At 35.3% G+C, this 143,710-nt stretch overlaps 4 protein-coding genes across 10 annotated transcripts; 2 read left to right on the forward strand and 2 right to left on the reverse strand.

The window, feature by feature from the left end:
• Positions 1-1,792: 1,792 nt before the first annotated feature.
• LOC121411171 (60S ribosomal protein L23) lies at positions 1,793-11,584 on the reverse strand. Its single transcript, XM_041603729.1, has 5 exons — positions 11,510-11,584; positions 8,976-9,059; positions 8,273-8,401; positions 6,394-6,507; positions 1,793-2,012 (listed from the first exon to the last, which is right to left on the reverse strand). Exons 1-5 carry the CDS (start codon positions 11,520-11,522, stop codon positions 1,930-1,932), a joined length of 423 nt encoding a protein of 140 aa, XP_041459663.1. The 5' UTR covers positions 11,523-11,584; the 3' UTR covers positions 1,793-1,929.
• Positions 11,585-23,859: 12,275 nt separating this feature from the next.
• LOC121411172 (transient receptor potential cation channel subfamily M member-like 2) lies at positions 23,860-76,609 on the forward strand. Of its 6 annotated transcripts, none has more exons than XM_041603731.1 (35): positions 24,369-24,458; positions 25,427-25,570; positions 28,066-28,361; positions 36,191-36,276; positions 36,957-37,146; positions 37,666-37,846; positions 39,274-39,434; positions 44,456-44,654; positions 50,693-50,879; positions 53,465-53,664; positions 54,051-54,151; positions 54,726-54,860; positions 55,656-55,706; positions 56,619-56,907; positions 57,523-57,612; positions 60,372-60,588; positions 61,525-61,750; positions 62,249-62,383; positions 63,157-63,266; positions 63,846-64,026; positions 64,365-64,487; positions 64,947-65,192; positions 66,251-66,425; positions 66,971-67,118; positions 67,406-67,599; positions 68,536-68,668; positions 69,153-69,273; positions 70,238-70,349; positions 70,588-70,742; positions 71,230-71,426; positions 72,283-72,369; positions 73,010-73,115; positions 74,206-74,349; positions 74,680-74,793; positions 75,503-76,609. In XM_041603731.1, the coding sequence occupies exons 2-35, from the start codon at positions 25,483-25,485 to the stop codon at positions 75,617-75,619; spliced, it is 5,295 nt and encodes a 1,764-aa protein (XP_041459665.1). In that variant the 5' UTR covers positions 24,369-24,458; positions 25,427-25,482; the 3' UTR covers positions 75,620-76,609. The 6 variants fall into 6 exon arrangements, with proteins under 6 accessions (XP_041459667.1, XP_041459665.1, XP_041459668.1 ...); XM_041603734.1 differs by lacking the exon at positions 57,523-57,612 and adding an exon at positions 59,029-59,091; XM_041603732.1 differs by lacking the exon at positions 24,369-24,458 and adding an exon at positions 24,495-24,861.
• A 6,566-nt stretch (positions 76,610-83,175) lies between these two features.
• LOC121411173 (heat shock cognate 71 kDa protein-like) lies at positions 83,176-97,269 on the reverse strand. Of its 2 annotated transcripts, XR_005969433.1 has the most exons (11): positions 97,076-97,269; positions 93,697-93,917; positions 92,355-92,560; positions 91,822-91,974; positions 90,990-91,273; positions 90,306-90,583; positions 89,306-89,544; positions 87,246-87,408; positions 85,717-85,949; positions 84,208-84,721; positions 83,176-84,163 (listed from the first exon to the last, which is right to left on the reverse strand). XR_005969433.1 is itself a non-coding variant. In XM_041603737.1 (10 exons), exons 2-10 carry the CDS (start codon positions 93,899-93,901, stop codon positions 84,512-84,514), a joined length of 1,971 nt encoding a protein of 656 aa, XP_041459671.1. In that variant the 5' UTR covers positions 93,902-93,917; positions 97,076-97,269; the 3' UTR covers positions 83,176-84,511. The 2 variants fall into 2 exon arrangements, 1 of the variants encoding a protein (XP_041459671.1); XM_041603737.1 differs by having other exon boundaries at positions 83,176-84,721.
• A 2,639-nt stretch (positions 97,270-99,908) lies between these two features.
• Positions 99,909-131,040, forward strand: LOC121411174 (cyclin-H-like). The gene is made up of 11 exons (XM_041603738.1): positions 99,909-99,954; positions 107,650-107,810; positions 109,785-109,907; positions 111,680-111,753; positions 113,988-114,192; positions 115,111-115,218; positions 115,956-116,011; positions 117,986-118,059; positions 119,567-119,678; positions 120,446-120,521; positions 128,972-131,040. Exons 2-11 carry the CDS (start codon positions 107,694-107,696, stop codon positions 129,011-129,013), a joined length of 987 nt encoding a protein of 328 aa, XP_041459672.1. The 5' UTR covers positions 99,909-99,954; positions 107,650-107,693; the 3' UTR covers positions 129,014-131,040.
• Positions 131,041-143,710: the final 12,670 nt, after the last annotated feature.

A 143,710-nucleotide genomic window follows, 5' to 3' on the forward strand; every position in this document is an offset into this window, starting at 1 on the left:
AAATCTGATAAATAGCGGAAGCTGATTTATATATACGCCATCATGAATATTCACAAGATGGGCTGATGATGTCACATCCCCACTATCCTTAAATTTTTACATGAAATCATTTTAATAATTTTTCTAAAAGGTCTGTATGATATACGTATGCCTTGTAATGAAATAAGTTGCAGCAATGAATACATAATGCATTTTATCAGTTGTTATTCAAATATGTTTGGTTCTAGAAGGAAAAAAAATTGAATAAAATTTCATATAATAGAATGTAAAAGAACAAGTGATGATATGACATCAGTGCGCTCACTGAATATTTATGAAGACATGCCTAGAACTGTTTCACCGGAATAATTCAAATCTTTAAAATGCCATAACTTTGTTATTCCTTATCTGATTATGATCAAATTTTCAGTGTTTTTTTTTTAATGTGTTCAAATCAAATTATTTCAGCATGGAGTATCCCTTTAAAGGACAAATCCACCCCGACAAAAACTTGATTTGAATAAAAAGAGAAAAATTCAACAAGCATAACACTGAAAATTTCATCAAAATCGGATGTAAGATAAGTTATGACATTTTAAAATTTCGCTTCATTTCACAAAAACAGTTATATGAATGAGCCAGCACATCCAAATGAGAGTCGATGATGTCATTCACTCACTATTTCTTGTTTTTTATTGTTTGAAATATGAAATATTTTGATTTTCTCGTCATTGTCATGTGAAATGAAGTTTTAGTCCTCCCTGAACACATGGAATTCCATTATTTTAACATTTTGTGCTTCAGGCAAGGTCCTAATCGTCAAATTCGTAAAAATTGAAATATTGTATAATTCAAACAATAAAAAACAAAAGAAATAGTGAGTGACATCATCAACTCTCTCATTTGGATGTAACTGGCTCGTTCATATAACTATTTTGTTAAAAATAAGCGAAATTTTGAAATGTCATAACTTTCTTATTTTACATCTGATTTTGATGAAATCTTCAGCATTGTGCTTGTCTGATTTTTCTCTATTGATTCAAATCAACATTTTTCTGAGGTGGACTTGACCTTTAAGAAAAATATTTTCTGACATGGTGAGATAAAGTTTAGCATGTTTTATATTATAAGGCAAACAAACAATTCATACAGAAGATATTTCTGCTGTTCGGCTGCAAAATTTACAAGAGTTCAAATTAGCTGTATTCAAATGAGTCAAAATATGTATCAAGTTTGTCTGTGAAACTTCTTTTGAGTTGCACAAATCATGCATGTTTGTTGACTTGAGAGTAGCAATATTTTCAATCATGTTTATACTGAGCTGTAATGCATGTCTGAAAAGGCCCTCATTCAACACCAGCAGTACTTGGCAATCTCAACATCAATTCTCAATCTACAAACTGCACCCATTTCCTATGCCATGATTCTTATCCACACCCCAACACAGACACTCTCTTTCTCACATGATAAAAAGATTGCTAAGGAACCTTTGCTTTAAAATGAGTTGATTTCTTGTTTACAAAGAAATCACCCTTGCAAATAATGCCCTTAATTTTCCAGGTACTATATACTATATTTTTTGTTGCATATATTACCACAACGCAGGAAAACTGAACAAGGTGCAAATTATATTTTTACTTGTTTGTAGATCTGAATGGCCAAGATGGTTTTCAACAATCCTGAATTCAAGCCCTCAACTAAAATGTGGCACTTCGACACTTTAAAAAAAGGTTCCGATGTATTGATGTAGTGAAATTACAATACAAAACTCACAAAGAACAGAATTGAAAGCAGCAAGAAGTTTGTTGTGAGGTTGTCATTTATTACTTTGTACAAGTCATTAGTTCAGTCAGAAGAGAGGACTATCAAATGGGATGAGTTTTTCATTGCAGTTATATGTGGATTCTTGATGAGGCTGATGGTTGGTTAAGTGGATGTTGGGTGTGCTCCTCATGCAATGGAACTGGCATTGCTGGCAATACGTGGCCATAAGTCTGCACATTCTTTGGCAACGGGACCGGTGATGGCTGAACCTGTCGAGAGCAAGAGCAGGTGAGAAACAGAAAGAGAGAGAGAGAGTACTTTGATTCATTTCATATCAAAATTAAGTATTTTGAGGTGGTTTGAGGTGGTCTTCAATTTTTCAAAGAAAAACATCCAAAGAAACTCAAGTGCTTCCAAAGCTCTACTTTAGCTGGCATAAAATTACAGAGTAGTCTGCACCAGTCATCTCTTACAAGGCAGATAGATCCACTTGTTCACATATCAATCAAATCATGTTTTTGTGGTGATGATTAAAAACAGTAATATTCACTATACAATACAGAAACAAAAGAATCGGTGATTGTGATAGAATAAGAATATAAATGGTTTCCTCGTTTGCATTCTATGGGTTGCGCATTAACTTTTTTGGGTGAAATTTCAATAGACTTAATTTGAAAGGTCATAACATTAATGCTCTAATTCAGACTTAATTTTTTCAGTGTTATACTTGTTTGATTTATCTCTCTCTTAATCAATCCACATATTTTGTGGTTTGACAAGACATTTACATCTCCATTCATGGATTGACAATTCATTTCACCTGTATCACATCCTGTAGACTAATTATATAATATTGGATGGCCTTGAGGTTAATACAAGGAAATATTGGACGAGCTTTGCATAAATATTGGACGAGTCGAAGACGAGTCCAATATTTTGCAAAGCGAGTCCTATATTTCCTTGTATTGACCGAAAAATGGGACATCCAGTATTATGATTATTATTCATACAGAGAATTTTAGCAAATAATTTTTAACTTACCCTCCCGCCCTGAGACTCTGACTCTGCTGTATGATGGGGGGACCTAAAGCTACGCACTTTGTTTTCAAACAATAACAAGTGGAATGCCTCTGGCCGTCTCACCTGCATCACGCGGTTCAATATAGCAGCAGTGCTGACTATGAATACTACTCTAACTCGCACAAGATGTTCAGTGATACATGGTTACTCTTATGTCCAAGTTTAATGAACTAGACCACTTTTTATGAACTAGACCAATAAACTTACAGAGATATGATGGTTATTCAACAAAAAACCCCAACATGGCCAAAGTTCATTGACCTTACATGACCTTTGACCTTGATCATGTGACCTGAAACTCGCACAGGATGTTCAGTGATACTTGATTACTCTTATGTACAAGTTTCATGAATCAGATCCATAAACATTCAAAGTTATGATGGTAATTCAACAGATACACCCAATTCGGCCAAAGTTCATTGACCTTTGACCTTGGTCATGTGACCTGAAATGAGCACAGGATGTTCAGTGATACTTGATTACTATTATGTCCAAGTTTCATTAATCAGATCCATAAACTTTCAAAGTTATGATGGGAATTCAACAGATACCCCCGATTCGGCCAAAGTTCATTGACCCTAAATGACCTTTGACCTTAATCATGAGACATGAAACTTGCACAAAATGTTCAGTGATGCTTGATTACTATTATGTCCAAGTTTCATTAATCAGATCCATAAACTTTCAAAGTTATGATGGGAATTCAACAGATATCCCCAATTCGGCCAAAGTTCATTGACCCTAAATGACCTTTGACCTTGGTCATGTGACGTGAAACTCATGCAGGATGTTCAGTGATACTTGATTAACCTTATGTCCAAGTTTCATGAACTAGGTCCATATATTTTCTAAGTTATGATGACATTTCAAAAACTTAACCTCAGGTTAAGATTTCGATGTTGATTCCTCCAACATGGTCTAAGTTCATTGACCCTAAATGACCTTTGACCTTGGTCATGTGACATGAAACTCTAATAGGATGTTCAGTAATACTTGATTAACCTTATGGCCAAGTTTTATGAACTAGGTCCATATACTTTCTAAGTTATGACATCATTTCAAAAACTTAACCTCAGGTTAAGATTTGATGTTGACGCCGCCGCCGCCGCCGTCGGAAAAGCGGCGCCTATAGTCTCACTTTGCTTCGCAGGTGAGACAAAAACTGTCCCAATTTTAATATTTCAACAAATTATATTTCACTAATTTGTGGCAAACATTCTAAAGATCATTAACCAAGTAGAAAATATCACAAAACTCACTAATACGAAAATCCCGTCGTGTTTTTCGAAAACCTCTTAATTTCGCCGCCCGATGTAGAAGGGGTCCTAAAGCTATGCACTCGATTTATCATGCAAAAAAATAGTATTTCCTGTGCCTCAATTTCTAAAATATATTCAAATTATTATAGGATAAAATGAAATTAAAGCGAATATAACTCCAAACTTCCTAACAGTTGTTGGTTTTCTCTGCATTTAGAGATTTACTGCAGCCTCTGTAGAAAAAATTTAATAGGAATTGTTCATCACTCTGCAGTCACAGTTCCACACACAGTGCACATTTGCCATTGAAAACTGCATGCGCGCGCGATGAGTGGTGCGTACACTTAGGGAATTCCCCTTCTAGTCGTCCAATATTTTCAATATTGTGTCACCTCGGAGAAAATATTAGGCGAGTTCAACAAACTTTTTAAGTGGGTCGAGTGCACCAACAAAATAACACTTGTATTTGGGCTCTAAAATTGTCTGTATGAATAATAATTTGCAATATTGGTCACGTGACCTGAAATGCACACAGGATATTCAGGGATACATATTTGCTCTTCAGTTCAAGTTTCATGAACTTGATCCATAAAATTTCACAAATACCCCCAACATGGCCAAAGTTCATTGGCCCTAAGTGACCTCTGATCTTGGTCATGTGGCCTGAAACTCAGGCAGGATGCTCAGTAATACTTGATTACCGTATATTCCTGTGTATAAACCGCACCTTTTTTCCTACTTTGTAATCTTAAAATGTTGGGTGCGGTTTATACATAGAAACAACAATATTTGGTCAGTAAACTGAAAATGTTCTGTCAGTAACATGAATTGTCGACCAACCAAGAATTATATAGAATATTTAATGTATAATTATTTCTTGGTTACCAAAAATAGAGAATATATTTCGTGAAGTTTTTGTTGAAAAATCTTCTTTGTAAAGGTTGTTTTATATTATTTAATTATGATCAATTTAATGTTTTCCTAAAATAAAAACCCTGTTTTTTGTGATGAAAACTTTTTTAAAACTAAAATTGCATGGGAAATGCTTTTCAATAGGCATGTAATCATATTCGGTTATTAAAAAGGCAATAAATAATGTCTTTTATTCTTTATTTCTCTCCTTTTTCTCTCGATATTTAAGACAAAATTCCCTTTTTATACAATTATTTTGATATAAAAAAAATGCCATTTTATGGTCACCTTTTTCTTAAAAAACTCCTTGGTTTTTTGTAATGAAAACAAATTTTTCTTACACCTAAAAAATGCATTGAAAATGATTTACAATTTAGGCATATAATTGTAATAGATTGTAATTATAGTCGTTTAGAAAACAGGCAATAAATAATGTCCTCTATTCTTCATTTTTTTCTCAGTTTTTCTCAACATTTTTGTTTTCTTTTTTCATCTTTAGACTATAAGTTTGATGTACAATACTGCCATTTCATGGTCTTTTTTTTTCTTTATTCTACAAAGAAATAATTTATATTCTTTGAAAAATAAAGTTAAAGAATGAAGTAACCATTTTTTAAAATACAAAAATTTGTAATATATCTTTTGGTCTTTCAACTGGGCGTTGTGGCGTGCGCCTGTAATCCAAGCTGTGGGGAAGTTACAAATTGATGCAGAGGTTCGAGCCCTGGTCACGTCTTTCGGATGGTGACGTTAAAGGTCGGTCCCAGACGTAAATAATCATATCTGATTGATACACGTCTGACGAAACTCAAATACACACACACGGTTGTCAGTGAAATTTGTTAAGTCAAATTGCTATCACACTCGGTTTGCCATTTTTTTTTTAGCCCCCGATTTTGGGGGTGTGGTTAATACAAGACCGCGGTTTATATTCCAAAAAATGTGGTACCCTTAAGTCAAAGTTTCATGACCTAGTTCCATATACATTTTAAGTTATGATGACATTTCAAAAATTTAACCTTGGTTAAGACTTCAATGTTGATGACGCCATCGGAAAAGCGGCACCTGCACTCTCTATGCAGGCGAGACAAAAATGGTAAAAATTCAATTTTCAACTACATGTAGTGCATTTCATGTTATACTTGGAAAAATACCTTGGAAAAATCAGAAATCAATCACAAGACACATGATTATGTGACCTAAAGCAAACTTACAAATGAATGAAGTTTTCTTTGCATGCCTATAGAATAAATGTATTTCTCAAATTTCCACTCTGTCTCGGGGTATGGAGGTCACAAGACATTAGGTATAGTGTACTTTTGATATAAAACCTGCCACACACAAGGTCATTTTGAATTACAGGCAAAGCAAGTATGTGTAATATCAAATATGTCCCTACCTTTCATTTCTCCTTTGTTGTTCACTATGACTCCTGCATTGTCTTCAAAGTACAGTACTGTGCCATCTCTTCTTCTGATGGGCTTCCGTTGTCGAATTACTACAGCAGGCATGACTGGAGAAAAGAAAATGGTTTGATTACAATGCTCCTGACTATTAACTGAGACCAGTTCCAACTGATTAAAGGCAACGTACCACTTATTGAATGGTACTATTTCATTGGTTAAGAATAGGCAAGTATTTCTCATAAAAAAAAAAAGAAGATAACCTAGGCCTATATGAAATAGCAGAGGGTCCTATTGCATGAAAATGCAATTATGGTCACTTTCCCAAGAAACAAAACTACCAAGTATCATCCATGACAACTATGTTCATTAGCCAATCAAAACCCAGGACCTTAAAGCTTGTGTATAGTTTTGGTAAATCCACCAAAATGCACCTATCACTATTCCAATTCATTGCTAGCTAATATGAATGGAAATGCCCTATAACAGTTATGATGTGGAGGATATGAAATGAAAATGTGTTTTACAGGATAAATTTTGCGATTTAACATGGAAATTCAACTTGATCGGGTCACCCGATCAAATTAAAATATGTGTGTTTTTGTCTTTCAATTAAATCCTATTCCAAATCATGGAATGGGCTGAAACTTTCAAGATATGTTCTTTGTCTGTAACTTTTGGATATCTAATCACTAAATTTATAAGATAAGTGCTTGAATGCCCATTTTTTAAATTAAAAACAAGCATCGCCGAGAGAGGGCGCTATATATCCAAGATTTGATTATTTGAAATTTTCTCAGAGAAGTGCAGTTGGAAAAATATCTAACGGTCTCTACGCTTCAGTAAGACTGTCATATTAGATGATATTTGATTATCAATCACATTATTGACCCTTTACCAAAGCTATACACAGGCTTTAAATGAAATGGGCCAAGACAGTGAATGGCATTATCAGAGCATGTCAATTTTATGAATTCAAAGAAATGCAAAGTAGGGCTGTTATCGTTGAGAAAATTCTTTGTCGACATCGCGCTAAAAATATCTTGTCCATATCTACTGACAGACAAACAAACATAATCAATACGCATTTTTTATGCATTTTAGCGATGTCACACTTGCGTTGGTCAAAATTTGTATCTGCCACTGAACCAAGAACGCTTTAAAATCCGCGTTCATCGGATATAAATGAAACATATCTAGCATAAATACATCCTCACCTTTGATGTTATTAGTATTATTTAGAGTTGGATGAAGTTTTATAGATAATTTTGGGGCTTTTTGGACATCGTTCTTGGCTGTCAACGTCTTTCGCCTATCCGCCATTTCGATATCGTGCGGTAAATCTTTGAACGTAGAGGGCAGCAACACACAGCCGTGTGCTGCATTTCTTCTACGCTTACGTTAGTTGGTACTTTAACTTTGCTAAAATTGAGCTTGCGCTTGCTTGTGATGTTTTCAATTTGATCAAAATGGAGTGGATTGCAGCCATGATGTTTAAATTGTCATGATTATAGCGAAGTGGGGTTGAGATCGTATTTTGTGGCTAGTAAGTATTCATATTTTTTGGAGTAATTTCTGTTGCTGCTCTGTGCTCTTTGAGGAAAAATGCTTTCTATGATTTTCCGTTTGAAAAGCCATTTTCAAAAGGCTGTTTCCATGAAATCGCGGAAAATCACTGTGTCCCAACATTATAGCGGGTATTATCGACAATGAGAGAAACGTTATCGACATCGCTAAGTGGCAAAAAGGCGATTATCGACAAGACTGTCAATAACAGCCCTACTGCAAAGTGAATTCAAAACCAAGAACACTGCTTCTGTTCAGACTACCAGAGTTTACATACTTGTAGTTTTTTTTTTAATAAAGATGACTTACCCTTTTTCCTGAGTTCTGGCTTGCCCTTCTTGACAGTAGAAACGATCATGTCACCAAGACCAGCAGTAGGCAGTCTGTTCAGCCTACCCTTGATTCCACTTACAGCAATGATGTACAGGTTCTTACCACCTTTTATCAAATAAAATAATTTAAAAACATGATGAATAAGAGAAAATAATCTGATATGCTATAAGAAAGAAATTTGATATGCATGTCAAAAAACCAATTTTCTTTCTTGTTTAGAGAAAAAACATCCAATACTCCTTGCTTGAAAAGATAGGGGAGGCGGTACATGAAGTTGCAATATTCAGGGGGAAAATTCAGCTCCCAGTATAGAGTACCATAGTGGTGATGTCAGTTGCCACGGTGTCATGACGGCCTGGTTCTAAACAAATGAAAGTGTGTGTTTCCTCATAGGAGAAAATGGCTGCTATTGGAATTTGATCGCTTGCAACCTGTTTATCAGACGACCGTCAGCTGCGACTCTGTTTAAAACCAGACCGCCATGACACCATGGCAACTGGTGTCATACTTCTGTACTCTATTAAGCATTTCAGAATCCAATTGCAAGGTGCTTGGATATGGACATAGATATAGAGTTTATCCCTTTAATCTGTTGGAACAACCTTCTTTCCAAGAAGGAAGAAGAGCTTCTTGGTCTTCTTTTCATTAATCTAAAAAAAAATAAGCAAATTAAATTTACCTGTATTGTCTGCGCAGTTGATAACCGCTCCCACTGGCAAACCCAGTGAGATACGGAATTTGGATCCAGACGAACCTCCACGTCCTTAAATGGTTAAAAAAGAAATTAAAAACTTATTAGAAAATCTTATTCTAACACCATCCAAAACTACATTTTTTAAAAACAAAATTATGAAATTTGTCACTTAATTGGTATTAATACTAATACACATATCAGTTGAAGTCTTAGAGAAAACATTGCAAATTAATTTGAATCTCTAGACATTTGAAACAAAATAGCAATCCGATATTGGATAACTCGGCACCTAATTTTTAATGGGGGGGGGGGGGCCAATTTTTACAGGTACCAAGTTAGCTGGCACCCAATTATTTAAACTTCAAGGATATTCTCAATTGTCTGGCATCAACCATCGCGATCAACAGACCACAGGTGTCATTACATAATGTGGCTTTCCAAAATATGAAATATACGTGTATGATCCAATCAATATTTACTTCAAGTTTAGGCCCAGAATTTAGGGTAGAATCTCAAAGTTAGATTCTGTAAATTGTATCTAATTTTGACACTTTTTTTTTTTGGGGGGGTTATTCTACATCTAATATAAATCGAAATATGCTGATAGCTCATCAAATAATTTTGTAAAAAAATATGATTTTCCAATTCCAGATTTAATGTATGGCAAAATAGGCAAGGTGCCCCAAGCCAATCTGTGCATATATGAGCGTATCAAAAACTTTACTTTTACTACAGATATCAAAGGGGAAGACTGAACAGTTGCATAATTAAATGCTCCGGAATACAGCGTTGAGTAAGTAGACAGTCGCGTATCGCCATTTTGGGTTGTGTACAAAACATAGGGGAAATGGCCGTGAAGGAATACATTAACAAAAATCAATTGTTTTCCCCTAAAATATGAGATAAATATATCTTACAGCCTACAGGTTTCTGGGAAAGAAAAGGTGGAATTATCCACATGCACCGCCTTTGTGCCCTCTCCCAATTCCTACACAGCTGCTTGCTGAAGGGTGAAGGTTTACTCACACAGCAGTTGGGCGCCCTTCCCCAGGAGCAGCCCTACTAAGTTTCTCATCGAAATCCCCACAATACTTTCAGCCGTGTGAATAGAATAGATTAGTGAATCATGGGTGCACAGACATGGCAGGTGCACCTTTTTTTATTAGAAACCTGAAAATGACTGGTCAAGGGTTTTCCAAGAAACAAGACTTTGTTCGTAGACCTACAAACATGTAGGCCTAGATCTATTTCTATCAAATTTATAAAAAGAATTAGAACACATATGAATTGAAAATATTTGTGGAAACTGGAATAGAAAGAAATTTGGCACGAATGCAGTTTCACACCAGCCAACTTCGAGCAAATTTCCCTACCAAAAATTCATGACAAATGTCATGGCAAGTTTCTCAGACTCACATTTCATCGTGCAACAAGGTCAACAATGCCAACCGCATTTCCAAATATCGTGATCGGCTGTGATTTATTTTGATTTGCGCAGAGATGCCAAGTTCAAATATCAGCTATGCATGAGATTTTCTGTGAATCTGAGTGAGATCACAGACATTGTGTACAAATGTATATGGGGATAGGCTGTGATAGTTAAGTGAGACAGAGATTTGAGGGGATGAACAAGAGTCCAAAAATTAATGCTTGACTCTCACCGTCTCACGCATAATGCGCGAGACTTGGTAGCTCTGTTTGCGGCTTTTTTAACTCGATGTTGTTTGAATTCCCAATCAGACAATGCGCTTTGCTGTGTCATAATTTGTAAGCAAACACAATGAAAATAGTCCAACTTTACTTAGGCCTAGTTTACATAATAAATACGTCAAGACAATAGGTGGGGAAATTTGCTTGAGTGAAACTGCAAAATAGCACCAGAAATTCATGTTGAAAACTTAATCATTAAAAAAAATCTCTGGATGTGCAGACATGACTCCCTTCATAAGAAAACCCTCCTGAAGAGGGATTTCTTATGAAGGGAATCTCTTCTTTCTCTGTGCCTGGCAGCTGAGCAGAGTCTCCTGACCAGAGACCGTGATGATGATGACATGCCGCCGCTCTCCAGCGGACAGACACAGCCAGCTAGCGCCGGGGAAAAGCCCCCGCCCCGCAGCCACTGTCCTACGAGTATGACTGTAAGCCTAGCACGAATGAAATTTTCAACTTTTTTACTAGACTCCCGTCTAGAATACAATACATAAGTTAGATCTATATCTTCAGGCGGATATTACTGTGACACAAATGGATGGTTTTAATTTTTAGACATTCGATCGACTAAGTCGCCCGTCTCGCAATCATGTACGTTTCCCACGGACGAAATACTCGGGCTGAGAAATATCAGTAGTCGTAATTTTTCATGCAGGAACTCAATATTACACCAAATATATTTCAAATGCCTTCACTACAGAGTTTAAATATACATCGATTGTTCTCATATGATATCATTTTTAATATATTCTTTAATGATTGCATGGATTTAGACAGATTTGTGCGTTAATATTTTTATTGTCGCATACCTCGCTTCGACATTTTGGAAGGAAAGAGATTGATTAATAGCACAAATTTGCCAATAGAGGGCTTTATGATCGACAGGAACCACTCATCTACTAACAAAAAAAAACACTCTTTTTCACTTTTTGTATTCATGAAAAGAATTGGGTATATATATATATATGATGCGAACGAGAAGCACAATATAATGAAAATATAAATTTGATATAGGCCTGCTGACCGGAAAAAGAGACGTTTCAGGTTTTGACAGGGAAATTCACGCGAAGAGCTACACCAACACCAAGGGCCAAGGACAACGTATTTCCAATTGAATACTAATTGACTACCAAGGACAAATTTCAATTGGCAATTGGTTTCAATTTGGATTACATGGAAAGTGAAACAATGGGTACCCATTGCGAGACCCATTGAAACCAATTGTCTATTGGTCCCAATTATTGGAACCAATTGGTTTAACTGGAAATAAAGCCAATTGGTCCCCAATTTGGACACTAATTGAAACCAATGGACTTCAACTGGTTTTAATTGATGTCCAAAGTGAGGACCAACTGGGAAAGCAATTGGAACTTATTGTATGGCACAAGTAAAATTAGAACAATATTATCTCTTTAGGAAATCGAGGAAATTCCACCAATATCTGCTCATGCTATACTGTAGATCAGGAAAGGTATCTATCTCGTGCTGCCAATTGAAAAAATAGCGGAAAAATAGTAAAGAATATTGCCGAAGGTTTGAAAAAATTCATCAAAGAATAAAAAAAGTTACTAGAATTTTAATCATTTGATTTAGTGACGTCATATACGCTAGCAACTTTCTTGCATATCGTATGGTATATAAAGAAATCAATGGAATATCATATTCTCAGAAAATTGAAAATGTTTTTTACTACCTTCAGTACATCGATAGACAACAGAAATCATCATCACGAACCACTAAATAATTGAAATTATTTTATGCATTTCATCTTACAGGACAGGACAGCTGCTTGTTTATGACGTCACAAACACCAAACTTGAAATTCTAATAACTCTCTGAATCTTTAATGGATTTCCTATTTTCTTCTGTTTTTACAACAAACTTTTCTTTAGGCTGAACTTCTTTTTTTGAGCGCTATTTATGCTGTTGAAAGTCTGTGTCTATAGTGCGAAGCGCGAGCGAATCACCATCTAATATTATGTCGACCATTTTTTTTTCTTTCCCAAACCCCGCGGCCCTTTCACCCTCCTTAAATTTCCTCCTTAAATTTCCTCATCCGCTTCCACTTTTAAGCTCATTCTTCTAACTGTATCCTTTCCTTTGATTGCGCCGCCAATGGGGTGAGGCGGCAGCCTCGGCAGAACCCCCTCCCCTCCTATAGCAGTGGCTTACTGTGGGTCATGACATGGGGCACCAGCAGAAATTTTGAGTCACTTAGGTGAAGAGCGCTCAATATTGCTAGGTATACTGACCTTAAATAAAGATATTTTAAGGACTGTGCTATTAAACGGATATCTCAATGATCAAATAATGCGAGCGCGAAACGCGAGCTGAATTTTTGGTCATTCAGACCTAAAAAGGGACGTTATAAGAAAATTTTTGCAATCGTGATACATACCGTAACCGTATGTCTTGCTAAACAAACAATGCGAGTGCGAAGCGCGAGCGAAAAATGTTGCATTTATTGACCCCAAACAGGGACAGTTTAAGGACTATTTTTTTTTAGGAAACAAATAAGAGTATACATATCTCACCATAGTCATCTAATTTGAGTGCCAAGCGCTTGCTGATTATGTTAGAATTACATCTTAACACATGAAACACTTTTTGTAGTCATTGTACTCATGATTAACATACGCATCTCATTAATCAAATATTGCGAGCGCGAGCTTAAAATCTAGACCTGAATATGGCCATTCTAAGGCTTGTTTTTTAGGAATTCACTATAAGCAGGGGCCGCGGAACGGTTTTCAAAGTGGGGGGGGGGGCTGACCATGCTAAAAATCACAATCGTATGGTCATTTTTGCGTTTTTGTACACGGTTTTGGAAAACAGTGGGGGGGGGGCTGAAGCTCCCCAGCCCCCCGGTTCCGCGGCCCCTGCTAAGACCATATTTCACTAACAAAATGTACGAGCGCGAAGCGCGATCTGAAATGTTTGTGTATATTGACCCCACTAACAGGGACATTTTAGGAATATATTTTAAGAAATCCATTAAGAGTATATATCTCACCATAGTCATCTAGTGCGAGTGCCAAGCAGGCGCGTACGCAGGATTTTTGAAAGGGGGGGGGTTCGAGCTAATTTTTTTTTTGAAAATCTCCCGCCCAGTCTCTAAAAAGTGATGAGCGGGGGGGGGGGGGGGAGGTGATGGTTTTTTTTTCTTCTTCAGCGCTGCAAATAAGACAATAACATTTAAGTGGGGATGGGGTATGTAACAGTGCGGTCATGACCGCGAGCGAGCAGAAATGTTCTCGTTTTTGCGTTGAAAACATAACCTTTTTGTCAATAGTTTGTTGGTATCATAGTCGATGCTACATGTCCTTCGGATCGTAGCACTCATGATATGGCCTTGATCAGAACACTAGAAACTTGAGAAATGTCATGAATAATTACGAGCGAGCGAGCCGAAATGTTTGCGTTTTTCCGTCAAAACATACAATTCTTCTCAATAGCTTGTTGGTAATGATTACATATTAGTTGATGATACATGTCCTTCTGCTCGTAAGTCTCATGATATGGCCTTGATCAAGAGACTAGAAACTTAAGAAATTTCATAAATGATTACGAGCGAGCGGAGTGAGCGAGCCGAAATTTTCGCGTTTTCCCGTCAAAACATATATTTCTTGTCAATAGTTTGTTAGTAAATCAAGTATTAGTCGATGCTACATGTCCTTCTATTCGTAACACTCATAATACGGCCTTGAACAGGAGACTAGATACTTATGGAATTTCATAAATTATTACGAGCGAGCGGAGCGAGCTAACCGACATTTTAGCGTTTTCCGTTATTTTGGTTTTCATATTGGTAAAACATATTTTGTAAGAAAACGTATGTATTTGTCTTGGTTCACTTGTATTCATAAGTATACATCATGATAATCATGTATGGCCTTGTTAATGGCGATACCGTGATCATGTCGGCGACATGCGGAAATAAAAGATATAATAAAATGGAGCGAGCGAAGCGAGCGGAAATTTTTTCTGTGTTTTTCGTCGGAAACATGAGATTCTGTTCATTATTGCTGTCATATACATTATTGGGTAGGGGAACTGTCCGTAACCAGACCAAGGAGTTACCAGGCGCTTGCCCGATAACTCCTTGACCAGACCGACCTCTGGGGAGACAAGCAAAAAAAAAAAAAAAAAAAAGGAAGCGAAAAGGGGGGTTGAACCCCCTAACCCCCCCCCCCCTTGCGTACGCGCCTGGTGCCAAGCGCTTGCTGATTTTGTTTAAATTACTTATAGTAATTTTACGGGAAGATCAGAAAGACATAATTATCACCGAATTAACACCAAAGGAAAGTCACAAAGTATGAGTCGATCGTCAGGGATATCAAGGAAAAGGGGTACTTTGGTGTAATTCTAGGCTGTAGAAGTAGGAGGCAAGGGGCCTATATAGTAACGGAATAATAAACACCGTCTTAAAAAACTCCTCAGAACAACAAGCTCAAAATTCCGACCAACCGAATTTTTCCATATCCATTCTAAACTCGCCATACTCTCCTCTTTTTCGATATTCTACGCAAGAAAAGAGCGAACCTGTGGGGGGGGGGGTACGTCACTTGGACCCGTGACCATCCCCAAGGGTCCAAGATAATTTGCTTAACTATGTTTTTTTGCGTAAGGCAACGGTACTTTATTAATATTACGTACATAACTCTGTGATGTCAATATTAAGTTGATCTGAATACACAAAAAGATATAGGCCTAATAATCACATCCGTACCGTATAGTGGAAATTGGGTAAGCAACACCCCTCATAATATTGTCTATATGCAATAATTAATTAATTCCATTTACACATCCAACTCTAATTTAGAAAATTGATTAAGTGTCTGTTTTTTTTTTCAACGTGATATCAACGAGAGCTTTAACTAATTATTTTCCTGCATTTATGTTACTCTAAATAATTTTCTATATTGGTATACGTACTATTACTTGTCTTGTAATCCATGTACTGACCTGCCATTTGTTTGAAATGGAAACGATGGACCTGGTCTCTTTATGTATATATAGTATATCAGTGTCTTGAACTTGAATAAAGTCATGGTGAAACAAAAACACATTAGGCACTTTTTGTAGTCATTGCAATCATGATTATCATACGCATCTCACCAATCAAATATTGCAAGCGCGAGCTGAAAATTTATGAAATTCAGACCTGAAGAGGGCCATTTTAAGGCTTGTTTGTAGGAATTCACTAAGACCATACGTATTTCACTAATTAAATGATACGAGCGCGAAGCGCGAGCTGAATGTTTTTATATTCAAATCAGAAAAAGAGACATTTTAAGGACTCATGTTAGGAATTCACAAAGAGCAGACATATCTCACCAATCCACTAATGCGGACGTAAGCAAGAAAAGGAAATGTTCTATATGAAGACCTTAAAATGGGGCAATCACTTTAAGTTGTCATGAAAAAGAATCATTATGTCACTACATAAAACAATTATAACTCGAAATGCGAGGAAATATATTTGGTGTATTGACTTGACAACAGGATGTTTTAGTACAACAGGATTGTAATAATAATAATAATAATAATAATAATAGTAATAATAGTAATAATAATAATAATAATAACAACAACAATAATCATAATAATAATGATAATAATAATAACAATAATAATAATAATAATAACAATAATAATAATAATAATAACAACGCAGTTCTTGTATAGCGCATAATTATCACATTATGTCGTAACGTACGTCCCTTTGCGTTTCCAAAGAACTTGGATATTATTACCCTGGCTTTAGCCCTGCAGCCTTTTTACAGCGCGGTGACATTTCAAGGAATAAGTTTCTGCCAGATTCCCATTCATCTCACCTGGGTTGGGTGCAGCACAATGTGGATGGATTTCTTGCTGAAGGAAATTACGCCATGACTGGGATATATCTCGTTAAACAGACAATGCGAGTAGAAATGATGAACACATAGGCCTATATAGGCCCTGAACAAATTTTGTTTCATAAAGTTATGAAAAAAATATTTCTTGTGTTTTTATATATGTAATATACTTTTATAATGTACAATAATTTATTATTTTCAACTACGTTTCTCTTCAAAATTTCTCCCTCTTTTTCTCCGTTTACGCCAGCACTGCCTTCATCCCAGCCCCCATTCCTCCTGCCGCCACGCCCGTGGGTATAGATCTGAAACTGAAAGACATTAATCACGAGCTGATGAAGGGATAATTCCGACCTGAGAAGGGAACTTTATAAGCGCACTTTAAACGGGGAATTTAAAAGGTGTTTGGTACCCCTTCTTGCCAGCTCTCTCTTTCACCCCCCTATCCGTCTCATTATTCTTTTAATATTTGCACAATCACTGCTATTCTGATATTGATTTTCGTTCATTCTGTCTTCTAATCGACTCTCTCTCCTCTCCAGGCTTGGTAACGGACAATCAATAGATCTTTGTATCACAAAACACACCGCGGTGAGAAGTTAGCAAACAATAGGGGCAAACCATGGCATGCGTACATGTTTTAATCGGCTACTCAGTTTCCCGGGCCTACCGAAATTTCTTATCAATTTTTTTGCAGATGATTTAGATTAAATATCCGTTTGTATCAGTATCTTTTGTTTTCAATTTGTTTGGCTCGTGTGACGTATCATGGATATATCAATGTTGATGGGTAAGTAAATCATTTATTTAGATGCATGCCTTCTTCGATTTTCCTCCAATTAAAAAAAAAATGTTGATATTGTTGTCCATACACTGCAAAAACTCTGGTGTTGATTTAACACCAGCCCGTAATCTATATATGTCCACACCAGAGAAGTGTTAAACAACACCAGTTTCGTTTTCAAGTTGGTCTAACACCAGATAGTTGTTTATACAACACCAATTAATATAAATAAACAGCATCGGTTTGATTCCAAACTGGTTTTGTTTCAATACTTCTCTGGTGTAGACATAATTATAGATTCCAGTGTTAAATCAACACTGGAGTTTTTGCAGTGTGCCGCCCTTTATGAAACACACTTTGTTAAACTTCAGTGTTTCTTCATCATTGTTTTTTTTTTCTGTGTGTGTTGTATGATTGGTTTCGCGGTTGGTGTAGCTTTGAACCCGTCTGTCAAAATGTTCTCATTCCTAATAATATTTCAAATATCCTTCCTTGAAATTAATGTAATTATGGTTAGGGATTAATATAAAATTCCATATCTTCCACAGGAATCAGGGTATTTCAATGGACTTTGGACCGAGGAGGGGGAGGGGGTATATAGTCTGCTGGGCAAATAACCTTCACTCGAGACAAGGGCAGTGGCGTAGCTACGGGGGGGGGGCCTGGGGGGCACGTGCCCCCACAGGTGCCCCCCAGAAACAATTGGCAGAGCAAAAAAAATGAAAGAAAAAAGGGAGAAAGAAGAAAGAAAAAGGAAAAGAAGGAGAAAGAGGAGAAAGACATGCAGAAGAAAAAAGAAGAGGAAAATAAGTGGAGGAAGACGAGTGAATGAAATAATGTGAGGGGAAGACTTGCAATTAAAAAAAAATCTTTTCATGTTACTATATAAAATGTTTGCAGGCGCTTCGCGCCATAATTGCCTGTTCGATGGGATTCATATCTTGCTCAATACGCAAGTTTTGAAGTCAATATGCAAAACATATTTTAGCTCAGACATCGAGCTTTCATTATTTATTTTTTTTTCATTTACAAATTTAAGTGCTCTGTAAAATGTCCGTTTTATGGTCTACATATCAGCATTTTAAGCTCACGCTGCGTGGTCACATTGTTTGATTTGCCAAGTTCATATTGTCTATGTGTATTCCATAATGTTCCATTAAACAAATGTATTCAGAATGCTCAGATTTTAGGTCTAAATATAAAACATGCGCGATAGCGTGCATGTTGTTTATTTAAAATGTACTTAAATTATTCAGCATTACATCAGAATATCAATAATTGTCTGCTCACGCTTCACGATCGCATTATTAATGATACCCAATTGACTATATCATATTTATGACTTACAAAATATGAATAGAGTGTCCCGCTTTTAGGTCTAAAATCTCAATTTTCTTCCTCTCGCGCTTCGCGCTCGCATCAATTGTTTAGTTACATACCTATCCCATTAATTATTACAAAAAGTGCTTAGAATGACCATTTTTTTTAGGTCGGAATGTCACAAAATTTGCTCGCGCTTCGCTCTCGCATTATTGAAATATATACCGTCTCCGTGGGTAACTGTAACCAGTCCTTAACAGATCCCTTTTCGATAATGATAGAACAGTTGATAAACATTTCTGTTCGCGCTTGGGGGTACATACGAATCTTGTTCGGGATCACACATAACATTGCCCAGAAAATTTATTTTCAGGAAAAAATACAGTAAAGTAAAAAAAAAAAAAATCGCTCGCGCTTCGCGCTCGCACTTTTTATAAGGCTTATGAGATTATTTTATGTTTATGTTGTTTTATAAGAATAAAACTAACAAGTGACTGATATAGGTGAAGATAATTTCAGGCCCCGTCCCCTATTGGCGAAAGTCGGATCCGCCCTTGTGGACACATACACACACACCGGAAAAATGGCCGGTGCCCCCCTGAAAAAGCAAGGACCCCCCCCCAGTGCCCCGGGAAAAAAATCCTAGCTACGCCACTGGACAAGGGTCTGAATGTGCAGCCTACTAATGCTTGTGTATATTAGGAGTGAACAGCAAGTTTTGTATGTGCTAGTGGAGACCCACTTGTTGATCAAAGTTTGAAGGGTAGACTGGGCATGCCTGCATGCAGACTGGGGAGAGGGGGGGGGGGGGGATTGAGACGATCTCGAATTTCGAAAATCCGAGGGGCCGGTACACGTTCCCCGCCCCGATCGGGCCGGTCACCTCCAAAAAGTGAGTGTACCGGATATAATGTGCCATCATTGTCTCTCTATTTTCCTTATAATATCATCGATGCTGTTTTGAAACTGCAATGCATGTATACATTCAACATTCGATTCTGATGACGGGATTAGTGGCTATTTTTTTTTACATTGTATAAGCCATTTTACGGTATGATTTCATATACCAGCAGGTCATTTTTAAAAGAAAAAAATGCGAGCAGTTATAGCGATTGAAGAGAGGGAGGAACAGAGAACTGGCTGCCAGAGAGGGGTAGGTATTCAGGGGCGGATCCAGCTTCCGCCAATAGGGGGGGGGGGGGGGCAAACAATTTTACACCTATATTTTCCCCAATCGGCCGCTCAAAGTTGATTTTTGTTTGTTTCTTTGTCCCAGTGGCCTAATGAGCCAAAAAAATTGAGGGAGCTTGATGCGGCGTATTATGCAATATTAATCAGAAATTGCGAGCGAGCGAAGCAAGTGAGCAAAAACTTTGACATTTTTATTACAAAAAGCAAAGTATGTGATAGATTTTTAAATAACACTTGGAAAAAATATATGTGTATATTTCACCCTTATCCCTTTCCTTTTCTCATTAAAAAATATTTTGGCAGTTTCATGTATTTTGCCCTGAAAGTTGAACATTCTGGGCAATGTTTGTAAACCTGAACAAGATGCGTATGTAACTCCCGGTGGGGTCACTCAGCCGCAGAGGGGGACACGTATGACCGTTACCACATCAAGTGACCCCCTATTGCAGTCAATTTCAAGGACATTTTGTGAAAATTACCCGCCTATTTTCACGCAAAACAAGGACAAACTTGCGGTAAAATGGTACCTTGAAACACCCCTAATTATAAGATTGTAAGGACACTTTTGCCCATTTCGCAAATTTACCCCTATTTACCGTATTTCAAGGAAAGGGCATTTAACACCCTTTCCTCATTAGAGGAAATTGCAACACAGGCGTCAGAGTGCTCAGTCCTTAAAGATGACCAAGAGCCAAGTCATACTGATACAATAATCCAAAAGAACTTTATTTTTCTTGAAAAATAAGAAAAGTAGAATTCTTTGTAAAAATAAATGTAGAGATGTCCATATAAAGATACAGAGCATGATGCGCGCGCCCTCTGCGGCTTGTGACTCGGCGACGGATTTTACTTCCCGTAATCGTTCTCCCCTTTTTCCTGACCCCTATTTCCATCAGATCGAGGACGGTGAGCACCCCTATTTTCACTACTTCGAGGAGTGTTCTGTCCGAGGACGTTCCGTGAAATTGACCCCTTTTCCCGCGATTTTGGTAACGGTCATGCGGTCCCCAAGTCATGAGCACGAAGCGCGAACAGAAATTTTTAATATGGGTTTTGGCTTGAACTGTTAAGGATGTTTTGCAGTTAGCCATTAAGACGATGCATATTTTAACTATTAAATAATGCAAGCGCGAAGCGCGAGTTGAAAAATGTTGACATTCCGACCTGAAAAATTAACATTCTAAGCATTAAAAAAAACTATTAACGGTATAGGTAAATAACCAAAATTGATGTGAGCGCTGAGAGCGAGCGGGGAAAAAAAGAGATTTTAGACCTAAAAATGGGACACCCTATTCATGTTTTGTAAAACTGAAAAAGGATGGGAAAGTCATTATTAATTCATCTTACATTAATAATAGTCTACAAAATAATGTAGACCCACATCTGGAGTGTGTGTATCACAGCTGATTCAACGTGTCTGCATAGCAGACTAGGTCTACTGAGGCTGCTCGCCCTATCAGGCTGGTTTGCTTCGCAAAGCAGCAGACCCCACCTCACGAGCCATTCAGAGTCTGCATAGCAGACTACATTATAATGTAGTCTCATAGCGTGAGCAGAAAATTTTGGATGTTCTGATAGGAAAAATGGATAATTTGAGCTCGTTTTGAATTAAGATCAAGCTGCGTATTTCGATAAACATGTGTGCGCGTGTTTTAGAGTTAGCCAGAATCTGGGCATTCTGAATACATTTCATTTTTATCATGAAAATCAATGCGTGCGCGAAGCGCGAGTGGAAAATATTTGATCCGATATTAAAATGGTGAATTTAACAGACTATCTTCAGCACTGTGTAGGGGAATCTTAAAGTGGATGTGGAAAGCACTTAATAAATAATTATTATGTGAGTGTGAAGCGCGAGGTGATATTTTTATTATTATTTTGACCTAGGATCTGGACATTCTAGGCCTCCGGACATTTTGTCATCATATGAAAATGTCATCTGTCTTCCTATTCCTCTTTCTAAGCGCGATATAAAACTAGTCAATATTCCTTTCCGAAAAAATTGACAATTTAGTTATTAGGAATTCATGAAAATTTTATTATCATATTTATTAATATAGTAAGCCTAACGAGCGAGTGAAATTTGTTGACATTGAGGCCTGAAAACTGGATATTATAAGTACTTTTGTTATCATGAATAGGGTCCATGAGTTGATATCTGAGCGCTAATCGCGAGACGAAATTTCTGATAAACTGTCATAAAATGGGGATTTTAAATAGTTTGTTATATAATTGATATAAAAAGAATCTTATGGTATAAACTAAGACAATATTGAGGCCTACTTGGCAAATCAAATAATGCGAGCGCACAGCGCAAAAAGCTGCAAATGATATTCACAACATAAAACGGACATTTTACAAAGCACTTAAAAATAAATTTGTAAATCAAACAAAATATTGAAACTCGATGTCTGAACTGAAATATGCTTTGTATATTGACTTCAGAACTTGATACTTTAGGCTACATAATTATAAGCTTACTGAGCAAGGTGTTATCTCATCGAACAGGCAATGCGAGCGCGGAGCGCTAGCGAAAATTTAATCATTTTTCAAGACTCTCCCTGACCTTATTTTATTCACTTGTCTACCCCTCTTTTTTTCTTCCTCCTTTCTTTCCTCTTCTTTTTCTTTTTTACTTTCCTTTTTTATACATTTTTTTGCTCCGCCCATGGGGGGGGGGGCTCGAACCCTGGATCTGTCTATGGGTATTGTTGGAATAATTAAGGAGAAATTTCCTATCACATTTTAGCTTTCACGATGTGACTGGGGCTTTAACGAATAAAGGGTGGTGTACTAAAACATGCAAATGGTGGATATTAGCGATATAGTATTCGATCAACATTGTTGGATAAGAATGAAAGAAAGGGGGGTCACGCAAGAAAAAAAAGGTTCCATTTGAAAATGAATTTAGACCGGGCTTCGGGTGAGTGCCACTGACAGGATGTATATTATTTGAATTGGTGGTATATAGAAAGTGTTTGCTTCTATGAACGAAAACTTTTAAATGAAAAGAAAAGATTGAAAAGGGGTATATTTTGAAAGACCTATAAAACGATATTCAGAGCTTATGCAAAATTGAAAATTCTGAAAATGAATTATTCCCATTTAAAGGATCCACCAAAACAAATGTTGATTTATATAAAACAAGTATAACCGACTCTTGGATGTAAAGTAAGAAAGTTATTTCGCTTACTTTTACAAAACAGAATGACATCACACACTCACTATTTCTGTTATCTGATTGTATGACTATGAAATTTCCTCTCATTGTCGTGTGAAACAAAGTTTTTTTTAACATACATCATTTATCATTTTATTGAGTGTCTTAATTGTTACATATCAATGTAAAAAACTGAAATATTGAATAATTCATATAATACAAACAGCCTGAGTGAGTGACCTCATCGACTTTCTCATTTGCACATCACCTAGTTGTGCATTTGTAAATGATAAGCGACAAATCAAACTGTCATAACTTTTTTCATTCGATCTTCATGAAATTTTCAGCATTAAGTTTGTTTGATTTTTTTCTCTTTTGATTGAAATCATAGTTTTTTTTTCTATAGGTTGGATTACTATTTCAAATAAGTTTATTCTAGATGTTATTTTTAAGTCTGTTTTCCTCTGTTATGGATAATGACGTTGATTTTCTTTTAAAAAATAGCCATCTCCATCTCCCTCCGATCCCCCAAATGATCTACCATGTCTACAGAGGCCACAGATCGACGGTTTTGAAAGTGGTAGAGGCTACTAAGCTTATAAGCAGAAGTGGTTTACTCCCGGGTTTACTGAACATGCCTAAAATGATCACAATACGATAACAATTTACCAAAATGTCTGTTTCCATCCATTGTGTCTGTATTTACGTCGCATATCATATATTTTGCACTTTTATTACCCCTCGTTGGATAATGAACGAGTCTAATTGATTGGTTTCGTCATGGCAACGAAAGACGGCTTCTTACCACTATTCGAGTTATATTACCCATCATTCTCCGTACTACATTGTCCTAGTGTTAGCATGTAAAATTCTTGGTATACGATTAAGGTAACTTACTTCTCGCGTAGTTAAAACGAACAGGTTGTTCTCCATGCATGGGGTCGGATCGAATGCTATATGGCCAAGGTTCAGGATTAGCTTCATTCATAACACGATCAGAAATGTTAATTATCGATTTTATGTGATTGTGGTTACTGCATAATCATCTATCAGTGGATGGCTGAGATGAAGATCAAGAATGAAGTACCACTAAATTATTCGATGGCTTGATCTTGATCTGCACCACTGACTCGATATCTCATTTTCGTGGCTTTTCCTTCTGTTCTGGCTCTGTTGAGCCAGTGTGGCCTGAGCTGAGGTAGTGACTAGTGCCTAGGATAGGGGAGCCGAGCCGATCTGCCGAGCCAAGCAAGGGGCATCGGGGGTCTACGGTGTTGAGCCGTGCAGTGCAGTGGAATTCCATTCTATCCACCCCAAGGCCAAGACTCAAAGACACGTCTCATTTGGAGTTGGATGTCTGTAGTTCTTCATGATAAACAGTTGTAGGGGAGCACAGAGTTGGGGCAGTTCGGATCCCGTTAGATCTTCATATTCTGAATTTCAAGGTGATTGAAATGGATCTAGAAATAGAATCAATGTTACTTGTTAGATCTAACGTTAATGTTGGTCATGTTGGTAGGCGTACACTACAACTAATTTTAAAGTAATGTTTGTAGGTGTAACTTGGGCGAACATTTTTTTGTGAGTCTGGCTCAACTGGTGTGGTGTGAACAATGACAAATCTTGATTTAATTTCACGAGAGTTCTAAATTTGTCACAGTCTATTCACTATTCATCATTTATCACACTGTTGACGTTTATGACCCTATAGACTTGAGTAAAGCTTAATACCATATTGTGAAAAAAAAATAAAAATGAATAATAAATCATAACCAAAAGTCCAAACTTAACTTTAGCCAGGCATCATGAAATCCAAGAGACCAAGGCCAAGCGGATATTGAACTACATGTAAGTTAATAATTGTCGGTGATATCACATCAGTGAAATAAAGTATAAGTTCAGTGTATTATGAAGAACTTTTTTTGATATTTTTGTAGATAGATAAATATTTTGAAATCAACCTTTTAAAAAAAATGTATACACACAGACACATATAGCAATCATTAATAATGATTGTAAGCTGCTTAATTGTAACTTTCGTTTGATAACCCCACCCTATAGCTCAACACACAAAAAAAAGTTGAAAGAAAAGAGAGAGAAAAATTACTTCAAGCAGCTGATCTAGACTGGCCTAGAATTGTAAGTCATGGGTGGGTGGCACCATATCTTGAGGGGGGGGGGGCCTGAATGTGATCTGATTTAAAAAAAATTGAATTAGAGGGTAATGGCCCAGCTAGATAGACTTCCCATTTTGTTCTCTGCCCACATATGGGGCCACCCCGTAACAAGTGATTCTTAGAACCCTGTATCAAAAGTTATTTCCCCACTCTGAGGTCACCTTGTCCTGCACGAGTCAAGAGATGGAATATGCGACCAGAATGATGAGATCGATCATTTTAAAACTGTCTTGCAGATTGATCATGATTTAGACCTAGATTTGCAGTCACAGATTAACTGTCCTTGGCCACCATGCATCCTGGAAGATTACCACCTCTTAAACAGCACCACCACCACAACCACCATCAGGATCCAATACTAGCACCATCTGTAAATCTAGGTTAGAATATGTACTTAATTTTATAAATTTAATATTCATAATAAATATAAGCACTTCTTCGTTGCTCAACCAAGTTTCATGTAAATTACTTTTAAAATTGTTTTGTTTTCCATATAGTTGCTAGTTTCTGCCCTTGTTTGAGTCACATTTCCTTTTTATTTTTTTCTTTATCATTTTTGATAATTTGACAACTTTTTTTCATTCCAAGCTCTATCCAGTGCATGCAATTCAAAATTTTACTGTTTGTTGATCAAAACAATTTTTGTGCTTTTATGTTTAGATCATATTGAAAAAGATATAACATTACTCATACATTCATTTAGAAGGCAGCCTCTCTCCTTGATGTTTTATGCATGCTTGCTCACTGAATCTGATCCATATCATAAAAAAATAATCTAAACCAGTGCACATGTGGGAGGTGGTAACCCCCTAGGGATTACCGGGTACTGTTGTGTTTGTACACAAAATGAAGTAGAAGTATGTAGAAGTGCATGGCTAGAGTATCAACAAGTTTGCATGGGTAGAACCTAAATTAGTCCATTATGTTTCTTTATAAATGTGATAAAGTAGCCTGATGAATTATACCGGTAGTTGGTAAAAACTAACAAATCTTAAGACTTACCAACTAATGACTTTCATTTTCATATGTTTTCTCATTCCATATTCCTAGAAACATAAGTTCTATCTTTATTGAAAAATCTAAAAATGACTAAGAATAAGCCAGTTTGTAATGTAGAATCAGGATATGTACAGGTGAAGGTAATTGATTTAATAATCTAAAACTGAATTGCCTGACATAGCATTCTCAGTTTATGTGGAGCGTTGTGGCCCAGTGGATTAGTCTCCGGACTTTGAAACAGAGGGTCGTGGGTTCAAATCCCAGCCATGGCGTAAATTCCTTTGGCAAGAAATTTATCCCCATTGTGCTCCACTCGACCCAGGTGAGGTGAATGGGTACCAGTAAGATTTAGCGCCTATATATGGCAACTCAATTACAGCCGGGGTAATAATATGATAGTAGCACAGTTGAGTATATGCACATAGTAACTACATGTATATAAATTGACATATTATTATCATTATTATGATTTATGTCAACTGGATTCCGAACATCAAGTTTTATTTACATGAAAACAGGTGAATGGGATATATATCTTTAAAATCAATAATCTATGTTCATAGCTGAAATGTATGCACATACATGTATGCATGAATAACTGGGAATACTCAAGGTAACAGGGCCAGGATTAATTTCAGTCAGCAAAATGAACTGAAAATTCTGCTCAGGTAAAATACTTACATCAAATTTTGGCATCCATTTATTGGAAAAAATTAACCTATTGTGGGCACCTCACTTTTTAAAAAATAAAGTCTACACCAACAAAAAGGTTTTTTGAATAATTGGGAGAAAATAAGACAATCACAATGCTAAAATTTAACCAAAGTCAGATGCAGAATAAGAAAGGTATAACATTTTAAATTTGCGCTTAATTACCAAACCGTTATTATTCTGGTCTGTATGCAAAGGAGAAAAACGGTGACATAAACCTTTTCTGACTATATTATGTAACACAAGATTTAAATTGCCATTTGTAGCGCAACCAATTGATGAAGAGCTTAATATTTGCAAAAGTTGGAAAAAAGAAGAAAAAGTGTGTTTCATCATTGGCTCTCTAATTTGTATCATATCAACTTTGTTTTGCATTTAAACTGTTTTGTGAAAAGAAGCAAAACTTATGTAACTCTTAAATATATTACCTCTGATTTTGATTATTTCAGCACTGTTTGTTGCTTGTTTTCATTTTCTATATTTATTTGCTGATTTGGACTTGATCTTTAAAGCACATTCTGTGGAGTTTTGCTTTCTGTACAATATTATAGTACACTTTACATACTAATAGTTTATATCATTGCATGCTGCACCAGTACATTGTGTGTGTTGTTAGTTACATGTATGTGCTGCTGTGGTCCCTTGTCACCTGCTAATTTGTTCCTTTTTTGCATGATGTTTGGTTGATAAGGTAAGTATAATGAAAAGATTTTATTTAAATTGTAAGCAACATTGAAAGGGTGTAAACTGAAATACAAATGGAAAATAATATTTGTACATTTCATAAACATTCAAATCATGTTATTTTTCTGATATGTTAGATTTTTGCTGATTTCAAACTTGAAATAAAAAAATTTTGACAACGTATAACTTGACCTTTCATATAACTTGTGATTTTTTTTAAATCTACAGTACAATGAACTGTATCTTAGCATCACATCTTGCACTGGTATTACATAAATTGCAAATTTAGCTACTTACATGTACCAAGAGTGAGAGATCTCATTTTGTGACATTCTTTAAACAAAGTGAATGATAACATCATGAAATCAAGAAAACATGCCCTTTTGAATCTAGCAACAAACTTGAATTAGTGCTCTAGATGAAGATTTTTTTTCTTCTGATTTTTAAAGCTTTGTAAATTACATTCTGTGTCCATCAACAGATGATCTGCACAAAGAAGACAATATGGAATCTGAAGATGAAATGCCCTCTTTAGGGGCTAACCACCATAAAATGTCTTCCTTCCATGCCAAAGGAATCAACCAAAGTGATATGAAGATGGGATCACAATATCCTCCGTCTCGTGCTGTGAGCACGTTGACGATGATCCAGCCAAACAGGGTCGGTGCGGCTGGTACGCAGGTGGTGGTGAAGAAAGAACATGCAATCGTCCTACGGAAGTACAAGAAAAGAAGAGGGTCTAATGCAAGTTCTCTCAACATGTTACAAGGAGGAGATGTAAGTAAAGATTTACAAAAGCATGTTTTGTCTCATGTGTACCCTCACTACAAAGTTTCATTGAGACATCTTTTAATAGGAACCTCATGAAGGATCTTTCACTGTTGCTTTCTTCTCCATTGTGATTTGTGAGAGGAGATCATGAGGGAGAGATAGAGAGAGAGAGTAAAAGGGGAACATGTTGGAATAAAGAGCGATGGTGAAAAAGAGGGACAAAGAAAGAAGATTGTTTAAAGTTATTAGGAGAAGGAGATGAAGGAGATAAAGATAGAAAGGGAGAAAGTTTTGAAAGAGTAGAGTTTAATTGAATAAAGATGTATGCTATATAGTACTTCATGAGAAGAAGAAGCAATATTTATTTGCTTGGCATTGAAATCAAAATGTCGCCCTCTATTGGCATAGTTGACAAGTTCTTCTGAGATGCCATGAATGTCAATCATGCCTTCTGTCAAATCAAGGACATGTTTCTGTCCATTCATTAAAACATGCTTAATCATCATTTTGTTTGTCATACAGGTTTTACAAAATTTTGAGAAAATTGTGAAAGATCAGCGTAACTTGTAAGATGTAGGCCAACATATATGATGAATACCATGTCATATGGAATTGAAAACAGAACATTGCCCTCTGTTGACAAAGTAGATATATCAATTCTTTTCGGGTGCCATGAATATATATTCCATGTGTGTACTAAAAAGGTATTTGTCCATTCAGTAAATAAATATTTGTTAACCATATCTACATGCGCAAGCAATATTTTCATGGTTGCTCCCAAAATGGAAAATGTTAATCTTTTTTTGTACTATATTTTTACATACATGTACCAACCTGATAAAAGTTAAGTTTAAAGGGATATACCATGGTTACCACCCTGATATCATTAATGTGGTTTTAGCAGCAAAATATATGTATATGGAAAACATACTTTGAATTAATGAAGGTTTTAAGAAAGTCCATTGAAACACTTTGCCCAATAAAATCCATAAATTTCCCTTTTATTGCTTCATAACTGAATATACTTTTCTCATAGAATCATAATGTAATAGAGATGTGTTGATGAAGTCCATGCACAGGTGAAATAATTGTTGATTTTCCTCGAAAAAAAAGGCATTTTAAAGAATTTTATGAACGATTTGGCAACTGCTTGCATACATATGACCTTATGAAATACAAACTTTCAAAAGCCATAACTCTTGTCTTTATTGACTGATTTTTGTATCTATAAAAATTAACTTACTTCCCCTTTGCATTAATACATGTAACTCAATTTTACCAAAAATGGAAGTAGGTCCTTATAGAGCCAAGCTCTTCAAATCACAGGATGTCCTGCTACATGTATTGTCATTGCATCTTACCTCATATCCTGGCTGGTAAATATGGGTAGAATTTTGCTTTCAATATGCTCTTTCATTGGTATGCATACACTGTGTTAAGCTCTCATTTATAATGGACATGATTTATCATGTTTACACAAGAAGTATGCAGTTGCATGCAGAAAGCACTTAGTAATATGTGAATAAATTATTATTTGACAATTTAACAAAATGATGTGTTAAAACTTAGTGGTCAAGCATGCGTATGGCGACTGTGTACAGTACTTATACGGGCACTGTAAGGTCTTGTTTATACTTCCCCAGAAACCCTGATTCTAGAGAAATGAAGGTTGTGACAGTGAAACGCACCTTAAATTTACGATTGGCAATGTGAAAAGTTTGAATGAAAATAAGCATGGACACCACCGTGTTTCAAATTAATTTCAAATGAGAACGCTGACTCTAGCCTGAAAAGTTTGAAGCATAAACTCACCCTTATGGATTCTTATGCTCTCTCAGAAAAAAAAATAATCTGAATTATTTGAAATGTGCTTTGAAAATATTCAAAATACTTTGTTCAGACACATCATCATAGACTTATTCAAAACGACAATTTTGTGGGTCCTTATGGAAGAGAGAGCTTGAATGACTATATGTTTTTAAATGAATTTAAACCATTTATATAATATTGCTCTCAGTTTTCTGTTTTTAAGTAGTACTGTAATCATTAAGAACAAGCTTGATTTACCCTTTGAATATGAATTTATAATATTTACACTGCATTATTAGCAAACAGTGGTTTGAGTCATGGTTGGTTGGTCATTGTGCAGTTGTGCACTCATAAAAACACTGAAAATGTGAGGTTTCGTGTACTACATGTTACTTTGTTGCTTGAAATAGAATTGAACGACTTATATGAGATCATTCATTTGAAAAGAACAATCCAACTATTTTTTGTCAAAAGCCTAATACTGTACTTAATATTTTAGTTATGAAAAGATAACTTAATGTATGAAACTTAGGATATGTTATTTGAAAACTAAATGATTAGATTTGATTATTCATTTGAGAGACTCAGTGTGAGCTTTGGGATTCTAAAGTATATTTGACAAAAATTACCTAAAGACTATAGCATGTACACACAACTGACTAACTGGCTGATTTCTGCTCACAACTGTGGTCAGTCAGGTTGAGCCCCATTTTGAAAATGTCACTTCTTCTTGAAGTGTGTCGAACTCCTTGGAGAAAAGGTAAATTTGACACATCACAACCTTCCTTTAATTGTAAGATTTATATCAAACTATTTGATATTTTTTAAATTGTTTTAGTGCTACAGATATAGGACAAATATATTATTTTCTAATACAATTCAAATATGTACATGTATGTAATTTTATAATTAATGTTTTTATCTAAATATAGAATTGAATAAAGTTGAATGCTATCTTTATTGATAGAATTTTGCTAATTTTGATGTTGATCTAAACAATTTATTTAACTTTTTGCTATTTTGAAATGGATGATCCATAGTAATATTTTGCCTTCATTGTCCCTCAATTGCTTCAATGCATCATTAGTTTGGCTTTACCCATCATAATCAATAGACTTGACCAAACTTGCTAATAAGTTTATGAAGGTCCATACACATAGTTCCCATCAGTACCAGGATATTGTTTAGGGCTGTTCCATAATGCAGTTGAGGGGTTGATTGGAAATCAACCGAAGGAAATTAGGTGGAAGGTAGAAGAGAGAGAGGGAGAGAGAGATAGAGAGAGAGAGAGGGGGGGGGGCTATAATGTAAAGCTATATGTATGTTGATCTTGCTTGAAACTCATTCTGCCAGACCATATCGGGCTAGTCTGCTGTTCAATAAGTTTGTGGAGTGGCACTTCTCCTCAAACAGAACACAGCTCAGTTTTCAATTGGATAGGAATTATATCCATCCAGTTTATCATTAATTAAGATTATTGAATTGCTCTTGAGATGTTCTTTGGAGTAGAAATCCATCAGTTACGGAATCTATCTCAAGTTTGGAAGGAAACTTGTGGAATTCAGGAGGGCGTACGTTCATAGCATAGCGTTTTGACCCCCTGTGTGATTCATTGCATGTATCTTATTGTCATATCGTCTGACTTGTGCATGACTTTTTGTCTTTGTAATTTTCCTTGAATTAATTTTGCCGTGAAGAAACCCTAATCCATCACTCGCTTAAAGTTGAATCACTGACGTTGACATTGACTGTAGGTTCTTTTGCGGTGACTTGCTCTTTCTCTACCCCATATTTCCTTCTATAACGGAAGCAACGGTGGGCAACGCTAAACCTCCATCAGAATGTGCTGAAGAAAGTTCTTTTTTACTTGTTGCATGTTAGTGAATCATTTTATTAGTTCAAAATGAGCGACCGGAAAAGAAACTCCTTGACAAGGCAGGCAACATTAAATGGAAGTCGCAGTGGAACTCTTTTGAGAGCAAGTAGCCTCATCGAACGCAAGCTAAGTGATCGAAGTGATGATATGTTCAATGTGGAAAACACACTTTATGGTCTTTTAGAGGAAGAGGAGAATCAGGTTGTACGTATGAAAAAAAACCCTTCTATTTTATCATAATCCTGATATAGAAAAAGAGATACTATTTAAACAAATTTCATTTAAAGTTCATATTTTTTCAGCAAAAATATAGAGAAAAGGAGAAGGTAATTTCAGTAAAATCTACAGCACTTTAATACTGAAAAGTCTCTGATAAATATAAACCCCTATTATTTATTCAGAATGGCGATTCGGGAATATATTTCAAATAGAAATATGACAAATGTTTGGAACTTGATTCTTTTCAAGTGAATACAGTATGTAGCACACAATCATTCCATTGCTACACAAAGTATCTTTATCATTTAATAGTAATACATGACATCTAAAATCTATGTTATTTCATTATTTAGAAGGCATATTTGAGTAAGATACAAAACTTCCATTAGGGCCTTGCTAGACCCTCCTTGTGTTCCATTTTATATTCTTTCAAACCCAACGAAAATGAATTCTATTCTGCTGAAGTATGAACCATGCAAGGTGTATCCTTTTTTAGGTATAGTGCATGGATATTTAGGTGAGAAGTTTCTGTTGTGCAAAAGAGAAGTATAATTTGTTCAAAATAAACAGAGAGGTGCAGGATGGCTAAAGACCTTGGAAGGTGGTTCCTTTCCATTCGTCACTAAATTTTGAAAAGTGTTAAATGTGGATCTCAGATCGATATACTCGTACACAATTTTCTATTATGCAATTTAGCATGCATAGACGTGGAGATGTACAATACTAGTCTAGTATGAATGGATAATTTGTAATTGTCAAAGGACAAGTCCACCACAACAAACACATGAAGTTGATATGAATAAATAGAGAAAAATCCAACAAGCAAAATACTGAAAATTTCATCAAAATCGGATGTAAAATAATAAAATAAAAGTTATGAACTTTTAGGTTACGCTTAATGTCACAAAATAGTTAAATGCACATCCCAGTCGGTAAACAAATGAGACAACTGATGACATCACTCACTATTTCTTATGCATTTTATTATATGACATATAAAATAATCTAGTTTTCTCCTCATTGTCCTATGAAATAAAGTTTCATTTCTCCTGGAACATGTGGAACTAAGTTTAACATTTTATGGTTAAGTCAAGTTGATCCTTATTGCCAGATCTGTAAAAATGGAAATATTGTGTAATTCAAACAATAAAAAACAAAAGAAATAGTGAGTGAGGGACATCATTGATTCTCTCATTTGGATGTGTGCATATAATTATTTTGTGAAAAATAAGCGAAATATTAAAATATAACTTTTTCATTTTACATCTGACTTTGATGAAATTTTCAGCATAATGCTTTTCTGATTTTTCTCTATTGATTCAAAGCAACATTTTTCTGAGATGGCCTTGACCTTTAATTGAAACAAAGTTAAAATTGGAAGGCAAGGGGTGAACAGATGTTTTATGGAACTTTTCAAACTTTAAAAAGCCCAATCTGTGTTTGAGTATAATTATTTGTAATTGTTTTAAAGCATTTATTTGTATTACCAATCAATTAATCAATTGATAAATTAATATTAAGTAATAAATCTATTGATTAATTTGTTAATTAAATAATAAGTTATTCATTTTTTATGCATTTATTAATTTTCAATGAATTGTTTTACAATTCATTTATTGTTTTATTGTTCTTTGTTGCTTTGTGTGGAGGGGGTGTCTTAAGGATGGTTTTAATAATGAAGGGCAATCTTATTTGTTTATTTGACATTTCAGAAAAAGCTTGCATGCCTTTATGCTTGTGCTCATACCAGTGGGCAATAAAATATTTTTCTGTTTAAATTTGCACATTACATGTACAGCGTTTTTCCATGGGTTAATTGCACGTTGTCTGCTTGCAGTGGATAAGGATCGTTGTCTGATGCCTTTTTTTAGCCTCAGAAAAATCCTAGTCATAACAATTACTCATTCCACAAAGTCTTGTCGTGTGATATTGCTCATCATTCACTGACAGGCCAAGAACAAGAACATGGTGAAGGGTCATGTGTGTGTGTGGGGGGGGGGGGGATAGTCCAGTGCCCCTACCTGAGCTACATGTAGCTGGATCATTTGCCAAAAAAAAAATGTGTGCTATTTGTAAAAAATCCTAGCTGAGCTGGCTTTTAGGATTAGATTAACTTTAGATGATTTCTGTATGTAACAGCCTACTAATTATGTCTGAACTACAAATTATTTCAAAGAGAATTCTTATTGGGATAGTCTGCCTTATCAGAAATCGCAGCGTACATGTGTTTTGAAAATTCAGGCTGCTGGAGATGGGCCTATGTTCATGCTGTTATTTTCTAAGCGCATGGCGAGTTCATACTGTCACTTTAATGAGCAGGCCTTTTAGTTCTGTGTTCGTCTGTATGTCCAAGCCCCTGGACTGTTGTAGTTCCCTGTTCTTGTCAGTCTTGATAATTACAGACAAGCGATGGGTCTTGCATAGCTTAAATAATTTTAGCAATGAGATGTGTCACTATAGATACAAACACAGCCAGGCTCATGATAACCATGCATCTGGTACCTGTGACACAAAAGATGCAATCAATTTCTATAAATTGCTTGTATCTGCCAGTCTATGGAAAATCGTGTACAGTATAAGAAATTACAATTGATTTGTAATTGAATGTGTCTCTTAATAACCAAGCCGTGGTTTAAAAACTCCTGCAGGTTATAGGAAGATGGAGAGAGCGAGGAAAGAGAGTGAGAGAGAGAGAGAGAGTGAGTGAGAGAGATATGCAGGGGGGGGGGGTAATTATGGTATTTACATCAGACTGAGTGTGCTAATTGCATCTGTGTACCAGGTCTATAGCTATTAACACCCCATCATATATGATTTGTTTGAAATACTTGTTGTTCTTCTATAATGGCAATGTAATGTCATCCCTTCAGTGTGTTAGCATGAAATTGAACTTTATTTTAGGATACTATTATAAGCCTGTTTCTATAATACATAGGTATGTTTACAGTTTTGTAGGCTAGTAATCTACCATTTTTGCATTGAACGATAACACTTTATTCTCAAATGAATGTTTGATTCATCATTACAAATGCCATTTCAATCAACTCGATCTTGTTAAAGGGGGAGTTCACCCTGACAAAAAGTTAATTGTAAAAAAAGCAGAAAAAATAAAAACAAATATTGGTGAAGGTTTGAGGAAAATTTATTAAAGATTATTAAAGAAAGTTATTAGAATTTTAAGTTTGTGATTTGGGACGTCATGGACAAGCAGCTTCCCCATGTGTTATGTAATTTAAAATGCATAAATTTTTTCCATTTTTTTAACGGTTCATGATGATCCAAAATTTTCTTCTTTAAGGAACGAGTGTGAAATAATATGTCTGTTGGTATACTGAAAGTATAACAAAACCTATTTACTTTTTTTAAAATAGAAAATGATGTTTTATTAATTTTTAAAATTCTAGATACATGTGAAGCTGCTCGCATGTGACGTCGCAAATAAAAAAATTTAATTTTGAATTACTTTTTAAGTCGTTGATGGATTTTCCTGAAACCCTCACCAATGTTTTTTAATTATCTGTTCTGCTATTTTGACAATAAACTTTGTCAGGTTAAACTTCCCCTTCAGGGATCTTTTATCTGTTTTTTGTTATGGTGCCTTTTCTATGTACAGGCTTCTTCATTTATACTATTAAAAAGAAAAAAAAAAGAATAATTATTCTATTTTTTAAATTTCCAAATATCAAAATAGGAAATTATCAAAACATACATGTATGTACATGTACTTGTGGTATACAATATCACATTTGATATTAGAAACTAAGTTCTGTACATTTTTATGATATGATTTCATCACCTTTAATACTGAATGATTTTTATTTTGTGTTTATTTTATGTTATTTTGATGTATGTTTTTTTATACAAATCTTTTGAGCTGTGATTGATTTTTATTCAAATGAACCAATTTATACATGTATGTTTATATTGATAGACTGATCAACCATGGATTCGAGAGAATATTCTGATGAGAGAGTGTACCCGCTTCACACCGGCTCCTCCTGATCCAAAAGACAGAAAGTAAGTAAAGTTTCACAAATTTTATTTTTCTTTCTTGTTTTAGCAAATACAAAAACTAATTCATCTTTTCAGTATCTTGTATGGCAACATTGATTTGATTCTTTGGTAACTGACCTTACCTAGTTATTCAGCCAGGAATGGTCAGAGGAGAAACAGTGAGGGAAGAAATTGGGAAAAGGGGGGGGGGGGTGGAGGGTGAGCTCATACATTGTAAATTCAAGCAGGGAAGCACAGAGAGATTGAGCTGAATAAGAAAAAATGAAAGAGTTGAAATAGAGAAATCATTGGTAAAAAGGGGAGAAGGAAAATGGCAGAATAGCATTGACAGTGTGTGTATATAAAGGATAGTCATTTGATAAAGAAATTCAGGAGAAAACTATGCAGGAGGATGAAATTACCCAAAGAAAAAAGGGGTTGTTTTGGTGGTTCAGAGAGGAATGGTGTGATGCAGTGTTAGTGAATGTTAAAAAGAAGAGTTAAGAAGGTGGCAGGTGTAAAGTGCTAGTGTGATTGGGTGAAGAGAGGTTAAAACAAATAGAAGGATAATTGGAAACACAATTTAGGTAAAGAAGACCTCCCTCCATAAAATGATTTTAGTAGTATGATAACAATTTCATTACATTCCAGTGAATTCAAGCAAATAGACGTGACTGATTTTAAATTTTTTTTTTTTTTTTTAGGAGAGACGAAGATCCCAAGTGTCAGTGTAAAAAGAGGAGGAAGAAACACGAAGAGAGATTTTTACAGAACCCAGACCCAACGGCCAAATGGAAAGTAGAAACCCATACCCATACTCTTGCCACAAATGCCTACGGGGAGATAGAGTTCATTGGGGCTGTTGGAGGGGCTGTGGGCCAGAAAGCAAGGAAGGTAGGCCCTCTTTTCTTTTTATTATATGATGCTGTTTTTAATATTATTTGCAAAAATGATAACCCCAACGTTGCAACCAGATAATGTATGCAAAGATGTTAAACCTAGTTCTTTTATTATGAAGAGTTGAAGGAACAAAAACTCAGGAGAAATGAAGGAAAGAGAGGGTAAAGAGAAACAGTTCAAAAGAGTTTTCATTAAAAGATCTAAGTTTAATATAAAAATTTATTATTGACTTCTGAGGCTATTATGAAATTGGCAATGCATCAAAATGGTTTTATTTACCATCCTTAATACTTCTAATACAGGACAATATCATTTTATTTTGTATTTTTCATGCTTTTCCTTTCTTAATATTTCTTCCCCTTTATACTTGTATTTTTTATTTTCTCTTCCCCTTCCCTTTTCTCCATTTGTAGTTAAATTAAAAACTACCAGGGGACCCCTTAATGATCTTACCCATTACCTCCCCCATTTGATAAAAATATTGATCAATATATAATATCTTTTACTTGACAGTTCATAAGAGTGGATTATGATACTGCTCCTTCTAAGCTTCTCTCCCTCTTTCAAGATGTTTGGAAGCTTCCCAAACCTAAACTTCTCATCTCGGTTACTGGAGGAGCACAAAACTTTCCCCTCAATCACAGACTCAAAGATGTCTTTCGCAAAGGCCTCATCAAAGCTGCTACCAGCACAAGTAAGTTTCCAGTTGAATTTCAATGTTTTTGTTTCTCTCTTGTTGCTGTAATATAATGACTATTTTTCAGAGAGACAAAAAAGAAGAAAATATATTTGTGTTATTTATTCTGCAAGTGATATCATTTTAAAGTGCAATTATGATATTCTTTCTTTCTTTCTTTCTTTCTTTCTTTGGTTTCTTTCTTCATTCGTTCATCCATTCACTTTCTTTATCTCTGTTTCTTTGTTACTTTTTTTTATTCTGTGATAGATTTATTCATTTCCATTTGTTAGATCCCTACGATTGAATATATTCATTTGTATATTAATTTACTGTTTGTTTATTTTTACTTTGTATATTTCTCATATGCAATAATAAAATGAAGTGTTGATTCATGCTACCTTTTATTAAGGAATCATTGGGATCTGTAGGATAATAATAACAATAATAGGCATTCATATCGTGCCATCTATCTAGAAATATGCTATTCCGAGGTGCACAAGAAAAAGGAAGAATGAGACAGTTTGGATGAGTGTCCATAACTAATACTGTTAGAAAAGATAAGACTTCGGTTTAGATTTGAAAGTCTGCAGTGATGATATGATTCTTAAATTCAATGGCAAATTATTCCAAAGAGAAGGTGCTGTAGCTGAGAAGTTCATGCACCATTATAGGCTATACATGTTTTGGGAGTCTTAAAAAGATGCTGACCAGTGTGATGATCTCAGGCTACGAGATGGTGTATAAGGCATGACATGGTCTTGTAAATATTTTAGTGGCATACCATTTTAAAACTTTCCAAGTGAGAGGAAGTATTTTAAATTCTATAAGCTGCCAGATCGGCAACCAATGTAACTTTTGGAGACTTGGAGAAATGTGTTGATATTTTGACATACCAGTTAAAAAAAGAAGGATGAAACCTGTCTGGAACCAGTGAAACCCATAGGCTTGCTGAAGGTGTTAATTTGCCACGGCCGTTTCAGCTGTCCATAGCTGTACAAATTAGTGAGGTTAACACTGTCAGATTGAGGGTCAAAAATGTCATGTTATGGGTTAATCAAGTTTGACATGTAAACTTTTTTCAATTAGTTTGTGAAGGACTTAGATACACTTAAGCTCATAGCTGATAGGACAGTTGAAGATAAAAGAGAGAGAAAAAAAAAATTGGAAGAAGGTGACTGGTGAAGATGATGGAGGGTGAATTGGTGAAGGGGGGGGGGACAAATGGGGTGCAAGAGGCATTCATGAATTTCTGAAAACTAAAAAGTATTACATTTTGCTTGAAATATCTATTCTATATGAACTACGGGCAACCATCTTCCATATCATATCCCGATTATGTTTCCAGTGTTGTAATGTAGGCCTGTATTGTATTTTTAAATGAATGACATTAGTTTTTAGGAAGGAATATGAAATGAAATCAGTTTTTTTTTATCATCATTCAGGTGCTTGGATCATTACGGGAGGAACCCATGCTGGTGTGATGAAGTATGTAGGGGATGCTGTCAGGGACCACACCCTTGCTAATGGGCGGAGCAACGTGGTTGCTATCGGGATAGCGTCATGGGGGGTGATTAGAAACAGAGAAAAGCTCATAGATGATAACGTAAGTACCCGTCATTCAATACATGTATTCCACATTCCAATGAAATATTGGGGTGGTTTCCCCAAATCTGTTAGTCAGGTAACACACAAGTTTATTAACAAATGGACCACAGCAAGATAAATCACCCATAGCCACTATTGAAATATGGAGAACTTAGATCATCAAATTGACAACATTGAACTCTTCAAATCACCTCTCAAAACTCACTTATTTCAGCAGCACCTATGTATGTTTTTAACAAAAATATAAATACAGAAATATAAATGCTGTGGATCGTCATTATCGTTTTTTTAAAGTGATTTCTACAAAACAAAGCTATAAGAGGCAGTAATGTGCATTGTTTTAAAGGCAATATTTATTTTAACTTTTGGTAAATGCTTCATGGCTTTCAGAATCTGTAGAGGCAACTGATTATTTGGTTTCAATATCGTAGAATTGTCAAAATTTATTTCATGCCCAGCTTGTCAGGGACTGCAATGTCATATTTGTTGTGTATTATCATTTTGCTTTATCTTGGGTGTATGAGAAAAAAGAAGAAAAATACCATCTCTTTTTCGTAGAAAATATAAATTCAGTAACAATAAAAACCATCTCATTAGCATTTACATAGTACCTTGATGATGTTTCTAGGATCATTGAACACCCTTGTGCTGAAAATGTTCAAAATAGCAAAGCTTCACTGCATACTTAATATGGAAAATGAAAAGAATGAGAATATGAATTTTTTTTTACACTCATAGTCTGTTTACATTTGATTTAACATTCTACCTTGAAATTTTGAACATAGTGAGTACATTTGAATTTCAAATATTGAAATAACCCGTAAGAAGTTAATGTTGATATAAATTTATTGAATTGCTTTTCAACACGCACCCACACTCACACTGAATAAATATTAAACTTCCAGTTCGCACTTCCTTTTTAGAACAATTGTGTTTAGTGATGCATTGGCTTAAAAACTCAATGCAGGTATCTTTGTTAATCATGCAATGTTTGTCATATATTTTAGTTTCATATTGTATGTCATATATTTTAGTTTCATGATTATGAAAGCAGGTTTACTTGTGATACTAAGAGAAATAATTATTAATGAATGAGTTACCAGCTCTCTGTTTTGATGTGGTTACTTCTCTTTATTGACCCACTTAACAAATATTGATTTCAATATCAACTATCTTACTCATTTCCATAGAACCTTACCAAAGTTGTCTTGAATATATTGGGTTCAATGAGTTAAATATATGGTTTATTAGGATGACCCATTATAATCTGTCAATAAGGAAGAGGCCAAATTGGTATCAGTATCAGTATTGATTTCGGTCATAGCTTTGAATGGCGTTTTTTTATCTTTAGTTTGAAATCATGATCAAAGAAAGAAATATTTTCCTGAAAACATTTGTCAATATGATATTGACATATTTTGTATATTTTTGCCTGTATTCAAAATATTTCGTATTGCTGCCAAATGCTCCAAAAAATTTTGTAATGCAGGCTTGATTATTTGGTTATTTATTGTTTTATTGAGATGGTTTTATTGTGTTTCATTTATTATTATTATTATTGTTATTATGATCATAATCATTATTATTGTTAGTGTTATTATTTCTGTTTTTAATTAATTGATTAATTCATTCATTGTTCTTTACTATTATTATCATCATTTTTTTTTGGGGGGGGGAACAATATTTTCATGATTATTCATCTTTCTTTTGATAGGCAAGAGATCATATCATTGCTTTGACACTACATTATCAATTAAAAGATGCACTTTTGGACAGGAAATGTCACCTTTGTCACTTATTTCCTTCTGTCAAATATGGGTAGTTTTGGTCATTAATAGACAGTATCAGTGCAGTCTCTTGTATACCAGTGCAATGAAAGAGCATATCATTTTCAACACACTTCAAGTACAGTATACGTATTGAAACGAGGTCCAACATTGGTCCAAGATACTTCCTCATACCTACTTAAAAGCCATTCATGATTATAGCAACAGGAAATACTTGATCAAGCGGTTCTTTTACACATTAATTGTCTGAACAACAGGAGACCAGGGGAGTGTTTCATAAAGAGTTTTATGATGGATTTTCACTGACTAATTTGCTCTCAGCCGATCAGAGGCAAGGGTTTCCATTAGCTTTTAACATTTGTCAATGAAAATCATTGACAAAATTGACAAAAATGTTTATGAAATACTCCTCTATAGCTTGCAATTTATGGTTTCTACTATTAATTATTCAAGGTTGGAATATTTTTCATCATTGATAAATCCGCAAACAAGGAAGGAAATTAGACAGATACCAATTTACAATCTCTGATGAGCAGTATTAAGTACAACGAAAGTAGGGTCCATAATATTGGATCACACTATCCCTACAGTCACGCATTAAGTACCTTTATGGAAACAAGGTCCATCAATAAATATTTCCTTAATGATTGCCAACAGGAAATACTTGATCAAGAGTTTTTTACTTTGAAATATTTTTTATTAATTTAGACCTCTGAAGCATGTATAGTATACATGTACAGTTTCTCCTCATATGAAATTAACCCTCATAATTGTAATCATGAAAAGTGGGGAAAATGTGGGGAAAAATTCATGACTAAGGAAGTGAAATTAAAAGTGGTTGACTGAAAGAGAAAACTCTTAAAATGATTGGTTGCCATTTATAGTTTAAGACACTATCGTACGCAATAATTTTTAAAGAAAGGGGGTTTCGTTCTGACTAATATGTTGACAACCCCCCTCCCAAAAAAAAAAATGTCTTGACCACAAATGTTAAGACATTTCATACGTCAGAAAAGATTGACAAGCAAAAAAAAATCCTAAAAAATTTAGGGGGGGGGGGGGTTAGGGGGTAACAGAAAAAATGTAAGGGGGGAGTTTGAATCCCTGGACCCCCCCCCTGTGTACACCTCTGGGTTAAGAAGTAAATTGGTAAAGGTGTGTTTTAGTTGAAAATAATAATCCTCCAACATCTCATGTGGTAATACCAAACAAGAACTATTTTTGTACCTTGAAAAATCTGAACCAATATTTAAAAGCAATATTATTTTATTCTAAATTCTAGTTCTGATAAGTTTTGCTCAGTTTCCTGGATTATTATTATTCAAACTGATAATAGTGATACAAACATTGTTAAAAAGACTAGACTGGATGCATCAAATTGAAATATCCAGTGTGAGTGCATGTGTATTTAACCCACTTGAAATTATGTATAGTGCAATCAGTAAAATTGTATATTTATCTACATTTAACTTCTTGCCATTTTTTTTAAATGAAAATTCATTTGACACCAGTCTTCCAAAATGGTTCCATGCAGAAATAGTTTCAATTTTTGATGACAATAGCATTTTTAGTTCAAAATAGACCAAACTTATTTGTTTATATTCCTATTCAATGCACGAGTTAACAAGCTCAGCCACCCATACCAAAATTGTAATTGTTCTTTACTTTTCCCTTCCTGCGTGGGAAACCCAAGTTTCATCAATTCTCTGTGTTTACTGGGGCTTATATCTAGTCTAAACTAGATATAATTGTTCTGTTAATAACCATGAGCTTTTTTATAAAAAAAACCTTAAGCTTTTATATATGATCTAGATCTGCAAGTAATATATAATTTAGCACTTAGCTTTGTTAGTGCTGTTGCACAACTCAGCAATATGAAAAATAAAAGAGTTGATGATGTCACTCACTATTTCTTTTGTTTTTGATTGTTAAAATTTATATTGCAATTTTTACAGATTTGGCAATAAGGGCCCTCTTGTTTGAACCACAAAATGTGAAAACGATGGTAATTACACAGGTTCAGGGAGGGAAAAAAAATTCACATGACAACAAGGAGAAATGAGATCATGTAATACAAAAGAAATAGTGAATGATGTCATCGGTCACCTCATTTGCATACCAATCAGGATGTGAATATAAATGTTTTATGAAATTAAGTGAAATTTAAAATGTCATGAATTTTTTATTTTGCATCTGATTGTTTTAAATTTTACAGTGCTTGTTTGATTGTTCTCTTTTTATTTAAACCAACATTTTGTAGGGGTTGACTTGTCCTTTAATAAAAAAATTGTCTGACTTACATTATTGTGTTTGAGAGCGAGGTCATATTTACATGTAGTCAAAGAATATATTAAGCTGTATTTGAAGAGTCATTAGTATGTAGCTATGAGTAATACTTGGACGTGACCTTCATACTACCATATTTTAAAGCTCACACAATTCAAGAAATTTATCTTAAAAACACAGTACTCATTCAAGTTCACAATGATGCAGCAAATTTTTGAGCTAAAGTGTGAGGATATGATTTCATTTAGATCACATCTTTTACTTGGAATGGATGAAGGTCATTCAGTGTCTTCATGCCACACCTCCATGCCCGTAAAGAACCATTCATTTCTTGAAAAAATGTAGAAAGAATTTTTTGCTTTTTTTAGACAAATATTTGACAAATAAAGTCTGAGGCCCTGCAATGTTCTCTCATGACAGACATGCCAAGTCTCACGCATTAAAGGCATGAGGCTGTGGCCTCATCCCCTCAAATCTCTCTCATCACAGCCTATCCCCATACAATGCCTGGTGATATCATGCTGAGTCAAGTTTCCTTGCCTAAAATCTCATGCATGGCTGGTCTTTGAACTTGGCATATCTGTCAAGATATAATGCTGAATATGGAAAAGTGGGCCTGCATTTTATTCAATAATAGAGATAAGAACTTAAAATTCCAGCTTCTCTCAAGTTTTAAACTTTAATTGTTCTTTTGCTCTCAAAGATGTTTTCAAACTGTATCACATATCATTTGCAGAGAACAAAAGTATGATATCTGTTCTTGCCATATCTATTCCACCTGTGGTTTAAAAAACACCTTTAGTACAGTATTTTATTCCAAGTTCCTGTTTTCTTTTATTGGGGGTGGGTCTCTTGACACATTTTGCTGTTTGGCAGTGAATTGTCCAGTGTATGGGTATTTCCCCCTTGATATTTTTCATATCTTTCCTTCTCTTTTTATGAACAGGGCAAGTTTCCAGCTTCCTACAACATGGATGCCAAAAAGGGTAATACAATGAATGTTCCTATAGATCCAAACCACACCCACTTCATTCTCGTAGACAACGGGACAATAGACACGTTTGGAGTGGAAATAACGCTCAGGGGGAAGTTAGAGAAGGCAATCTCAGAGGAACAAATACAAAAATCTTCGGGGAATGATACAGGTGAATAGTTGAATTTTTTTTTTTTTTACTGGTGTCAGAGAAGATACTTTGGCATATTTCGTGAAAGATATCATTCCACTGACAGTAAATGCTCATTTTTTTGAACTGCATCTCATTCTTGGGGGCTGCTCAGAAAGCCATCCATAAATTTATATGCATGATGATATGTATGATTGACATATGAAGTGCCAAAATATGAATGCATATTGTTTTTTAAATTTCCTCCACCATTCACACTGATCCTAATCCTAATATGCTTTACTGTTTTAGCATTTCATTATATTAATTTGAAAATGCTCAGAAAACCATCCATAAATTTATGCACAATGATATAGTATGATTGACATACCAAGTGCCAAAATATGAGTCCATATTTTGTTTGAAAATTGCCTTCACCATTCAAACTAATGCTAATCATAATATACTTTACCATTATGGCATTTCATTATTTTAATTTGAAAATACTCATAAACATGCGAATATGAGTTTAAAGGGATGGTCCGGGCTGAAAGTATGTATAGCTTAATAAATAGAGTAGTATTCACTGAGCAAAATGCCGAAAATTTAATCAAAATCAGATAACAACTAACAAAGTTATTGAATTTTAAAGTTTAGCAATATTTTGTGAAAACAGTCGTCATGAATGTTCAATAGGTGGGCTGATGATGTCATATCCCCACTTGTTCTTTTGTATTTTATTATATGAAATTATTATTATTTTTTCCTCAAAGAACTAGAAAAATTGGATTGACAACTGATTTAGTGCAAGGGATATCTATTGCTGCAACTTATTTCATTATAAGGGAGACATTATTCACACAAGTATGAAATAATGAAAAAAATATGATTTTATGTAATAACATAATGAATTTTCATGATGACTGTTTTCACAAAATATTGCTGAACTTTAAACTTCAATAACTTGATTATTTGTTATCCGATTTTGATGAAATTTTCGGCATTTTGCTCAGTGAATTCTACTCTATGTATTAAGATATAAATATTTTCAGCCCGTACCATCCCTTTAATATTCAGGTTGTCACCCCCCCCCTTTGTGTTGATGCTGGCTTGGTCATTTGTGATTTGAACCAATTCATGTCACACGTCTCATCCTCTTGCATATACATAAATGAACTTGTGCCTGTACCCTCTACTGTTGACTAATTCATTTTATCATTCATATTCATGACTTATTCTCTTGAAGATGTTTATGACTCTGAGAGCCATGTTAATGGCCAACCTGCGAACTGGATACACTTCATGTCAGACTACCAGTAAACTTGCGTGTCTACATGCTGAAACTTGACACCTTGGAAAGAAAAGCTTATAGTCTGGTCAGTTAGCGAAATTATGTGGACACGGTGGACAAAAGCGTGATTTTTTCTCCAGACCTTTGTTTATGTATAAGAATTAAGAATGGGGTATGCTCCAAAAAATCTGGCTGCAGGAACAGTGAAAAAATGGGTGAAAATGTCAGAATTTATGAGTTCAGATTTGTCTGATATATAGACTAGCGCTAGTGCATAACTCAATAGCAGTGCATTATTTTGCATTGGATTAGTTCTTGAATTCAGACCCTTTTTGAACAGATCTTCTGTTTGTCCTCGCACTTCAATGCACCAAATATCTGAATGAAGATGCTAACCAAGCCGAAGGGTGACGGTGGAGGGGGTTGAATGTTGGTGTGTATGTACATGTTTTGGTCTTGGGGGAAAGGTGTGCAAGACACATTTTTTGCATGTGTTGGAAATGGTGTTGCCATGGTAACAGTGTATTATTGCAAAAATAAGGTAAAAATCTTGCAGTTAGAACCACTTCCTCTGTTTTTAACCGATTCTCATGAAATTTGGCACACACATTGGTCTTGAGGTGAAGATGTCTAAGACACACTTTTGTGTGTCTTTCAGAAATCTTGTTGCCATGGTAACAACATATTATATGGTGAAAATTGGGAAAAAAACTTACAATTCAAACTGCTTCATCAGTTTTCAATCAATTCTCATGAAATTTGGCACACACATTGGTAATGAAGATGTACAAGGCACTTTTTGTGTGTGTTTCAGAAACTGTGTTGTCATGGTAACAAAATATCATATGGCAAATTTAGGTAAAAAACTTGCAATTTTAACTACTTCATCAGTTTTGAACCAATTCTCGTGAAATTTGGTTCACACATTGGCCTTAGGGTAAAGATGTGCAAGAACTTTTTTTTTTTGCATTTGGCAGAGAGTGCATTACCAGGGTAGCCACAAATGATAGCCAGAAATGTAGGAAAACTTATTGTGGATCAAACTTCTTCCCCTGTTTTTAGTCAGTGCTCATAAAAATTGGAAGAAATATTCATCTTAGGGTAAAGATTCATATTAAATTCTAAATGTCTTCTCTGCATTAAATGTGGGGGGCTTCATTAATATTTCTGGGTTTGGGGGGAAGGGGCAGGATTAGTCCTTTAAATCTGACATCAAAGAAGGTTAAAGGCAGTGGCCATTAGAAACATAAAAATGATAAACACTCTTAAAAAACGCATCCCCTTAAGGGCATATAGGCTGGAGGTACACTGGGTGAATATGAAACCTTCCGCTGAATCAGAGGAGTTCCAACACTGGCAGGGAAAACAAAATGTGTACCCCTTCTACTTTCAACAGTTTTTCCAAACCTTAGTTCCACCTCCCCAAGATGTGCACCCCTTCCCATACCACTTTTAGTTCTACTTCCCCATGCTCAAACCAGTCTACACCTTTGTCCCTCAGGGGTCAATGCATTTTTAAAGCTAGACATTACTCTTTTTTTTGGGGGGGGGTGGGGTCTTTAGAAAATGACCTCATAAAAATTACAGTTAAAGGATTATGACTAGGAACTTAACCCCCCCCCCCGAAAAAATAGGGGGCTGATATACTTTTTAGTAGAAAATGCCCCCCCCCCTTCAAAGGTAAGAAGAGTCCTTTGCACTTCAGACCATTCATTTGAAGTTTAATGCATTCTGATTTGATAAAAAAAAGTTTACAGTACCCAATTAACCATTGTTTATTTATATTCTCCTACTCAGTCTTTTATTCATATTCATATTCCGTTCCTACTCTTTCTTTTTAACTTTCACATCACTCTTGATTTTGAGCTTCACCATGCCATCTCCTTCTGTTTCCTGTCTCTAAGTATATTTTTTCTGACATATTTTAAAGTGTACCTTTAATCATGCAACTAATTATAGAAATATAAATATATACAAAAATCTCTGCACTTGTTTTAGAAATTCACTTGCAAATTCATGACTCGGTAACATACCATATCCAAAATATACCTATGTGCACAATAGATTTTAGCCTTATATTTTCTTTCATTTATTTTTTTCAGTATATTTCTGTGACAGCCCCTGCTTCATGCTTCAAATAAAACATTGATTAATTGGAGGCTTTAAATATTTGAGGCTTTAAATTAATATGCTGAAGTGTAAAGGATCCCCCCTTTTTTTTTTGGGGGGGGGGTTAAGTTCTTAGTCGTTATAATTTCATTTTAATCTTTATGTGGCAATTTTCTAAAGCCCCCCCCCCAAATAAAAAATGTAAGGGGTGTTTTTTAAGAGTGTTTAAGTTCCTCATGGTCATGGCCTTTAACCTTCTATATTTTTATGTTGTCAGTTTTTAAGGACCTTCTCCGCCCCCCCCCCCCAAAAAAACCCTATAAATATTATTGAAGGTGATTAATACCCTGCGCTATTATATGACGTTATAAAGGGGAATCAAACCCAAATAACGCTTGTTTTTAGAGGAAAATGAAAAATCAGACAAGTTTATAGGTCAAAGTTTGAACAATATCGGACAAACCATAACAAAGTTGTGAACATATTAAAGTTATAAACATTGGTAATCACTATACCCATGAAGACTTCAAATTGACCGCATATGTGATGTCATAGTGATGTAAGAAGGCAAGGACCACTCTTCCATGTACTGGAATAATTAATTAGCTAAAATTTCTTTTTTTCAAAAGTTTTACTTCAAATTATATCTTTCTTTCATGAGGACATAAAACATACTACCGGGTTTATATTACGGCCCCAATGGAATAGGGATTTAGGAGAAAACCAAAAATCCTGATAACTACTAGTCTTATGGGAAAGTTGTCCTTGTGGCCTCACCCCTTGTCATAATTTACTTACCCAGTTGCCAATTTGAATTCTACATACTAGTAGCCTTAGGGATCTTAATTTTAAAGCAGCCATAACTTTATTTTGCTTGTCCGATTTCTTTAAAACTTTCACCATTCTTATTTTTCTCCTTTTCCATGCACACAACATTATGACCAAGGCTTGATTCCCTTTTAATACTGAATATGTAGTTCAAATTGCAAGGTTTTTACCTAAATTTTGCCATATAATATGTTGTTCCCATGGCAACACAATTTTGGAAACACACACAAAAAGTGCCTTGTACATCTTTACTTCAATACCAATGTGTGTGCCAAATTTCATGAGAATTGATTGAAAACTGATGAAGCAGTTTGAATTGTAAGTTTTTTTCCCAATTTTCACCATATAATATGTTGTTACCATGGCAACAAGATTTCTGAAAGACACACAAAGTGTGTCTTAGACATCTTCACCTCAAGACCAATGTGTGTGCCAAATTTCATGAGAATCGGTTAAAAACAGAGGAAGTGGTTCTAACTGCAAGATTTTTACCTTATTTTTGCAATAATACACTGTTACCATGGCAACACCATTTCCAACACATGCAAAAAATGTGTCTTGCACACCTTTCCCCCAAGACCAAAACATGTACATACACACCAACATTCAACCCCCTCCACCGTCACCCTTCGGCTTGGTTAGCATCTTCATTCAGATATTTGGTGCATTGAGGTGCGAGGACAAACAGAAGATCTGTTCAAAAAGGGTCTGAATTCAAGAACTAATCCAATGCAAAATAATGCACTGCTATTGAGTTATGCACTAGCGCTAGTCTATATATCAGACAAATCTGAACTCATAAATTCTGACATTTTCACCCATTTTTTCACTGTTCCTGCAGCCAGATTTTTTGGAGCATACCCCATTCTTAATTCTTATACATAAACAAAGGTCTGGAGAAAAAATCATGCTTTTGTCCACCGTGTCCACAAGTAGGGCATTTTTGACGCTAACAGACCAGACTATTAGGACCATTTCAAGGCTGGTGCCCTATTGCTATCAATAAATAACTGTACTCTGATACCAGGATGTGTTCAAGGAGAGCTTGTATTTCAAAGTTTTGATGTAGCTTTATATTATGAAGCACAATTCATCAATGTGGAGTTTATTGTCAGGTGGTTTAAAATGCTGCAGGTACATGTATAGTATTCATAGATTGTCACAAATGATGAAAAGGAGTCCAAGAAAGAGTCATGAAAGAGTCACATTTATCAATAATAGGTCAATATATTACTGTTACATTATGTGTATTATTATTCTACGGCACATAATACTTGGTACGGTGATATTACCAAGGCTGTACATGTATCTGTGCTGTCTTGGGTCCTGGAAGACTTCAAGTAATAAATTCTGCTGGGTAGTAGATACCCATTCACCTCACCCGGGTCAAGTGCAGCACAAAGTCGATACATTCCTTGTTGAATGAAATAAATGCTTGGAGTATGATTGAAATGCGAAAGTTAGAACCACTACTCCATGACACTTCCATATTATTGGATTCATTTGATTGGTAGAATGTAAAGAATGTAAGGTGAATGATAGAAAGTAATGAAACTTACAGTATTGTTAATATTCAATTTCTTTGGTCTAGGTTCAGTAACACTCCCAGGAAGTGTTCATCCTCCATGGTTATTATTTGGGGGTTTAATGGAAACTACATGTATACAGGGCTTCAGTCATGAGTATCAAATTATATTTCAGTGTTTAAATCATTTGTTTTCAGTACCTGTATTATAAACGTGTGAGGATAAAAAATGACTGGGAGAAAATGTGAAAAAGAGTAAAAATTACAGAATGCAAAGAAGAATCCCTGGCTGTTACATGAAAGTTTCGCCAATTCTGTCATTTTCAGCTGTGTCCATCCCAATCGTATGTGTGGTCGTGCAAGGTGGACCCAACACAATCCAGACAGCTTATGAAGCCATCAGGAATGGAACTCCTGTTGTCATCGTTGCAGGATCAGGGAGGGCTGCAGATATCATGTCCTATGCATTCCAACATACCAAAGAATACAAAACTACAGAAGGAAAGAAAGAAATGTAAGTTCTTGGAGGGGTGTGAGGGCTAATTTATTTGATATTCATTTACATGGAAATACATTTAATACACTGTGTTTACAATGTTTTGCTTGTACATTTGTGCATGTGCTAATGTGTTACATTTGTGCAGGTGGTGATGTGTTACTTTGATTTTTTGGCTCTGCCTTCAACATGACATGGCATTTCCATCATTAGTCACTTCCAGATCAGATATTGCTGATGTACACCCACTTTTCACATCAATTCATGTTTGTTTCTGCATTTCCAACTGGGGTATTTTTTTAAAATGACAAATGGGTATTACTGATGATTTGTATGGGTCAGGGAAATCTGGAAAATTCCAGATAAGTCTGGAAAATAATTTGTTTTAGGTACGTAACTCATTGACGTAATTAACAGTCATACTTTTAGTGAAGTGAAGGAAAGCTTTTCCAGCATCGGGCTTCCCCATGAAGTCCAGACTTTGCCACTGTACATGTATGTATGCTTTATCATCAGGGCCATACCGCACCTTACTGTTTGTTGGTAGCTCATTGGTAAAGCAAAAGGATATCCTGTTTGGAGTCAAATTTGTCATGGATAATTCCGGTTGAAAGATTAATGCAGATAGAGAGGTAGATCAAGTGACTTGGTAGCAATGCTATGATTGAAGCAAAGACAGGAATATGGGATAGAGAGTGACAGAGAAAGAACAGGGATGGGGGGCATGGTGGATGAGATGGAGAGGAGCTGGAAGAAGATAAGAGATTTGTATAGTGCATATAGAGAGCAAAAAGGGGAGAGAGATCGAGGAAGAGAATGTATAAGGAATAAACAACGACTGGGAGAGAGTGGGGGGTTAACAGCTAGTGGCCATAAAGTTCCATGAATTTGACTGAAAATCAATTATAGGCCTATCTATTCCATTCATTTTCTCTTGTTACTGGTAATTATTTTTTAGTTTCTTATATAATATACAGTGCATATCAAAAAAAAGTTTACACTTAGAAAAAAATCCTGTAAAATTATACATAATATGTAATATCCTGCAGATTTTTCTACATTTTAACATTGGTACAGGTCCATTTAAGCAAATGATGATATAACTGTCGAAAAATATTTCCGCTTGAGTGAGCACCACTTACTTTTGAAAAGTTAGTGAAAAATTATTTGCGCAGAACTTTGAAATAGTTATGCGAATAAAATTAGACTTTAATCATGAAGAACACATGGAATTTAGCAAGTAAAATTGATTTGAAGATACCTTTTTTAATTTGTTTCCTTGCCCAAAACACTCCGAAGAGTGCCACTGCGCTCCACCTCACTTCCCCACACACCGAGGCCATCATGACGATATTTGCTTTACACTGAGCTGCAATTTACATGAAATGGCTTAGGTTTGATTTTCACTTTGTTTATCATTGTCAAGCTTTGGAAAAGTGTGGAGAAACAAGTATTAAATGAAAAATGAAATGTAAACCCACTTTAAATGATAAAAAACTTAGTGAAAAAATGCTGGAGATATCCATTATAAACTTTTGTTCAGATTCAGCTATGTCCTCAGATCCACCTGGCACAAAAAGGGTAAAGGTTATGCTTACTAAGTGCTAAAATTTTAATTTGGGTGGCAAAATTGTTACAAAATGCTTGAATGTAGCTGTTTGATTTCAATTAACATAAAGTACAATGGAAGTGTATGAGAAATGTTTCGTAAGGTAAGTTTGATTTCGCCTTTTCCCCTCGACACAGCGTGAAAATAAGCATTTCTGCGCAAACATATTTCAGCCAGCTTTACAAAAATGGACAGTGCTCACTCAAGTCTAGCATTATGTCAAAACTTTTACTTTCATTGGAAAGATGAGACCCAAACCCAAGATTGTATGTGACAAAATTACCTACATGTTATATATTTTTTGATACCCAGGGCTTTTTCAAAGTGTTAACTTTTTTTGATACGCACTGTATAGTGTTTCTTGTTGCATATCATGTGAAATAACTTTATATCAATGTTTTTTCCTCGCATAGGAAGCCATATAAATCCAGGATCCTGTTTTTTTATCGTTGAATGGAGAAGGAATGTGAGACAGAGATATGCATGATGAGGAGACGGCCAGAGAGGGAGATGAAAGATAGTGAATGAGAAGGGAAAAAATGACAATATACAAAAATAAACCGGATATTAGGGGGTAGAGAGGGAGAAAAAAAATAGTGAAGAGGAAAGTATATTTAAAACATTAATGCTTTTCATTGTGTTTGACCCCAAAATAAAGAACTCTTGTGATTGACAGAAAAAATGAAAGAATACAAAGCTTTGTATGAACTATTTTCCCTTCTTATGTACATTAATGTTTTTATTCCTTTTGAAGGGGAGGGGACCCCCTCCCCAAAGTTTAGATGATGTATATTCTGATTTGCAATGGTGCATTAACAAGTTGGTTTTCTTTAGGAATTATTGATTCTTATACCAGTCAATGAACTTTCCAAGATGATTGAAATGTGTCTAACCTCCATAGACCTTGTTATTTTTTATTAAGAAAAGGAATTCTTAATTTAGTTTGATATCGTGAAGTGAAGCTACATTAACAATGTTTTTTTTCTCTCTTCAGAGTGAGGAATGTTATGTCAGAGACGGTCAAAGTTGAAGTTGCCAATATGATCCAGAAGGAGTTTGGTGAGAAGCAATTGGACCTTCACCTCACTCGTATTGAGGCCTGCATCCAGCATAAGCATCTGATCACTGTCTATGAGCTGGGGGCTAGTGCCACCATGGATATTGATGGTGCTATTCTTCATGCTCTTCTTAAAGGTATATTTATTCTATATGTTTTGAAGTTTTCCCACAGTTGCCAATTTGTTATCATAAAAATTATCATTAACTTGATGCTCTTTATGCTACCAATCATACCCCTGCCAAACAAGTTTGAAATAGTTGTATTGGATTTGATGTACAGTTGGGCAGTCGATTGTTCCATTTCAAACCTTACGTATCAAACTACTCCTTCAAATGCTCATGTCACTTGTCGCACACGTTGGTCTTTTGCTATTACTTGCTTGTGTTTACTAACATCCTACCAACCTAGGACCTCATCAATACACCGTCAGAATTAGACTTTGAAATTTATCAATTCAAACTGGCATATTGTGCATGAAGAATAAGTGTATGATATATATTTGAACCTTATTTTTTCACAGCTAACAAGGGAAGGATCCAAGACCAGCTGAGGCTAGCTCTGATCTGGAACCGTGTGGACGTTGCCAAACGAGAGATCTTCACTGATGATAGAGAGTGGGGGGTAAGACCAATTCCTGGATCTATGTACTGGTCTTGGTCCTGTTTAGCCAAGACTTTTTCATCAGGAACAAATGCTTTTGTCATCAACAAAAAAACAGTCAACATGAAATTTGCCTTTTAAAAAAATTAATGAAATAGTGCCCTGAAATTCTTGACAGACAATCAGCATTTTTTCAGTCATGAATATTGAGATTTCATTATTTATCGAAAATCGCATTGAATCTTGCATACCATATAATAATCTAATGCTTCGTGGAAAAATACACTTCTCAGTCTGATTTTGATTAGACATGTATTGCAAGACAGACTTTATTGTAACTGTTTTTATTGGTAATTCCATTTCATAGGACTTGTGGACAATTCCATGAAATAAGTAGTCCGACCACAGTATACGAAACTTCATGAAATGATTTGTCTGTGTTTTCTTCTTCATTTGAAAATTTGTAATGTTTAGAAATTATCATTGCTTGAGCAGTTCTACAAAGGGAAATGAGAGACAAACATACAGAAAGGTTCTCTTGGTTATTCTATGGAATTGCATTGGTATCACATGCTATTTTTTATTTTGCCTACAGAAAGGACAACTGAATGAATCCTTGCGCTATGCCTTGGTGAATAATCAGGTCAATTTCATTGAACTCTTCTTAGAGCAAGGGGTCAATCTGAAGGAATACTTGACCATCAAGGAAATGACCATTCTTTACAACGAGGTAACTCGAATTGATGAGATTTAATTTGTATGATTTTTCATAGTTTGGCTATGAAACTTTAAATCTTAATCCTCGGTCTAAATAATTCTATTGGATCATGAAATGAACAAAAGAAATCAGGTTCAATTTTCTAAAATATACTATTCATAAGATATATAAACAAAAATATACATGTTCTAATCATAAATATTCTGCATATAAATATTATTTTGTATGATAAGATATTGTAAATTTGTGTGTAAAGTACCTTTGTTGCAGTTGACTTGCATAAAGTGGCATTTGGAGGAAACATAGGATCAATTTGCAAGTCAATTTTAGATCTTAATATCAGTCCTTTTCATTTGAAATTGGCAAATGATCTGATTTACTTTTTGCAACATTTGTATTCGATCTATTTTTTTTAGAGCTATTGACAAAATTAAGAGATCTTTGTTTATTATCGATTAAGAATTAGCCAATGAAATTCTTGTTCAAATGATGGAATGAAACAGCTTATTAGTTTTGACAAATTTTCACTTAAAATTGATTAAGTGCTGGAAGCTTCAAGAAAGAAAGGCCTAATGAAATATCACAGATATGAATCATGTTAAAACTAAAAACATACTGTGCAGTTGAATGGTATATGAAATATCATCTAGAAGAATTTGTATGTTAGTTCTCTTGCAAATTCGATACATTACCAGCTAGGAATTTGGCTTTGATAATCAATTTTTAATCATATTGCTATATAAGAATACTGAAGCTGAATCTGAAGTATAAATTAATTTATTTATTTCTCTATTTTGTGTTTTACAGATTCGGTCAAATTCACTTCTTTATGAACAGTTGGAGAAATACAGAGGAAAGGTATGGAGTTATTGATTTTCTCTTTGTTTAAATCTCACCACTTGGTTTTAGATTTCTCAATTTAGGTTTTTACACATCTGACAAATGGTAATAATTGGTATTGACACAAGTATTTACCTTGAAAAACGGATGTAGTGCAATTTCCTTCTGCCATCTAAAAGGCTCAAAGGATCCTACAAATGAAAACAGAAGCATATGCTATTGTGATGATAGTGTCCTGTGAAGTACATATGTTTGTAGCAAACTGGGTTATGAGGTCGAAATGGTAGCTTCTTAAAGTAGTAAATATATTTTCCTGGTATCTCGGTATTGCTTATATGCAGCAATACAATATCAGATAACAAGTTTTAGCAAATTGGCTATGTCATGCATGATCTCAATTTGTCTTGCCTTGAAAGCATAACTAAGACATACTGTACATATATGTACTTTTCTGAATGCGACATTTTGAAATTTTCATCTTGAATTAAAAAAAAAAAATAGGTTCAAAAGTGTATTGATCCAATTTATGAGTATCACTAATCATCGATAGTATTTTAGGTCACTGGGTCAAGGTCAATTAAGTGATGAAAATTTGTATTCGATAAAAATCATTTTTTTAAAATCCATTCATGCTCATATATTTTTGAGCTTGTAAATATTGAACAGACTTATATATTACATACATGTATATATATATATCATCACTGTTTTCATGAAGTACAATATTCCTATCGCATATTGGAATGAAGATAATGATTTGATTTGGGGGTCACAAAATCAATATCAAATGTCACATGGGTCATTATGTGAAAATTGAAGAAGTGTATAATAATCTAGTCGTGGTGCAGGTATAACTGTCAATTGCTTTGAGGCGAGAATCCATCAGTTCAAAATGTTACTCTCTTTGGTACCTGTCTTTTTTACATTTAGTACTCCAATATCAAGTTCAATCTTGAGCACGTTGGCAAGGTTATCCGAGATCTGATGTTCGACACTTACCAGCCGCTCTACCTGCGAGATCCAGGGGTATACGTTCTATCGGAAGATGACATCAGGCAAGACAAGTCCAAACGAAATGAAGCATTTGATGACACCAGTGATGATGAGTCATCAACCGATGAGGAAGATGATGAGAACGAAACCGGTGCCACACCCAGGGTCGATCCATTCTCTGTGGAAGAAGGGCTAGCCAGTTTTGGAAATGCCATGATGCCAGCAAGTGAGTTCAGTTCCTATTCTGTTTGATACTTCTTGTCATGCATACAGCACTATTGCAGTGAATGAAATTATAAATAGATAGTTACTTTTGTGTCAATTACATGTTATTTAGTCTTTTTACATCTATATCAATGCATCCTTTTAATCCAGCTTTTGTTGTTAATACTTGGTGAAAATCCCCAATTTATTGATTCTGAGTCGACAGACCTTGTAGCGCAAAAGAGTTGAATGATTGGAAGGGGGAAAGAAAACATTGTTCCATAACACTGTATCCAATGGGATTTCTGTAGTATCTAGTGGCTTCATCATTCAAATGAAAAGATGGTCTACACATCACTTGACGAAGTCATATACTATATATATTCATTTAAAAAAATATATGTATTTGCCCCAGATTGGAAACATTAACACAAGGTCTGGTACCCCAGGGATGATATGCCTTCATGGTTCTTTATCTTTCACAATTCAGTATTTCTTTAATGAAAACTTTATGCCTGTTTGTATTTAGATGGCAGTTTAATAGAGATTCCCTTGTGCATGAAGTGTGAACCATTTGTGTCTAAAACTGTTTTTTACGTGTTTGCTGTTCTTAATCCTGCTTTATTCTACCTGCAAGTGCCTTTGGCCACAATCCAAGAACACATAGAGATGAAATTCCTTCCCGAAGATGAACCTATAGATATTGATACAGGTTTCCGTGTAGATGGTAATATCTTGTAGATGGTAATATCTCTGATAACTTGGGGTTCATACATTCATTCTAGCCTTCTCGTGGTTATCAAGGTTTGAGTCATTTATTCAGTTGGATGATACAGGTTTTTCATTGCTTGGATATTGGTTTATTTGGTTTGTATCAAAGGCAGTGGTCTACAGTAGATATGAAAGAAAGCAGCTATTTAGGGCTTTGTTTTAGTGACCAAGGTTGCAATTTGTTTTTGAAAAAGGAGCAAATAAAAGCACCCCAAGTGACAAGGCTTGAAATGATATACATGTAGATACATCATTTTATATTTAGGTTTATCTTTTGGTTATGAAATAACTATTTTGGGATGTTAAAAGAAAAAAAAAGATAATGGTTGATCTTGTTACGGTTTTACATTCCTTTTGTGTACATTATGTTTGCCCATTTCATTGTTTGGTCATAAGTGACCGTCCACTTCACAATCCACAATAAGTTATCCAGAATGAATTTTAGGATTTGTTTAACTCTACAGCTTATAAGCTACATTTCTGAATTTGGGGTTCATTTTAAGCACAAAGTACTATTTTTGTGTGGGACATGCATGTACTATGTAAAAATTGGAAGACAGGGACCATAAATTGTTTTACTTGAGATTCATGCTTATAAATTAGATTGAAATTTCCTCATGATGACATCCAATTTCCTGGAATATTTAATTTTTCAGTACCATGTATTATTAGAGGTACATGTAAATCCAGAGGTAATGTTGTCATCCATAATGAATATAACTCACATGTGTAGTTAGTTCATCAGGGGTGTATGTAATCCATCAAAACACATTTACCAAATGTAAATTTAGCTAAAGAATTTATAGTTCACAGGTTCAAAAGTGGCGACTATGAAATATTGATAAGTTTGTGTATATCTTTGCATAGAATAGTAATGGGCCATGCATGTATTTTCATAATGCACTTGAATTTTCGAAAATGTAATATTGCATATACTTAGTTGGGATGATTAGCAGGCCACAAAGAAAGGGTGAATTACATGTAGTTCTTTTACGGGATAAAACAAGTCTGTATCTCACCAATAACAGTTTATGATATTAGTCTCATTTCTGAGCTTACACTGTAGGTTTCACTTTGTAAGCCATGGCTTACCTTTAAATCTGGTTAAGTGTGGGTATCCTAAGTGATAAAACTTTGGTTTGCTGATATTTTTCTGTTTAATTGTCTTTGAAAAAGCCTTATTCATGATTCCCAGCCTGTAAGAGCTGAATGCCAGATCTGATGAGAGCATAATTTATGTTTGGCTATCCAAAAGTTCACTTTGCTATTTTTCTCAATAGCTTATATTGTCTTTTAGACAAACAATTGGCTAATTTCTTAAAACAATATCAAATGTTTTAATTGAAAATTACTTGTGTCATATTTTCTCAAGGTTTAGCCGGGTGTCGACGCTCAGTCCTTGCGCGTGTTGGAAATGTGACAAACCCTTTAAAAGGTTGAAAGATTGGCATGAGTATTTTTTTCCAGTATCAATGAAAGGAATGCTACTGCAACTGCATCATGTTTTTAAGCATCTTTTGTTTTATTTACATTTTGAAATCTAAATAATACATCATTATAATTCTAATGTTGGCTTTCCTCATAAGTGCAAACAATATCACATGCTCAGGACCGTCTTGTCATAAGTATCATTTATGATTTTGTTTTCATTTGGAAAACTTCTCTCTTATTTTAATTTACAACCAGCTTATATTTTATGCATCATAATAAAATCAATTAAAATGCCACCTTTGAGGAAAAGAAGATTGATTTAAGAATATGCTTTATTTTTTTTTCTGTTTTCATCATTGTTTATATGTACTAACGTTTTATTACTAATTAATGATCATAAAAGCACTTTGCCACATTGGATGGATTCGTTCTTATTTGCATGCTACGATCACTATTACTTTCACATGTAAAGTCATTAAAATTTGAATGTGTTACATATTAGTTGTCCTGCATGCTATAATTTGCTTTGAGAGTAATATCTACATTCAAATCCAGTCAGATCATTTTTTGATGGTGCAAAAAAAATGCATTTTTAATATCTATATAATTTGTTTCAATGAAGTTTAGCTGCAGTTAAGAAACATTGAAAAGAATAAAGTCATGATTATTAGTAAGGAAAAATACTTGAATCAAGTGCACGTATGCAAACATTGTCTATATTATTCAATTAGTTGTTAGGAGGATAGTAACATATTCAATTACCTTTCAACATGAATATTTTCACACTGCATGTATGCCATTTTCATAGTTTAGTAACATATTGAAATGTCTTTACCACATTCATTATGATTTTTAAACATTGTTTTTAGTACTCAGAATGTTGCAATTTTCTTTATTTTTTTTGCTTTCTCATTCTACATGTATATCAGAATAAGAGTTTCTTTATTATTTTGAATTTTAATAGAAACTTACTAATATATGTAAAGATATAAAAGTTATTTTTCTTATTGTGTTATGAAAATGTAGTCTCGAACAGCATTATAAAGAAAGGCCACTCCAAACTATGTATTTTTTCCATCATTTATATTATCTGCTTTGAGCTGTTTCTATTTCTATATGTATGAAAATAAAATGAAAATAAGGGCTCTATAATGAAAGAAACAAAGAATGCAAACCCTGTGCATATGATTCAGTGAGTTTTATAATAATTATAATAATCAGTTTTATCTGGATTAATGTCATCAATCACTATATTAATCTAAGCTCTATCTGTTTTGCTTTCAGACATGAATAGGAATGTGCAGACCAACCAGTTTGAGTATCCTCTCCGTGAACTCTTCATCTATGCCATCCTGCAGAATTGGCATGATATGGCCAAGCTGTTCTGGGAGGAAGGCAGGGAATCCATAGCATCCGCACTAGCAGCAAGCAAGATGCTCAAGGGAATGGCCGACAAGGAAGACGACTCGGACCAGATCGATAACATGATAGCACACGCAGAGTAAGTGAAGTTGCAGTGACTTTTAATTTAGTGATAGTGATGATGATGATGATAATGTTGTTGGTGATGATGATGATGATGATTTAATTGAATGTGTTTATTGTCCTGTGTAGGAAATTCCTTTCACATCGGGTTTACAAAATTACAAATACATATGCACATACACAGAATGAATAGACTTACAATACCGTGAGATTACATACACATACAAAATGCTGTATATGGAAATTTCAAATATGATAGAATAAATACAATTGCAAAGGTATATAAATTGATTAATTATTCAAGTATTAATTGGTTTGTGATTCCATCTCCAGCCCGAATCCGGAGGGGGGTGTAACGAGTATTGCGAGAAGGTAAATTAAAGGTGAAGGAGTATTAAAAGGGGGCGGGGTTCATAGTAAGCTAATTGCAATTCCCCATTCTATCTGATAACTGTACTATGAAACACATGTTGAGAATTGGGGACAAATGACTACTTAAAAGTACCCTGTTAGTACGGGAGACACAGAGGCGAACACCTGACCTATTGATGGTGCTGGTATGATGATGGTGATGGTTGTGGTGGTGGTGGTGGTGGTGGTTTGATGATGTTTATGCATGATAGTGATGATAAATGTAAAGAAAAAATCAAAACAATGATGATAATCATAATCCTGAAGAATATAGGAATAAATTCAAGTAGATCCATTTGAAGACAAATGCTCAAAGAGCAGTACGGAGGTGAGTAACAATATCATATTAAAAGTGATACGAAGCAATCAAAAATTGCTGTTATGCTGAATTAAACAGAATTGCTGCTTATGAATTTATGAAAAAAAGTATTCACTGTTATTTGAATTCTATATAGTGAGTCTAGAAATACTTCATTGCCATTCTGATATCAACCTGCATTCATCTTGTATTCAACCTGCATTCATCTTGTATTCCTCTAAGAACCTATGAAGAGTTAGCCATAGGCGTTCTGAATGAGTGCTATGTGGAGGATGAAGAACGTTCAGCCTTGCTTCTGGTCTGTGAGCTTCCATTCTGGGGTAATTCTACCTGCCTTAACATGGCTGTGGAGGCATTGGACAAGAACTTCATTGCACACTCGGGAGTACAGAATCTTCTCACTCAAATCTGGATGGGTAAAATATCGGATGAGACCAGTCCATTTCAGGTAATTTCCATGATATATTCTTATTTTTATTTCTTGGGACCAGAGGAAGCTGTCCGACTCAAGATAAATTTGATTCATGATGCGTATATGACACATGTTTTGCATAATCTGTTCTTACAGATTATTTCGATTTAAGTTTAATATCAGACCTATGAAAGTTTGACAAATCGATGGTTGTTCAAGGCAAGCACTGAAATATATTGTGTATGAGTGAGCTAAGGTTAAAACGTAATCATGTTTTCATTTTGATCATCTTGTCAAGCAAATAAATTCTTTATTTGACCTATTTTGTCACAATAGTAAATGTCTGATAAATCTTTTTGGCCAGGCTTTGGTGTATACTGGTACACTGTCTTGGTTTTCTCACTTTATTAGAGAATCATTCATAATCATAATTATGCACTACACTGATTTGTTTATATTTCCTTGGTGTAGCTGTAAATGTGTATATTATTACAGCCATTGATATATTTTTTTGTTTCTATCTCATTGGTGTAGCTATGGATGTGTACCTTGTTCCCGCCATTGATATATTTTTTGGTGAAATTCCGTGAAGATGAGGGTGATGAAGAACAAGCAGAGCTTGAGAAGAGACTAAGCAGCAAGAAGGAGAAGCTGGCTGCTAAATCAGTTGTAAGTAGAATAAACATTGTCCATTTTTGTATTTTCATTAGAATAAAATCTGTCCCTTTGTGTAGTATGTAGTTTTTTACACATGTATAAAGCTCTTGTGCTACTCTTAGAGTAATTGTTTCAATTCTTTATGTAGCATGTAGATCTTCATTATCATTTATGTCAACTAGCATTTATTTTTCATATCTAAATGATAATTCAAAATTCATGTTTACTTCAAAAGGTAAATTGTGGATTTATTTCCACAAATTAAGTCTTAACACGAACAATGCAATAATTTGAACTATGATTACAATTTCAATCATAGCTTCACATTTATTGCATTGTGAATGTTTATGCATATAAAAAAGTTCAGTTTTGATATAGTAAGCTGAATTTCCCTATTTTGCCAAAGAAGGATTTGATTGAATTAAAATGTATGTTTTACAACTGAGAGAGAACAGTTCTGAGAACCAAGGACAAAATAAATAAGTTTTGCAAAAGAAAAAATGTTGGTACTTAGAGATATTTTCTTACAGATATAGAGATATTTTCTTTCCTTTTGTTATTGCGAGAGGTAACCTTGTTGTGAATACACACCATACCTTACAACCAAAAAGAAGATTGCTTTTTCCCCCTTGAAAAAAAAACCATGGATATATTTTTACACAATCATCATATTTGTTCATTTCCACTATTCAACCGCCAATCAGGTAACCCAATATTTCATTTTCTGAGAGTAATGTCTGCATATTTCAGTTCACTCTTCTCATTCATCTGTTTGCCTTGTTCAGGATGATGTCTTTGTACCTGAAGGTGATCCAAGGAATAAGAGTATTGAGATGGGAGTTGTTGTCCAACCTCCTTCTGAGAGCGGTGACAGTGGAATGGCAAGCCAGACCAGGTCAGTATCATACCATGTTACCAGATCAGTGATGGAATATTCTGGAAACTGATTCAAAGTGTATCTGAGTTTGTCAAAGTGAATTTCTTTTCTTTTGCTCCCGAATTGTACTTTTTTCATGTTTGTAAGAAAAAAGGTCACTATCACCACCGCCATCATAACAGCATCTTTATGTCAATCATTAATAAACACTTCATTATTACTATTACCATGGCCAACAGCAGCATCAAACTCGTCTTCCTCCTCCTCATCATTGCTGTCCTCATCATCATTGCCTAATCCAATACCATCATCAAACTCCTCCTCCTCCTCATCTTCATCATCATCATCATCTTCATCATCGCCATCGTCTTCAATCATTATCATCATCTTCTTCATTGTCATCGCCATCGTTATCATCATAGTCATTGTCGTCATCATTATCATCATCAAACTCATCATCATCTTCATTATCCCCCTGCACTACTACCATCATTATCATCACCTTCATATTAATATTCACCAACACCTTCATTATTATCATTTTTGTTACCATTATCGTTGTCATTGTAAGTCTTTAATAATGTCTTTTTATTTCAGGTTACTTGAGAACAAGAACGGCCATGCTGCTAAGCCAAAGTCAGAGGAGGAAAAAGATGAAGATACATTCAGCCTTATGAATGCTCGCCTTGACATCAGAGACAGTGGCAAAGAACTCTCGTGGTGGCAAAGATTCAAGTTCTTCTACGATGCGCCCATGATCACTTTCAGACATAATGTGGTATGTATTCAGGCATTGGTTGTACTGTAATCTATGACATTACAAGTATGTGGGAGATCATTTTTTGCGTACCCAATATGAAAAAATTGCAAAATCTGACTGATATCTATTATAGAAAAGATAAATATTACTCTTGCTATTTCTCAGTATTCTATTTCTGGTTATCCAGTGTTTAAATGTGTATTCTAATGAAAGTATTCATTGCGACAGTCTCTTGTTAGTTAAGGTGACAAAATTAAAATGTAATTTACTTTGCTTTTTCTCTTTCCCCATTCTTTCTGACTCATTTCTCCCTCTCTTTCCACTCAATGTTTTCTCCAAAACTTTTGCCATTACAGTTGTCCTACATTGTCTTCTTGGTGCTGTACAGCTATGTCATCCTTGGCAAATTTGAGAAGGAAATCTTTGAGTACGTCCTCATCGTCTGGGTTATTTCTTTATTCACTGAGGAGTTTAGACAGGTAATGGCAACTTGAAAGTATAAAAAAAATTGAACTATATATCTGCAATTCTGATGCATTTGAGTCTGCCAACATTTCTTATTCGCAATGTCTTAATCTGTTTGCTTGTAGCTTCTTTTGCTCTTTTGACTCATAACATGCTTTTGTCTTATTTTGTGAATACAAATTGTACCTTTGGTATTAATGACATCATACTGTAATCATATTTTCATATTTAAGTGGATATAATAAATGAGATATATTGTCAAATCATTAAGATCTGACAGATTTTCAAAGGTGTTCATCATTCCATCAAAGAGAAAATGGAAAAACTAACAGGAAAGAAAATGAACTTCGAAAAGAATATTTAACGTTTTTATTTTATCTTGCTCTTAGTACACTTGAGTGTAGGTCAAAGTCGCAATGGTGTCATTAGTCTGAAAGCAAATACTCTTTTCTTTTTCTTTTTCTTTCACACAGATTGCTCAAGGTGAAAGCAGCACTTGGAAGAGCCGTCTCATTGCATGGATCACTGACTACTGGAACTTACTTGACCTTGCGACCCTGACATCCTTTGCAGTTGGGGAGATCTTACGGTTTAGTGGCTTCTCTGAAGCAGGTCATGTTGTTCTTTCGTTGAACCTCATCCTCTTCTGTATTCGACTGCTTCACATCTTTTCCATCAGCAAGCAACTGGGACCAAAGCTTATCATGATCCAAAGGATGGTTAGTTAAACTTAGAGATGCTCTTCATGCTGTGGCAAAGCCCGCCAACAAAACTTTGCAACAAATCTAGCAACAAAGTGTGGGGACATTTTGTGGACAAAGTTAATGGGATATGGGGTGTGAAAAAATATGTTGTAAGAGACGCAAGATATGTGCTATGTAGCCTAGCTACAAATAGCTGTTTTCTAATGAAATCAAATATGTTTAAAGTGATTATATTTCAGTATAATACACACCCTAAACTGAGTTATCTTAGCATTAGGGTTCAGTGGGTTACAAAGTTGACACAAATTTGGGTAGAAAAAGTCAGAACATCATATGAAAAAAAAATTTGGCATCATCCTAATTTCATTTGGCTGTGAATTGCCATCTTGTTAGAACCTCAATTCAATTACGATGTCTTGGGCTTGTAAAACTTTTTACATGCTGTGTTTACAATGAAATGCAGAGCTTTTTGATGAACAACGTAAATGTTCAACTTTGTCACATCAAGTTTGAACAAGGTTGTACCACATTCATTTATTGAATACAGGAATGTTGTGATCTGTGTGTTTTAAAACCTTGTAAAAATTAGAAAATTTATTAGTCAAAGACTTTAAGGAAACATGTTAGTACAGGGATTGTTGTTTCATAATTCCATTTTTTTCTGAATTGAGAATGGAGTCATTGCTAAAATTCATGTCATTTTCATTCATTCAGTTTATTTCATTCCACATCTCTTTAGAAATACAAATAAAACCGATATGAAAAATATAGCTAGTAGCTGTCTTGTGGTTGATGTGTGGGATACACAGGAGGCTGTTGGCTTGTCAAGGTTTGTTCTCTTAATGTAATAGAGAAAAGATACAGGAAATAAAACGTTTTTGTTTGTCTGCCTATAGTTATGAAAACAGATGATGAATCTACAATCATATTCGCTAAATCCGCTGCCTTATACAAATTTCTTAGAGTGGCTTACAAAAATTATTTAGCGTTTCAGTACTATTTGATGGCAGTTGTATTTTGTTTTTATAGTCTCCTGCTCTAATATCTAAATCTGGTTTTACTTGCCCTGTTAGATGGTTGATTTGATCTTCTTCATTGCCATCTTGGCTGTGTTTCTCATCGGTTACGGGATCGCATCCCAGGCTATTCTCTTCCCTGATGAGACCAATATCAGTGTTATCATGAGAGGAATCCTCATGAGGTCATACTTTCAGATCTTTGGAGAACTCTTCCTGGAGGTCATTGAAGGTAAGCTGATACCGATATTCAATTCATTTCAAACAGGTTTTAGTAAAATGTATGTAACAAGATCCGTATTGCACATCTACGTTGGGAATAGTATACAATTGAAAATAGATAATTTATGATAAATCGCATTTGTTATCTTTTTGAGGTTGATAATTATGATATGCTGATATATTGTGTTCTCTTGAATTTTCAGTGCATAATTATACTGCTCTCTTTTCTTACAGTTGTTTCGATGTGATTATTTGCTTTCTTAATGCAGTGAAAAGTAGAAAGGGTGGAGTCAAAAAAATGATTATCTGTTAAAAGCTTAGTGTTTATAGAAAGAAACTGAACTAAGTTGATGAATACAGTGGAACTGTAGATTATTTTGTTTTATACAGGTATTTTTATTATTTATTTTTTCTTATAAGAAATAAAATTTCTGCTTGTAAGAAGGCATTGAGTTAACGATGAAAAATAAAGCATTTGAATTACACTGTCATTTCAAAATTTCAGTCTGGTAGAATAAATGTATAATAACCTATTTTTGCTCTGTTTCTATATAGGCTCTGACTGCACAGACAATGCAACCTTAGTTGATGGTGTGGACTTCAATCCATGTCCCCAACATTCTTGGATTGGTATCATTCTGTTAGCCGGTTATATGATGATCAGTAATGTCCTACTCCTTAATCTACTCATTGCCATGTTCAGGTCAGTATCGTCTAGAAAGAAAACAGTTTTTTTTTTGGAGATACAAGATTTTGACAGCTCAGCAATGATATGTGAAGAGGTTAAGACGTAATGATGAGAAAGAGCTTTTGTGGGGATGAGCATGATACCGTACTTTGGGAGTCTCACACATAATATGTGTGACTTGACCAGTCTGGCAAATACACACCTCTTCAATATGCATGTTACCTTCATCTCTTTTCCATTTCATTTTCACTCTTTCCAAAATCATATCAACAAAATCAATATTCTCCCATTTTCTTGTGCAGTTATACTTTCTCGGCCATCCAGGACAACACAGATACCTTCTGGAAGTTTCAGCGCTACGACCTGATCAAGGAATACTTCAACCGCCCCCCTCTCATACCGCCGTTCATCATCATCTCTCATTTCTTCTATACGATACGCTTTATCCTCCGATGCTGCTGCCATACATGTACCAGTTGGCAGATACCTGAGCTCAGTAAGCATGTTTATTGAACTTTACTTGAGATTGATTGTAGTATATTGGTATGAAACGTTCAGTTGCAATACATCCTAACTTGATGAGAATTGAGTGATCCATATCGGACTGTCTTTCATTGTTGGAGCTGTCTTAAAGCAAAACGTACTTTCCAGTTTTTGCCGGCACCCTTGTGAAAATGCACATTCTTTTATGTGTATTTCTAAAAATGCCTGTACAAATATATAAAGGAATGTGTTTCTTACGCAAATAATGATGAATTTATCTTCACATTAACATTTTTAAAAATGTTAAGAAGCATATTAAATGATTAAACAATGCCATTTTAAGGGTACTACAAACAATGAGTGTCTAAATATAAGGAAATTAGGAATTATTGGAATTGAAGGAGACTTTTTACAATGAGAAAACAAATTAGAAAATAATCTTGCAAATGGTAAGCTTTTGAGTTTTTAATTATTAGAATCAACAACATAATTATCATCATCATCTTGATCATCACAATATGCCAACTGTTCCTGTTTACAGTATTTATTTTGTTTTATTATGGAAATACTCTGTGGTTTAACAAAATACCTTTAAAAATGTAATACACATGCTATTGCATAAAAGTTGAAAATAGTGCATTTTCATCAAAAATGCCTTCTCAAAATACGGCATTGTTTAAACATAAAAGATTGGTTTCCCTGCCATCAGTTTCGTCATTATCTTGATCTTGATCATCGTCATCATCACCATCATTATCTTCATTATTATCATCATCATCATCACCATCATCATCACCATCATCATCATCATCATTATCATCACCATTATCATCATCACTAATTCTTACAACAAATAATTGTTTTACTGGATCTTTTCACTTGCAACAGAGTGAGACCATCAGCGTACCTCCATTCACATTGATTTTCCCTCATTAACCCCTCTTGATAGAGCAATCATTGACGGATCAAGAAAAGAAGACACTTGTTCTGTGGGAAGGCATCAATTCAGATAACTACACAGCTAAGCAAAGAGTATTGGTTCAACAGGATCTCAATGAAAGGGTCAAAGTAGCTGGTGATAGGTTAGTTATATATGCCCTTTTATGACAAAAAAATTATAGATTTTTTTTAGATCAGCCTCATTATTATTGTTATTACCGTATTTATCGTTTTGTATGTCCCAACGATATATACTTTCTCTGTTTTCCCTCTCTCTTTATACATATTTTTTTGCTTTGCAGTGGTAGAATCACATTAAAGGAGATGTATGTGAAGTAAATATTGAAAAAGGGCTTTTAAATTGTTAAGATAAAATTTGCCAATATGAATGAAAAATATGACTGATATTTTAAACTGTTCATTGCATTGGCAGTTTGAGGAATTTAGTGATAATTTCCATGTAAAAAGGTCACAAACCTTCAAACAAGGGATAATGATACAATTTAAATAAGAAAAATATATGTACAAGTTTTTCAATGGCATTTCTGTTCAGTGTTGGATATTTACAGTGTGTTTTGTTTCTCATTTTTCGGGTGTCGTGTTTTTCGATGTTTTTGTTTTTCACAGAGTTGAAGACATGACAATGAAACTAGACCAGGTGTTTGATGATGCTGAGACTCAAAAGGGTAAATCAGGACATCTTGGAGGAAAAGCCTTTGAAGATAGACTAACCAGACTTGAAGACAGGGTAAATAATTCATATACCTTTATATTGAAAAGATTTTTCACTTATTAAAGGGAAATCCAGACTTTGTCATAAAATGTTGTGTTGTTCAAACTTTCACCTATAAACTTGTCTGATTTTTCTTTTTCCTCTAAAAACAAGTTTTTACTTGGGTTGGATTTCCCATTGAAAAAAGGGTATTTAGCCCACCCGTTGGAGGATTTCCTGAAATGATTTGCCAGTTATCTAATGCAGGGCTGCACGATACAAGGATAATGTCAAAGAATTCTGACATTGAAATATCTCCGACTACGTGATCTTGGTGTCATTAGATATATCAATTCACAGGATAATTGAAAAAAAAATATGAAGGTTTAATGTTTTGGGGAGAATTCTGTCTTGAAATTCAATGAATCTTTCAGGTCAGGTCATAAAATTAAAAACAACAGATATTTTCCCCATTACTTATAAATCCAATTCTCCAGGAAAATGTGGATATGTCATAAAAATTATGCCCGTTTTGTATGTTAGCCTTAGCTTCAGATGAAATAGTGAACATCATGACATTTTCGAAAATATTTGAGTATACTATCTATTGCCATATTGCCATATTACAGCTAATTATCAAATACTGAAATAAACAATACTGTGCCGAGCTCTGTAGTCCAATGATTTTTACGGCCAGCTGTTAAAAGCTACTAAAACAATATTTTTTTTTAAAATTCTCTTCCAAGAATGATGCCTTGTGGCATATGATCCTTTGCCTCTACATTTACACTGTAACCTTTTATATGAAAAACACTCAGTGTGACAAGTGGTCTTTGTGAGCAGGTTGTCTTCATGTTGTCATCTGAATGTGGTAACTGAATCAGGTTTCACAGAAGTATATTCAGTAGAGTATTTCTGCATCATCAAATGTGTATTTATTTTTGTGGTTTTCCCAGTAACTACTATTACTACTGCTCTTTCCCTTTTTTTTCCATTTTAGATGGAACGTACCAATGATGCCCTTGATTGGATCATCAGTGCTCTTTCACGTGGTGGTAACGTGGAGGGCAAATTGGCACCACCAAAACTCAAAGAGATTAAAAGCAGAGAAGGTAAACACAAAGATTTTAAGACATATCCTTATTCAAGGCATGCATATCCAAGAAACTGTTGAACAATTCATCAAGTTCTAAGGACATTGTTTTTGTGAGAGCACTTCATGTTGAGAAAATTGTGTAATATTGACTCTTTTTAAATTCCTAATAGGACTTTTCTAGGTAAAAATTCACCAAGTGTTTAAATCCATTCCACTCCAGCCGCTAAGTTCATCCTCTCTTTTCGTGTTTGCAGAATCCCTAGACATTGCTGAGGAAGAACGTAGATTTGAAGTGCCCGTCTCCATCGAAGCTTTAGGAATCATGATCCATAAAAAGTCTCGAGCCAGTCCGTACCCTGGGACCGCTCTTCGAAGATTTCCTGTCCCAGATAACAAAGTTCCTTGGGAAGTAAGTCTTTTAGTGGTATCAGGGGAGCATTTCATGAAAGGACATCTCAGACGTTTTATCCGACAAGTCCCATGTTTTCCGACAGTTACCATAGTAATAGTGCTTCTCAGCCAATCAAAATCAAGGAAAGATGTCAGATCTGACAACTTGTCGGACAAAAATGTTGATGAAACGCCCCCCTGTTTGCATGTAAACTTAGGTCATTAAAATCCATGCTATCAATTACAAATTTGAAATTGGTCACTGGTCTGTTTCTTGCATCATAAAGTCTTAGTTAAGTTGTTGTTATAGTTTCTTAATTGCTAATTTGCTGTTGAAATTACGATTGATCACATAGCTTAACAACACAGTGTTACTCAAAATCAATATCCAATCAATTTTAGCAATATCTTGTTCAGTCAAATGATCAAAGCCCCTAAAATTGTGAGAATGGTTGACATCCATGTTCATAATTAATGCTTCTACTTTGTTTTCCTCCACTCACCAGACGGATTTTCCACTCTACACACCTGTAATATACACTCATAAGAGTGTGAAGGAAGGACCACATTGGGCAGACATTGACCTGATGAGTATGGTCAAGAACGCACGTCCACCACTTCTATACAATCAGATGGATGAGAAATGTAAATACAACCGCAGGAGTCACATGAAGGCTTACCAAATCAAAGATGGGCTTCCACTGTAAGTTGGATATCTTTTCATTGAAGCTGGAGTGATCTGTCATTGGAAACAGTGCAAATTTATGCTTTTGATGTACATTTGATGGAGTATGATGTATATACAAACAAAAAGGATGTAACAAATGGGAAGTACAATGGGTGGGGAAAAAGTGTCAGTGCTAATTGGCTTGTAGGATATAACCATGAATGGCAAAATATTATTTCATTATGACAAATCATACCTACCTGGACAATTTCATACTTATTTCCTGCATAAACAGTACTTGAATGTCAAAACAATTCTAAATGATGTTATTCAAGATGTCATTTTCCGTAATTGTTGAACTGTTCTGAATTCCTTTCGTTGCACTGACTTAGAAAAATGTATCCCAATGTAATTTGTTTCTTCCTTAGTTTTACATTTGTTGCATTATAATTACTATTTCCGATAATTTTTTCCCATCTTTATTAATTACCCAATCTCTTTAACTTTGTTCCTGTCTCCCTCTCTTCCTCTTATTTAATTTTGTCTTGCATTCAAACATGTTCTCACTAAATGTACTTTATTCTACCTCTGAGGCTTTCTTATCATTCTGGGTATTTCAATTACTTTCATATCTATGTATAATTATTTTGTAGAATAATTTCATTTTGATATGTGCCTATTTTATTCCAAGTTGTATATCTTTTCTGTCTGTATATACCATTTGTAAACTGAATGTAATTCAGCCTTTGGAGTAAATAAACCATTCAATCAATTAATAGTCACCTGTCTGATTCATCAATCTTCTTTGAAAAAAAAGAACAAACAAACATTTTGTATCATTCAATCCAATATGTTGTTGAATTCTGTTGTATTGATTATATTCATGATGCAGAAATCCCAAAGGACGTACAGGACTCTCTGGTAGGGGTCTACTAGGAAGATGGGGTCCTAACCATGCAGCTGACCCAATAGCAACAAGGTAAATACATTAACAAACTACAAATAGCTGTTGAAAAGCTTGGTAACAAGAAGAACTGATATCAACATAACAACTTTGCCTGATTTCAAATTTAGCACCGAATTACATGTTCTTATCATTTGCAAAGTCATGTGCAACTTATGAACAGATTTTTTGGAAACATCGCAAGGATTTCCCCCTGCTACAATTAGGAAAGTATACCTGTACGTACTACCCTCAATTGATTGGACTATTGTTAAGCTTTTATTAAACAACCTTCCAGATATTTTTTTTTCAAGACTAAGTTCCAATATCATAATTCGTAATTGCTAATTTCTATTATGTTTGAAAGGCTCCTAAAATCTAAGTTTTATGTCTTGTTAAGACTCTTAATTGAAATCATTCTTGTAAATATCACTCCGGTAGGTTATACTATTTTGGACATGTATGACAATGACCTTTGAGAATCAACATTATTTAATTATTTCCCATCTTTTCCTATTTCCAATGAAGCAATTTGTTTCAATGTAAATGCAAAGAAAGTGATCCATACTTGTGTGTAAATTCATATGTTAAAGAATGAGGGATTTTTTTCAGTCTAATATCTTCTAATTATATGATAATTTACTGATTCAGATGAATATTGTATATTTGTTTTTAGATGGAAGAGGAAGTCAGATGGAACCATCTTGATGGATGAAGAGAAACCAGTCTTAGAATTCATTGCAATACAGAGAGTAGATAACCAGCAATGGGCAATACCAGGGGTAAGTAGACATTTTTATTGATTCACAAATATTTTATTAAGATCTGGGGAATGTTTCGCAAAGATTGAAGTATGACTTAAAGTCGCACTTAAATGCCTACAGTGTAGTTGCGTGCGGTATAAAAGGCATGACTTCATTGGTCAGATCATGCCAAGTGGATGTGCTCTACTGCGTATTGATCAGGCTACCATCTTACATTCATATTGCCAAGTCTGTGAATCAGTTCAAAACCCTACTCAAAACCTACTTGTTTAATAGATGATTCAAAGCACAGTTGTGGGTTGGTCAGTTGGATGTTCACACCAGTTTTGATTATTAGTATTAGTTGCATTAGCTGTGTCATTTCCCCTTCCACATTTTTTTTTCTTATTTTATCTTTTAATCCCAAGTATAAACCATAGAAACACCCATAGTAAGCACCTTGTAAATGTTGTGTATATGATGAACATTGGAAATGATATGTATATGGAGAATCTTATGCATGAATGGGATATACAAATAAGAGAAACAATGCACATTTGGTTGGAAATATTTTATACATTTGCAAGTTCATCAGGCATTTGTGAAATGATGTGCATAGCTATCAATGCCTTTATGAAAAAGTAATGTCTGAAATCTACAAATCTTACATTAGTCCTTCATATACATGTAAGTGTTAACTTCAAAGTATTGTGAATGAATTCTCTGCCTCATTTTATCAATGATGGGCCTTAGGCCACAAGTCATTTATATAGTTACTAAAAAAATTGATTCTCTTCATATTTTCAGCCAAAATAATCTTATTTGTTGTCCTGAACACTCAATTTTGTTGATTACACATTGCTTTAATACAAACAGGAATTGTGCCATGGTTGATGTTATGGGTGTAAGCATGTTTGATTTAATTTAATTTTGTGAAAATGGTTTCAGTTTTCTGGTAATTTTATTGAGCATATCAGATAGTGATATAACATTTTGAGGACTCAAACAAGTTTTGGTTACAAAATGCACACATTTTTGGTAGTACTCAATGATTAAAATGAAAGCAAGTTGTAAAGCCAGCAAAAGTCTTAATTGTCTATGTGGATTTGCCCATTTAATATTACTCCAGGGTATGGTAGAGCCTGGTGCTCTGGTCAGTGAGACGCTGAGGAGAGAGTTTGGAGAAGAAGCTTTGGGTGCTCTCAACAAGACAGAAGAAGAGGCTGCTGACATCAGAGAACATGTTGAGAAACTCTTCTTAAATGGGGTTGAGGTAAGACAAGCCTTCCAGTAGAAGTGACTGAGATACATTCAGATTGTATTTAATTACTTATCAAGCGAAAGAAAAAAAGCAAAACAAAATATAAACAAATATTCTGCCAATCTCTTGTGTCTATAATTATCAAGGGGACTTCCCTAAAAGGGAGTTATGTTTTAACATTAAAAAATTCTGGTCTTCAGTAGACCCTGATACAATCTTGACTGGAATATGTGTAATTGAGAAAGAGTTCCCATATTGCTCACTTAATTCTCCTTCAAAGGCGAATATTAAGATTAGAAACTCTAATTTCACTACTTTTTTGTTTTTTTGTTTATTATATAGGTATACAAGGGTTATGTGGATGATCCAAGGAACACAGATAATGCTTGGATGGAAACTGTTGCTATGAACTTCCATGATGAAGACGGCTCTGCCTTTGGGTCTTTCAATCTTGAGGTGAGATACCATTGTGTATGAAATCAAAGATGTCTTTATACGGAGTACTATATCATGCAGTATTTGTTGTTTGATGCTGTTAGGTGCCAATCTAAGCGAAATCTGTCAATAATTTGGACTGGTTTCAGGAAGCCGCAGACTTGCGCAACAAAATTATTTAATTGTACTGACAGAGATTATAATCGTATGGTTCTATATAATGATTTACCAACACTTCTTATTACACTGTTTCCAATATTTGGCATATCCGCGAGTTTTTGTCTTGTACGCTTTGGCTGTCATCAATGGCCACTCATCAAGGATGACCCAACGTGTTCTGTAAAAATGCTCCTGGTTTATAAGGCAGTCACGTTAAGTGTGTAGATATTTCATGAGAGCAGTTGTCACTAATTTCTTTTTATCCAAACAAGAGATAACCATTCCATTTACTATGACCCCTATATGTGGGACCTTCCTGAAACAATTCATTCATTCATTTTCTTTTTGGTTTGATTTGTTTATGTTAATTCAAATTAATAGTGAGAATGCTCTCATGTTATAGCTCTAGAAGTTCATGTGAAGTAAAATTGATAAAATAAATGAATGAATAAAAGAATATGATTATTTTATTGGATTTCTCATAAGATTTAAAGTGAGGAGAGTTCCTTCTCTGATACTTCTACCAGAGGTTCCTCCTTTAAGTAATGTCTAATTTTGTTTTGATCGACAGGCCAGTGATGATGCTCAGAGTGTAAGGTGGCAACGAGTTAGCTCTAAGATCCCTCTCTTCGCCAGTCACACAGCCATGTTAAGGAAGGTTGCGGAATTACATAATGCTGCATTCTAAACGACAAAAATATCGGGTAACGTCTTTCAGCAAGGTGCCTTTTAAGTTTGTTCGTGATCCAATCTTTTTGTCTGAATAAAATTTGAATTTGGATCGACTGGATGTTGGAATGGAACCTATGAATTGTGACCACTTGAGGGAGAATTATATGACTTCATAGGCAATTGTTTTTTTTTTTACACTTCCTATTGATCTCACAGTACATTGACCTGGAAATGTGGTCATCAGTTCAAAATCACCAGGGTGTTTTTCATGCCAATTGGCAAATTTCTCATTTCTAGACACATTTTCATTGATATCCTCATGTTCCTGATACCTAACTTTCAATTCAACATTTATTTCCAAGGTAAACACATAAGTACATTTCTAAAGCTTGTGACTAGTGCACTGTGACATATAGACAATAAAGACATAATGCATGAAAAAAACCTTATCAATACAAAGTACAAAACGCAGCAGTGAATGAAATTGTTTACGTAGCCAATTTGAATGATAAAGCTGATGGAAAAAATTCAAATAATTTACATAATAAGAAAACATTCAAGGGAAATGATATGTGTCATTTATACAGTAGATGGATGATCTACTTAACACTTTGCTAGCTCCTGATGCCCATTGGTACAATGTGGTTTGAATGCCTTGTCAACATGTTACAGGTTATGAAGTGTAGAATGTGAAATACCAATTGTAGAACTATATATGTATATTTTTGTAGGACACGATTGCTCAGTAGATATAGTAGAAATAATAAGTTGGGAGAGATGTGCAATTTCTTTCATAGACTGACTAAATCATAGTACTTGCCTTAGCTAGTACCAAATCAAGATTTTTTATGTTGTGTATAGATCTACAATGTGTTTTAAAATGATTTTCTTTGATAATCAAATGTTATTTTAAACAGAAAGTGCACATGTCACCATGTTGGCCTTTTTAAGCAGGAAAAATGATAGAAAGGTATTAAAGGTCAAAACCATCCTAACTCAAAGAAATGAACAGAAAAAAAAAATCAAACAAGCATATGCAGAAAATTTCATTCAAATTTGACATGAGAAAGTAATGAGCGAAAATGTAATGTTTTGCTTATTTTTCATAAAACAGTTTAATATAAGTACATTACAGAGATATTCAAATAAGGCACTCACTATTTCTTTTGTATTTTTATTATATGAATTATACAATATTTCAGGTTCAGGTTCTTTGATGGGTTTCGCTAAATCATTAATATCTTTTTGTCATTTTTCTTATTTTATCAAACCAAATTAAGGGTGGATTTATTCTTCAATCAAACTTATATGACTGGATATTTATCATACACTAATGCTTTGACATATAGAAGAATCGCTTTTTGTGTTTTTTATTTAATATAAATTAATATATGTCTGAATATGGTGTGATATTCATTATACTATATATATTTAATCTAACATGTTGATTTATTTTGTAATACCTTTTAGGGCCTTTGAAATATCACTGCAGTGCCCAAATGTGCCATACACTGCATGCTTATAGTAAGCGTTATTTTGTGTGTGTTTTTTAATGTAGACTTTTTAAGAGGACTATGACTCATAGATTATTGCTTTGATTGTATTGTCCTAGGCAGGAAACAGGAACAGCCAATAATGAGTATAGTATGGGTAGCTGATACAAGTTAATTGTGATCAGTGCAGTCAGTTTTTCCTGGTACCATTATACTTGACACCTCGGGATGTATCTATTATCCCCCATTCTCAACGCTGAACAACAAAAAATACAACACACAAATATTTTACAAATGGGTAAAGTAAAAATGATATGTTCACATTTGTTTTGCAACAGTGTTTAGGTGCAGATTAACAGCACATTATTTGATTATAAACACTAGTATTTATTTCATTAATTAGACAGACAAAGTCATCAGTAGGACAGGATTAATGTAGATTCAACAAGATCAGACCAGACAGGGAGATACTATTCATTCATTCTTTAGATATTCACAACCAAAATTGACATAACAAAAGATATGCAATTTGTGTTACATTTTACTTAATCCTCACATACCTCATATTAAATTTGTTTTTACATGTATATATTGCCGATATACTCCTTTCTTTTGTAAGAAAATTTACCTGTATTTTTATGTTTTTCTCTCCGTTTAGTAATAATGCACTAGTTAATGGATGCACTCAGTGGGTAATTGTGACACATTATTATTATTTGACAAGACATATCAAAATCAATCACAAACATGTTCATCAAGATCACTGAGCTTTACAATAAAATATTTATAAAACTTGTAATGTAATATGTGTAGAGCTAACAGGTGGTGAGCTGCATAATATATATTTTTTTCAAATTTATCATGAATTATTATGTCATTGTTAATATCGATCATGTAGATACTTTCCGTTGACCGTATGTAGAGGCTGAATTATTATTGTGTACACACCTATTGTTTGAGATTAAATTGACACCTAAAGAAACACATTTTATACTAATTTTGAATGTATATGTGAATCTGGAACAGAATATCTACACCATAAATGAACAGTTTCTGAGAATTTGCTTGATGAATTATTGTATAAATTAGCAAATCTTTTAAGGAATGAACTGTAGAATTTGTGGGATATGCTATGAAATGTTTTCTGATTTTCCATTTGGAAATGTGATTGCTCAATCCTCATTTAGAATGCTTCAATTTTAGAAAGTGATTCAATATGAAGATGATGTGCAATTCTCGGGTGAAATTGATGCACCAATTGTGGCTTTGAATTTGAGTGGTACCTTTATACTGCATCTACTGGAAAATACAGATGTTTCTGCAGTCAAGTTTCCAGGGGCCTGAAAGGACTTGCAACTGTTGTAACTTTGCCATAATGGCAACTAACATGGTAACAGGGCTCAGCAGCCAATCAGAATCAAGGTTTCTGTGGTAGTTGCCATTATGGCAAAGTTACAACAGTTGTAAATGCTTTATGAAACGGGCCCCATGTCTATCTTGTACTATGCAAGTGATAACGTATAAGCTTGAATTGTAAAAATCAGCCTTTAAGCAGACTTTATTCTACATCAATATCTTTGCCTTTTCACTATCATTATAAAATAAAGTTACGTTAGCTTATAGTGTGCTTTATAGATGTACATGTATGTTAATATTTATCTTTATTGTACTTCTATGTATTACTATGTTTGGATAGTAAAATGACTGTATAGATCATGGTCTGCCTTCGATTTGGCATTTCCTCAGAACAACACTGCAATTTTATTAAGTAGCTTTAAACATTTCCCTTAAAATCATTTTAAGTTTATGAAATGAGATTCTACAACTCCAATTTATTTTTATGCAAATATTAATGTTTTACCAGATTGATTCAATTTTTTTGTGTCTTTTGTTCTGAAATATGTGATTTAATTTGTAGATATCATATATTTATTTTAAACACAGGTTAATGTAAATAAAAATATGGTGTATGGTTTGGTCATGCTTTGATGGATTTTATATAAAAAATTGTAGAACTTAAATGTTTATGTCAATGTACGGTATGAAAGAATACTACATGAGATAATGAAAAAGTGATAAGTGCTACTTCGTAATTTTTCAAAGATTTCAGTAGGGGGTTATGAGATTGTGATCCTTCTGATTTCTTACAATGAAAAATCTAATGAACATGAATCTTTAACTTATGAGACTGATAAAAAGAAGAATTATAAAACAGAAAATTAATTGAACTATTATATCAACAAATATTTGTGTTTATGTCATTACAAGGCTGGTATACAATGACATTTTTATCTGCTATGATTGATATTACTTTTAAGAAGATATCAGTTAATGATATGAAGTTACTATGGTGGCCATGTTGTTGGTCATACAGGGAAATGAGAGAATATTGGATATTTTTCTTTTCTGATTACCAATTCTGAAAAGAAATCTGTTGTGTGATGTTTTATTTGATTGGAATACCAATTAGAATCATATTATCATAGAAGAATCGCGTGTAAGATTGAAAATAAAATTCAAACCTTCAAATTGATATGAATCATTTATGAAAATCCGATATTCTCAAGGCTCTTGCTATGATCAAGATGCTATAATGCAGCCGTTGCCTGATGTTGAGTGTCTTTATATCTCTTGGGAAAATCTTTATTGCAAGTCAACTAATTTTGCTGAATTTATTACATATATTACAAGCAGGATGGGGAGCTTTCAAGATGTGTGAAAATCATATGTGTCCATATGTCCATGTGTTATATTTTCCCAAAGTGAAATATTTTACATACATGATTTTTGTTTTTGACATGACATTTTTTAAAGATAATTTTTTGTCCAAGTATTTCTAACTTTCCATGTTTACTGATATCTGCTTCTTTGAAATTGCATCCGATTTTGGGTTTAATTTATTCTTCAATAGAAAACCATGCAGATATTCTAGGAGTATCCTATATTTACAGTACTCAATGGACCTACAAGTGATTGGAAATGATGAAGAATATTTGTTTCTTGTTATAGACAAAAACGAGACATTATCAAATTTGTATATTGTAAGCAATTTATAATAGAAATGAGTAAAGATAAGGTATTTTTATATATATATTGTACATGTACAAGTTATACTTATCAATGTTATAGAGAGATATTAGCAAACAGTTTTTTTTTAGAGTGTGGTATTATCAATTTCTTTATGGAAAGTCTTTCAAAAGCAAACCCCTATGGATTGACAAAGTGCATTAGAAAATGTAAATACCTTAAATCAGTACAATCATGGTTTGATTTTCAGATTGCATTTTATTAAAAGGATTGTTTTTTGTATACTGAGTTTGTATACTGAGATTATGGTTAATCCATCCAATTTATAGAAGATTTAGCCTTGGCATCAAGTGCATTAATTGAGTCTTTCGCCAAGCAATCAAATCTTGATGTGCAAAGTAGACTGCTGTATCCATTCAGTGCTTATTTGATTTACACTATATCATGTTTTTGAGATTTTTTCTTAATAATTATAAATAGAATCATAGACAACCTGGTATTTTATTTGCCAATTTTGTTCCACTAATGTAATTCTAATTGCCTTATGAGAGATATGTATATGTATTAATTGTACTATTTTATTCATTCCTGCATGTAAGAGAACAATATTTTCAATAGAAAATGTTCATGGTAGGATTTTATGTTTGTTTTTCACCCTTAAAAACCTGCTGAAAATTGTAACAGTCATGTTTATACCTGTAATATCATAATTTTGTAATGAATTACAGGGAATTTTGTATACAAGTGTGTATGTAATGTAAATTAAAATTATTAAAACAAAGGTTTTGCTATGTTTGAATATCCTTTCTTTGTCTTGTTTCTATATTTTAAATGAAATTTTAAGGTCGTTTAGAATATATCCCTTTGTTGTACATTTTAATGTCTCTTGGACTCTTCTTAGACAGGTTGTTGATGAAATAAGTGCCAGTCATGTTGATTTTGGTGCTGACATAGTATTTCAAAATTTTGTCGATATACTATTATTTGTGGTTGCAGAATGGATGAAAGGGAAAATTCACCCTAGCTTGAAGTTTGGTTTGAAATAAAAACAAACACGTTTGTGAAGATTAACCAGTCTGAATTGTGTCACATGCAAGCAGCTATCCCATCGGTCCAGTGATAAAAATTTCCTAAAATGAAAATTTTCTCCAAAAAATTGAAACTTATTTATATTATATTCATTATACATGTATATGATACCCACTTTGGTAAGAATTTCTTTTGTTATGAACCATTACGAACTGGGAATAATGGAATATACTTTATAGCATAATGGGCTCTGCTTGCAAATGACATCACATTTCATATTACATTCTAATTTATGTTTTCATCAAATTTTCAGTTTTTTTTTTCTGGTGAACTCTCCCTTTACAGAAGCAACAAGATGACAGATCGATAGAAAGCAAGGATTCCACCTCAGAAAATACCCCTTGTATAATTTAAGTGCCATCAACACTATTTTACAATTAGGATTCCTTTCCCCTTTGCTCATCCCTGGACTCGATACTTGTCATCTTTATCATTCTCTGTTCATCTTTGATTTCTTCAATACCTTCCCCTTCATCATTGTTTTTATATTATCTTTATAATCATTTGATCTCTCAATCATTTTCTTTAATCCCCTCCATTTATCTTCTTTATCATCGTATTCATTGCAAAAGTCAACCTCGTCATCAACACCACCATCAACATCATCATCAGCAGCACCATCAACATCAACACCAACACCATCCAATCATATTCAGTAGCTTAGTCATTCTATTTTCTAATATTGCCAATGGTTCACATTTGGAAGAAAGCATATGGTTGCAGGTTACTTTCAAAATGGGTATATGAAAATACTGAGCAGTGATGTCACAAAATATATGTATACAAAGAGCATCTCTGAAAAAAAAATGTAATTTCTGATGCTCTATCATAACATTATCACATACATGATAGAAAAAGGATATTGTTGGGCAGCTTAGAACTGAAGTTCCTTTATCTGCTGTAAAAATGTCAATACTTCATACACGAATGGGTAAAACTTCGAAGGATGCCATTATTGCAATGAAATTTTAACCCTATCTAGGCCGGGGGGGCCTCGGAGGCCCCCCCTCAACGAATCGCGCGATATTTTCGCCGCGCAAAATTTTTTGACCGCGCCGCTCGCTGACTTTTTACTTTCAAGTCTTGCGCAACTTTTGAGACCAATTTTGCGTCACCCGGGTACGTGGTTCCGAAATTACGCAACATTATGTAAGTGCATGTCAGACCAAAAATTGCTCAAAAACGTGATTTTGTGTACAAAGTCAATGCAAATTGTGTTTTCAACCAAAATTCATAAATGCATGATTATTTTTAGTTTTGCTGGTCTAAATGTATTTATTTTATGCTTTTTATGATCACAGAAGAGTCCCCAACAAATTTCATTGAAAAAACAATGAAAAACAAAAGGTAAAAAAACAAAGAAATACATAATTGCAAAAAACAATATATACGAAAATGATTTGATACCGCAATTTTTTTCATGTACACTTGCTAAGAACACCACAAAGAGTTTCTATACCAAAAATTAGTACATTTGGAGCTTTATTTAGGGAGTTAGAGGAAAAAGAATGATTTCGCATACTAATTACGCATAAATTAGCATAATCACTTAATAGCAATTCGCATGAAAAAAATTACTATACAATCTTGTAGATTATGTCCCAGGCAACCCGCGTGCCAATTTTCGGCGCGATCGCGCGGTCGACGGCCGAGATCTTAAGGGGGGGCCTCCCAGGCCCCCCCCGGCCATATGAACTCCCAAAACACCCCGGCCTAGATAGGGTTAAGCATGTATTTACTATAGAATTTTTTGGAACAATTTCCTTTTTGAAATTAAGATATTGACTGCCAAATTACTTTTAGGGATCCTGTTTTTTTTTCCAAACAGTTTCACTCGCTTGAGCACGTCATACAAGTTTATCAAATGAATTGAGACTTGAGCTTGAAAAGGCTCATTTTTTTGGTGAGGGGGGGCTGTATACACAGATATGATTCAAACAAAATAAAATGAAGTCCTGTTTGGTTACAGACATGGATCATAACAGACATTTAATGTAGCCAAGTATGATATCAAGTGTAGATTCTGCTGGTATTTTGGTAACATATTTATGTAGACCTTACTTGTGAAACAGATACATGGATGTATTCCATTTTGATAACTTTATTTATTCACGAGAAACAGTAAGGAATGACACAATCAGTCATAAATATTCAGAAAAGGGCAAATAATACCTTGAAACCACAGGAAAAATAATGAAGTCAGGATTGTCTTACATTAATGATTGTACAGAACATACTTGATACACATATTTAAAACAAAATAAATACTGACAAGAAATTGATACATACATGTAACTTACAGCTTTTGAAATAGGCAACATGATTTGTGTAGACAAGGTATTGTATACCAAAGAACCATATTACATCACACACTTTGATAGGAATGGGCAAAAAACCCTTATAAATAAGCAGTAATACCATTCAATGTTTCCTAGATAGAAAGTCATATTGTATATCAATGTACACAAAAAATAAATCACACATTCTAATATTGGAATGAGGCGAATCTGAAGACTTCCATTAGAGGCATTTCTCCAAAATATTTTGTAAATACATGCACAGGCAGTTATTTGCATAAATATCTTAATGTATACAAACATTTGACCTCACTTTTTGCTCCTGTTAGGAATAATCACGGTAGACAAAATAGAATAAACATACCCTGAGAAAAAAGCACAACCATCTCCAACACTTTTTTTTAAATGAAAGAGTCCCATATAAACACGAGGTATTCAGCTGTCATACAAAACAATATCTGAGAAGTTTTTATGGATCATGGTGCTGTTTCGAAATAGAAAAGATTTTGTGATTCTTGAAATCTTTCACCCCCAAAATCTTCTCTTTTTTAATGTTAAGTACTTGGGAGTATTTGATATTAATAATCTAATTGATAAAAGCAATGAAAGACAGTACACACAATGACACTTCTCTTGTAATGAATCCCACTGTTTGATAGTTGAGCTAACTTTTATGAATTTGGATCATCCCACTGTTTACTGAACAAACTTAGATGTATTTGGATCATTTTTGAAAACTCACAAGGTGATAGAACTAGGGAATGAAATCTGAATTGTGCTTCCACTGTTCACTAATACCAAAAGCCTTAAAATAATTAGTCTTTGATTTCATATATTAGTAATTTGTCATTGATTTCATGTATTACTAGTAATTGAACTAGTGTCCATCAGGTGATTAGACATATTCATCGAACACCAATAAAGCACAATACAAATGTGAATATATTTTGCCATTTTATGATGGGAAAGTCGCATGCCTGTTCTGTTTTTCTGGCCGTGTATTTAATCAACCTCCTCAATGGTGGGGCCACCACCGGTACCACTGTCTCCACCGGGCATACCACCAGGCATACCGCCGGGCATACCGCCAGGCATACCACCTGGCATACCACCAGGAGCACCGCCAGCAGCTTGGTACATCTTGGTGATAATTGGTGTACAGACACCTTCTAGTTCCTTTTGTTGGTGCTCAAACTCATCCTTCTCGGCAGTCTGTGATTAAAAAATAAAATAAGAGATGGTTGGTGTACTGCTTTTTTTCTAAGACCACTGCATAACTTTTGTTATTCTAGGACCACTATTTCTAGAATGACTCCTACAACTTAAACACCATTCTCACTACCTTCCTAAAACTTGTTTACTGGAAACTAGTTTAATGTGTAATGAGAACGGTCAAAGCAATCCTCCAAACCTGTTCAGAACACCACCTCGCGGTGTAGTTTCCAAGATAGCTTTGCCTCGTTAAACTGGTTTTAGCATGAGGAGGCAACTGTTCTTTGGGAAGCAATCTTCGCATATTTTTAGCACGCTATCCCACACAGTGTGTGTCGGATGCCTACACTGCGGTTTCAAATTTCACGCGAAACATGTCGCCCTGCTGAGAGCATTCCCAGAGCAGCAAGATCGCTTTACATTAAGTGATTTTGAAAACCACTTTCGTGTGATCAAGTGGGAATGCTAGCGAAGCAATCTTCCAAACTGGTTTCCTGAACTGGTTTCCAGTAAACTAGTTTTAGAAAGCGTAATGAGAATGGTCACTAAGCATACAAGAACCAAGTTTGAAGTTGATCCGTCAAAAAATTGTGACACTAGAAAGAGCCATTTCATGAATTTGTATATAACTTCTTTACCTCCCCAAATCTACTAAATCTCGAACTACGCATGTATGAACCACATTTCAGGTTGATCTGTCACTAAGAGTTATTACATGACCTTGTCACCCATGCATCTACTCAGCTCATCATTGCTTCCCTATGCATACATGGACCAAATGTGAAGGTGATCCTTCCAACAGTCTTTGAATTATAACAAGAACTTATCCTTTCATCTTTGTTCTCGATACCCTTTAAAAAATATAATTCCTCCCGCTTGCATAAATGAGCCAAGTATGAAGTTGATTCTTTAACAGTTCTTGGAATATTGTGAAAACAAAAACAAATGGATTACCTCAATACATAAAGGGTGTAGTAATACAACAACACACTAACCTGGTTGGAGTCCAGCCAATCCAATACTTCCTTGCACTTGTCAAGGATCTTAGTCTTGTCTTCTTCTGGAACCTTGTCCTTGATCTTCTCATCTTCCATGGTGCTCTTCATGTTGTAAGCATAGCTCTCAAGGGCATTCTTTGCTGCAATCTTTTCTTTCACCTTCTCGTCATCTTCCTTGTACTTCTCAGCCTCTGCAACCATCCTCTCAACCTCTTCTTTCGAAAGACGATCTAAAGAATGAATAGGAAGAGATGTATAAGATACCTGAGATGTGGCAGAATTACCTTTCGAGCCCATTTCAAGGTTAGGCACTTTTTTCTCTTTTTCCCCCATTCTTTGGTCCGCTGCACTATCCGGAGTAACTAGATGAAATGTTTTGGTATGCACATAACAGACCCTTGCAGGGTCTACCTCCCATAGTATAACACAAGTCCAACTCAAAAGTGTCTAAGCACAATAGCACAAGATGATTCCAAATTGGAAATAGCTTATCTCAACCTGGGAAACATGCCATTCTTCTCATCTCTGCCATACCTTAACTAATCTAGATATTGACCAAATAAACATAGTAATTCTTAGATCATGGGCATTGGAAAGAAATCATAAGACTTAAAAAAATATGATTAATTCTTAAAAATCATTCTGCATGACATTCAAAAGTTTTATTTCACAATATGTGGTGTACGTTCACACCTGTCACATCTACATGCCCAATTTCTGAGAAACAGATTATAGTCTGCATCTCTGCAAACATGAAGCCTTAAGATATTTATAATTTCAGCCTCTGGGATTGACTTGCAAATAAAATTTATAACATTAACTTCATTCTTAAAAATATTCAATTAAGCTTGAAATGTCTGTGCGGATGTGACATGTATAGATGTGAACGGAGACAATTTGATTTCAATCTACCCCCCCCAAAAAAAAAAAAATCTTAGCATAACAACCAATTTATGACATGAATAGTACAACAATTGCTTAGACTAGTATAAAACAGAAACAAAACAGACTATTACATTCAAACCTTTTTCTTGTAGTGAAGGGGACAAGGGTTGAAATACGATCTGCACATTTGGGTCTCTTACTCAGTTACTCAATATGAATTTGCAAAGCGTAAAATACAGTTCAGTTCTTTTTACTGGTTTTAATCACAGGGATTGACATGAAAAAATATTCATTTTTCCCTTAAAATTAATGCATTAGAATAGAAAGATTTTGGATGATAGTTGCATTATCAAAATTACAGGTACATGTATTAATCTCCAGGGGAGTTTATCAGGGGGCACTCTCTTTTCATCCACACATGTGATCTTAATGAGGGCAAACATAAGTGTTGTTATATTGACTTAATACCAACTTAAAAAGGGGGGGGGGGTAATTCAACCCTTTCTCTGAATGTGATTTGTGATTGCCTGACAATCTATATCACTCAGTATCACAATATATCAAAGGATTATTTTCAAATGACAACTTCTTCTTCTTAATCCTTGGGACGGCATGTCAGAAGATCGTAATAATGTACATACCTCTATCATTGGTGATGGTGATTTTGTTCTCTTTGCCAGTACTCTTATCCACTGCAGATACATTCAGGATACCATTGGCATCAATGTCAAAGGATACATCGATCTGGGGGACTCCCCTAGGTGCTGGTGGGATTCCAGCCAGCTCAAACTTCCCAAGTATATTCTGACAGGAGAAAAAAGTCAAGGCATAATGCATTAATTCTTGTGTAATCATGGGAGACCTCTGGCCCCATAATACCACTGAGGTCTCAAAAGGGCCTTGTATCCCATCATGTTCCAGTCAACCACCAGAAGTTGATTGCCATAATTATGACTAATTCTCGCTTGTGGTGAGTCTCACTGGACCAATGAAAAATGAATTGTTACTTAACCCTAAAAAGACTGGGGGGGGGGCTGATTCAGCCCCCCCCTCGACATTTTTCGCGATAAATCTGCTGCGCAAAATTTTTTGACCGCGTCGCTCACTGACTTTTTACTTTCAAGTCTTGCGCAACTTTTGAGACCAAAATTGTGACCCCCGGGTACGCGGTTCCAAAATTACGCAACATTTCGTAAGTGCATGCAGACCCAAAATTACTCAAAAACGTGAATTTGTGTACAAATCCAATGCAAATAGTGTTCTTAGCCAAAATTCATAAATGTTTCATTATTTTTCCTTTTACTGCTTAAAATCAATTAATTTTATCTTGTTTATGGTTAAAATAAAGTCCCCGACAATTTCCATTGAAAAAACAATAAAAAACAAAAAGTCGAAAAACAAAGAAATACATAAGAAATTTAGAAAACAATAGAATACATAAGAAAATAAATTTGATTTTGAAATTTTTTTAAAATCAATTTGATCAGATGCCTATCTAGAGTTTGTGAGACAAAAATTAGCATTTCAGAGGCATTATTTTATTAATTAGAGCAAACTTATGATTTTACGCATAAATTAGCATAATTAATGAGACATTAGATTTTTTGCCGAATTTGATGTTACAGTTTTGTAGATAATGCCATGGGTAATGTGTGTGCCAATTTTCGTTGCGATCGCGCGATCAACGGCCGAGATCATAAGGGGGGGCTGAATCAGCCCCCCCCCCAGTCTTTTTAGGCGTCGAAATAGCCCAGTCTATTTAGGGTTAAACGATAACTTATTATACCCTGGCGCCAACCCGAAAATTAGCAATGAAACCTTGGCACAGAAATACCAGAAATCAAGAGGCTTAGAGGACAAAGAAATGACAAGAAAAGTGCAACCAGAATCTTGGTATGGTTGGCCAAGCCATTAACCCTATCTAGGCCGGGCGGGGGGCGGAGGCCCCCCTCAACGAATCGCGCGATAATTTCGCCGCGCAAATTTTTTTGACCGCGCCGCTCGCTGACTTTTTACTTTCAAGTCTTGCGCAACTTTTGAGACTAATTTTGCGTCACCCGGGTACGTGGTTCCGAAATTACGCAACATAATGTAAGTGCATGTCAGACCAAAAATTGCTCAAAAACGTGATTTCGTGTACTAAGTCAATGCAAATTGTGTTTTCAACCAAAATTCGTAAATGCATGATTATTTTTAGTTTTGCTGGTCTAAATGTATTTATTTTATGCTTTTTATGATCACAGAAGAGTCCCCAACTAATTTCATTGAAAAAACAATGAAAAACAAAAGGTAAAAAAACAAAGAAATACATAATTGCAAAAAACAATATATACGAAAATGATTTGATACCGCAATTTTTTTCATGTACACTTGCTAAGAACACCACAAAGAGTTTCTATACCAAAAATTAGTACATTTGGAGCTTTATTTAGGGAGTTAGAGGAAAAAGAATGATTTCGCATACTAATTACGCATAAATTAGCATAATCACTTAATAGCAAGTCGCATGAAAAAAATTACTATACAATCTTGTAGATTATGTCCCAGGCAACCCGCGTGCCAATTTTCGGCGCGATCGTGCAGTCAACGGCCGAGATCTTAAGGGGCCATATGAACTCCCAAAATACCCCGGCCTAGATAGGGTTAAAAGAACTAAATTTGCAACTGTGTAACAATTTTCATTCAAGTAGGATAAACTTACATTGTTTTTGGTCATTGCACGCTCGCCTTCGTAGACTTGGATGAGCACACCTGGCTGGTTATCAGCATAGGTTGTGAATGTGCTTGTCTGCTTCGTTGGGATGGTTGAATTCCTCTTGATCAGAGAGGTCATGACCCCACCAGCTGTCTCGATACCCATGGATAGTGGGGCAACATCAAGAAGTAGAAGACCTGAAACTTCTTCAGACTTGTCACCAGAGAGGATAGCAGCTTGGACAGCTGTAATCAATGTGAAATAAGATTTGAATAATGAAACTAAATGGATTATCACTCTTCACAATCAAAATTCCTGCCTCCAAGGGTGTATGGTTAAAAGATTTTATTAAATGAATTATTAAAATTTCACAATGAAGTTTTAGGACCGAGCAATCGCCAACTTTTAGTTTCAAGTCTAGCTAAATTTTTTAGACTAAATTTGTGACACTGGAGTATGCAGTTACAAAGAAATGCATTATGAAAATGCATGTCAGATAAAAAATTGCTGAAAAATGTGACTTCTTATACAAAGTCAATAGAAAACTATTTTCAGCTGAAATGTATAAATGAGCAATCATATTTACAATTACAGACAAAAGTCATCTAAATGATTGCTATTCATGGCTGAAATAATATCGCCAATGAGTGTTGTTGAAAAAAAAAGATTAAAAAGTTGATAAAAAAACAAAGAACCAAAAATATACATAAGAAACTGAAGTAAAGAAATCAAGTGGTTTATCCCGGTGTTGTAGTGGTGTGCCCACACACTAAAGGCACACAACGATAGTTGAGGGATTGCCCCCTTGCTCTTACTATGGTTTGAGAGCAAAAGTTTGTTACAAAGTTATAGCGAGGAGAGCTTATCCCGGGATGGTTTATCAAAGGTTCAGGAATTCACATTGATGCCAACATCCCTACTGTCTTGGGACAGTCCCTAGACTGTAGCGGTGTTCGAGGCCAGCATGAAGACGGTATATGCTACATCATTATGTACAGAAACACACCTGCACCATAGGCTACAGCCTCGTCTGGGTTGATGCTCTTGTTGAGTTCCTTTCCATTGAAGAAATCTTGCAAGAGCTTCTGGATTTTGGGGATCCTGGTTGAGCCACCAACAAGAACAATGTCATGAATTTGATTTTTGTCAAACTTTGAGTCACGGAGAGCTTTCTCGACAGGTTCGAGAGTTCCGCGGAAGAGGTCACCGTTCATCTCCTCAAATCTTGCACGTGTGATGGAGGTATAGAAGTCTATGCCTTCAAAAAGCGAGTCAATCTCGATGCTTCAGGGAAAAGGAAACAAACATAGCATTAAATTACTATCAGCAATCTCATAGTAACAGTAGTAAAGGTGATGCCCCAACTCCATTTAATTAGCAGGAAATTAACCGTAAGACTATGATAATGATTGAAAATCCATCAAGATTATGTATGCAGACACTTATGTGATGTGAAATGCAAGCTGCTCTCTCACATTCAATTTAAAAAAATTATTCACAAATTACCATTGTTCAAATGGTTGCTGGCATTTGAATAGATTTTTTTTGATACATTTTACACATTTAGGCACAGGTGAATGAAATGTACAATTTTCTGAGAAAAATGGAAATAAGACATATGAGAAAGCATCATTATCATCATGTGACATAGGATGGGTTCAAGTAATCATTTTTAGAACGAAGCACCTACTTAGCCTGTGTAGTAGATGAGAGTGTTCTCTTGGCCCTTTCACAAGCTGTTCTCAGTCTCCTAACAGCCCTCTTGTTTGAAGTGATATCTTTCTTCTGCTTCCTCTTGAACTCGTCAATGAAAAACTTGACCATGCGGTTATCAAAGTCCTCTCCTCCTAAGTGAGTGTCTCCAGATGTTGCCTTGACTTCAAAGATGCCCTCATCTATCGACAGCACAGAGACATCAAAGGTGCCACCTCCCAGGTCAAAAATCAAGACATTACGCTCCGGCTCTTCAGCAGTCTAGAAACAAAACAAATGGACATGAAATGACCTGCTTCAGATGTTTACAGTACTTATTTGAACTGGCTATAGCTATAACATCCACAAACATAAGCATGCATACATGAAGTTTAGAATTAAAGTTATCACAAGATCTGGAAACATCACGATTTAAGTTGCTACCCGCTTGTCCTAAACCCTAACCAGGACAGGCTTTCTTTTAATAATTGGTTTGTTTGTGTGCTAATCAGCATCGCATAAATCGCACAATGTTATTGTAGTTGTATTGTAGTAATTGCAGTCTCTTTAAAGCATAACTATGAATAAACTAAAAAAATATCTTCATGAATAAGATGACAAACTTCATTTGCATCGACTCTCTACACACACTTACAAAAGTTGGTAGTGGAAAATGTGGAGGAGGGGGGTTGCATCAACCCCCCTCATAGAAAATGGGTCTCTAATCCAAAAAGATTACAACTTTTTATGTTGATATTACTGCAATCAGAAGGATTAGACTTTGCCATGCAGAAGACACAAAAATAGGTTACTCCAAGTCTGGTGATTACCTTCTTGTCCAGTCCATAAGCGATAGCAGCTGCAGTAGGTTCATTGATGATACGTAAGACGTTAAGACCAGCAATCACACCAGCATCCTTGGTTGCATGTCTCTGAGAATCATTGAAGTATGCTGGCACTGTGACAACAGCATCTGTTACTTTCTATAAAGAAAAAAAAAAGAATATTTTGGAATTTGATCAGATTTACAACAATGAAAATAAATGATGAAGCATACAAATCAGGGAGTTATTTTCCAGCAATTTGCTCCACTTTTTGAAGACTGTTACACAAACAGATATTTACATAGGACTTTAATACTTGAAAGCTTTTCTCTTATGACCAAAAATCTTTTAAATTTGGTGGGCAAAATTATTCACCGTTTTTCAAGAACTTAACAAATGCATGGAAAACTTTAATCAATGTGGTAGTTTCAAGAAATTCTAATTTTTCAATCACTTATTCAAGAAAACAATCATACAGATCAAACTTTGCTCAGGTTTCGAATCTTTCTTTTGAATGCTTTAATATTGAGCATGCGTACCTTTCCTAGGTATGCTTCTGCAGTCTCTTTCATCTTTACGAGGACCATGGAACTGATCTCCTCAGCATTGAAGGTCTTGGTCTCTGCTTTAAACTCCACTTGAATCTTCGGTCTTTTGCCATCCTTAACAACTGTGAAAGGCCAATGTTTCATATCTAGTTGGACATTGGTATCTGTGAAGTCCCGACCAATGAGACGCTTTGCATCTGTTGAGGTATGCAGGGGGAAAAAAATCATTCATTTACATGTACACCAACATTTAGACTTAAAAAATATGCTTTCTATCAGGCCCTTCCAACAGTTTTCATGATCAGGGCCCTGTTGAATATCATGGTTAATTTTGCCATGCAATGCTTGATTTTGATAGGCTGTTGAATTTTGATCAGTATTACCAATCGTAGTTATCATAATAGTAACTCTTATGCAATGGGGCCCAGAAGTCAATTTGGACATTACAATTTTACACAGAGTCTTAAGAAAATTTTCAATTCATGTTATTCGAACATGTCTTGTGAATTCAAAATTGAATTAAGGTATGATGAAAAATGTTAGCGAAGATATGATTTTTGTCATTTTACTTTTCACATTAAAATTAAAATTCAAGCTCCATACTGGAATCAATTAAAGAATTCCAGCAAAGCTTTAGTACCTCCAATCTCCATGTAAATGTTGTACAAATTCCTGGTCGACATTCAATTGATCTGGTTTACTTCGTAAGAATGTCAAAATCTAATACCACATGGGCTAAACCCATTGCCAATTGGTCAACACAACAGTTAGTCTCATAATGTCCAGTTGGTATAATTTCCCACTTCTGCTCATTACCTTTAGTTTTGTCTCCTGATCTTGTTTCAAATCTAACTATGTAAACCAAGTGGTGTTAGAAATAGTGGAAATGGGTAATAGTCCAACTGAAAATTAGACAAATGGCAAATGGGCTTAATGGCAATTAGACCAAATGGATAGTAGTCTTGGTATACAAACTGGTTAAAGACAAACTAGCATTAGATCATGTGGGATGAGGGAAAACAGAAAGTACAGTGGCAGTCAGCATTCTTTGAGTGTACTTAACACTCGAATTTACACTCGGGTCCAGAACAATAGAATGACCAAGCCAGAATAGAACAATAGATTCACTAGACCATTTCCTTTGTTCTTGCTCGAGTCTAAAATCTGAGTGTAAACTATGCTCAAAGATTGCTGACTGGGTCTGTAGATGAATTGGGTGTAGACTAATCAGCAGATTACCAAAGTCTGCAGATTTTGCCACACTCTATGGGCTGAACAGAATGATTCATGAACAAGGATATCGTAATGCTATTTTCAATATGAATGTACATACCAAAGATTGTGTTAGTTGGATTCATGGCTGTCTGGTTCTTTGCTGCATCTCCAATCAGACGCTCAGTATCTGTGAAGGCTACATAGCTTGGAGTTGTTCTGTTTCCTTGGTCATTGGCAATGATTTCTACTTTTCCATGCTGGAATACTCCAACACATGAGTATGTTGTTCCAAGATCAATACCAACTGCTGGTCCCTTAGACATGTTTGGTTTTATTTATCTGTAATGACATGAACAATGAACATATAGGTCTACATGGTAATCAAACTTAGATACAGTGGATTGCCTCGGCAGTCTCAACTGAATTATGTGATTCAATATAGCAATGGTGCTCACTTTGAAATATAGGGGAAGGCAGGGTAAATTGAGCATAGGAGAAAGTTGAGCAACCACCCCTACGCCAAAAATGAATGAGTCAGACATTGTGGTGGTGTCATGTATTGATGACCCATTACATAACCCTTTACCCCACACATTATTTTCAACTTTGAAACAAAAAGTACTATTTTAGAGGGAAAAATAAAGATTTCAGCCATAAAGGTAAAAAGGGTGTAAAATAGATCAGTGCTTTTAACCCACACATGTCTTTAAAGATAAATTCCAGTTTTGGTAACTATCTCAAAATGACTTTTTACAGAATCTAATATGACCACCCAAGTGTCTGTTTGTATGAATAAAAAATATGTGCCAAAGGATTCTGGGAGAAACTAATTGCTGTGAAATAAGCAAAATAAGCGCGGATTCGGTCACGTCCGTCGGGTCTCTATTCCAGCAATAATAATACACTGTCCCACATGTGCCTATCTGTGTTGGTGAGCTTCAGTGTGAACGTTTTTCAGCGTAGATTTCAAGATTTCACAAAGTTCAGTTTATGTAACTGTACCAGATCTAGATCCTCGATGATATTCTGACAATTGAGCCTGGTTTTACAGACTTTCTCATTAAATCAGTGTTTACTGCAACTACTGGCATTTCTCTTTAAATATAATAAAGAAATAGAACAATATTGTTAGTCCAGGTATGGATCTTCATTCTTGTCATAGTCTTTCACATGATGGATGCATAAGAAATGTGTGGATGTGAAAATATCACATTAAGATCGGACTGGGCCACTTTGAGCCAGCCAACATGGGGCAAGTTGAGCCATGGCAATTTGTTAAGTATAATAAAAAAAGAAACAAACCTTGAAAAGCAATTGATATGCAGGCAGAAAGGTGCAAAGTCACATGACAGTTCTTTTACTTTTAGAGGATGTTAGTATTTATAGAGAATTAGCAAGTGAAAGAGACTTAGAAAAAAATTTACGTGCTGGTTCTTCCCGCATACATTTGTACATAGTTTTTGTGGCTCAACTTACCCCACAGATGGGGCAAATTGAGCCATTCGACATCGGTCTTTTCAAAGATCACAATGAATTTCAGTGTGGGGGTAGAAAGTTATGTATGGGTGAAAAATATTTCCCATGAATCTGATTTAAAGGCAAGGTACTTTTTCTACAATACCATTAGTCATATCAATTCTAACATGCAAAATGCAAAGTGTCACAACTTACCCCGCCTTCCCCTATATTGATTATTCACAAAGAAAACATTAACATAATGAAATATGTTCATTGACCCAAAATGACCTTCGACCTTGATCATGTGATCTCAGACTTGTGCAAAACAGTGATATTTGATTACTCTTCATGTCTATGTTTCATGAACAAGATCCATAAACTTTAGTTATGATGGCAATTCAACAAATACCTCCTACATGGCCAAAGTTCGTTAAATGACCTTTGACTTTGGTCATGTGACCTGAGCTCACACGAGATGTTCAGATACTTGATTGCTCTTTATGTCCAAGGTTCATACCTGACAAATCAAATATTGTGAGCATGCAGCGCAAGCAGAAAATTTTAATATTCAGACCATAAAACATCAATTTTTACAGAGCACTTTTTAAAAATCAATTTGTAAATCAAACAATGAAAGTTTGATTTCTGAGCTGAAATGTTTTGTATAACAAAATTTGATAGTTATCATATACTATATTTTCAATAATTGTAAACTCTATATTGGGCAGGATATTTAAATCACCTGAAAAGGCAATGTGAGTGTATATAATAAGGTACGATAATACGCCAGTGGCGTACTGTACCAGACTGGAAGAAGAAGAGTGCAAGCAAATTTTAAAAATTACATTTAGGGTCAGATAACGTTAGTGACATGTACTTTGTATATTTAATTCTATGATGTGCATTAAACAATTGTTTCCTGTATTGTGACTTGATTCAATTTGTTAGTAAGAATTTAGTACATAATTAAATCTTACTTTTTATTCAATTCATAGTTCTGAACGAAGCTTCGCAGTACATGCTGCATGCTGTACGATCTATTTGGTAGAGTAAATTTTTTCTTTCTTTCTCTTGAAATCCTTCTTTAGTAAAACTGTTGGGGGCACATGAAAATCTAATAATTGACATTTATAGGCCTACTATTTTTTATGCAGTTTTTAATTCCTCTTCTTTTTTCTTCGTCAAAGGAGGCGAGTTTCCTGTATTTTTACCATGTGTTGTCTCACTCAGGTCTCAGTCTTTGATGTGTTTGTGTACTGTTAGGATCTGGAGCCTGGCGAGTACTTGTCATTAATAGGAATGTGGAGACATGCTCTCATGGCTCTTGCCTAGGCTAGGGCATTCCTCCTTATTTCATCGCTGCTTTTCAGGCTCTAGAGTCTAGTCTACTACCCTGCACAATTCAAATTATTTTTGTTCTACAATTTGTGAATGCTTTACATAACATACATGTTGTAGGCCTAGGCCTATGTTATGTAACTATGACAAGCATTCCACAAATTCTTTAGTCTGGCATGCATGGGCATGATGGGTATTCAAATTCTTCCCAATACCGCTCTTTATCATGTTTATTTCTTTTATCTTGCCTGGCATTACATTGAATTTCTTTTATTTGAATTCTAATATTGTGTAATTTTATATACCGGAATGTGCAATAGATATTATCTCAATGCCAATGCCTGGTTTTCTACATGTTCTATGATTTCTTTCTCCTCTCTTTTCCTTTCCCCCCTTTTTTTTGAGCTACAACCATGCCAAGAGTTCCCCATCGGCCATCCCCCCCCCTGGATCCGTATATGCTTATCACGATTGTGGAATTATTACAAAGTCATATTTGTGACTCTGCATTCAGTTCCGAATTCCTTCTCCTCTTTTTCGTGGGTGAGACAGTCCGGCCTCGTGTCATGAAGAAAATAAAATCAGATTTTACAGTTATTACAACTTAACGTTAGACATTGTTAGAAAGTTAGTTTAGATCTACTCGACTTAGTTAAGTTTCTCCGGCTTACAACAGATTAAAAAGTTTAAACTCCACTTGCCTTCGATTCAATGACTGAAAAACTCAAAAAGAAGAAGACTTCTCTGCTCCCAGTTGGTCCAGCGTGTTCCCTTCTTCCTGCTGCTGCTAAGAATGCTAAACCGCGTACGCACGTGTATATGCACCAGTACCAATGTCACCTCGCTGTACTGTAATCTGTATACGGACGTGGCATGCACATAAAGTACCGGCAGCAGTTAAGAAAGATCTAGAAAGACCATTATGTAAGATCCGAGACCATCACGTGACCATAGCACGTGACTAAGTAAGGTGCCGCACGCGGTAAATTACCAATCGTTGTTGTATACTGTTATCTTTGGTATTTTGCATTTGAGATCTATCGAGGACTGGGGGGGGGGGGGGCATGATGGCCCCCCCTTCTGATCTCGGCCGCCGCCGTTCGCGCCGAAATTATATATATATATATATAAAATGGTCCACTTTGGACCATTCCGAGAAAAACATGTTTATTCTCCCTTATTGCAATGTTCTTATGAGAAACCAATTTGTCGATGTACTCTATCATGTGAACATAAGATTGGGTATGAAAGAAATCTACCTTTCTTCATTTTTTTATGTGTTTTTGTTAATCATCATTGCGGACCTAACCCCTTTTGCGAGCAAACTGAAATGAATACAGAAAACAATACAATATTTATGAAAAATTGACCTAACTCCTTTTGACAAATGAGTATTTCAGAAGAATTTGGTTGCAAAAGGGGTTAGGTCCACTCCATGAAAATCATTTTTTAACTCTCCCATATTGCAATATTCTTATGCGAAACTAAATTGTCACGATACCCTACCACAAGAACCTAAAATTGGGTATAAAAGAAATCTCCCTGTCTTCATATTTTTAAAGATATTCTTTTCCAAAAAAAATTTGTGTGGACCTAACCCCTTTTGCAACTAAACTGAAATGGACCTAAGTGATTCTTCTTTGCTATTTTAGTTCACTTTTTAATGGGAATTACAACTTTTCTTTGTTATCATCTTACAGAGCTACTAGACGAAATCTATACATTATTGAGACATAAAAATCCGTACCCACCCCAAAAATCGGATGTGAAATAAATAAGTTATGCCATTTTAAAATTTCGGTTATTATTCACAAAACAATTATATGCACAAATGAAATTTGATGAAAAATTGACCTAACCCCTTTTGCTAGTTTGCAAATGAGCTCCTATATATATACATTTATTTACAGCCTGCTATGTGCAGTATCTTTTAATCTGTTATAATAATAATAATGAGACTTGTAAAGCGCCTAATCCACTCTGTACAGTGCTCAAGGCGCATAGAGCTAAGAGTTAAATAGCAAAGTTTTTAGATTTTTGAAAGTTTCGACAGAGAGGTACATTTTTTTTATGTCTTCAGGAAGGCTATTCCACAGTGCAGAAAGAACTTAGATTTTTTTCCTCTGCCATATTTACACTGAACCGTTTTATAACCTTGCTTCGATTTCAACTTTCCATTTTTCTTATTAACTTCGCTCCTTTCACCCACGCACTATTTATTTTGTCAATTAAGTCTGTTCTTATCATTAAACATAGTTAAAACATGTTGTTTTCTTGTAACAACTGCTATAATTTTGTTTTCCTTGAAAAAAATAATGTAACATGTATACTTCCCCACTTTGTATTTGTATGGGTGTGTTTCTTTGTTGTGTTTTTGTGGCAGTGTGTGGGTGTGGGATGGGGGGAAAATCACGGAAATGAAGTTTATTTCCGTCGTGGAGAACAAATACATCCCAACTTACATGCAGGAATCTGCAGTGGCGGACCGTGACCACGAGGAGACAAAGCATGGGGGGGCACGGCATTGTTCACAAACAATGCAGCCCCCCCAATGCTTTGTCTTCACCGGGTCACGGTCCGCTACTGGGAATCTGTATACTCGACGTCAGGTGTCGGCTACTAGTAGCTCAGCCACCGGATTTTTATTGTTAATAGATAATCCTAGCTCAATACTCTTTATTGGCTGTTTAATACTGATTTCTACCTATAGACAATACGTATCAAAGCAATATACGGGTCATATCCTCTGAAAAGGAGAAATAACAAATCTACAAAAAAGGCCCACACAAAATAAATCCTATCGACGAACATGCAGGGGCCCTGACCAGGCCGGGGCCACCGTAAGGCCCTATAAGAGATTAAATATAAATCTACATGTTTGAGATTTCAATATCACATGTATGTCGCACATGATGTTCATTGATCATAAAAGCGACTTGAAAAGTAAAGAAATTTTTTTAGTTTCGAGATCTTTCTCCCGGGGCTGTCCATGCACTACAGTATATGAACGTACGTGAGACCCCATCACTCACTAGTTCACTCACTCCCGCTATTTCTTTTGTATTTTATTACATGAAATGTGAAATATTCTCATTTCCCCCATTGTCCTGTGAAACAGAGTTTTATTTCGCCTTGAACATGTGGAATTATCATTGTTTAACGTTTTATGGTTCAGTCAAGTTGATCTTTCTTGTCAAATTTGTAAAAATTGAAACATTGAAAAACAAACAATTAAAAGAAATGTAGAGTGAGGGACATTATCGATTCTTTCATTGTGCATAACTATTTTGTGAAAAATAAGCGAAACTTTAAAATGTCATAATTTTTTTATTTTACATCTGATTTTGATGAAATTTTCAGCACTATGCTCGTCTTATTTTCTCTATTGATTCAAGTCAACATTTTTTCTGAGCCGGTGGACTTGCTTTTATCGTCACACCCGATCGTCACCCGATGCGCGTCTCGATCTTGTCAGCATGTTTGGTATAATGTTGCATCCCGGGCCATACATAGAGGGCGCCCGCATCAACTCTGCATAACAAGATAGGGGCTCATGCGACGAGGGCGATATAATCGGCTGGTAAATATCAAAGAATTTTGCCATATTCATAATATTTGGAATAGCTTTTAAAGCACTGAAATAAAGGTGTCCATCAATATGATATAGTAACATACCCTTATGTCGAGAATGAGAAAAGAGAGGATGCTGAGCCAGGCTAAGCGGTCGTTGACTTGGTACCGTCAGGCTGAATTCGAGCTAACCAAGGGCCGGAGCTCCCGCGACCGGGCCGGCCGGGAAGCTCCCCCGTCATAATAATGCCGTTGGCGTAGTGGGAGTATCAATCTCAGTAGACAGCAATAACCGTCGTTTCTGGGGATTTATTCAACAATTTCTGACATTTTACTAGTGAGCCAACGCAGTTCAGCAGAACAACCAAAATACAGAGACTGAAGCTTTTGGTCTACAATCTCAGGTGAAATAGCATTTCTACCTTTCTGAAATGCTTTAAAGTAATAGCTTGGCCTTGGGTCTCCAATGAGGCTTTATTTTTTTTAGATTTTAGAATCCATTGTCATGAAAAGATCAGTTAAGACTAAGAGAATTAACAGTAACACTATCATAATGTACCCAGTCCCAGGCCAGAGCTACCAAGTAACCAAGTCTCACGCATTGTGCGTGAGACTCACGCATTCAGGGTCCGTCTCACGATCTCACGCATGGCACCCATTTTTCTCACGCATCGGAACCCGACAGAAAAAATAGAGAAAAAGTAGCATTATTTGCTAGATTATTCGACTGACCGACCGCCTTCAGGTCTAGCCCGGCACGCGAGACGAATCGAGAGTGCAGTCAGCGCACAGCTATTACGTGATACGATGAATCGCGTGCGTGCATCGCATGGTTTTGTAGTATGGATCAATGTCATGATGAAGCCCATATCTCATGCGCGCGCGCCTTTTCGCAATGTACGAGTGTAAGTACTGGCCGCGCACGCGCAGAGACGCCAAGTCATGAAAATCTCATGCATAACATTTTTTTGAACTTGGCATCTCTGTGTACCATTTCTTCTTGATATGTACCATTTCTTCACAAATGAATTAAACAGAGCACATTGGTTCTGTGTTGATTGCGAAAAGGAAGCAATTGACGCAGCAAAGCTAAAAGTGAAAAATAAAAAGACAACAACAATCTTGTGTAGTAATGTGGAAAAAGAATTGGGTGAAGCTGTTGGGAAAATCTTACAAAATGCTCAATAGACAATGAAAGAAATGGTTGATGATGGTCTAAAACAGGTGAAAAAATCCTATGCAGAAGTAAGCAAGCAAGGGCTAATGATGGTTCAGGTCAAACAAGGCAAAGAGTAACTATACTCCAGAGGTCAGATCTAGAAACTGATAAAAGATCTACAAGATATGACAAAAACAGTGAAAATATTGACCACGTTGACACATGGTGGCATTGAGAGTGTTGTAAGCATGATCACGATGGAAGAACTGGTTGACAGAGAGCGAAGGAAAAATAATATTGTATTCTACAATGTACCGGAATCGAAACAAGTTCAGATCCCAGATAGGGTAGCTGAAGACAAGAAACTCATTACAGACATTGTCACAAATAGCCTCAAAGTGAAAGATGTCATCATTAATAAGGCTATTCGCCTTGGAGGCCAAAGGCAAGATAAGGATAAAGCAAGAGTTCTGCTTGTACACTTGGAAAACGAGAGCATGAAGAGGGACATTCTAGCAGCATCTAGGAACTTGCGTGAGAATGAAAGATGGAGAAACACTTACATTGCTCCTGACATGACGAAGCAGCAGCGCGAAGAGAGCTGGAAGCTACACCAAGAACTGAGGGCAAGGAGAGATCAAGGCGAACATAACCTGATGATACGACATGGTAAGATAGTATCACGATGGAGAAAGAAGGACTTCATAAAAGACGATAGAGCAAAATCAGCCCATCAAGGTGAAAATCTCAAGGAAACTGTGAGTAATTCATCTCCAACATCTAGCGACGAAGTTAGTGATAGTGATATTGAGATAGATGGCACATTTGGAGCAGTTGGTGGGGCTCCTAAAACAGTATGACTCAAGGGTACTACTGGAGAACAAGTGAATAATGGCACACAACTCAACCGAAACAATTTGAAAGTGCTATACACGAATTCTGACTCGTTATTAAACAAAATGGAAAATTTACTCATTGTGATTGGAGTGCAAAAGCCAGATTTGATTATGATATGTGAAGTAGCACCAAAATCAAGTTTGTTCAAGCCACCCCGGAAGTGTTAAGACTAGAGGGATTTCAGACATTTACAAATATTGTTCGGGAATCCAGCCTTCGTGGAGTGGTAGTATATATTAGTAATAGACTAAATGCCCATGAAGTTTCCTTTTCTGTAGACTTTACCGAATCCATATGGTGTTCAATCCAGCTAACTGGAAAAGATAGATTGTTAGTGGGATGTATCTACAGGAGTCCATCAAGTTCGAATGAAAATAACAGGAAACTGTGATCTTATTAAAGCAGCCAGTGAGAATGGAGAAAAGTACTTATTGATCACTGAGATTTTAATTATCCCGAAGTAGACTGGGAGAAGTCATATGTGAAAGCATCGCCCAATCATCCTTCAAACATGTTACTAACTGCTACTCGAGAATCATTTCTTATACAACATGTATTGGAACCAACACGTCATAGAAGCGGACAGAAGTCCAATACTTTGGACTTAATGCTTGCTAACACTGACACCATAGTTACTGTACTGCAGTATCTTCCACCACTAGGACTTAGTGATCATGTATGCTTATTTGCCCAATTGAATGTAAATAATGACCTGAAAATGTTAGAAACAAAAGAAACTCGTATGATATTTCAGAAAGGAGACTATGAATCTATGAAACTTTCTCTTGAATCTATCAATTGGGAGGATGAACTTGAATTACTTGATTGTTATCGAGCATGGAATTTGCTGCGAGATAAAATGGAAGTTCTTGTCAAAAAGTATGTTCCAATGAGACAATGTAGTAAAGACAAGACGGAACATATATATTACTAAACCAATCCTGAAACTTTCTAAGAAAAAAGCACGAACCTGGAAGCGCTATACCAAAAGTGATTATAGAAACGAAGACGAGAGACAAGCAGACTTAAATTCATATAAAAAGGCAAGGAATGAGCTAAGAAAGGCAACAAGAACAGCCAGTCGTAACTTTGAAGATGACCTAGTGGAAAGTATCAACTTTAATCCTAAGGCTTTTTGGAGGTACGCAAATAGCAAGATCAAAGGTAGAAGTCAGACAGGAAGTCTTAGAAGAGATGATGGATCTCTAGTAGAAACCGATAAGGAAAAGGCAGATGTCCTTAACAAATATTTTTGTGAAGTATTTACTGTTGAAGACTTACAAAACTTTCCAGATTATGTGACTGGATTAGATGTTGATATATCTTGTATGGAAAAGCTAAGATTTGAATTATCAGATGTGATAAAAATGATCAAAAACTTGAATGTGAATAAATCAGCCGGCCCAGATGGGATCCATCCTAAAGTGCTGAAGGAGTTGGGTGAAGTTATTGCAGAACCACTATCTATCATATTCAACAAGTCAATGCATGAAGGTAAAATTCCAGCTGATTGGAAAAAGGGAGATGTAATTCCTCTTCCCAAGAAAGGAAATAGAACACAGATTTCTAACTATAGACCGGTGAGTCTTACATCGATTGCAGGAAAACTAATGGAAAAGATCGTGAGGAATGCTGTAGTGGATCATTTGCAAAATAATCAATTGTTGTATTATAACCAACATGGATTCATCCCAGGATGGTCATGTTCCACACAGCTTTTGTATGTGCTTGAAGAATGGACACAAATGCTTGATGAAGGGAAGCCAATCGATGTTTTGTACTTAGATTTTCGCAAAGCATTTGACAGTGTTCCCCACGAAAGACTGCTACGTAAATTAGAGGGACACGGAATTACGGGCCAACTTCTTATCTGGATGAGAGAATTTCTGACAGGAAGAGTTCAGCGAGTACGAGTAAATAGGGAACTATCTCCATGGTCTCCAGTATCAAGCGGAATACCGCAAGGGAGCGTTCTCGGACCTGTTCTCTTCCTAGTCTTTATCAATGACCTATCATCTGCTGTCAACAAGAGTAATGTTGCTTTATTTGCTGACGACACCAAACTTTACAATATAGTGAGTGACTTATCACAGATCAAAGATCTGCAAGAGGACCTGGATAGACTACAATTATGGTCAGAGAAATGGCAGTTACCGTTCAACAGTAGTAAATGTAAAGTTCTACACATCGGAAGGAATAATCCAGAAGCAAAATTTTATATGCTGGAACAAGAAGTGAAGTCAGTAGCTGCTGAAAAGGATCTTGTAGACACTTACGTTCCTTTGATTCAAAATGAAGTGCTTCAGGATAAGTCAAAGAAATTAGGCATCCTTTTTTATATAATTTCAATAAATCACAGAAGTTTCAACTTTTTGCGCACTATTTTCCTTGTAATGAAGTTCAATACTCGTAGAAAATCAATTGAAATAGAGCCGATGGGATACAAGATACCTGCATTTGATGAAACTTCCGCCCTTTGAAATTTCAGAGTTTCATTGCTCTGCGCGGGAAGGAATATCTTCCTCCCGACAAATACATTTCTTTTCTTCTGTTTTGCGAGTTAAAGATATGCGCTGTCGCTAAATTGTTTGTAATCAATTCTGATCTTTCCAAGAGAAGTATTCAATATATCTTTGAGAATACCCTTTTCTCGGGACCATTTCCATGGAAAAAATGATAAAACGCTTTAGCTTCGGCGCTTCGCGCGGAGTTATTAGTATTTTAATTTCCTCCATTGTATTCCTTTTTTGTGCGTTCATAATCACTTAGAAAACAAGGTTCAAAATCGTCAACTGAATTGGAACTGATATAGGTACTAGAGACAAGAGAGATGGCTCCTTTTCATTTAAATTTATGAATCACCAAAAGCTTCGCGCTTCGCGCAGGAGGGGGGAACTCCCCCTCCCTGCACCCACCCCCTAGGGAACGCGCTTTGCGCGCTCTGTAAGTGTTGGCACGCTTTGCGTGCATTTACCGCCCCCTCCAAAATGAAATCCTGGCTACGCGGTTGAATTCTATGGTACAATAAGTACGATTGAAAGTACGATGATACAATAACCTGGTGGACTGTACTTTTACGGATGATGATGATGTGATCGTTTTCAAATTATCAGTGTCCAAAGACTTGCGAGTTGGCTTGAAACAGCCCAAAATATGCCGAAAACAAGCAAGAGCCTGTTAATACCCTCTAAATGTGTGTGTGTGCATTTGAGTTTTGTCAGAAGTGTTTCAATCAGATATGATTATTTACCCTTTTCCCTTTTACTTCACTATCAGAAAGACGTGATCAGGTCTCGAACCTCTGCATCAATTTGTAACTTCCCCACATAGCTTGGATTACAGGCGCACGCCACAACGCCCCAAATATTCTAAAATGTGAATGGTTCCATATTCTTTCTCACAAACATTGAAAATCCATGTCATTTTCATCGTACTTTGCACATAGATACTTTAGCACCTAAATGTTCCAAATATGCAAAAATTAAGATGGGTCCATGTGCTTGGATTTTTGCTATAGAGCTTCAAAATAAATCAAATTTAACCCAAATGGATGTTCTTAAAAATTGCACATTAACAAAAATTTGGCATTTTTTAAACCTCATGAGATCACAACAATAAGTTTAAAGCTCTATTACTCAGTCAAAAATTTTGACTCAAAATCCATGAAAATCTCATCAAATTTTGCAATATGATAAGTAATTGTATCCTTAAGATGGATAATTTATTTATATTGCTTTCAATGGTTTGCTCATTTAAGTCTAAAAACACCCTCAGTTCTTAGAAATTGCGGGAAAGATAACAAATACTCAACCTCAAAAAATTCAAATTTCAATAACAAACTTCAGAAGTAAAAGAAATGCTGCACTTTATTAAAAACCGATGTCATTTCCACCAAACTTTGCAAAGTTGTAGAGGAAGGTATATATAAGAGGTGCAAACATTAAAACATATGGGTTCATGTGCTTGTTTTCAAACTATCGGCACTCTTATTAGAGCAAATGTGCTTCTTAAAACGCCCCAAAATGCGCCAAAAGCTTTGTATCTATGTGTGGAAAAATTCTGACCCACTTTACCATTTATTCAAACTCGGGGTCATATTTGTCATACTTTGCAGCACTACAGAGAAAAATATATTGAAATTGTAGAGGCTTTTTAAAAAAATGGTCCTTGGAACAATTCCAGTTTATTAGCTTCATAAAATAACACATCAGATCTGCAGTTAGTGCAGATAAGGAGAAAAATCAGCTCACAATACCTACAGCTGATTAATATCCAGTTCATTTATTGTGACATCACTGAGCGCGCAGAGTGTAAATTATACGCAGATCATGATGACTACAAACAACTGTGGAATATCCTTAAGCGTTGCGTCTGTCTGTCCCCCCACTTCGTTTCCATGCAATAAATCAAAAAACATTTTTTTGGATTTAAAAATTTTGGGTGTGTAGGAAGAGGACACCAAAATACCGGGTAAGTTCCAAATCGGAGTCCGCAGCTCACAGCTCATTAAATATGCGAGTTGGTTTCTGCGTAATAACTCGAAAAATATTCAAATTTTTAAAAATTTTGTTGTGTAGGTAGATGACACCAAAATACAGGCGAAGTTTGAAATTGGAGTCCGCAGATCAAAGGTCACAGCTCATTAAATCTGCGAATTGGTTTCCATGCACTAACTCAAAAAATATTTAATGGATTTTAAACATTTTTGGTGTGTAGGTAGATGACACCAAAATACAGGCTAAGTTTGAATCGGAGTCTGCAGGTCAAAGGTAACAGCTCGTTAAACATGCGAATTGGTTTCCGCGCACTAACTTGAAAAATATTTGATGGATTTTAAACATTTTGGTGTGTAGGTAGATGACACCAAAATACAGGCTAAGTTCGAATAGGAGTCTGCAGGTCAAAGGTCACAGCTCATAAAATATGCAAATTTGTTTCCGCGCACTAACTCGAAAAATATTTGATGGATTTGAAACATTTTTGGTGTGTAAGTAGATGACCCCAAAATACAGGCTAAGTTCGAATAGGAGTCTGCAGGTCAAAGGTCACAGCTTATGCACATTGGTTTCAAAGGTCTAAAATTTGTTCATATGCATATTGGTTTCTGCACGATATTAAGTTCAGTCATATTGAATGAATTTCTGATCGCGTTAAACGGGTGCATCTGTGTCCTGCTTGGGACACGTCAAATTTCTAGTCTGTGTTTAATATCATCAGAATTGTTGGTTTTGAGCTAAGATTTCATGAATTCATAAAGTTAAGTTTACTTTGATGTACAAGATCGAGATCAATGATAATATGGTGACAACCTAATTTTAAATGCATTCTCATGAAATATTTTTTCCTGCAACTACTTTCTTTTACCTGTATGGTAAATGTCTACAAATGTCACAAGAAATGAAAAAAATTGAATACATTACTAAATTACACAATCATTGAAGTGGAAGTAGGATTAGCTTGTTGCACCTCCTTACTTTCCCCTCCTAAATTGTGGATTTATGTACATAATGTCTAGCTGAATCTAGTTTTACACAAATAAAATTTTTATCATTTTGGCAATGAAATGTGAGGGGAGAATAATTTCATTGGTTGCTATCTTGTTCTTTCTCATCTCTCTCTCTTTTTTTCTTATGTTTTGCGCTCTCTCAGACTAGTCGAGACGAGTCATAATTTTGATCAGGATTTATTTGAAGATGTATCATACCAGCACTCAACTGAGAGCATGGACATTCTCATCCCAGGAAGAACTGAACGAGAAACGGTCGGCTTCCAACCAAAGGTACAGGGAGGAACATCAATCCAAATCTCAGGTGAGACTTGTCCCCGGGTGGGCCACCTATGTTGACGGGTGGATATCATGCGTGTCAAAAAAACGTAAAAAGGACGTCTTTTTCAAGATAGGGCACGTTACGTACGTAACGTGATAAGGGTGTCAAAAACACAAAAAATAATTAAAAAAGGGTATCTATTTCGCTAGGAAAGCTTCATGTTTAGGGTCAAATTTGCAGGGATGATAAAACAAAATTAAAATGTTTTATAAAGGATGTCCTTTCCCCCCAACACTACGTGTTTAGAGTCCAATTTGCGCGAGGTGTAGAAGTTGGGGCCGTACTAAGCCAAATGGTGTGTAAAGGTAAAACCGCTGTACTTGTTTAGGGGATCATTTCAGGGAATACTTGCCAAGAGTATCGTTTTATTTCCAATACTTGTGAAGGGTAGGGTTTCAGATGCCAATACTCGTTAAGGGGTGCATTTTCAGAATATGGAAAATACGTGTTTAGGGTGCTTTTCGAGACTCCATGGTCGCGCATGGTATCCACTCTTCAATGGAAGTGGCCCCCCCCCCGGGACTTGTCACAAATACATCACAAGGTGAAATGAATTTAACATACATGGAGTTGAGGTGAATTACATAGTACAGACCAACCTCTCTTATCCGGACACGTTGAGACTTGGGACCAGCACCAATCCAGATAAGGGATTTATCCGGATCTGGGAAACTGAATATTAGATACAATGAACAGCCTTCCTTATGGTAGCTACACGTAATCTGTTGTAGTGGGCATACACAGACAGTATTCCCTGCAGTGTCATTGCAAATTACATACCTTGAAAGAAAAAGAATGACTCGATGAAACTAAGTTTTAAATTTGATCATCGCAGCGAGCATCGCAGCTTCGCAAAGCCAGCCATTGTTATGACTGTAGGCTCAAACATAATAGATGGCACTGTCTCTATGGAGGCCCTTAGCGCTAGCTAGTGAGACGGGTTGTTTTTTCCGAAAAATAAAAGAGAATGTGATAAAATGGTTGTGCTGGACCTGATTTACTGGAAATTTATCATGTTTAAGTTCTTTCAGTGATTTGGGCAAGATATTTTCATAAAAAATAATGTGGTTGTAGGTAGACTATATTGGAAAATGTATGTAATCAAAGTGAGTTTTGAGTTTAGATTGAAAGCTCATTTCCCCACGTACAAGATTGACAAAAAAAGGAGAAGAAATCTTAGCAAGTGTACGTTTGGATAATAGAGAGATTCGGATAAGGGGAGGCTGGATAAGAGAGGGTGGACTGTAGTTCATTATTTAATATTGTTTTCTTGGGCATTAATGACAGTCAGCGGATCTAGGTGGGGGGGCGAGGCACATCCAGCCTATGACTCCCCTTTTGAGAGTTGTAGCCAATATTTTTAATGTAATATGTTGTTCATACACAAGTGTGCCCCCTTCCCCCACTTAAAGAGGCACGGCAAATATTTTGAATGGGAATATATTCATTCACAAGTGAGGACCTTTTTTATGGGGATGGTGGGAGGGGGGGTTATCATATTTTATGTGGGAAAAGTAACCTTCATATTTTTGTGAAAGTCTGGGGGGGGTTTGCCTGCTTGTCAAATTTTCCAAGGAAAAATGTGCCCCCCCCTTTGGAAAATCCTGGATCTGCCCCTTATGACAATCCTTTATGTTTTTTTTACTGCATCAAAGCTCATGTAAACCTTTTGGGGAATATTGGGAATTGTATTATATAACATTCCAATCTAAGAAAACTGCAGGGACTATTATTTTCATTCATTGGATGTTTCTTTGTGAAAATTGGAATTTAACATTTGAGAATGTATAGTTCCCTGTGTTATTTTTATGTATTTCTGATTCAACAGGTCCTTTAGATGCTAACAAACAAACTTAAGAAACAATGATAAGAATTTATACATTTTCAGACCATTCTGTGCCTGAAAAATGGATGAAAAAATAAGCAGTTATAATTATCTTTACACACTCTTTGCAGGGTAAAGATCCAACCACTTTCTTCTTGAGTGAAGGAGAGGAGAGGACACTTTGTGAATCATATGAGTTTCTTCTTCGAGATTTTTGTAAGAAGTTTCAACCCCCTGTGCCTCCTGCTGTGGTGGTAAGCAATATTAAGTGTTTTATGGAACATTTCAATTAATATATACTTCTGCTTTTAAAGGCCAAGTCCATCCCAGAAAAATGTTGATTTGAATTGATAGGGAAAAATCAGATTATGCTGAAAATTTCATCAAATTTGGATGTAAAATAAGAAAGTTGTGACATTTTAAAGTTTCGCTTATTTTTCACGAAATAGTTATATGCACAATTTAGTCACATGTGAATGAGAGAATCAATGATGTCCGTCACTCACTATTTCTTTTGTTTTTTATTGTTTGAATTATACAATATTTCAATTTTTACAGATTTGACAATAAGGACCAACTTGACTGAATCATAAAATGTTGAACAATGGTAATTCCACATGTTCAGGAAGAAATACAACTTTGTTTCACCGCACAATGAAAAAATTAGAATATTTTATATAATGAAATACAAAAGAAATAGTGAGTGAGTGATGTCATCAGTTCCTTGATTTGCATACCAACCAGAATGTGCATGTAACTATTTTGTGAAATTAAGCAAAACTTTGAAATGCCATAACTTTCTTATTTTAAATCCGATTTTGATGAAATTTTCAGTGTTATGCTTGTTTGATTTTTCTCTTTTTATTCAAATTAACTTTACGTTGGGGTGGACTTGTCCTTTAACCCTAGATAATAGCCGCTTATCTGTAAATAGCGAACAATGTGGTTTTGATGTATGAACAATCATTTAGTTGTTTAGCTTTTCATCACTACTAGTATTTCATTTTCTTGTCATAGTTTATGCATGAATTTATAGTATAAATGACAGGAAGTATTTTTTTTTGGAAGAAAGGTATTTTGTGCATAGTAAACTTTAAATATGAGAAGCTTGTGAATACTCTTCTTCTTCTGTAAACAGTACAGGCCACTGTCTGGTGTATTGTCGTACTGGTGAAGTGCAGAGTGTAAGTGTATGTACATCATGCGATAAAAAATTGCTTACAGCGTGCAAGTAAAAACAAGTACTCTCTGCTGTGCCCTTCACTGCATGGATTCTGTGAAGTGTGTACTTCAACAGTGCCTTAATAAATGCTGGTAGTGTAGTTAACAATTCCCAGTGAGGGACATTGGATCAGAATAGATTTAGATTGATCCAACAATTTCTTTTCCAAATGTTATATTGGTAAAAACAACAAATAAAAGCAACAAGTGCTAAATGAGTGTAGAAAAATGATGCTCAGTAATTATAATAATTTGTTATCTATCTTTTCCCGACATCAAAATTATTATGTAAATATTTCTGAAATACATCTTATAATCTTTACTTGCCAAGATACTCGCTGAATATTTCTTTATATGCCTATAGGTCTCATTTATTTTATTTTATTTTATACTTGGTTGTATTTTTAATTTGATTTGTATGATATATTTTATTTTGAGTTACCTATGTGATTTGATCTTGCTATTCTGTTGTATTTGTTATTGTATTTGTAAATGTGTATATTCTATTCATCTTGGCTATACTCTTGTTTGTGTGCATTTTCCATAGTCAAAAGTTACCAGATATAGGTTTATGATAATATGAAGATTTATGATATTATGATAAAAATGATATGATGTAGATTGAATGGAAATACAATCTTATGAAATCACTGATCATTGTGACTACTTGAGTTTGGCAAAAAAAATTATTATTCTATATTTTGCTGTTTGCTACTGACGAAGTCTGGAGGGGGCATGTAGCATTTCACCTAATCTATAATTATTTTGTTTACATGGATAGTATTTGTCTCTCACTTATGTACAGGGGACATCATGTGCCTATTTCAAGAGGTTCTACATTTATAATACAGCTATGGACTACCATCCCAAATACATTATGTAAGTGTTGATAAAATATTTGAAAACAAAGACTATCTGCTTCATTTAATAAATAAGTCAATGTGTAAATCAGTCTTTAAATGTTATGGAGAGAGGAGCTCTGGAAAATTGGATATAGAGAGTAGAAAGAAGTAATTTGATTGAGGTCCCTTGATTTGTTATGAAACAAGATGCCAGTTTGTACAGTTTCCTTTTCTAATGCAGTTTTTTTTTGTCTCACCTGCATAGCAGAGTGAGACTATAGGCGCCCCTTTTCCGACGGCGGCGGCGTCAACATCAAATCTTAACCTGAGGTTAAGTTTTTGAAATGACATCATAACTTAGAAAGTATATGGACCTAGTTCATGAAACTTGGCCATAAGGTTAATCAAGTATTATTGAACATCCTATCAGAGTTTCATGTCACATGACCAAGGTCAGAGGTCATTTAGGGTCAACGAACTTAGACCATGTTGGAGGAATCAACATCAAATTCTTAACCTGAGGTTAAGTTTTTGAAATGTTATCATAACTTAGAAGGTATGTGGATCTGATTCATCAAACTTGGACATAATAGTAATCAAGCATCACTGAACATTTTGTGCAAGTTTCAGGTCTCATGATTAAGGTCAAACGTCATTTAGGGTCAATGAACTTTGGCCAAATTGGGGGTATCTGTTGAATTACCATCATAACTTTGAAAGTTAATTGGTCTAGTTCGTTAAACTTGGACATTAGAGTAATCAAGTATCACTGAACATCCTGCGCGCATTTCAGGTCACATGACCAAGGTCAAAGGTCAATGAACTTTGGCCGAATTGGGTGTATCTGTTGAATTACCATCATAACTTTGAAAGTTTATGGATCTGATTCATGAAACTTGGACATAAGAGTAATCAAGTATCACTGAACATCCTGTGCGAGTTTCAGGTCACATGATCAAGGTCAAAGGTCATGTAAGGTCAATGAACTTTGGCCATGTTGGGTTTTTTTGTTGAATAACCATCATATCTCTGTAAGTTTATTGGTCTAGTTCATAAAAAGTGGACATAAGAGTAACCATGTATCACTGAACATCTTGTGCGAGTTAGAGTAGTTTTCAAATTCAGCACTGCTGCTATATTGAACCGCGTGATGCAGGTGAGACGGCCAGAGGCATTCCACTTGTTTGTGTGTTGTATAACGATCATTGCTTTTGTTCTTTATTTCTTTTTAGTTGTAACATAATCACATTTTCAACATCTGTTGCAATTTCTGGACTTTGGTTATTACAAGGTTTCTGGAATATAGCTTTTTTCAGAAGGGCAAAATGATTTTAAAGGCATATCCCCAGTTTTATGACTTCCCCCTTGGCCTGATCCATTATGTTTAACTTGGAAAACGTTTAAATGCTGTTAATAAATGGGCTGACACATTTACCCAGGCGGGGGTTAAAATAAAAGACAAAAAACCCTTCCCAAAATGATGCTTGAATTTCACATTTAACATCCCCCAAAGTTCCTTAAATTTCCTATTTCACATCTTTACATCCATGCAATGCCCATCTATTTTCTATACGTCCTTGAAATTGTTTTGATTTAGTTGGATACTGTCAAGAAAGTGAAGTTACCTTCTTTCTCGACTATGAAAGATCATTTTCAGTTGATGTCACACTTGGTCTACATGTCATGTGGGACTACAATAAGTGCGATATTATGCAAAAGAATGTCTCTCCTATCTTTATTTGTATTTGGCCTTTCATCCAAGATCAATGTACAAATAAATTTACGTGTGTACAATGACAGAATGAAGAGTGTTGTCTGCGGTACTAGTCCAGGTTGCCTATGAAAGAAAAAAGTAAAATCAATACTATAGCCCACAGGCTCCCTCTCCCCTCCCTGACCTGTGGCCCGTTGCAGAGAGAGTTGCAATCAATCGCAACTCTAAAAATCAAGCGCAACTTGATTTTCAACCAATCAATAGCGCGCATTTGGGACTTGCGATTGATTTCTTGGCTTGCGTTTAAACGCAACTCTTTCTGCAACGGGCCCCTGGACGTGTGTGGTAACATCCAGAAGATTAAAAATGCATACATAAAATGTGTATTAAATGATAATTTGGATGGAAATAACATTTTAAAATTATTTATCTCAGAACAACAAATATAGTACGATAAGAAAAAAATAATGGTCAATTTGAAAGAAAAAAGAAAATTTAGGCTTATTTATTTCAATTTCAGGCTGCAGTACTCAAGTTAGATTTCCATTGTGTTACAGGTTGACATGTGTGTACCTTGCCTGTAAGGTGGAGGAGTTTAATGTCTCCATCTCACAGTTCTGTGGTAACCTTCGACCCGAGGAGCAGGAGAAAATGGCTGAATTGATCCTGAGTCATGAGCTTCTTGTCATGCAGCAGCTGAACTTTCAGTTGACTGTTCACAACCCATACAGACCCATGGAGGGTCTCTTCATAGACATAAAGGTGCATACAGGGTTGGTATGGCCATTGAGTTTTTTAGCAAACTAAAATGAACAAAAGCATTCCCTTTCCATCTCGTCTCAAATTCCTCTTTATATCTTGCCTGGGATTTCTAATTGAAATTTATGCTCAAAATGTTGAGTTTAACATTCACTTTAAATGATCTAAGGACCTGGGACCGTTTCAGGAAAGTTATTAGTACTGACAAGTTGTCTTTCTCTGACAGTTTCCATATTAACAGTCAGAGGCCAGTGCCTTTCAGCCAATCAAAACCAAGAATTTCACTGAAATTGTCAGTACTGACAATTCAGTCAGTGCTGACAACTCTCATGAAACACCCACCTGGAGAGAATAATTATTCATGGTTTTTAAAATGCTGCCTGACGAAGACTAGCAGGTCGCATTTTAAAAGTTGTAATTCCAGTTTGCTCCATCTTGTGACAACAGACTGAATTATCAGCTGTGTCTATTACCACGATGATCAGCATCTTCTGCAAAACATATTGTAAAGCGCTTAGGGCATGTGTTGAATGGAAAAGCGTCATCTAAATGCAAAAAAAATGTTTGTATAATCTTGTACCATTAATTAAGGCACCTTAAATGTAAGAGCTTTTGTCTTTCACTCAGGAATCCCATAGTCTGCTGTCCATTGCTAATCCATAAATTCTCAATCAGCAAAACAGTGGGTTATGCAAGAATGCTGCTGGACAGACTTATAACATTCTTATAGCTGGATCTAAAGGCACATTTTTTGACAAATACCTTCCTGCATTTCCCATTGTTTAGTCTTATGGTGAAAGTGAGAACAGGCTTCTTGAAAAGCCCCTCGCAGGATTCCTGCTTGCAAGATATGGCTCTGCTTTTCGGTATGAAAGGTGCCTAGTAGCCTACTGTTACCTTTTTCTTGTTTATGTGCTACAGACAAGGTTTCCAAGCTTGAAGCAGCCTGAGCTACTGAGGAAAGGTGCGGAAGAGTTCATCAATCGCTCTTTAGCTACTGATGCATGCTTACTCTGTTCTCCATCACAGGTAAGAACTATCACCCAAGTATTAGAATATAAGCTTTAAACCTCAAAGCAAATACATACCAGCAGCCTTGGTTACATGTATAGCGCCACCTCAAGTCCAAAACTACTCAAATCTTGCCAGATTTTTAACCCATTTTTCTTAGCATTGTACTCTTGTTATATAGTCCCACTTGGAGTTTGACACATCAATATTTGATAATTTTTTTGTTTGCTAACTGAAAGATGTCAGTTTGATTATCTTGGTTTTAGTACCCATTGGTATTAAATTTAATGTTGTTCATGAGAGCAGCAGTGTCACCAACAGTATTATATTCAGGGAAAATATGAAACTACAAGGATACAAAAGAATATTTTCAAATAATTGAATCTGGAGTTGAATCTACCCAAAGAAACAAAGGCCTTTGTCTCGCATGACTTATTATTTTGCCCTTGGCCTTTTTTTATTTCAGGTGGGGGGGATCCTTTTTAATTTTCACATAGTGCATTGTGTGCTCTATTGAAAATGGCTTTGCCCTAAAGATATTGATATCTAAATCCTACAAGAAAAGTAAATGATACAAGTTTTGTTATAAATATGATTTAATTCCCCCAGTAATTGTCTTGACCAATCAATAATTTTTTAGAGTTTTTTTAAAATTAATTAAGATAGGGGGGCTAATTAAAGTCCTTAGGACCAATAAAAATGTTACAAAGAATGTATAAGTTTTATTTATTTTCCCTGAATGTTTTCTCCTACAGATTGCTCTTGCAGCCCTCGTATCAAGTTCATCTAGACAAGACACAAACATTGATAAGTAAGTCAATGTTAATTTTCTAAGCCTATCGCTATCTGCCCAGGGTTTTCAAATTATCCTGCTTTTTCTGATCCAGCAAAGTATCTTCCTTGAACTGGTTAATCTTTACACAGTTTAGTAAACCAGTTTAGAAGATTGCTTCACTAGCATCTCATCACCATCTCCTGAACTGGTTTTCATAACCACTTTGCATAAAATGGTCTTGTTGCTATGGGAAAGCCCTGGGTGGGCTCACATGTTTAGAAAAAGATTTGAAACCGCAGTGTTGGCATTCTGCACACACCGGGTAATGAGTGGTGCGCCCAACATGCACACACTCTTGTACTTCTGTGCGATGATTCCAGAAGAATGGTTGGGTTCCACCCATGCGTAGACCAGTTTAACAAGGTAAAATTGTTTTTGAAAACCTTGTTGCAAGGTAGTTTTCCAAACTGGGATGGGAGACCATTTACTGTCGCTTCCAAGACCTCTTTGATCATCGCCATTACATTTACATAGTTTCCACTAGACTAGTTTAAGAATAAAGATGAGAGCAGAGTTGCTGTAAGTCGTGCACAATGTTATGAATTATTAGTAACTTGCTCACAATTGAGATTCTCAATAACTTTGATTCTCATGCGCTAGAGGTGAGATCCACACTTTGAAGATTTAGAATAATACTTGTTAATGAGCAACTAAATTAAAAGTTTTTCATTTGTCTTTTTTTTTTCCCATGGCTATTGTCTACTCTTTAAAGATTAGACCTAAATTGCGCATTTTCTGAAGCCCAAGGTCATGTTCTTTTCTTGAGTGAAAAACTGACCCCACTCAGGCTGATGTAGATAAGATCAGGGTAGCTAATAATAAGGTAGAATCTCAAGATTAAAGGGGAATCCAATCTTGGGCATGAAATGTGTGAGAGACAATAAAAAATTGAGAAAAACAGAATGGTGATAGTTTGAAACAAATCGGACAGGCAATAAGAAATTTATGCCTGTTTTAAAATTGATATCCTAATAGATGTAAATTTCAAATTGGCAACGGTGTAAGTGACTTGTGACAAATGGTGGAGACAACTTTCCCATAGGCCATGAAAATAAATATCAGGGATTTGTGGGGTTTTGCTAATTATCTATTCCACTTGGGCAGTAATCAAAATATCCTAACACAGGCGGCATATTTATTTATGTTTACATGAAAGAAAATATAATATGGGCCAAAAAACAAAAAAATGACATTTTAGCCATTATATTTATTGGATTATTAAGTGTAGTCCTTGCCATACATCACTATGACATCACCAATGCGGACAAGTTGAAAATCTCCATACATGTATAGTGATTACTGATTACATTTTTTTCAACTTTTAAATATTCATAATTTTTTTTACTTTTTGTCCAATTATGTTCAAAAGTTCAAAAGTTCAAAATTTCACCTGTTACTTGACTGATGTTTCTTTTTCCTCTAAAATAACATTTTATTTTGGTTGGATTCCCCTTCAGGTAAACTTGGGTATCTGGTAAAATGTCAATTTTACTGCCCGATTGAGTGTTCACTACCTGGGTATTGAACCAAAATAGCACATACAGTTTTAATGACCTAATCAAAATTATAGTATTTTCTGGTTTGGCAGAAACACTTTTTTGATATGGTGTCAATAAAATGTATTTTAGTATAAAACAGAATTCATGTGTGAAAGAACCCAAAAAAGAAAATCTTCAGGATGTTATCATTGTATAAATTCTGATATCCAATCACTAATATGAGGTGGAACTTAAAAATATAATTCGCATTATTGACCCTTGAGCTAAACTTCAGACAGGCTTTGAAAATGTCATAAACTGTTATTGATTATCAGATATTGTCTTGATTAATTTGTTAATGTTTTCGTTGATTGATTTTACTTGCTTTAAGAGATTAAATCATAATCAGCTTGGACAACCCCTGATTATAATTTCATAACATGATTTTTTTTGTGAATTTTTTTTTTTGCAGGTATGTTACTGATTTTCTAATGAGTGGAAGAGATGACCCAAAGGATCTTCCTGATGTAGTCAACACAATCAAATGTAAGTTTGGAAGGCTTTAAGGAGAAGAGCATAGGGGGTTGATTCTTACAGAGGATTTTGTGCAATGTATTTAATTGTAGATCACTTCATGAAAGACTTTAAATATGGACAATTATGAGATTTCATCTACATTTTCTTTCTATATATATGTGACCTTGATAATCATGTGTAAAGTCCAAGCTACATTTCTGTCTAGGACCCTTTAACATGAAGCGTAGTGACTGATTATATGATTGATTTTTTTTTATTGATCACACACAATAATCAGTGCTGGAATCAATTGCTGGACTCGGCCCACAATCAATGGCTAAAGCCCCTGTCACATATAAACAGATCTCAAGGATGCTGGCAGAGCATGACATCTACGTGGATTATCAGGGCATCAATATGGGCCAACACGCCAGCTACACAGACCATCCCAGATTGCTCTGCCAGTATGGCAGTCCAAAGATGATGCTGGATGTTTTTGACAGCCCCAAAAGTGTTATGTTGACCTCTTAGATGTCCACAGACCTGATGATGATGTGTTCTTGTAATGCACCGGTATCTGCCTCAGCTGGGCGCTCATGGCACTGGCTCAAAAATAGGAAATATCCCACAAATTTCAATGTCTTCAAACAGTGCTTAGGATCATCATTCAGTTCAATTACTGTCCTAGTAATGCTAAAATTGAGTTATTCTTGCGATAATGTTGGAGTGGGGAACTGAAAGGTCTTCAGGTGAGACTCATAGGTTGATTGGGTCTCTGCTCTCTGATAAATTGGCAAAGGCTATTTCACAGCTTTGGTCCAGAGATGTAGAAGGCTCTGTCACCTTAGGTTGTGTGGCTGAGAGATTCAGTCAGCAATGCTTGATCTGCTGATCTGAGACTGCGTGTTGGTCTATCCTGAGACCTACACAGACCTCCATGGTGGACCAAGGTGTCTACACGCATCTCTCCTCTGGATCACCCTAGATCTGTTCTGGGATACTCTGGGGCCCGTTGCATAAAACTTTTGCGATAAAAAAACTGGCAAATAAACGAAACTCTGTCAAACAAAATTATGCCATTAAAAATTACACTTAAAAAAAACTCTGGTAAAAAAAATTTGCCAGAGTTTTTTATGGCAAAACTTTTATGCAACGGTCCCCTGTGTTTATGATATGTGACTGGGGCTTTAGCTTTATGTTATGTTTATGTAATGTATAAAAGATGAAATATTAATTTCTTTAGTCAAATTTTGCCCAGTTGAAACAGAATTAGACAGTGACTTCAAGATATTTGACTTTGGCTGACTCATCTGCAGTTGCATTATATTTGCCATCTGAAGCTAAAATTGAATGATGTACATGTAGGCTACATCATTACTAACTTCATCATCTTTGTTGCCTTCAATCTTGTTATGGACAAAAAATGTACAGCTTTAGGAAATGTCCCCTTCTCTATTCTGAGAATGCTTATGCTACTTATCAAATTGCAGTCATTATTTTCTGAGCTGCTATTTTTTCCCTTACCTGTTGTCTGCAGTGATACGACAGATGGTGAGAAAAATGCCTCAGCTTAACCCAGAGGTTGCCAAGCAACTAGAAAGGAAACTTGAAAAATGCCGTAACGAGGAACTTAATCCAGAGAGTCTAATGTAAGTAATACATCAAACTTATTCCATTACATACAAAACACTCATGTGCCATCAATAGTCGAGAAATACTGAATTTCTTTCGTGTGGTATTCTTAAGTTTTGAAGAAGATCAAAATGCATGCCCAAATAAAATAAAGACCCACTTGAGACAAAAATAAAGATCAGTGAGTCGTTACAAGTGTTATTTCAGACATCACAAATTGATATGACATTGACAGTTGTACACATGTATAAAATTTTGCTCTCTTCTGCTCTCTTTATATTTCCCACTCTTTTTCTATCATCTCCAAATTTCCCTTTCCCATGAAAATATTTCCTTCTATTTCTCTCCCAACACTCATTTGCTCTCTTTCTCTCTCTCCTTATTTCTTACATTTCCCATTTTATTACAACCAATACTAGTATAGTGATGATGGGGTTGGTAGTGGTGGTTCTAGTAGTGGTAGTGATGATGGTTACCCATGTACACACTTGGCCAGCCACACGATTGCTGTGAATGGATGGTTGATAAACTTGTTTTGGAAAATAAATCAAAGGTCTTTAATGTGACGTGATAATTGTTTGTTTTGCATTCTATGCAGGTGGACCGACAGACTTAAAATGAAAAACAGCAATAAATGTATGCAAATTCTATCATGAACTGAAACATAAATCTAACCATACTAAACCGCAGAAGAGGCAGTTGATGTTGCAGACCCTCATTGGTTGTTTCTGGGAGGAAAGTGCAAGACACTTGTTTTCATATAAACTATCTGTTTCTTTTCTAGATACAAGAAGAGGTTGCAGGATCAATTGAATACAGAGGATGAAGAAATCTATATCAAACATCAACAAGATGCAGAGGTAATGGCCATTCTTTTGTCTTTCAACCTCAAAGGCCCGAGTTCACAAAGGTGGTTTTGAAAGCCCACGGTTGAGTCCATGGTTTATGCAGATTTCCGAAATAAATTATGCTTAATTTAGCATGTATTGGGCGCGTTTATAAAAAATGTCAAAGGCTGTTGCGCACTTTGGTCACAGTGCCCCAAATTGACGCCCCTTGCCGTGGTTGTCCACGCTATTTTATTCATGAGTCCACTCTTCAAACAGTGGACTCATGAATAAAATAGCTTATCTAACCATGGTTACAGGCGTCAATTTTGCGCATTGTGACAAGACACGCATCAGCATTGGAAGTTTTTATACACGCACCCGATACCTGCTAAATTAAGCATAATTTATACAGGAAATCTGCATAAACCATGGACTCAACCATGGGTTTTCAAAACCACCTTTGTGAACTTGTTCCTTATTGTTTGTCTTCCCTTCTCATTTGTTGTGCTTTATTTAATGAAGTCTTCTCCTTCAAGTGGGGAAACATAAATCACTAAAAAAACATCACTTAAAAAGGGTTTTCTGGAATGAAAACGAAAATTTCTGTAATATTCTCTAATAATCTTTTATATTGCAAAACTTGGCAATTATTGCTGCAGTGGGTACCAAACTTGGGTCATAGATGCACTAGGGACACCTTCATGTTATGGTGCTGCTGTTGGAAGTGGTCACATGATAAGGCCAAATGTCAATATAGGTCAAAGGTGAATAACTTACACCTGCAAGACTCTCGTCACAGATGAATATGGTATGGTTACTTATTTTCAACCAAAATTGGCTTTGGGTTTGGGCTTAAGATTCATCTGTTACAAGGCTGTACTACATAATGCCTTAGTGTTTTCTGTTGCTATGACATAAATTTGAATTTGTAAGAAGGCTCAATGATCTGTTCTGCAAGTGCTTTTTGTTGTGTAAGCACACACAAAATAAATATAGTACACTGCTGAAACATGATCACCATTGTTGTTGCCACTACTGTTGGGGGTTGGGGAGAGTAATCTGGGTTGCTGCCCCCTGCCGAGAGAAAAGAAAATGGTTGAAACATCTCTCCAGATTCTGATGAATATTCTATAAACTTCCAACAGATAAAAGTTTGTCAGGAATCATGATTATTAACACTTTTTGCACATTATTTAGGGCAGATACACTGTATCATTTCAAAGGCATGAGCATATGGAGAATAAATCATTGAGGATGTGTGACCTGATTATGACTTTTCTGTATAGATAAATAGTGCCATCTGGTGATCGGTTGAGTGGAGTCCATTTTATAGTTTTGTCCATTATTGATTGTGCAAGTAGACCTTCATCCAAACAATTGGTGATCTAACTAATTTGGGTATTAGTACCAAAAGACATCAAGTCATGATCTATCAATTTGAACATGACTTAACTGTAGTCTTGCCAAACAGAACTATCTGGAAATCAATGCATACTAATCTTGTAGTAAGGGATTCCTTGTCAATTCTTTAAGGACAATTGTTCCTATTAAAAAATCTGCACATTAAAAACTAACAGTCTGACTAAAATCCATTCCAACTCAAATGCAAGCTTGCTTACCCAGTAGCTTTAGAGAATGACAGGTAAGAACAATTATTGCTCTGGCAAATGTCTGGTCACCATGTACATATTTGCTGTGCACTGATGTGTGTACCAATAAATCTTCCTTAATACATAGACAACGAATGATTTAATTTCTTTTTTCTTTTTTTATATGAAACACCAAGATCATTTTGTAAAATATTTTTATTGGAAAATATACTCTGTCAACTAAGCTTCCCCATTTGAAGTACACAATAAAATGGGTTTCATCACAATTTGTTCATGACCAAATAAACCTACCCAAGCCTTCACTGGGCTGTGGAATGCTCCTGGCATTGTACTGTGTATCCATTGACTGCAAGGTCACTTAGGAAACAAAAAACATTGTATGACCTATTAAGGCAATATGCTGACCTCTTTTCCACTTGAAAAATAGATTATAAAGTCCTTGTGAGTTTTTTTGTTTTTTTTTTTGGGGGGGGTATTGTGGGGCTTACAATTAGAATGGATTGAGGGCCTTGGAATGAACACCAACTCAACTATTATAATGTTCAAGGAAAACTTTGCGAATATGTGAATATTTGAATATCTGCTATTTTTGCCTGTAACTGAATGGCAATATTTAGTGTATTGGCTACCTAGACCATTACCAGTCTGTCCCACAGCTGTCTGTCTTCCTGGTGTTGACACTCTACTATAGTAGTATCATTGTATGACTCTTTAATTGAATAACAACTTTGCCAAGCATTATTAGCGAAGTGAAAATCTGTGTTTACTCTTGGCCTATTCGTAAATGGAATGTTGATCATTTGCCACCTTTCCTTTCATTTTTTTTGTTTTAACTGACTTTTTTAAGGTCACAGCACACCTCATGGTTGGTTGCAATCCGATTTATTTTTCAATGTTTTGACATTTCTTATGAATATTGGAGCATGATATACATCATACTATTCAAAGTTTTCACGTGTCATGTGAATACTCAAGGTCACGTCTATTGCAACCATAACTTACATGAATATATCCATTCATACCAATGTTGTGGCAATTGTATCACCCCATGATCTAAACCCAATTTTGCCCCAACTCCAAACCTATTGTAAGATCTGTTATTACCCAAAATGTTGATATAATTATGCTTTCAGTTTTTCCAGACCTCAAATTAAAATAGATTATCTTTTTCATTTAGATTTTCTGATTGAAGTTCAGTTTACATTCTCATTTCTTGTGTTCATGAGGGTCCATTTTAACATTTTCAAAGGAAAATTCTAGCAAACTGTTCTACTCAGTCATCACTATTGTTTATAGAATAATTTGGAAATTTGAATGCCAAATGTGCTTTTGAATTCTACATCTACAATTTAAGATTTTTTACACACTTGGCTATCCATAGTAACTAGAAGTCAAATCAGACTTCAGAAAATAACTGCTATATTTGTACCTTCTCATTGTAAAGTTGCCACCCCCCTTAATAATGTAAAAGATACTTGATATTAATTAAGTACACAAAATGTGCTAACGGCTTGTACAAAAAATGAAGTTTTAATTGAATATAACTAGGAAAAAATAATGGCAAGTATTTCGAAATAGTAACATTAATATATTCAAGTATTTGCATCAGGAAACCATAAGAAAAGTTCAAACAGTGTACAGGAAAGACAGACGCTCGGGATGGGGGGGGAATGGGTTACTAAATTTTTTAGAGAGAGTAGCCCTGTACTGATTGTCAGATTGCGATAACTTTCCTGTTCTTGTTTGACATGTGGAAATGCATTATTATCTATTGTGTATCAAGCTTTGTGGGAAAGGTGGCACTACAAGATGTTCATAATAAAGCTGGCCGTCTGAGCCATCGACAGTGAAATGTACTTTTAAAGCATTCCTAAAGCTTTGGTAGAGGCTCGATAATATGACTTGAATCTGAATTGGGCTATCTAATATTCTACAGTCTTTTAGTTTCAACTGTCATTTTCAATGATTGATTTATTAAAACAAATGTTCATATTGAATCCCTCCAACAAAAAATTTTCAGAACCCTGAAAATGATTACTCTTTTGATTTTAAAATTTATTATTATTTGTTTGGCATCACCTGTGCCTGGGAGGCGAAAAGCGAACTGAATCACTATGACCCGCAGGTCTCTCCTCCCGATATAACTGATTGGGGGGAATGCAGGTGGACCACTACACCGGGGTTTCCCCCTACTCTTAAACGAATAGTGCAGTGGGTTCTTAACGTGCAAAGGTGGTGACTCTCCTCTACACGGGGCCTCCATTTAATGTCCTATCCGAGGGACGGAGTGTTTTTTCCATTGTAACATAGCCTGCATCTATGAAACATGGGAGAGACGTTTACACACAACGCACTGGCTTCAGTCATCCGCCCGGGGTGGACTCGAACCCACGATCTTTGGTTCGACGGGCAGACGCGTTACCGACTGAGCCAACACCGCTCTCAGGCATATTACTCACGCATATTAAATTGCCTTCTCAAATACTGTACTCCTTTCATTTGTATGTGTTTTACATGTATGATATGGTATATTCTTCAATTTCTATCAGTCTATTCAAACTTGTAAATTAATAATTTGTAGATTTTTTTTTTTTTCTAGTAATAGCGATATGATGTAATTTTGCTCTCTTTTCCTGTATGCATGGGCGGAAATCCCAGGGGGAAAAGGGGGTCGTGTCCCCCCTACTCAAAATAGTTGGGGGGACATTTTGGGTCTTTGGTGATGCTAAGAAATATATCACTCAAAATGGGAATAAAATGTGCGTTTTCGGACGAGATGACCTTTTTTTTTCCTTTCAAATATATTTTTGTCGAAATGACCTTAAATATTAGGTAATACCCTTTTTTTTGCTTGTCAAATTTTCCAGACCCTTGTCCCCCCTACCTTTTGGGAGAGATTTCGGCCCCTGCCTGTATGACCGTGTGTTTTGAATTTGGCTGGTATATTGCCAAGTTTTGATACATTCCTTTGAATTTGATTTATTGTAAAATTATTACAGAGGTCAAATTAATCTTGGGTCATCCATCGTCATGACTGGGTTTCCTTGTGACTTCCCTCAATGCCCATTTCAATGGACTTGGAAGTTTGTTGTCCTCTCTTTGTCCTGTAATGATTGAATGCTCTCTGTACAAATTTGCCTTGCCCCCCCCTAAAAATATGAGAATCTAGCCTGTTTTCGTTTATAGGTCACTGTCAATGATAATTCTGAATGTGTCATGTCCACATCCTAGTACATGTAACCATGTACAAAATTAAGGTGATTTTGGTCAGAAATAAAAATTGACCTGTAGCAAAAAATATATAAAATAGGTTTTCACTCCAAAATGAAGGTGATTTGGAGTAAATTTAAACTTTTTAGCATACCAACCTGATTTCCAGGGGCTGCTGCCTAACATACGCAGCACCCCGCTTCCCAGGGCCATGGTTGTTTCCCTTGACAATGAGGAGAAAATTATAATATTTCATATCAGAAATAAACCCATTCTTATACGTCTTGATACCAACCAAAAGTTTTTCCATTTCAAATATTTGCTGATTGTATTAACACCTATTCATTCCAAGGTCAAGAACGTTACCCAAAGGTCAGTCACGTGTTTGATATCACTCAGAAAATATCACAGACTTGATTGTTTTCAAACCTACATTTTATGTGTTTCCTGTAGAAAATGAATTTTCACTCTTGTTATATGATGGAATTAGTCCAAAGTTCATAATGAGATAAAGGCTTTTTCCATAAATTAGTCATTATTCTTTTCCTTTGCTGTTTTTCATAAATGAATTGGTTAGGAAATAAATAAATCAAACTGATTTGTATCTGGGTTTAATAATCAAAGTTAATAAAGTTGCATGGGTGACCATGAGATCTTTTTCTTGTACTCTGACTGTTTGACTCTAATCCCTCTCTCTCTTTGCTTCTTTTTTTTTCTTTGTCTGTCTTTTTCTTTCCCCCTCTATATTTTATCCTCCCTTCCTGTCATTCTTTTTCTTGCTCTGCTCAAATTTAAATTTTAATCTCATTCTGATTATTAAAAGGTCAAGTGCTATTAGTAAGTACAGGCTTTATATTTTTGGTTATTAAAGTTTTGAAAGAGTTTGCACGTGTTCCATGATGTAACTTCTAACCTCTTTCAATGATTATGTTTAAATTGAGGAGAAGAACATTGTCACATCAGAAAAGAGATCTGTCTAAAGGAATTCAAATATCCGGATTAATATGTTTTAAAGAGTCAAAATATATTTCAGTTAAGTGCTCTGTGAAGTGATCCCTTGATCAGATGACAAGTAGCTCTGTTTCAGTGTCCATGTATTTTGCATACTGTATAAACAGTGTGAAGTCATCCATAGGATTAGCAATAGATAAGCATTTCTTGGTTCGCTTTTAAACATTCTTGATGCCCCCTTTTTTTACACCTATGTCTTGTAATGTGAATATTATGTTATGTCACACAGATCTGCTGTTTTTTTTCTCCCCTTTTAAAGTTAAAAGCAGCGGCAGATCCAAGGGGGGGGGGACACATCTGGCCGTGCCCCCTTTAGAGAAGAATTAACAAAATGTAGATAATGAAAATATGCCATTCTTACACAAGTGTGCCCCCCCATCTTGAAAATAAGAGCATATATTTTAATGGGAATATGTCTTTCAAACACAAGTGGGGACCTTTTTTTTCCTTGTCAAATTTGCTGTGGACGAAATGACCTTCATTTCTTTGTGAAACCTTTTTTTGGGGGGGCTTGTCAAATTTGCTGTGGAAGAAATGACCTGCAATTTTTGGTGAAATTCTTTTTTTGGGGGGGGGCTTGTCAAATTTTTCTTGGGAAAATGTGCCCTCCCCCTCAAGAAAATCCTAGATCCGCCCCTGGTTAAAAGCTTGATCTTTCAGGTTTGTCAATTTAAATGGTACTTTACATGATTTCAGCCATCAACATGTATCTCTATTGTTATTGTGTGAAGTTATTAGACTTTAAAATGGCTTGATGAAAATCTGACAAGGCTGTATGGAGGTTTCATGTATGCTTATCAATTTAGTCAAATATAACCATTATCATTTAGTGTAGTTACTTTGGGCGGAGAAATCGATACTCCTTTTTGTGTGATTTAGCATGCATTTTGTGTCAATCTTTTGTGATTGTATGCTATTCACGAGATAGCCTTACTTGTGTAATAATAAGCTTTGTCCTGTCAAATTCCTTTTGAGATTAAATGCAGTTTACAATGTTCCACATGATCATGGAAACATTCCACAAAATGCCTTGTCATTGGTTTTCTCTGACAAGGTTTTATAATGTATGTTACTAAATATCCATACATCTGATTCGCTGAGGGCAAATTCTTCAGAGGAAATATCAAATAGAACGATTTATGAAATGCACTCTTTCAGAGTTCACTGATTTTCAGTATCCTAAGGCCAGTGCAGTCCTTTCTTTTTAATGAGATTAGAATTAGGAATAGGATTAACTAGTACAAGCTATTGTCACAAAGAATTTGACATCCATAGGATTCTAATGCCTCAAGGAGATTCCAATTATCATTTGAAAGGGGTGTGAGTTAATATGTGTAGAGTCTACAGCTTATTAATAAGTTATGTGAGACTCCATAGATGAAACCACTTGAAAATGGCATGCACAATGGTACCACACTTCTGGTGTACCATTGTACCACAAAAGTTTGTCTTGAAATTAATCTCAAATAGTCTACAAATATAATTTGTAGTCTCATTCTAACCTTGCTAGTTCATGTATTACATTACACATGATTTTTAATGACTTTTTAGCCCGACTGAAATACCTACATCAGGAAAACTCTGCTTCTTAAAATTCAAGTCTCCCATTCAGTGTTAAAAGGATGGTAAGGGCTGAAAGTATGAATAGCTTAATAAATAGAGTAGAATTCACTGAGCAAAATGCCAAACATTTCATCAAAATCGGATAATAAATAACAAAGTTATTGAATTTAAAGTTTAGCAATATTTTGTGAAAACAGTCATCATGAATATTCATTATGTGGGCTGATGATGTCACATTTCCACTTGTTCTTTTGTATTTTATTGTATGAAATTAGGTTCATTCAAATTTTTTCCTCCAAGAACTAGAAAAATTGAATTGACAACTGATAGTGCATTAGATATTTATTGCTGCAACTTATTTCATTAGAAGGGAGGCATATTATTCACACAAGTATGAAATAATGAAAAATTATGGTTTTATGTAATAGCATAAGAAAACGGAAAGTGGAGATGTGATGTCATCAGCCCACCTAATAAACATTCATGATGACTGTTTAAAAAAAATATTGCTTAACTTTAATCTTTAATAACTTTATTATTTGTTATCCGATTTTGATGAAATTTTTGGCATTTTGCTCAGTGAATTCTACTCTTTGCATTAAGATATTATTTTCAGCCCGGACCATCCCTTTAATACTTCCGATTTATTATAGTCTGTTCACAAGGAAGTGAATTTCCTTTGTACTTCTGTCATAAAAATAGATCATAAAATCTTTAGAATTTTAATCACCTCATTATTAATATGATATGGAAGACATACAAAAGAAATGATTAAGAATAAAGTGTATCATAACAGGAATTGTGCATGAGTTGTGAAACAGAAAAAGAGAATCCTGTTTAATGTGGTTGCCAATGAAATATTGTATTTTAATAAATTTTGTTCAAGCTTATCAACAGTGTTAATTTGTAATGGTGATGTATGTAAGCATTGTCTTTATTCACAAGAGCCCGAAGCATCTGTTATTGAAACAAAAATCTTGGTTATCAGTGGTTTCTGTCCCTATCCACATGTAAGATGTACCATCTATTTCCATTTTTATATTTTTGTTAACATAATAATGTGTCCTTTTTCTATTTAATCTCTAGGAAACAAGAAGGAAAGAAAAGGAACTATTGATGACTGTATGATCCACGTTCCCTTTGAGCTTTGCTTTCCAAACTAGAGAAAATATTTGTGAAGTTCAAGAGAGGTTTACTTTGGATCAGGACCTTGAACTTGGTGGCACTGATTTGCAATCAACGAGTCCATTTTTCCTGTTTCCTGTGTTGAATTGGATCAGGAATGACCATGCTAGATGAACAAACACCAGATGAAATAGATCAGGAATAAAGACCTAATAGAATGATTTAGGAAGCAATCATTGGTCCAAGAACAGAGTGAAGGTTGTCAACCAGTAGTGACCGTGATGTTACTTCCAAGTACTCATGTCCTGTAGTGAGGACTCATTCTGCATTGATACAGCAAGTGGAATTAGTGGACATCTTGAACATTTCCTGCTCCATTCTAGACTACATGAAGATATCACAGGTTGTGATAAGCATACACCTGGGTGTGAAGATATTACACATATATCAGTACGACATGAACTTCAAAATGTTACCCAAAAGAGTGCCAATAATCTGTGTCTGAGTTGATGAGTTATCTCTGAAAACAGTACTAGAAACAACACTTAACAGTTGGTCCGCAGTCCACCAGTGGGCCATGGAATCAGCCAAAAGTATCCTAGAAACTCAAAGAATAACAGGAGAAAACAATCTCTTTACTCTGATCCCCAGTGCAATATGAACGCATAAAAGAATAAGGAAGGCTGTGGTACGAATGATTACCACATTAAATTGTTTTTTTCTCAAAGATTTTGTAACATCGGCAAAAGTAAATGAAGTTGGGTCTTGAAAGATTCATTAATTATTGAGCTATGATGTAAAAATTGTTGAAAAGCATTGTCATAGGAGATAAAGATCTGTGCAAAATGAGAACTGTTCCTCCCAGACCCTAACAACTGACTGCTCTTGGGTATGAGGATTGAATGAAACTAATAATCATCTCGTTGGTTAAATTGCCCTTATTACTGGAAATTTCCTCACACTAAGCTCACCAACTCACTCTCTCATGCCATCATGACATGAATGATAAACAAGCATATAGTGTACTGTAAGATATTTATACTTGATATGATGGAAATAAAATGTCTCTGCAAGCATCATTATAGTCTTCATTGGGATACAAATGGATAATGGATATTATGTTCATGATATTTATCAATTTGATATTATCTATGGGGAAAATTTACACCTTTTGAACGACTAAGAACTATTTCTTACCACATTCATAAATGTCATAGTCACTTGTACATGTAGGTCTTGAGCTCTGTTAATTCTATTTTAAGCATGTGCTCGGTGAACAGACCCAATTCTTATGATTAGTGCACAGGGAGGCTTATATTGATACATTGATTTATATTTCTCTTATTGTATTGAACAGGATTTAATTTTCACCCATGATGTAGTGAAGGTGGTACATATGTTGAAATGGTTCACAATAGATTTTTATGAATTTACAGTGGTTTTGAATCATTATATGAAATCCTTATTTATATAGACCTTTACGATATTAATTATGCTTTAATCGGGTACAAATAACAAAAACTTAAAATGGGAATGCACTTTTTTGTCATAGGTCACCAAGTTCATGCTTGTTCTTTTGGTTTGAGCAAACATTTTGTGTAGTTATAATTACACTAATTCTCAAGCATGAAATCAGGGGAGTGTCCTGTGACAAATTTTAGATGGTACAGTAGGAAAGAGGACAAGACAGAAAGAGATAGAGAAGGAGGGGGGGGGGTACTTTTGAAAATATGTTGCTTTATTATTAATGATTGGACTACATCATGAAATGAAAATAACTTTGTTTGGATTGACACAATGGAAACTTCAAGATTTATGTATAAGATAACATCTCCTGACATTTTATGAGAACCTTTATAAGTGTTTTAGCAGGAAATGTACATCCTTCCATTGATTATCATTAGGTTCCTGATGGTGGGAAATTCTGGAAGCAATTCAAACTCTGAAGAACATTATTTTTAATGAACATTCCTTGTATATTCAACTATAGCAAAGATTTGATAAATTTCTTTATCAGTAGTGAATGACTTTTTTTAAAAAAAAGTTTATTCAAATCTAAGTAGATAATTATGTTATTATTGCTGCTAGAAGATAAGATCATGATATTTGGCTGTTATTTGGCATTTTATGAGCCATTCTTGATAAGAGTGTTTTGTAGGAATGAGCATTGTTGTAAGGTAAAGGAAAGTAGTTACAGCAACTTCATGAGGAAAGTCTATAGAATCAAGGTTAAATGCCATGATTAATCTAGATCTGGTACATTGATATAAACCTATTGCTGTGAAATCGTTAAATCTTAGCTGAAAACTGATAATTCTGATCATCACTAACACAAAAAAGGCATATGTGGGACAGCGTATTAATATTGTTTGGAAAAATACCAGACCTTTATGGAATCCCATGCTTATTTTGCTCATTTTTCAGCAATTACAATTTTTTTTACCAGAGCGATGTGGCACATATTTTTTGTTTATACATATGAACACTTTGTTGTCATTTTTTGGGCGTTCTGTTCGAACTCATTTTGTGATAATTACCATAACTGGTATTTATCTTCAATGTTATCAGTTTGTATGGTGGGAAATTCTGGAAGCAAATCAAAATTGAAGAATGTAAAAGTTGAATTTTGTGGAAAAATTTTCCGAATATATTATTAGGATATATTTTGGTGCTAATGCTGAACTCCTAATATATATTTCTATCTGCAAATGTAACACTATTAATGCTCTTAATGTTGATAATATTTTTACATGTGAAATAAATAAAACAAACAAGTCAATATATTTTGGAACACAGTTCAATTTGATTCTTTTATTTCATTTCCACTCAAATACAAACCAATATAAATCAAATACAGATTCAACTAAGTTATCAAATGGCTGCAGTTTGTGATTTCAAGTTCTGTATTTGCTATTAATAGGACAACACTGTAAGATCAGGGGCCTGTTTCATGAAGACTTGTTATTAGAAATGAGCAATTACTATAAGTTAAAGGACAAGTCCACCCCAACAATAACTTGATTTGAATACAAAGAGAAAAATTCAACAAGCATAACACTGAAAATTTCAATAAAATCGGATGTAAAATAAGAAGGTTATGGCATTTTAAAGTTTCGCTTATTTTCAACAAAATAGTTATATGAACGAGCCAGTTACATCCAAATGAGAGAGTTGATGACATCACTCACTCCCTATTTCTTTTGTATTTTATTATATGAAATGTGAAATATTTTTATTTTCTCGTCATTGTCATGTGAAATGAAGTTTGATTCCTCCCTGAACACATGGAATTCCATTATTTTAACATTTTGTGCTTCAGGCAATGAGGTCCTAATCATCAAATTTGTAAAAATTGAAATATTGTATAATTCAAACAAAAAACAAAAGAAATAGTGAGTGAGTGACGTCATCGACTCTCTCATTTGGATGTAACTGGCTCGTTCATATAACTGTTTTGTTGAAAATAAGCGAAACTTTGAAATGTCATAACTTTCTTATTTTACATCCGATTTTGATGAAATTTTCAGCATTGTGCTTGTCTGATTTTTCTCTATTGATTTAAATCAACATTTTTCTAAGGTGGACTTGACCTTTAAATTTCAGTAGCCTTAAAGTGTTATTGCAAATTTGAATCTAAAAGATTTATGAAACGGGGCCTTGCTCCAGGACCAGCTTCCTTTTAAGATTGGTGCAGTTATGATGTAAAAAAAAGCACACCACTAACAACAAAAAGTCAACAGCAAACCTGGGGCCCGTTGCATAAAACTTTTTACCCGAGAAAACACAGGTTGTTTTTACCTGAGTTTTTGCTCTGTGTTAAAGTCAATGGCAGAAATCAGACTAACCTTAGTTTTCAGTTTTTACCAGAGTTTTCTCAGGTGAAAAGTTTAATGCAACGGGCCCCAGAAATCATCTAATGCATTTCACAAATTGTCAAACAAAATCACAAAATGCTTCATTAGAATAAAGGGTTCTTGTACACCACACAGTCCATCAGTAATCCAATTTCAGAAAACAATTTGAAGTTTCTAAGAATCTCCTGACATTCCCTAATCATTGTGATGCTAAAGCAATTGTGCCATCCTACATCCAGTACATTCCAAACAAGGGTTGTAAAATTGAATCACTACTCCTGTGCGATTCATACATGTACCTCACTTTTGATGATTTAAATTGTTTTCGATTTTATAGTTGATGAAAAATGCATAATCTGGTTATGCAGGTGAATCGTGTATTGTGTTGCACATGTTAGTGGCATGAATGTGCTGTTGATAAGACTATATTGTCGTTTTCAAATAAAGAAGGGAGATTTCGATAAAGTGTTAGTACTTCATTGTTAATGACAATATTGTGTCGAGTAATGATACATGTATGATTCTCAGGCAATGCCCTGTGCTAGTACACGGGATTGCCCAATGTCTACCTCTGCCAAATTTCTGTCAAGTTGGCAAGGGCTTGCATTTTGGGAGAAACTTTTAAACCAACTTGGGGGAAATCCCAACTAAGTAAATAGCATTTCCTTCCTTATATGATTCTTGATTTTCCCGCTGGTCAGCCCACAGTGTTTAGCCTGCTGATCAACTGCAGGAGACCTAGTGAATTAAAAACCTTTTTACTGACAATGATGGCTGATCATGGCACCAAGTAGAGCTACACCTGACCATGCATGTCAAACATGATCAGATTTCTCTCCAAATGTAGACGCCTGGGTTTACACACTCGAACTGTATGTTTTAAAGGGATGATCCAGGCTGGAGGTATTTATGTCTCAATAAATAAAGTAAAATTCACAGATCAAAATGCTGAAAATTTGATCACTATCGAATTACAAATAAAGTTATTGAATTATAAAGATTTGCATTAGTCAGGTGAAACGGTTCTTGGCATGTCTTTATGAATATTCATTAGGTGGGCTGATGATGTCATATCCCCACTTGTTCTTCTGTATTTTTTTTATATGAAATTAGGTTTATTCAATTTTTTACCAAGAACTAAAACAACTGGATTGACAACTGATTTATTGCCACAACTTATTTCATCAAAATGGAGACACATCATTTACACATGTATGAAAAAAGGAAACAATTATGATTTCATGTAATAACATGAGAAAAAGGAAAGTGGGGATGTGACATCATCAGCCCACCTAGTGAGTATTCATGACTGTGTGCATATAACTGTTTTCACAAAATATTGATAAACTTTAAAATTCAATAACTTCAATATATGTTATCTGATTTTGATGAAATTTTCAGCATTTTTCTTTGCGAATTTTACTCTATTTAGATATAGGTATTTTCAGCCTGGACCATCCCTTTGGTTACCTACTTGAATTGGAATGGTACCTACTATTCAATCTCTCAGGGATTTTCATAGGCTTGCTCTGCTTACATCTGAATTGAACTTTTAGATTTAACATGATAAGATCATAATTATTCTTGGATAAAATGATGAAAAAATATGTGGAAAGAATTCCATGAAATGACAAACCATTTTTAGATCTAAATTATCATGGAACTTATTAATTGGAGTTTGAAGTAATCACGACAAACTTTGGTTATTTAATATGGCATATGCTTATGATATTCCTAACACTTAACTCACATCAGTTGCATAGCTGTGAAACATATTTTGACAGTCTCTTCAATTAGTAAAAAAATCAAGATATCATTTAAAACTTCTATTTTTTTCAGTAAGGTGTATTGTCTGGAATAGTTAACAAAGTTTTGAAACTTGTCTTTGTCTTTATTAGACCATTTCATGTGGCATATATTTTGATGTACTTTAATGATAATGTGGATATACCTCACAATATAATGTGTGCCATTAAAACTGAAGTCAGAGTGCATCAGTCTGCAATAGTCAAAAGTCCCCTTTTCTTTCTGCAGACCGCAACATTTTGATTATGTACATTCTTGCAATAGATTCCCAAAGATTTTGTTTGACGTATCAACATTCATATCATAATATTTGCTAAGGAACAATAGTTTTACAGTTGGAAGGTCTTTGATTTTTTTCATGATGGAACAATACTAAATAGTTTTATTGTATGCCACCGTGATAGTCCTGAAAAGAACTTTTGGTAATCTTTTGTCAGAAATTGTTAGTAATAAAAAGGAACTGCAGTCTACAGAGCACACTGTAAAAATGCTGTTTAACATTTCAGACACGTTGCTTAAGCCCATCACTCATTAACTGTTTAAACTCTTTAATATTTTTTTATTTTTTGAGCAATCAGTTAAAATTTAACAGCTTGTTTAAAGTTTAAGTAATTGTTGAGAGTGACAGGCTTAAACAGTATGCTTAAAAAATTTAAACGATACTTTTACAGTTTCTATTTGCTTCCCAATATTCTCATCTTTCAATACTTGATGTCAAATTGCTATCATTAGTTTCTACCAGGGCCCCATTTGATAAAAAGTTGCTATTATAGCAGCTCTTTCTGGAATGCCAACTTTCAATGGATGGGCCAATCAGGAAGCAGAATGCCCCTGGGCCCCGTTTCAAGGACTTGTAACTTTGCCATTATGACAACTACCATGGTAACCTTTATTCTGATTGGCTGCTGAGCCCTGTTACCATGGCAGTTGCCATTATGGCAAAGTTACAACAGTTGCAAGTCCTTTATGAAACGGGCCCCTGTTGTCATGGTAGTTGACATTCCAGCAAGAGTTGCAATCACAAAAACTTGTTATGAAATGGGGCCCAGAAGTCGCATAAATGCTAATGTAAATTTTATTTCTGAAAGGTAGGCTATATGTATGGGGACTGTCAATAAAACATGCAGGACACTATATATCTGTGTGATTATCATCCTTCCAGGACATTCCTATTTAGATTTAAATTTGAGGAGAATGTTATTTGAATGTTCCAGCTGGGCCCTGTTGCATGAAAGTTACTATAATGGTAGCTTTGCCATCCAATGGTAACTACCATGGTAACACTGATCAATAGCCAATCAAAATCCAGAATTCCATGCCAGTTACTATTGCGTGACAAAGTTACCCTAATGCCAACTTTTATGCAACGGGGCACTGATCGAGCAGAATGCATGTAGGAAAGTTGGAATTCACTGATACATGTATAAAAGTCAGTTTCCTTCCTATTCCTGTTTTATGACTTACATGTAATTTAACAAACATGTGTATTAGAGTTCTTGTTTTGACAGCTATCGGAGAGAAACTCTACCTGGTAATTTATTTCAAAATGAGCTGTAAATCACATCAAATGAGACATGAAAACATGATTCATTATTTCTACTGGTAGATGTATGCAGAGATGTGCCTCCCCGGCGCTCTCACAGATTTCTTAATCTACGAGAGAAAGGCTCATGCTATTATGAAAAATGTCCTGAAATATGACTGAATCAGTGGTGGATCTAGGCATGGGCGCGTGGAGTGCATGCCCCTTTAATTTGTTTAATAAATATGTATCCACTCGTGTTAAAAAAATGAAAATGCCGAATTTGCACAGCATCATAATTACTTATGTTGTCACTCACACTGCAAAAACTCCGGTGTTGAGGTGTTGATACCAGTTTGGTTTTGGTTTAACACCACAGCATCGGTTTGATTCCGAACTGGTGTTATTTCAATACTTTTCTGGTGTGGACAGATAAAGATTCCGGGCTGGTATTAAATCAACACCGGATTTTTTGCAGTGCAAAATAAGAGGTAGGTAATATTTTCCTATCATTTAAAGTAATGCAAGTAAAAAGGGAAGTCAATCCTGGCCTTTAATGGGTTTTCCATCTAAAAGTGTCCTCCAAAATACAAGTTTTTAATACAATTTTTTCAAAAAGTCCTCATCATGGGAGGGGTAATACCCTTTTCCACCCCTCCCCCGACTTGGTCATTTTGCTCCCTCGCCGCTTGCACCCCCTTCCATTTCAAAATCCGGAATTGACCATTACATGAATGAATACAATATTCATTTGTGAATATTATTGTATCAAGTTGTGTGTATACCAGGGTCCTCGGAACATTTTTTTTACAGTGGGTGCTAATGTAAATTTGACAAGCTAAAACAAATCGCTACAAAAAATGAAGGTCATTGGTCCCTAGAAAAAAATTGCAGTACTAAATGAAGGTTATTTTGATTACATTAAATTATCCATTTGTCACACCTACCAGAATTCCAAGGGATGCTGCCTATTGAAAATAATGCACACAGCACCCCCCCCCCGGAAAATTATGGGGGTGGTTCAGCTTCCCCGGTTCTCAGGGCCATTCTGAATACCATGCTTTGTGTATTATGATTGCGAATTTGCTTCAATAGTAAACAAATGCAATAATGTTATTTCATGCTCAATCGAACTTGAATATGGGACTGTAAAATCAGATTTATTGTAGTTGATGCAGCAAGGTAGTCTTTTTCTTTTTTCGATATTTTCTGTGGTACAAAATGTCATATGAGTGATCAGAAACTTATCCATGACAATTTTATATTTATGCTAATATACGTCTGAACATAAAAGTATTGTGTATCATTTTTTTTTGTTTCGTGACTGATTAAAGAATTGTCTCACTGGGCATCTGGGCAACTCACAAAAGGAAGTACTGTCAGTTAACTACCCCAATAGATTTATATGTCTTGTTTTAAGATAAATGAAATTGAAAGTCCATTTAAGCATTAAATAGAACCATGCTAAGTCCACGTCAAGTCCGCTCTAACAAAACGTTGACTTGAATGAAAAGAGAGGAAAATTTAACAAGAATGATATTGAATGTTGCCTCCTTAATCACGTTAATCAATGAAATATATGAAATATTGAATTCTGTCTCAATGCAATTTAATACAGGTTTGATTCCTCCATGAACACATTGTAATATTTGTAATTCAGATTTTTTGTAAATAATTAAGAGTGCGGCGAAACCCCCTTCCATCTACCTCGACCCTCCATTGCTCTTATAGCAGAACAAGTTTTCCGATGTTCACAAAGGATATTCCAAATGGCGCCAGCCTCGAAAAAGACAGTAATATCAGACACTCTAGCATCGACGCGTGGGTGCCTGACATTGGACCTTTTGTTTAGAAAGGCGACAAGGGTTTCAGAACTTATTTGCCAAAAATCACCTAAGGTATAGCCATTTCTCACTTGTCACGCCATTTCAGGTTGCGAATTTGGTAATCCCGATTATTTATTATGCATTTTAAAGTTGTTTGACACGGATGGGAAGTAGGCTCAGCAGGCCATGTGGAGGGGGGGGGGTTCATGTTCAAATTTGACCCAGAAGGGTGTGGCCATCCACGGCCATATGTCCTTCCAGAACTCCTGAAGGTCAAGTCCACCCCAGAAAATGTTGATTTGAATAAATAGAGAAAAATCAAACTAGCATAACGTTGAAAATTTCATCAAAATCGGATGTGAAACAAGAAAGTTATGACATTTTAGATTTTTGCTTATTTTTCACAAATTTTTAACTGTGATGGTGATTTTTTACCTGATTGCTAAGAAACCATGAATGCTTGTAAGCAAGCAACCAGAGGACCGACGGCTTAAGGTCCTCTCCGAAGGACCTGGTACTAGTGAGGATTAATGCCTTACCAAAGGGCACTAGCGCACCAAGTGGGAATCGAACCTGGGTCACCGGAATACGAATCCCCCGCTCTACCGACTGTGAGATGTACACAGGTGACATGAAAATGAGGCAGTCGTATGATATCCATCACTCACTATTTCTTTTGTTTTTTTATTGTTTGAATTATTTCATGTTTTGACAATAAGGACCAACTTGGCTGAACCATATAGTATTAAACAATGCTAATTCCACATGTTCAGGGAGGAATTTATCGTTGTTTCACTTGACAATGAGGAGAAAACAAGAATATTTCATATAATCAAATACAAAAATAGTGAGTGGATGGCATCATCAGTCTCCTAATTTGCATACCGACCAGGATGTGCATAGAACTGTTTTGTGAAATTAAGCAAAATTTTAAAAAGTCATAACTTTCTTACTTTACATCCGATTTTGATGAATTTTTTCAGTGTTATGCTCGTTGTATTCTTGTCTTTCTATTCAAATCAACTTTTTGTTGGGGTGGACTTGTCCCTTGAGAAAACAGGATATGTTTCAATATTTCTCGAAAGGCTGCATGAGCTAGAGTTATTTTTTTCACTTCTTTATCTCTATCAATCGTCTGAAACCATTTAAAAGTCGCAGTATTTTCAAACTATTATGGCCAAGTCACAAATTGTCATGACAACTGTAGATCTTTATTTGACCTTCCCTATACAGCCAAGGTCTTGGGGCAGCTGAATTCCACAAACACACATAAAATATCGCATGGATGGACTTGTTTACGGAGAAAGCGAATCCGTAGATAGACTGACGAAAGATGAAAGCTAAGGGCGATCTCATATCACCCTTCTAAACAAAGAGAGAGAGAGAAAAGGTGAACCACAATGACATTAATATGTTATTGGATCATAACTATCCCAGAGCATTTTGCTCCCTCGGCTGCTACGCTCTTAATCATTATTATTGTTGCCGAACTGAAATTATTTCAGCAATGGACAAACCTCCCTTTTATGCAAGACCCGATTGTTACACTTATATCTCGTAATGTTATGATAAACAGATAAGAATGAAAACATTTCTCACTTTTTAACTACCCCCCCCTTTTTTTGAGGGGGGGGGGTGTAACAATAGTTCAGACCTGCAATAGTTACGATATGAATAATGTACCGCATGAATGATATTTCTCATAACTGAGTGCCCCCTTTCCAGTTAATGACTAGCGGGCATTATAGTCTAGAGGAATTGCCCCAAATGGGAATGCCGGAATATGATTTAAAGGTCACGTCCACCCTATGAAAATGTTGTTTTGAATCAATAGAGAAAAATCAAACAAGTATAACGCTGAGAATTTCATCAAAATCGGATGTAAATTAAGAAATTTATGAAATTTTAAAGTTTTGCTCATTTTTCACAAAACAGTTATATGCGCAACTCAATGACATGCAAATGAGAGAGTCGATGATGTCCCTCACCAAATATTTTTTTGTTGACCGGATTCCTTGTTATGAAAAAATAGACACTGACACACGTTACACCCCTTTAATTGTCTTGATTTGGGGAATCATTTTTTCATAGCATCCATCTAAAAGCAGTTTAAAAAAAAGTGGTTTTGAAAGACTGGGTCAAACGTATTTAGAGTATTTTTTCTAAGACCAGCCAAACATGTTTAGGTTTTGTTTTCCCAAAGCTTTTACCCCTGTTCCTCGGGGTCATATTCTGGCGACACCATGTTTAGGGGCCAAAATGTGTAAATAAAGCCGGCGAAAAACTTGTTTGGGGTTATTTTGCACACAGACAAAAACTCGTTTAGGGGTGATTGGAAATTACTTGGTCACGCATGTGTACAGCAATACATTTGACTGCCCCCCCCCCCCTCCGTGTTCAAAAGAATGAAGATAATTGACACCACAATCAAACATTCAGTGCGTATAGCCATTTAGCGTTGCAACGAGAAGAAAACTTCACGGGTATATATTGTAGCAGAGCTAGACTAGTTGCTGAACACATTTCGGGGTAATAAAAGTAACTGTCAACCAAAATTTTATTGTTTATCGCCACTTTTCATCATTTAAATCTTATTTGTAACTATTGTGGTTAATTAAAAAACAAATCATCATACTGACGCGAACGAAATATATTGTACAACAATCATCCCCATCAACTGTGATTCACGAATACCTTTGAGTTGAGTTGTTGGTCACGTTTAGGGGAACCCCCGCCCACTCCTTTGAGTCAGTGGTATCAGATGACGTCTGAGGAGAAATGCAAGTCCCGGAGGAGAGTACCCATCATCCCACGCCGGTTTTACCGCTTTTATTGGCTATCATCTTATTGAGATGTGATTGAGACAAAACCCTTTTTTCTGTGTAAACTATTAGTGGGCAAGAAATACGAAATTAGCATAGGGGAAGGCGGGGTAAGTTGAGCATAGGGGCAAGTTGAGCCACCAGCCCCAGGCCAATAATGAATGAGTCAGACATTGTGGTGGTGTCATGTATTGATGACCCATAACATAACCCTTAACCCCACCACATTGTTTTCCACTTTGAAACAAAAAGTAGTTAGATGGAAAAGTATGAATTTCAGCCAAAAAAGTAAAAAAGAGTGTGAAATAGATAAGTGCTTTATTCACACACACGTCTTTACATATAGTAAAGACATGATAACAACATTGTTGGTCCACGTATATGGATCTTCATTCTTGTCATATGATGGATGCATAATAAATGTGTGGATACAAAATTATGGCACTAAGTTCGGACTGGGGTAAGTTGAGCCAAACAGCATGGGGCAAGTTGAGCCATAGTAATTCGTATGGTAATATATCTTAAAAAACAAACAAACCATAAAAATCGATTGAAATGCGGACTGAAAGGAGCAAATTTACATGACTGCTTTTTTCCTTTTAAAGGATGTTAGTATTTATAGAGTATTAGCAAGGGAAAAGACTTTAAACAAAAAATTGACATGCTGGTTCTCCCCCCCATACATTTTGTACGTAGTTTTTGTGGTTCAACTTACCCCAGACGGTGGCACAACTTACCCCATATATGGGGCAAGTTGAGCCATTTGACATCGGTTTTTTCAAAGGTCACGATGACTTTCAGTGTGGGGTTAGAAAGTTATATGTAGGTGAAAAACATTTCCCAAGAATCAAATTTAAAGGCAAGGTACTTATTTCTACAATAGTATGGTCATATCAATTCTAACATGCAAAATGCAAAAAGTGTCACAACTTACCCCGCCTTCCCCTAATTTTCAAAGTTTCATACATATCAGGTGTGAAATAAAAAAAAATAGAGAAGATATGAAGTTTTCAAATTTCACAAAACAGATCAATATGCACATGATGCATGACGGTATGCTAGAAATACTCTACCCTTCAAGAACATTTCTCCCTGTTTTTCCCACCCTGAGCACCATTAAGTTTAACCATGCAAGGTCGGAATCCAAGTTAACTGAAATATTAATTATTGTAAATCCTCGTACTTTATTGGTTTATGATATCATCAGATCTGGGCTGACGTGCGGATGATTGAAGGGTTTCTTAAATCAGGGACGGATCCAGCCTTCGCCAATAGGAAGGGGGGGGGGCCGAATTTTCATATTTTCCCCGATCGGCCGCTTGAAATTGATTTTTGATTGCGTCTTTGAAGGGGTTTTACTAAGTTACTTCTTAGCTTTATTCTCATAAATCAAGATAAATGTATTATAATTTTATAAGCCTTATTTAGATATTGCGAAGCGCGAGCGAAACTTCGAGATTTTGACCTTAACACGGGATATTTTATTCATGTTTTGTAAGTCATGAAAAGAATGTGTAATTGGATATATTCCTACATTAATAATGCGAGCACAGAGCGCGAGCAGATTTATATATATATATATTGGATCTGAAAAGGTACAATTTGAATATTAAATCAATATCTTTTTTCTAATAAGCCTAATGAGAGCGCGAAATCTGTTAACATTATAGCCAGAAAACTGAAAATTTCAAACACTTTTGTAATTATGAATATGATGCATGCGTTAATATATTTTTCAACAATAATTAATGCGAGCGCAAATTGCGAGCCGAAATTTTGAAAAACCGTCATGAACTCACCAATCAAAATAGACCTGAATAGGGATATTTTGAAAACTTTATGGAAAACACGAAAATAATAGGTACCTGAAAAATCAAATTTTGCGAACGCGCAGCGCGAGCATAAAATGTTAGTAGGCCTATTCGGACCATAAAACCGACATTTTTACAGAGCACCTTTTAAAAATCAATTTTTAAATCAAACAAAATAATGAAAGTTCGATTTCCGAGCTGAAATACATGTATGTTTGGTATATTGACTTCAAAACTTGATATTTTAAGCTCCATATTGAGCAACATATGTAAATCATCTACCAAGCAATGCGAGCGGGAAGCGTGAAATTTTATGTAGTGACATGAAAGATTTTTTAGAATCTTGTTCTAAATCTTCCCCCATTTATTTCATTCACTCGTCTTCCTTATTTTCCTCTTCTTTTTTCTCCTCTCTTTTCCCTTTAATTTTTTCCCATACTTTTTTTCTTTTCTTTTGCTCCACCAAATGGGGGGGTGCAGGCCCCTCGCCCGCCTGGATATGGAAATGTTAAAAGGGTAATCCAGGCTAAAAATAATATAACTTGAACAGATAGTATAAAATTTGACAAAATATTGAAAATTTCATCAAACTCGGACTTTGCATTTGTAGGAAACAGCTTTCATTGAATGGCAATGAATATGCAATGAGCAAGGTGGTTATGTCATATCCCCATATCATATTCATCATTTTTCCACCACCACCACCACAACTACTATACTACTACTACTACTACTACTACTACTACTACTACTACTACTACTACTACTACTACTACTACTACTACTACTACTACTACTACTACTATACCACCACTACCACTACCACTACCACTACTACTACTACTACTACTACTACTACTACTACTACTACTACTACTGCTGCTGCTGCTGCTGCTGCTACTACTACTACTACTACTACTACTACTACTACTATACTACTACCACTACTGCTACTACTGAATTTTACTCTATTTGTTAAATATGATTATTTTCAGGCCAGAGAATATCCCTGTTTTATATAGCTAGCTTTAAACTACACCATCCGACTACGAAAACAAA

The sequence above is a fragment of the Lytechinus variegatus genome, chromosome 3 (assembly GCF_018143015.1).
Source record: "Lytechinus variegatus isolate NC3 chromosome 3, Lvar_3.0, whole genome shotgun sequence".
NCBI classification, from domain to species: domain Eukaryota; kingdom Metazoa; phylum Echinodermata; class Echinoidea; order Temnopleuroida; family Toxopneustidae; genus Lytechinus; species Lytechinus variegatus.

Excerpts from the sequence above, each read along its gene's own strand:
- LOC121411174 (XM_041603738.1), top strand. The coding sequence starts at position 107,694 with ATGTATCATACCAGCACTCAACTGAGAGCATGGACATTCTCATCCCAG. Across the intron at positions 115,219-115,955 it reads TACTCTGTTCTCCATCACAG|ATTGCTCTTGCAGCCCTCGT; the intron begins GTAAGAACTATC and ends TTTCTCCTACAG. Across the intron at positions 120,522-128,971 it reads AACATCAACAAGATGCAGAG|GAAACAAGAAGGAAAGAAAA; the intron begins GTAATGGCCATT and ends TTTAATCTCTAG.
- LOC121411171 (XM_041603729.1), bottom strand. Across the intron at positions 8,402-8,975 it reads CAACTGCGCAGACAATACAG|GTGGTAAGAACCTGTACATC; the intron begins GTAAATTTAATT and ends ATTTGATAAAAG. Across the intron at positions 6,508-8,272 it reads GCCAGAACTCAGGAAAAAGG|TCATGCCTGCTGTAGTAATT; the intron begins GTAAGTCATCTT and ends TCTTTTCTCCAG.
- LOC121411173 (XM_041603737.1), bottom strand. The coding sequence starts at position 93,901 with ATGTCTAAGGGACCAGCAGTTGGTATTGATCTTGGAACAACATACTCA. Across the intron at positions 90,584-90,989 it reads TCATCTACTACACAGGCTAA|CATCGAGATTGACTCGCTTT; the intron begins GTAGGTGCTTCG and ends TTTTCCCTGAAG. Across the intron at positions 87,409-89,305 it reads GTGCAATGACCAAAAACAAT|AATATACTTGGGAAGTTTGA; the intron begins GTAAGTTTATCC and ends TTCTCCTGTCAG.
- LOC121411172 (XM_041603731.1), top strand. The coding sequence starts at position 25,483 with ATGCATCCTGGAAGATTACCACCTCTTAAACAGCACCACCACCACAAC. Across the intron at positions 37,147-37,665 it reads TGGGCCAGAAAGCAAGGAAG|TTCATAAGAGTGGATTATGA; the intron begins GTAGGCCCTCTT and ends TTTACTTGACAG. Across the intron at positions 71,427-72,282 it reads ATCAAAGATGGGCTTCCACT|AAATCCCAAAGGACGTACAG; the intron begins GTAAGTTGGATA and ends TTCATGATGCAG.